This window comes from Astyanax mexicanus, chromosome 2, assembly GCF_023375975.1.
Source record: "Astyanax mexicanus isolate ESR-SI-001 chromosome 2, AstMex3_surface, whole genome shotgun sequence".
NCBI lineage: Eukaryota > Metazoa > Chordata > Actinopteri > Characiformes > Acestrorhamphidae > Astyanax > Astyanax mexicanus.
The window spans coordinates 49,284,776-49,428,954 of NC_064409.1; the positions used below are offsets into that span (position 1 = coordinate 49,284,776).

At 37.1% G+C, this 144,179-nt stretch overlaps 3 protein-coding genes and 1 long non-coding RNA gene across 4 annotated transcripts; all 4 read right to left on the minus strand.

Moving 5' to 3' along the window:
- Positions 1–10,689: 10,689 nt before the first annotated feature.
- cdkn1bb (cyclin-dependent kinase inhibitor 1Bb) lies at positions 10,690–15,548 on the minus strand. Its single transcript, XM_007231581.4, has 3 exons — positions 14,782–15,548; positions 13,384–13,517; positions 10,690–12,098 (listed from the first exon to the last, which is right to left on the minus strand). The coding sequence occupies exons 1-2, from the start codon at positions 15,176–15,178 to the stop codon at positions 13,399–13,401; spliced, it is 516 nt and encodes a 171-aa protein (XP_007231643.3). The 5' UTR covers positions 15,179–15,548; the 3' UTR covers positions 10,690–12,098; positions 13,384–13,398.
- Positions 15,549–16,964: 1,416 nt separating this feature from the next.
- Positions 16,965–22,585, minus strand: yars2 (tyrosyl-tRNA synthetase 2, mitochondrial). The gene is made up of 5 exons (XM_007231580.4): positions 21,752–22,585; positions 19,809–19,976; positions 19,335–19,490; positions 18,744–18,914; positions 16,965–17,478 (listed from the first exon to the last, which is right to left on the minus strand). The coding sequence occupies exons 1-5, from the start codon at positions 22,546–22,548 to the stop codon at positions 17,319–17,321; spliced, it is 1,452 nt and encodes a 483-aa protein (XP_007231642.2). The 5' UTR covers positions 22,549–22,585; the 3' UTR covers positions 16,965–17,318.
- Positions 22,586–24,916: 2,331 nt separating this feature from the next.
- pparab (peroxisome proliferator-activated receptor alpha b) lies at positions 24,917–67,097 on the minus strand. Its single transcript, XM_007231582.4, has 8 exons — positions 66,902–67,097; positions 49,107–49,355; positions 46,172–46,329; positions 42,379–42,517; positions 37,343–37,542; positions 34,288–34,497; positions 31,768–32,011; positions 24,917–30,828 (listed from the first exon to the last, which is right to left on the minus strand). The coding sequence occupies exons 2-8, from the start codon at positions 49,312–49,314 to the stop codon at positions 30,584–30,586; spliced, it is 1,404 nt and encodes a 467-aa protein (XP_007231644.3). The 5' UTR covers positions 49,315–49,355; positions 66,902–67,097; the 3' UTR covers positions 24,917–30,583.
- Positions 67,098–77,896: 10,799 nt separating this feature from the next.
- Positions 77,897–98,759, minus strand: LOC111193117 (uncharacterized). The gene is made up of 3 exons (XR_002650277.2): positions 93,352–98,759; positions 90,724–90,804; positions 77,897–80,412 (listed from the first exon to the last, which is right to left on the minus strand). It is a non-coding gene; the product is annotated as an uncharacterized LOC111193117 (long non-coding RNA).
- Positions 98,760–144,179: the final 45,420 nt, after the last annotated feature.

Below are 144,179 nucleotides of genomic sequence, written 5' to 3' on the forward strand. Positions count from 1 at the left end.
TTAGCATTTTGCAGATAAAGACGAGGGTTAAAAATTGTTTTACAGTTTTTTTCAATTGCTAACACAAAAATGACAGTTATAGTATAGCATAGTATAGCACAGTTATTTAAACTGACACACAGCTGTTATAACCTCTTCTTAAGTCTCCAAAACTCACATTTTGCCATTCAAAATGACACTTTTTTAAATGCACTGAACACGGTTCTTTGCACAAGACACAACAATCTCACTTAAAGTCACATGTTTTCATATCAAAACGCTTCCATTCAAAATAACACATGAGGTAATTGGCCAATATGTGAGCAGCCTGGCTCCTGAATGCTTAATTGTTAGAGCTTTAATCAGGAATCAGCACTATAAAATGAGCACAGGTGAGCGTTATATTCACAGTAACGGTGAAAGCTGCTGAGAGAGGAAGAGTAGACACCAGAACAACAAAGTTACGTTTGTGCTAAACAGTATTTTTAACTGTATTGTAATGTTGGGACCGAAACAGCATGAACCCAGTATATTTCAGTATGTTTTGTCTGGTCAATTTTAATCTACTTCTGTGTTGATATTTATCTTTCAGCCATGAACACATGGAAAAGTGAAACTTTTATAATTTTGCAAAGATATGAAAAGTATTCACATTCATTACTCAGGTAGAGGTGTAGATTCTAGGGTTTGAAAATACTTCTAAAGAAGTTGGAGTGTGAACTCAAGCTTAATACTCCAGGAAAAGTATAAAAGTACTGGTTTTAAAACTACTTAAAGTATAAAAGTAAAAGTAATGTAAGGGGAAAAATGGTATTAAGGGCAAAAACTTAGGCTGCTCCACAGGGTCTTATAGTGCACTAACCACTTTCCCCAAAACACAATTTTCTAGAAGCCATAATCACATTTTAATAATTACATTTATTGAACATTTTCTTATTTGAGGTTGTAATAATGCATACACTTATTTTGCAGGCTGTCTTATCTGCTTATGGGAAATTCAAATTCAGAGCCCCTGTTACCTCTAAAAAAAGAGATCAGTAAGAAATGTGACGTTGTTTGAGGCAGTGTGTGATGATGCATGTTAATTTCACAGTGCTACTTGGTGTAACTTAAGTTTACGTACGCTTACTTTGTACTTCCAATGCAAATCTGATCAGCTTCGTTGATCAGTGTTTTTGACCAAATCATGCTTTAACTCAGAAAAAAGTACTCAAAAGCTTCTTTATTAAACAGTTAATGACATTGTTTACCTCAGAAGAGTTGACCTTTCAGAAATGCACCATCTCAGCCCCGCTGGTTTGCAGGTATCTGGTGTGCGGGTCGTGCTCGGTGGCCTCATGCATAGCTGAACAGATTAGAGGAGGGCAGGATAATGAGGAGTGAGGGGCTGCTGTCGATGTTTTGCTGTGCGGGCTTCAGGAGAGCCCGACTGATAACTGATAAAGAGCTTTTGACTGGCTGCAGGTGGGCCCACCTAATGAGTGCTATACCGGACCAAAGCAAACACGCAGCCCAGGCCACATCACACACTGCTCAACTGCTGCTATCTGAGGATGCCAGTTCTCTTCTAGTAATAAGATGATAAGCAAACAAAGAACTGCATCTCCACCGCATTCCTGTCAGACAGGAGTAGGCTTTACTAAAAGTGGGGTAAAGAACCCCCTTTTCCAGATGTGAGGATTTTTTTTTGTACAAAAATGACATTTATAATCAATCATAGCGTTTTATCTACTTGCCTAATATTGTTTAGGTCCTCTTTGAATCATCAGATCTAATCAATTGAAGCATGGACCACACAAGACCTTAAAAGGTGTCCCGTGATATCTGGCACCAAGACAATTAGCAGCAGATGCTTCAGGTCCTGTCCAGACAGACTACCTTCACAAAACCTTGGGCTCCCATTCCTTGGAGCATTTCCTTTGGTATCAATCACCCAAAAAAAAAAATTCCTGAAGGTTTTTGTAGATGTTTTGACCAAGTTGTCTATCCATCAGTTTGGTCCCTGCCAAAGTTTCTCAGATTTTTCTCAGTTCAAGGACTAAATGTTCACTTGCTGTCTAAAGCCCTATATGGACAGGATTAGTTTTTCAGGGGAACATCTGTGAAAAATATTTCACACTTTTACTCAGTGATAAAACTTGCATCTGAACTGAAATTAAACAAAAACGGGGATTTTTTGCTTTCTCGGTCATGTGACATCGCGTTCAGTAGCTCCTCCATTTTCACTCGCTGTTGTGTTTACATGGATCTCTGTGTAAACACTCGCCCAAAGTGTAATTATGGTGCGTGGCAGTGAATAAATAACCATTTTATTAAACGCGAGGAGAAGAAATTCAGAGATAGGCGTCTGGATGGGACTAAAATTACCAGAGGACCACAAAGTTCAGCGAAAAACAGCAGGTAATTCATCCTGTAATTTTCTCAGAGGACGTCTGAGAAAAACACGAACATGGTTGTTACAGATAGGAATAAAATCACAGAAGACACCCCCCCCCCCCATAAAAAAAGAGAAAATTACCCCAGGACCCCCTGAGGAACTACTACCATCAGGACAGGGCTTAATTTACCCCACGTCTTTTTAATTGCCACTGTATTGAGATACTGCATGTAATTTATGTATCAGTGGTTTTAATGTTGTGCCTGATCTGTTTAGTAACAAAATACAGAAAGATGATAAATCCTGCACCTAACAACTGGAGTTAGCTCTTCTTTGCCACAACCATTTACAGGATCCCTCGACTACCTTTGACAACTCCTTCACTTTCGCCCTCAGCACTCTCAGTCTCTAACTCCAAATTCAGCCACCAATTTTGTGGGAGACTTTGCTGCGAAACCTCTAGCATGTACCTCTACTGATTTATTATACAGGCTTCTCTATACATGCTTCCCTCTGCTGACAACTTCGTCTCAAACAGAACAAATAGCTCTATAAACACTCTCTATAGCGCCCCTGCTTTAGCATCGCACTTCCCGCACACAGCTTACAACTTGGACCTTTACCCAACCCTGTCCTAAGGTTTTGTGGCATTGAAAGAACATTATAAGAAAAGATGCCCATAACTCTTGCCAAGTGATTCTCCCCTTCAACACACTTTCCCATCTCGTCCACTGCCCTGTTTACTAGACCCTGCTGATTTTGCTCATTTTACTACCTCCTCTTGTTCTTGAATAAACCTGTAACCATCTTCTCTCAGGTGATGTGACCTTTCTAAATGCTTTCCACAAATCATCTTACCCTATTTAATACAGTACATTAAAGTGCTCTGATGTTTCTATTTAGCCCTGATTTATTTCACAGAATTAGTGGTCTCTGAAGTAAGACAGAATTTGGGATCTTGCTCATGAATATTCATACATGCAAACATATCGCCTCTGATTGGTTAACAGCACTGCAGCAGAGAACGCCTACCTTCCCACAACCCCCGCCCCCCTTATTCCTGAGCTGAGGTGGGCGAGGCCATAAAGCCATTGGTGTATGTTGACACCTAACGTCTCACTGATCAACTCGTATTTCTGAGGATTTTCTTGTCTTACCTACTGCAGACAATGGAGGCTGAGAAACAGTTCCATATGCAGCATCATATACAACTCAGAGAGACCTATAGTATTTCACAAGCAACAAAAAAAAGTGGATTTTAGTGAAAGGAGACCTTTAACTTCTTTACTTCATAAGACTTGACTTTTCTTTTTTGAAATACACCCACTCCATTTAACATAAATAAAAAACAGTTTAACTACTCTTTACCACACTGTCCGTACAGGTATTTGCTTCAGGGTAACAATTTAAAAACATATATATATATATATTTCTTTTTTTTTTAGAATGCAGTGCAGTGTGCCTGAATTAGTGCAGAGATGGCACTGTGCTCATCAGTCTCTACTTTCACATACCCACTGATTCATCCTAACTCTTGTCATTTATTGAGAATTTCACTAGTGACGTGCATTGTGGTCATTAGCAGAAATGAAGGGAGGAACTCAGAGATTTCAATGAACTGCTTGACTGTCATTTACAGGAAAGGGTGCAGTTCTGCGGTCACTGATAGACAGACTAACACGGAAATGTGAACCTGCTGGTTTAGGTGAATACAGTAGAAGGAAACAGTGAGCACGACCACGGACTGGTTTGGTTTTGAATGTACTGTATTTTGACACGTAGATCCCAGACTCACTTTCAGCGCTTGAGTTGAACTGTCACTGTTCATTTATAATATAGTTGGTGTTTTAGGGCTTTGGTACTAGACCAAACATATTATTATAGTTTCTTTTATCTGCTGTTTTTCCTTCCTCCAATTATTTTTGTTTTTTGTTGAAGGTGTCAACGGTTTATCACATAAAGTCATTCTAATTATTTATTATTAGTACTAAAAATGCATCACGGGCTCCGAATGGTCCAGCAGGCTAGGCGCGGCCACTATGATCAGGAGATCGCTGGTTCGAATCCTGTTCATGTAGCTTGCCATCGGCTGCTGGAGCCCTAAGGGAGCACAACTGGTCGTACTCTCTCCCCCCACATTACTCCAAAGGGTGATGTCGATCAGCACAAGGCGTCTGTGAGCTGATGTATCGGAATTGAGTCTTTGCGCTTTCCTCCAAGTGCGCTGTGATGCTACTCAGTATTGCTGCATCAGCATCAGTTTGAGTCTGATTTCACATGTGTCGGAGGAGGCTTGTGCTAGTCTTCACCCTCCTGGGGTGTTGGGGCATCACTAGTGATAGGGGGAGTCCTAATGAGTGGGTTGGGTAATTGGCCGTGTAAATTGGGTAGAAAATGGAAAAAAAATGAAAAATATATTACTGCTATGCATACTTCTTGAAATAGTGTGAATCCAATGGTTGATCTTTATATTGTGTCACAACTTTATGATGAATGGACCAATAGAAATGCCCCAAATATAAAATCTTTTTATATTTATTTCCATTAAAAAGAAAAGAAATGTGATTTTTCCTTTTCATGTAAAGTTGCGGATTTTTGAGGATTTTGAACAAAGTTTATTTTTTTATTATAAGTGTGTTAAATTCCATGTGAAACTGCTGCTAGACAGATACATTCAGACTTCCCCAAACCCCCATCTCCACCCCACCCTCCACCCCTATGTTAAGAGACTATAATGAAAAATAAATACATTTACAATAAAAGAGGATTACAAGAGGATTTACAAAAAAAGGATTTTGGGTGACATTGACAGTATGTATCCAGGCAAAGCTGAACAAACATTTCGGAGCACTCACACACATCATCACACTGCTCTAGAAACCGTCCAATAAACAGCCCAAAACAAACCAGCGTGTCAACAGCATTTGTGTACACTAATGAGCCGAGGATTTGGGCCGACAGCAGCCTCAAGTTACATCTGAGCAAAACAGCAGCGACTCCCGACTCACACGGGCAGAAATATCAGAAATAAACAGAGCGAATCGCTCGCGTCTTAGAGAGAGGGATAACAGTATGAGTCACGTTTCAGGTCGTCTTCAGTGCTGTGGTTTTGGTTTTGGTTTGAATTGTTGCAGATTTCAGCTAATTTCACATTTTCAACTAAACTATTTACATATTTACTATTTAGAAGTTTGTTGTTATTAACACTTTCACAGCGTAGTAGTGTCCTAAACTCTGAGTTACTCCTTAAGCGTATTTGCTACACTTTTGATCAGATCAGCATTGTGCAAATACTGAGGGCCAGACACACTGAGGTAGAGGTCTGCACTCCTGTGGGACTCACGGGACCCGTCAGAATGTTTTGCGGCGCGGGACAGAATTAAATAGTTATTGGCGGGAGCAGGACCACATATATATGTAAAAAAAATCTCACAGATTAATAAAAAGTCTTGAAAATGATAATAATCAGCAATGATTTTCGTGCATAACCAACAGAAGGAAAACAAGTTTAATAATAATTCATATATTCATTTATTTAATTGAATTATTTTTTTTTTTTATTCCTGAATCAATTCCTGAATCATTCAGTGTACAGGGCTAAATCTACGGTGGCCGAGAAAGCCCAACGCAGTGCAAATTGAAAAGCGCTGCAAAAGCACAAAACACATCCATCAAAATTACAACACAGGCGCAGCAAATAGAAAAACGCGCTGCAACTAGAACCACAACACAACGGAAGTGAGTCACAACACAACGGAATTTTCCCGGGGGACCTTAAAAGATACTGTACCAGCTAAGCTGCGTCTTCAGTAACGTCTCGGACTTCACTATGTGTACAAAGGACAATAAGTGGCAAACAAGGCGTTTTGTGAAGCAGAACTTTTAATAATATGCACACAACCGTGGTAATCACAGGTAATAAACATAACTTACTTTTCAGAAGCTTGTTTGCCACTTATTGTCCTTTGTATACAGCTGGTACAGCATCTTTTAAGGTCCCCCGGGAAAATTCCGTTGTGTTGTGACTCACTTCCGTTGTGTTGTGGTTCTATTTGCAGCGCGTTTTTCTATTTGCAGCGCGTTTTTCTATTTGCTGCGCCTGTGTTGTAATTTTGATGAATGTGTTTTGTGCTTTTGCAGCGCATTTCAATTTGCACTGCGCTGGGCTTTCTCGGCCACCGTATAAATCCATTTCTACTACAAGATTCTTGATCTGGCGGCAATCAATGCTTAAATCTTGATCAGTGCATTTATTCAGCACTGAAAATAACTCAAATAAACCTTATTCAAAAACAAACTTTATGAGTATAACAAACACACGACTGGCCCTCAAGGAACAGAAATTAGAAAGCGGTCTCAAGTTAAGAGCTAATGCAAGCAACAAAAATACCTTCGAGATATTAATGATAAATATCAAAGCGGAGGATGGATCAACAAACACACACATACACACAAACACACACATACACACAAACACACACTGACAGAACAATTTCAGCCTCTCCAATTCACCTGACGGCATGTCCAGCGCTATACTGCTGTTTAAAAAAAACATAAGTAAATTTCAAGCACTAAATTTAATTAATTCTATTCATATTAAAACTGCAGGCGGGAGCAGCATAAATGTGATATTGCAGAAGGGCACAGGATTAAAACAAGTGATTTTTGGCTGAAGCGGGCGGTAACGGGACTAAAACAAGCGGGAGCAGGTTTAAAAAAGCAGTCCCACTCAGATCTCTACACTGAGGGTACTGGTTTTAAAAGAATGCATATGGATAACTGTTGTGACATATCATCAGCTATACTTAATAGAATTCATCAATCTTTCTTATTGTCTTCTTCCTGGTCAGGGTCTGGAGCGTGCTTGGAATCACTGGGCTCCTTAGCAGCGCAGCAGTTCATCACAAGGTACCACATTCACCCATTCACACAAAGAGAACACAGACTATGTTCTTGATTTTATTTATTAATTGATATATTTTTAAGTAAGCTAATTTGCTTGTCTGTAGTGCCCTAATGAACGATTACAAGCATAATGAACAAATGCATTTTAATTAACGTATAAAATCCCCTATCCTCTCTGATTGGTCCTCAGCTGTAGGTTAATTTATTTTGGGTTGATGTGATCTATAGACCGGACCACAGTAAGAGCAGATATTTACATATTTACCTACAGAGGATGTTCATGAGTGCCCCTTTAATTGCCTAAACTCATTTTTGTACATTTTTATTCCCTAAAGTGTAAACGACCTAAGCTCCTATTTATCTCTTTGCGAAATTTCACGGACATGCCAAAAGTCATGGGAAAGCAGTATGTAAATTGATCCAAAAGTAATCCAAAGGTAAAGCCGTCCCACCAGACCAACCTAGGTTAGGTATTGTTTACATTTTAGGTCAGGTTTACAATAAATTTAAAATAACCACCTGTGTACCACTTACAAACTACAATTAGATGATGAGAATCTGATTCTACGTTTGTTGACACTGAAATGCTGTAAACATTCCTATATATATATATATATATATATATATATATATATATATATATATATATATATATATATATATATATATATATAATTATTATAATAATATAGCCTAAATAAAAACAGTTTTTTAGATATTTACATGGTCTTTACTTTTTTGGTGGGAATGCCCTCACTCTCCTTGCATCCATCCATCTCTCTGATTTGTTGTTCCAGGGTTGTTCCCGCTAACCTAAGAACTGCCACTTGCAGCAGGCCTGGTGGCAGTTCTCACAAGGTTAATGACATTTCATTTTGGAGAGGCACAGAAATGTTTTTTTATTATAATAGAATAAAAAAAATACGGGAAAATACTAATACTGGAGGACGGCGGGAAAGAGGGGTAGAATACGATAGTTACCCAGCCAAAACAAGAGACTTGACAGGTATGAATAATCATGACTTGCAGCATCTGGCTAGAATTGTCTTTGTGAACAGACAAGTGTTTTTGCACAGCGTTTCTATGAGAAAATAACTTTTCCACTTTTTGACATAATTTAAGTGTCTTTTCATTTTTTTTCCTGTTAAGTTGCCATTTTGGATATAAAAGGTTTTTGCGTGACAGTGACTATATGCTACAAGAGACAAAATCTATTAGTTCATTAACATTAGGCTTACTTTTAAAAAAAAAGCCTATTTTTTTTACTTCATTGTCATTTTCATTCTAGTTTTGAGCTTTTAGTCTTTTCAATTTGTTTGGGTGGAATGAGGGTTTATAAATGCAGCATAAAGGTCATATAAGAATCATTTAATGTAAAATGTGTTTTGTCACAGTGACCTACTGTAAGTAAACCTGTAAAGGATGAGGAAAAAATATTAAGTATGTTATAAATGTGCGTTTATAGCACATAAGAAATTTAACAGCAGCATGACACTTCTGTCTTAGAAACGGAGAGAAGTGAAGGAAGACTGACTCTCTCTCTCTCTCTCAGATGAGGCCTTTTGTCTGTGTGGGAGACCCAGACACAACAGTGCACAGAGCCACACACTCTCACAATGGTTCAGCCCACAAAGCCACACACAACTGAACAATGTGACCATCTCTGAAGGAGGCGGAAGGGGTGGGTTGGGAGGGGCTGAGGTCACGCACCTGCACCCTAAGAGCCCTTAAAGAGCTGATGCAGGTGTCTTCATGTTGATTTTTTTTTCTTCTTCTTCTTTTTGGCTCTGCTCAGTCAAGTGAGCCCACCGTTCACCTTAGGCCCAATCTACAGGTTCACACTGGAGCTGGGCACAGTTTTAATATCAGAGCGTCTTAGAGAGAAAAAGCTGGATAAAATTCAAGTGCTGCACTCCAGTCTCTGCCTGCCTACTGACAGTTTAATTTAATAAGGGTCAGCTGTGTAAATCACGGTGTAAGAACGCTGATTAAAACCTCATAAAGCAAACTCTCTGCTGGTTGCTGGTAGCTTTAGGGCAGATGAGCTGATATCACACACAGAAAGCCACTGTCTCAGCACTGTGATTGGCACACTTAAGCCTTGCTGCAGTGTACTGTGGCTGGATCTTTACACCCTTTGGCAACTATTACAAAACTGGGCTGATTGAGAAAGGCTGGGCTGAGTAAAGCCTGCTGAAACCTCAGGTGGCCTAACAGCAACTTTTTTTACTACACACCCAGCCCACTCTCCACACTGATCTCTTTTACTTTCAGACAGACAACAGAATGTTCACAAATGAACTGAACATATACAGGGTTTAATAATAGATCAGTAATATTTTTTGGTTTATATATTTTTGTTTGTCTTATAAAAGAACAAAAATAGTCTTATTAGCAAACAACTGCTCATCTGTATCCTATTGAGGTCATTATGCCCTTATACAGTATATCAGCCACATCCTTCCTATTGTCAGCTACTCCTTAAAACGAACTCCTCCAGCTTCCGTCTAGCAAAGTGAATCAGACTGACAGTGTGTCATCATCCCGCTCTTATCCCGGAAAAGATGTCACGGAGGGTTCAGTTGTTTTGCCTATAGTTTTCTATAGCGGAAGCGTGTAAAGGAAGGAAGTTGCTAAAACTAGTCTGTGTCGCATAGGTTGTAGTAAATAAAGCCCCACACACTTGTGTAACTTAGGGGTAACCTCATGATATTCTATATGGTTGCTGCAATATCAGAATCTGGTTAGCAAAAAATGTCCTAAAACTGAGGATGTTTTTGAGAAGAGCCAGGATTAATGATCTGCTCAAACTACAGAATCAGCTCCAACTTGAACCCTTAAACAAGCCAGGATTTTTGTCAATTGTCTGCCCGACATTACATTACTAAATCTTGAGGATTTCTATTCAAGCATTACATGTTTGACAGGGAACATTACTAAAAAGCATAATTGTAATAGTAAAATATAACAACATATTTAAGTAAATCTGCTGATGTCAAAATATAATAAATACAATTATTTTAAAATCAATATTTTCCTGAATACAAATTAAACAGTTCATGTTCTCCAAACCTTTAGTTTCATTGTATTTGTCTAGTTTTTATGTCTGTTTTTAAAACCTGCAGAATTTAGGTTGATTCCTGTAACTGATTTGGAATTATTAAATGGAGTAGAGAGAAAACAGGCAGCTTCTCCAATCTGCAGGAGATTTCAAACCCCTTAAATTTTCAGAATGTAAATAAGTTATTTTACTGCAGACAAAAAGGATTTTGCATCAACTACATCTGTAGTCTGTATACAGGACAAGTCATGTTATGGAGTTAAAGGAATAATTCTAGACAAAATTCAAGTTTACTGTAGTCCACCATCCAAATAAATAAACAAATTAAACTGAGTACATGTTAATGCAAATCACACACACACCAATATATAATAATTAAATTATTTTAATTGATTGCAGTACATCTTTTATCCAACAAAGTACAAAAAATGCACATACTGCAATTTGTCTTTATTTTTTTTCCATCAGGCTCAGTTTGCAACCTTACACAATTTGTTAACATTATTTTCTGGAAAAAAAAAAATCCCTACCAAGAAAAGGAAGCATTTAAAAAAATAACTCAAATGCCACTTTGGATAACCATGACAAAACCCATTTTTTAGATTAAAAAAAAGAAAAAGAAAATAAAATTGACATAAATAAGTTAGTTTTAATTTTCTCAGTGTTTTTACAGTTATGTACAGAGGTACACTTCAAAGTTTAAACAAATACACAGGCTGTGTGGACTGCTGAAATATTAACATGAATTTGTTTTTCTATAAATATACTCATGCATCAGTTAACCACAGAATCAAATGGGAGTGTAGGTGCATATAGCTGAGAGAGGCTATTTTCCTGATATTACACCAAATGGAGGAAAAAACAAACGGTGGTGTTGAACTGAAGGAAACGTAAGGAATGAGAAAATATAAAATAAACAAATCAGTAGAAATTTTCACTCAAAATACAAGTAATCCTGATACATATTAAAGAAAAATAATTTAACAATATATGAGGGACGCATATGTCTCTCAGCAAGTGCCTAGCCTGGTGTTAATACTGGTTCATGCTACTTGTTTTGAACTTGTGTACTGAACTGAATAATATTAGTCAGCCGTCCAAGTCAAAATCTGACAGATAAATTACGTATACTCGTTAACAGACTTTAGATAACCTCTGCACTTTTTTACAGAGAATAATGCATTGTGACCTTTTTCTGTGGTGCCGTTTTGAGAGAGCAAACTGAGAGGCAAGGATCAAAACTGATCTTTGGGAGGCAAGGCAACTTCTGTACCATGTATCACCTGAATAATATTAGGTACACACAGCTGTTAAAGCATGCATGTACATTATGATGGAGTTCAGTGACAGGAGAACACAAGTAAGATGGGACACATGGCCTTCAAAAATAGAGAGAAGTAACAAACAGCATTTTGGAAAGATTTTGAATCCTATACATTGCAACTCTTCAAGTCAAATCAAATCCACACCTACTCGTCAAAAAAAATCAAACAAAAAATGTATTATGTGCTACATATGAAAAAGTATATACACAGGTAGTAAGAAAAAAAAAATGAGCAAAAAAGGAGATTAAACCTAATTGCACACTGCTACATACACTGCTTTTGAGGCAGTTGCTTTTTTTAGTGCCAGAACTTTTGTGTTTTTGTTTCAGTGCTTGTGCAGTCTCTCCACTCTTACAGCCGATATGCTTTTGCTTTCCTATCGTTCCTCTCTCCTCGAATTCTTAATTCGCCAAGCACTGAAGCCGTCAGAAGGGAGAGAAAGTCTTCAGCTCTGAAAAAGAGAACAGGAGACAAAATACATAGTAAGAATTTTTAACTAAGTTAGATACACAGAAACAACATTTAACATGTTTAAAAAAAAAAGTGTAAATTTGTTTTCATGTTAAAAATGTGGGCTTGTGAACCATGTAGCTGTACATTAAATCTGAGTTTCTATATTCACACCAAAGACATACTAAACTGCACTAGAAACTACAGTTTCGCTTCCAATTTTGCACAAAACCTACTATTCACGTTAATACCATCATTGTGTTAAAACGGCATATGATTATTTCCCACAACTGCCAAAGCTAATCTCTGTGCCCTGACTAGTAAGTCTGTGTAAACACTCAAACTGACAGCTAGCTAATTCCTCTACATCAGCCCTGAGGTAACAACCACCACCAATAAAAAGGTATACATCAACTCATTAGCTAACACACGAAAAAGTGTCTCCAAGTTAAAATACAGCCTTGTAGCTGCACAAATCATAAATAGATTTAAACATAATGAAATATGGAAAGGACATTTAATGCTCAAAGTTTGATAACATACGGCACGGCAGGAGTGAAGAAAACATGCGAATCCTTAACTCGAATGCAGACAAGTGATTAAGACGAGTTAAGAGATATTATAATACATTTAATGTTTAAAATAAGATAAAATAATAAAAAAATATATCATATAAACAAAAAAACAAAACAAAAGGTAATCCAGCTCCCAGCACCTAAGACCAAAAGGTAAAAACATTTACCTTAATTTTATTTTTTTGTTTATGTGCAACCATTTTGAATCTATTGCTACAATACTGGGTGTAAGCCTGGTCACGATAACCAATTCGTAATAGACCCCACAAACAATAGCAATGATATTATTGTAATTTTAAGACTATTTTATTTCATTGATTTAATGATAATAGAAATAAAAGTATTTACACATTACTTTTAATGAGAAAGAGATTTTAATATATTCATCAGACACAGAAACAGAAAAAATGTTTTAACAAATGGCTCGTTCACTTAAAATGTGAGCCAAGTAGATTCAACAGACAACATTGAGGTCAGTGAAAATGATTTAGGTCATGTACATAATACTGTGCGATAAGTCAATAATGTAATTATTGTGACAGGCCTATCAAACTGGGCAAATATAAATGAACATAGCTAAACAGTGTTGTAAAATTCAGCGAGGGAGTGTAATTTGATCCACTTTGACCAGTACACAGATAGCCATCAGTGAGTGTAGTATCAGCTCTCGTGGTGTTTGAGTACAGTGAGGTGACGTGGTGCTCTCCTTACCTCAACACGGCTCGCTCACGTCTGCCGCTGGGGGCTCGACTTCACGGGTGTGTGATCGAGCGCCTGGGTCAAACCCGGCCGGCACGAGACTTCATCCACACAGGTGCGCGAGCGTTTAGTCTGACACGAGGAATCTAATTTAGAAAGATAATAAAAAAAATAAATAAAACACACAATGAGGGATTCTGGCTACAAATGGAGCTAGACATGTTTGACTAACTCCAACAAAAAAGAAGTACCTATTAGACTGTGACCATTGTATATTTGTTAGCGAGCTGTGGAGTTTTAAATGTAGATAAACTAACTAACGCTAGATCGGCTAGTTAAGTATTTTACTATTACTATTAGTACAGGTAGGATTTTGTTCTAACTGCCTGGCCGGCTCTGCTATAGCTATATATACACAAATATATAATACACAAACTAAAACCAGAGCAATTATATAAATAGCAATTAAATAGTAGCCAGACAGCAAAAGTACGTTGAACCAACGTTCATTTTTCCATCTTTAAAGCTCTGAAACGACGTTAGTTTCAGACGTAAGGACTGATCTGTTCGTGCGCAGCGATTATTTAAGGTTGATTTAACGTTGTTTTAATATGTAGCAACTGTTTGTATTAAACTATAACAGTTACTTAGGTTACATCAAACATGTATGTTATTCTTGTTTACATTATATATCATACCTTGTACTGTGTTCTTGCAGTGTAGACATTGACATTTAAATAATATTGGGTAGAAGTTGAATGATAGGTTTAACGTTAATGATTTTTTGTCTTCAACGTTAAAAATATGTATCTAATGCAACTAAAAATACGTTTATTTTATCTTTATTTAAATTAGTGGAGATAGTTTATAAAGCCATATTATATCTAACGTAACTAAGTTACTATATTTTTTTACTTTTCTTGTAAAAGCGCCATTTTATCAGTAACACATTTTAATAAATATACGTTACTAAATTAAGAGTTAAAATTTTGTTAACTTAACTAACGTTAGCTAGGACAGCTAGTAGCGCTAGTTTACCTGGATACGTTACATTTTGAAATGAAGAGGTTGTGAACGCTGATCACTTATTACGAAAAAACTAACGACAGCTCGCAGCGTTAGTTAACGTACTTTAACACGGACTAAAACACACGTACGCGTGTTGGTTAGATAACTAGCTACCTAGCTTTAGTTTAGTTGGCTAAAATAGTAATTTACGTTTTCTGCTAAGGTACTTTAACACACACTCGTAACGTTACGTTACATACGTCGGTTAACCTAGCTAGTTAGAGTTTAGGTTAGTTGGCTAACTCGTTAGCTAGCTACGTTTTCTACTCGCCACACAAGATAATAAAAACAACTTCACTTCGCCACACAGAAGAAACAAAAATAAGATCTAGCACTGCGTACCGAGGGACGACGGTCTTTTTCTCTTGTTCTTGACGTTCTGTTGCGGGTCTCTCCTTTCGGTCTGGGTCTCGCTCCGCTCCGCGAGCCGCTCGTGATTCCCGTTTACATCCACGCTCTTATTCCCTGTCGAGCTGTAGAAGCCCGGTAAGTCCGTGCTGTCCACGGGGGACCACAGGTAGCGGCCGCGCCGAGGCGTGAAGTTGGAGAAGTCGAAGTTCCACGACTCGGTCGACGCCTTCTCCATCGCCATCAAGTGTCCCTTTAACTCCCTCTTTAACTCTTCGTGATCCACCGGCCCGAACAGGCTCCTGCAGGCGCTCGGCTTCGGCTGGTCGGGCGGCCGGTTGTCCATCCTCTCCAGGGTCGGGCTTCCGTTCGAGAGACGCACATTAGACATCGTTCTTTTATTTTTATTTATTTTTTGGCGTGTGAAAAAAAAAAAAAAAAAAACCCACAAAATAACCGATACAAACAGCGACTCAAAACAGGCGCTTTCCTCCAGGCTCAACGCGCTGCACAACAACAGCAGCAGGCATCCAGAAAAACACGCACGCTCACGCTCACACACGCTGTACTCGCCACAAGCGCGTGCATGCTCTGCAAGAGTGAGAGCGCGAGGAAAAAACACACGCCGAGAGAAATTCCCCTCCACAGACCATCAAAACAAAGCGCAGTCAAAGCGAGACGAAGTGCGCACTCCTGTCAGCCTCGCCTCGTAGTAAAAGGGAAGAAAATAACAGCAGGCTTTTCGGTGCCCAATATGGCGATAGAGGGGAGGCTGAGTGGAGAGAAAAATGATTGACACAAAGAGCTATTTAAACGGAGGTGCTCGCTGATTGGCTGGACGACACAGGCCCCGCCCCCTCTACGCTGAGCTCCTCCGGCACAGCGCACCTCCCCCACCCTGAGGAGAGAGAAAAAAAAAAACAGACACACACGCAGCACTGCAAGGTAGGCTTACTACTACTACACTAACAACAACCAACACACCACCTCTCCAACACCGTCCACACAAGCTGCACACAGCCTTCTTCTGTTTCTTCTTAAAATAATTATAACCAACCAGAGCAACTGCAGTTCATAAAACCCTGTTACTGACACTCCTGAATAGATCCCTGAATAAAACAACTCCACATCCAGCTTCAGCTCTAAACAAAACCAACCAAAGCTAGAAAGTATATTTGTAAAAACACATGCATCATCTCTGGGGGGTTTGTAGCTACATGAAAACACCAGGAGTTTAAAAAAAAAAAAAGACTTTACATGCTGATTAAATTAAAAAGCAAAAGTATGTTAGTCTAATTATTAACACATGTAACATTTGCACAGTTTTTTTGTTACTGGTTATGTTTAATTTTAAATATGAAATACCGAACACTGAGTCATTTGGGGCATTCCGTAGACAGAGAGAAATAAAGAGACGTAGCAAACAAAAATGGAACTGTGTCTGTTCCTGGAAGTGAAAAGTTCACCAGTGAAATGACTCTTCCAGGAATACTACTACTCTGATTAGGACATAGGTGTGTCTCAATGAGCCAAACAGAGTAACACAGTTACTGTTCACAGAGCAAAGCACAGAAACCCACACTCACAGCATTTTTACCTAGGTTTAAGTTGGATTTTGTTGGTGTTTGTTTGGGGGAAAAATAATATTTTTCTTCTTTTTTTGTTTACTGTTTTTTTAAAAGCTCAGGCAAAGTACACACTTTTTGAACTGCATAAAAGTCAGTGGCACACCATTTTCCTTTCTTATTTTTCCAACTTTCAGTTTTTTTAAACCATAACCATGCTTACAGTAAGACAAATTCTCATTGTGTACATTATACTGTATTTATAACCAACTACAGTTTCAGTATTGAAATGTCCAACTAGTGTAAAAATTAAACTGGGCAAAAATTATTTTAGCATATGGAATACGACTGGGCCATCCTAAAATTCTTATATAACCTTATTTTATTGCTGTTAGTATAACGTGTTTTTAGCTGTAAGCAAAATATGGGCTGTAAGACATAACTGAAAAGAATTGCATCAGAAACAGTTCAACAGATCAGTTGATTTTTTTAAAGACATTCTAACAAAGTTAAAGATCATAAAAAGATGAATAGGTCCTAAAGCAGATAGAGTGAATTAATTGGAAAGCATCCATAATACAATAAATATAAAACAGAAACACAGAAAACCTGTACAAAAAATGGAAAAGGCCTTTACTGACATCTGGTGGTGTGATTCAGAATTACATATACACACAAACAGTACAACTATTTCTGAAATACGTGCACACAAGTGTGTAAAGACACAAATGTGCACACTCTCCTCTTTCATTCCTTTTTATCCTCTGCCAGTCTGTTTCTCTATATCAACTCAGGATTTAGTGTAGTTTTGCTTGTCCTCCTGCCAGTGGTCTGACACGCCCCAAAATCTTTGTGGGTCCCGCATAATTCGATTTGTGTATGGATTGTTAGTCATTGTGCAGCACACTGCATCTTTTATCCATATTTCTTTAAATAAATATAGACATTCGCTTCGGTGTAAGTAAATCACATACTGAGCCACTTCAGGATGTAATAGTTCTTCTTGCCCACTCTGATCAAACTGAGTCCATTGGAAAGTATATGCTGTCCGGGAACCAGGACCTGCTCCGGGTTGGATGCCCTCTGGTGGTTGAACCAAACACCGCCGTCTGTTATCATTTGAAACCTAAAAACATACACATAGTATATAAATACATAATAAAAAGGAATGCTATAAAGAGGAACAGACATTTCAGAAGAAACTGCTGATATCAAAGCTTCTTTCTGTCTTTATTTTCTGAATTACTGTAGAACAATAAAACACTCAAGGTGGCGTGTTATCACAAAGAACAATTACATCTGTAATAGCATCATAGACATAAACGTTTTTGGAGACAACACATTCCCCAGTCCTTTAATTTATTACTGAATGTACAACATGGAAACACCCATATTAGAAAGGGCTAACTATATATAGCCCTTTTATTTGTTAACTGGGGAAAGAAGGGAATTGTGGCTGATTGTAATACTTTAATGCCTCTAATGGATTAAAAAAAAAACATTGTAAATTGATATTAAACTTGTGTCTTACTTGTGCAATAGAACATTTAAGAAATATCTCATTTGAATACTTAATGAGTATTTTAGGTCCATTTATAGTGTTTATGGAACTAAAATATTTAGCTATTTTTTTTAAAAGGAAGTCCTGTTAAAGATGATGGCGTATTTAAGGTCTATTGTTTATATTCTTCAGCTGTTTTTCTGCTAATAAAATCTGATTTCTTCATATATTGTCTAATTTTGTAAGACAAACTAGATCCAGTAGTAATCAAAGACTTAATTTAAAGCCTTAGTGTTTTATTTTATGTACTCCTAAGTCACAAACCTATATAAAAGCCTAGTCATACAATGAATGAATAAAAAAAAAAAAACACTGATAGAATCTTGAAAAATACTGTGATATACATTTTCGGTCATACTGCCCAGCACTAATCCAGTGCTCGTTTGACTCTGAAAGAATTCGGTTTTAAGAGTTTTGTTTACCTAGGCACCCTCAGAGGTGAACTGAATCAGAACTGAACTGAATTATTACTTAATAAGTATGCATTCTTACTAGTGTTCCTTAAGGCGCCTTATAATAAGGTGTGCCTTATGTATGAAAATAGACCAGAAAATAGACGCTTGTTGATAGTGCTCCTTATGATTCAGTGCGCAGTTCAAAAATATGGTAAACAGGACTCAATAGGTCAGTTTCTGAGTCTAGTTGTAGACTATAATTTTCTTTCAAAGAAAAGTTGTCCATTGAAAATGCTGCGTAATCTAAACCTGGGTTTAATCCCTGCCTGAGAAACTACCCCAATATCTTCCAAATTAAATGGCAGGTGAGCAACAGGGTTTTGATAGCAGCATAAACAGTACAGTTTAATATATCAACAAATAATTAAAAAGTACCCTTTAGGTCCTTCAGGAATGACTTGGGCCCTCCGACAGGCATCCAGTACTGTGGTGCCTGGCTCCAAAAAGAACTCCTTAAACGGAGCTTCTCTGAACAACTCCTTCAGCTCCACATCATCCATCTGCTCCAGAGCTTCAATGCTACTGTTATACAGAGCATTAGTGCACCTGGACAAATACAAACACACAGAGTTTATCTTACACTGCTCAAAACAAAATCTGCATTCCACTGAGATTTGAAATTGGTAAATGATTAATGAAACAATTACAATCTTTCTTATATACAGAATAACGCAATGCTTCCACATTCCTGTTATGTTTTAATAGTTGTCTTGGCCAATGACGTAATCAGTTTGCCAACCAATCAGCACGTCAATAGCCACATCTTTTTAAAACCAAAATATTTACGGGCAAAAATGCACAAATAAGTTTTATTATATTCATTTAAGATTTTAAACCTTTTCTTGCATTCACTCTTGTACATACATTCTAGTGGTTTTATTCATGTTCATGGCACAACGGCTTAAATAGGCTCTCTATTAACTTGCATTGTACTGTATGAATTGATGTTATAAAAAATGTTCTCACCTTTTGGCAGTTTCTAGACCATCCTTGCCATGTACCAGTTTGGTAACCTCAGCAGCTAGTCGTTTGTGGGCCGTTCTCTTGCCTGGATCCCGTCTCTGCTGCTCCATCACCTTCTCCACCTCCGCCAGCGGCAAGAAGGTGAACAGTTTAATGTAGCTGTGGGGGAAGGACCCTGTAGCTTAGTAACACGAATGCATACACACACACACATGGAAGACTAACACAAACATCTTTTGCTTAGTTTTTTTATTTATTTTTTGTCCTATAAATACTTTAACACTTTTTAATCATGGGTCACATATGCAGACTTCTAACATCCAAACAGCAAAACTGCAGTTTCCTGGACATGGATGAAGATGTCAAAAACAAATAAGCTCTTCATCACAAAGTCAGCATACTTTTCTGCTTACTCTGGTATTTTAATACACCTTTGCGGTTTTATTCAGCAAAAGCTGTGTAGATTCACTCACCCACCTTTCCACTGTGCTGTCAGGTAGCCTGAGGAAGTACTGGTAGAACTCAAAGGGAGATGTTTTGTCTCTGTTCAGCCACACAGCATTCCCCGCTGTCTTCCCCAGCTTATCTCCCATTGTTGTGGTGACCAGTGGGACAGTTAGGCCATAAACTTCCTCTCCTGTCTTTCTAAAGGTGTGAAAATACAAGATAAACAAATCTGTTCTCAGCTCTAATCATACACAGACTTTAGAGAAAAAGGTACAGTTTAGAATGTAGACTTGGCATACACATAATAATAAATAGGTCTAAAAAAAAGTTGGTGAAAGGAAGGAAGAGGAATATCACATAAGGCAGTGTTTTTCAACCTTTTTTGAGCCATGGCACATTTTTACATTGCAAAAATGCAACAGCACACCACAAACAAAAATGTTTAAAATGACACTTTTTAGCCTAATGATGACAATATGGTCACTTAATTCATCTTTACTTACTCAGTACACTACAGGGCTTGCTGTCTCGCCTCACGTTTCTCTCATAAAAGTTGCCAGTTTCTCCGTGTTCTCGTGATTACTTGGGACCATAGCACTGTTACCCAACGTCTTCCCTGCATCCCCGGTGAAAGTAAATCCAAATGAAAGACAACTACTGCCTCCGTTTTTGCTTTCTTTTGACTTCCACCCCTACTAGAACCTCCGTCGGGTCTGGATTTTGTCCCGGGCCCTGTTCAGAGTTTGGATTATTTCTTAAAAAAAATTCTCCATTACTGTCCACCTGTCTCATTCATTACTACAGCTGTGTCACATCTTCTATCTCAGAGTATTAGGGATATTAGCTAGCTGTTGTCCCAACTGACATGGAAGAAATGCATTACTTTTAAAATAGTCACTTGACAATGTGCCAAGTGATGATCAATTAAGAAAACTGAATACTTTTCCACGGCACATCTACAATATCTCACGGCACAGGTTGAAAAACACTGACATAAGGGATAGGTTTAATAGAAAAAAGAAAGAAAGAAAAAGAAAGAGACAAAATTTAACAGGCTGAGCAAATGGATGAGGTAAATAAACAAAAGAAACCTAAGAGAATGAGAGACAGACAGGTAGATTGGAACAAAGAAAGCGAGACAGACTCAGAAAGAGAAGCAGACAGACATTACTGAGACAGAGAATGAGAAACAGGGTGAGTCAGACAGGTAGACTGGGAGTAAGAATGAAAGGCAGACTCAAAAAAAGAATGAGAAGCATACTGGGATGAAAGAGAATGAGAAACAGGCTGTATCAGAATGAAAGCCAGAAAGACAATTGGTTAGAAAGAGAAAAGAGATTAAGACAGAAAACGTCTAAAGCGCTGCCACTATGAGCGGGAGGTCGCAGGTTCGAACCCCTGCTCATGCAGCTTTGCCATCAAGCTGCCGGCGTTAGAGGGAGCAAAATTGGCCCTTCTCCCTCTGGGTGGGTAGATGGCGCTCTCTCCCCACATCACTCCTACGGTGATGTCTGCAGCACAGGGCGTCTGTGAGCTGATGTACCGGAGCCGAGCTGCTGTGCTTTTCTCCAAGCGCGCTGGCTGCTCGGTAATGCTGCATCAGCAGCAGCTCGAAAAGAAGCGGTGGATGGCTTCACATTTATCGGAGGAAGCATGAGCTAGTCTTCACCCTGCTGGTGTGTTGGGGCATCACTAGTGATAGGGGGAGTCCTAATGAGTGGGTTGGGTAATTGGCCTTGTAAATTGGGGAGAAAATGGGAAAAATTAGAAATAAAATTAAAAAAAAGACAGAAAACGAAAAACAGTAAACAGTCGTAATGAGACAGAACGAAACACATAAAAGCAGAGTATTCCAGTGTCACTGTCAGAGTTTTAGACAGAGAATCCCCTGCAGTCTCTTGTATTGTGTGTGTTTTGTTTGGTTCAGACTCACGTGTGTGTGTGTGTGTGTATGAGTGTGTGTGTGTGTATACTTGTGGATGAAGTCGTGTCCGGTCATGAGGTTTCCGAGCTGGTCGCTGCCCCCCAGCTGGAGTCTGCAGCCGTGCAGCTGGTGCAGGTGGTAGAAGTCGTAGGCCTGGAAGAGCTGGTAGCTGAACTCGGTGAGGCTCATGCCCTCGGCGCTCTTCAGGCGGGTCTGCACGCTGTGTCTGCTCAGCAGCGTCCCCATGCGGAAATACCGGCCCACCTCGCTCAGGAAGTCCACCACCCTCCAGTCCCGGTACCAGCCCGCGTTGTTCAGCACGCTGACGGTGCCCAGGCGCGCGGACTCCGGGCAGAAGAGCAGCTCGTGGTTGGTGAAGATCCTCCACAGACTGTCGGTGATGCTGCGGGTGTTGTGCTCGGCGGCGGCGGAGGAGAGCCTCTCCCGCTCCCTCAGTTTCCCGCTCGGGTCACCCACCTGCGCCGTGGCCCCGCCGACCACCGCCAGCACGTTGTGCCCGGCGCTGCGGAAGTGCAGCAGGCCGATGAGGGCCAGCAGGTTTCCCGCGTGCAGGCTGTCGGCCGTGGGGTCAAAGCCGCAGTACACGGTCTGCGGGCCGGACTGCAGGAGCCGGGGCAGCTCCTGCTGAGCCGCGCTCTCGGGGAAGCAGTCCTTCAGCACGCCGCGCCGGTGCAGCGCCGACAGCAGCGAGTCCCGAGCCGCAGCGGAGCAGCGAAACGGAGCCCGGAGCAGCACAGAGAGCCGTCCCGAGCCCAGAACCGAGCTCCACCTGCTCCACCGGACCTGCCGGCCTCCGCACGCGCTCCACACACAGGACGCTGCCATGTTTGGAGGCGGGCTGAATCAGGGGTCGCAGATCACTGCTGCCCCCTACTGTAGAGTCTCGGAGCTATTCGGATCTTTTAGATGAATAAATGAACAAATGAAGACCGAATCACCTCCACTAAAGACTCGGCTGGTTGAATCCGCGGTCAAAACACATGAACTACAAGCGCAACATCTTCCATAACACTGCGGTATACCTCCCACAATCTATATATTAACATTAACATTATACATGCTGCCCCAGAACGTTCATTATACATTCTCTCCTGTATAAAATAAGCCTGTAGTCATAACGCTCAGTAATACTTAATACATTCAGCTGAATCCTTTGCACAGCCTTTTTCACTCTTTAAATGAACATTTCAAATAGTCGGTGTCATAATCACTTAGCAGGGACTTAACAATTACTAATCGATGTAATAGATAAAATATTAATATAAATATAAAAGACTCATTTACAGTGTTCTGTTCATGTCTACTAAAAAAGGATTCACATTTCTAAACATTTTTTTTAAGTTTGATTCTTTGACTTTTAAAAATAGTTGGAATCAATCTATTTGAATCTTTTTTTTTTTTTTTTAAGTACTTTGGATATATTTCTTTAAAATATTCAGATATTTTGGAAAGTAGTTGGGATATTTTTTGTAAAGATTTGAATCGAGTTTAAATACGTTTTAAAAAGATCCGAATCTTTTGAAAAGTAGTTTTGAAAAAGATTTGAATCTTTAAACAAAGAGTTTGAACACGTTTAAAATGAAAAAATCTTTTGAAAAGTAGTTGGAATCATTTTTTTTTTTTAAGATTTGAAGCTTTCCAAATCTCTTTTTCTTTAAAGATTGAGTTTTTTAAGTAGTTGGAATAATTTCTTAAATAACATTTTTTCAAGTTGAATCTTTAAAAAAAATAATTACAACTAATTGAATCTTTTAAAAACTGATTCAAATGCTTTTGAACAATGATCCAAATATTCTTATCAGTGGTTTAAAAGACATTTGGATCAGTGAAAAAATACAGTAACTCTCTGATATTGTTCCATAGTAGTGATTCCATGATGCTTCAGGGTTCCACTGATTTATATGTATTTTAAACAAGGGACTGACAGAACTGGAGTCAGAACAGACTGCAGGTAATCAGTAAGTAACTCCTACTTACTCCAAGTGTCCAGCAGGGGGCAGCAGTGTGTAATGGAGGACCTGCTAGAACTCAGATAGCTCATCTGTAGCTGTGTCCGTCAGTGGCTCATCCTCAGCATTTCTGTCCCCCATATAATAGATTTTATACAACCAATAGATATATATTCAATACACTCAGTTTATTCCCAATAATATATACTCAATTAACGCACTATATACTATTTTATATACTTAGGACACTCATTCTATACATGCGACTGCATGTTAAGTTCATTAGTAAACACTAGGCCTGCATATTATGATTAATCAGGATCAGACTGTCCCTGTTCAAGATAACTGGATTCCTGATTACATGAGGCTATATATTAATTCTCAGTCAGAACCGGAAACTGCAGTAAAATAAACCTCTTTTATTTGACAGCTTTTGATTTATTAGCTTAGTTTTAATACAATCATATTAAACACTTTTAAAACATCAAACACTGTATGTAGTTTGCATCCTACCTGTGGCAAACTCAAGGTTTTGACCATTTCCAAACCATTAGGAGGAATTCTGGATCATTAGAAGCGCCAATAACTTTAAAGAGGGAATATCTTACTAAAACACTGAACTTTTGTACATATGTAAAGATAACATATGCAAAAAACATCTAATAAGCAGACTGCTGACATACAATATCTAAACTCCAGGTAAATATCATATATTATTTTAAACCATTGGAAAACACCAGCTGCCCTTCGCTCTGTGTGTACATAATCTCATCATATTAAGATAATTAAAGCTAAGAATATTTACCTTCTCTAAAACAGTTACAGTTTAGGAGATACAGCATTATATTTCAGGAAAATGGGCTTTCAGGCCCCTATAAAAAGAGTGGTGGGCAATTACTATATTTGCTTTACTTTCATAAACGACATACAAGAGCAGCATGAATGTGTGAGCAAGTTTTTTTATAACTTTCACATTATATTGTTATTTTGTAAACTGTGTTTGTTCTGTAAGGTCTGTCAGTGAAGTGTGAACAAAAACAGTGCTCATCATGATTACTTCTCAAACTGGAACCTGTAAAAGGAGCCGCTGGTGATACAGGGTAAAATATTGTCTACAAGTAACTGAAATCTCTGCAACAGGCTAATATATTCATGTGCAACAAGTCTGAGCCTGCACGGATTTGTCTGTACTGAGAACAGAACTTGGCTAGAAGACAGAAACAGCAGGAATGAACACAACAGCATTGTTTTGGCTTTTCTGCCTGTATTTTTGTTTGTTTGTGTGGAAATGTTAATGCAGTTTTACTTTTCATCCTACAGTTTCAGAGACATTTGTGAGTAGTTAGTGTATTCAATGCAACTTTAGACAATATGACACAAATTATAAACCATACAAATGACTGAGCCATGCTTTCGGGTCATGCCATGTCAAAGTAGCAAAAATCAGCTGCTGTAAATATTGGAGGTATTTTGACTTGGATTAAAGCTGGTTTTAGTTGTGCTGTCTTCATCACATAGTCTGCAACAAGATGAAACTTGAAATTAAGAAGCCTAAACTTTTTTACTAGAATAATTTTGTTGGCAAAATGTTTGGTACATCCCTTGTTTGGGCCAAATCTAAGGCATTTCTTAAAAATTACTAAGCATTAAATGATAGGTAAATGATGACACTCCACAAAATATATACAGCTCTGCAAGAACACTTAAAATGATGAGTTTCTTTGATTTTACCAAATTGAAAACCTCTGGAATATAATCAAGAGGAAGATGGATGATCACAAGCCATCAAACCAAGCTGAACTGCTTGAATTGTTGAACCAGGAGTGGCATAAAGTTATCCAAAATCAGTGTGTAAGACTGGTGGAGAAGAACATGCCAAAATGCATGAAAACTGTGATTAAAAACCAGGGTTATTCCACCAAATATTGATTTCTGAACTCTTAAAACTTTATGAATGTGAACTTTTTTCTTTGCATTATTTGAGGTCTTAAAGATCTGCATCTTTTTTGTTATTTAAGCCATTTCTCATTTTCTGCAAATACATATACATATAAATAGCAAAATCAGAAACTGATTCAGAAAGTTGATGTCTTTTCTTTCCATCTGTTTCAAATGAAAAACTACTAGTATCCTACTGTATCCCTCCAGTATCCAAGTTTTTTCACTGCATTTGACATGGAATGACTCTTAATGCAATTCCCACAAATTTCAACACAGATTTTACACAGACAAGAACATAGTTAGCATTATCAGGAGCTTCTGTATATATACAGTATACACCACATGATTAAGGTCCATAACTGCTGTGTTCTGAACAATCTGTGAGGCTTCACACACACTGACATGAATACATACTGTACATTTGACACAATGTGCAGCTGGAAATGCGTTTAAACTAAAATGAAAAGTGCAATGGGGCATCTCCGCATGTCAGCAGACATTTCATTTGTATGCATTAACTATACAAAACATGTTTAAATGCAGTTATGGGTACAATTGCATAAGCAGTTCAATAAATTGTGGCTAACACTTAATGTTAATTACAGGGCTTCTGATAGAGCTTTGAGAGATGCACAGTTGAACCTGCTAGCCTAAGATGAATACTCCCTTAATTATATATTGTTTAAAGTAACAACTGTACAAATGTCTATTAAAAAAAATGCTGCAATTAATGTCCCAAACCCATATAAATCCAGGAGTCTGCACCAGGCCTCAACACCCAGAAGCTTAATAAACCTTAAACCCGCCTTCACAAAAATAGCATATTTTACTGCATTAAGTTTTGATTGATTTATGGCATTAAATGTATGGAATTTCAACTTTCCCCACATTTTCCTGACCTGTTATAATAATGCAGGCAAGAAGAGGCACCGTGGTTTCTGAGACAGACTGACATTGAAGAAAACCCCCTAATCCTAATCCTATTATTAGAATTTCACCCACACTTCACTTCAGTAAAGAACTATTATTGCCATTAGAAATCTACTGTGCTCTGTGCAACATGCTGATGATGTTTTTATTTTCATATGCGTAACTGATGGGTGTTTCTCTTTCTCTCTTTAATCAATTTTCACTGAATCAAACTCTTGGGTTTGCCTTTAAAAGCATGTGGTGCCTAAAAACTGACTGACTAAGTACCCTCTGTGCAACACTTAAGGGTTTCTAGGCTGTACTGCGTGAGGATGTTTGTGTGTTTGTGTTTCATCCAAAGACAAGGTCAGCTTTTGTAATTTTTGTAAAGACGGCATAGTCTGAGAGAGAGAGAGCCCTGTGAAGGTGTGATCCAGCAGAAGCGAGAAAGGGGAATTCAGAGAGTGAAAATGACCAATAATGACATTGCGATATTTCGTTTGTCTGAGATATTTAGTGTGATCCTAGAAACGCAGGAATTTTTGACATATTTCTCCACAATTTAATGGTCCTGATATTAACAAAGTTTTCCATGTATCCAATACTGGAATAAAATAAATATTATACAGCAGTAAAATCTGCCTTTGGTAGATATGCTATGGAATGATAGATATCTAAATCTGAATTTCCCTCCCTATCAAACAGCAAAAAAAAATATTTAAGTTGCACATGACATTGCACGTCCTGCAACTTATTCAAGGCATCCAAAGTTAATTCATCTGCCCCCTTTGATTCTGCTCTTCTGGCAATGCACTAGATGTCAAAACAGTGCTGTAAGGATTTGATTGCTTTCAGTCACAAGAGCATTGTTTAAAAAACTATTAAATGGTCACAGTTCCACTGCTCCACAGTTCAGTGCTAGTTGAGTTTATGCTCCATAGCATATCTACCACAGAAAGTGTTCATATCAGAACTTGTCTGGTCTATTTTCTTTTTCCAACACACCTGATCCAACTAATTAGATAATTAGCTAATTATTATTGAGTCAAGGTGGATGTGTTTGAACAAGAAATGCACTAAAATGAGCAGGGCAGTTGGCCTTAAGAACCCATGATGAGAAACACTACTCTAAATCATGCTTGGCTGCTCCACATTATTATAATTATTATAATATCATTATTATGATATTATTGTGATATGTTGCCCACGATATCGATATCACGATACTGTGATTCTGCGATACTTAATATATATCGCAAGACAATTCTTTAGATAATTCACTGAAGAGGATGAAATAATCCTAAAATACAGGAATCATGGATTTATTGGTGCCAGTTTCACACCAGTATTCTTCACCGCAGCTTTACCATATTTATTTGATAAGCGCCACCATGTGGAGTAATGAAGCAGTAACTTTAGTAAGTCAAATTGGGGGAGAGTGTTAGGGACTTTAGAGAGCCGATGTTTCAATAAATATCTTAATATTCGACGCCAAGTATCGTATTGCAAATTAAACAGATACAATATATCGCAGTATCAATATTTTGTCCCACCCCTAATAGAGACAGAGAAGTTATACAAATTATACAGTCAAACTCCTGCATCCATGATTCATACAAGTTATACAGAGTGTCTGGATTCTTAAGGATTAAGCCTAATCAGAGAATATATTTTTCTTTTAATTAAAAATCTCAAACTGCTCTGTGGTCCAAGACTAGGCTTAATTTTTTTCTGGGAAACTGCCCCATAATGCATTAGTAAAAATTGCCTTCTTGCCTCTGCATGGTCACAATCTGACACATTTTAGACATGCTTTGTGTAAAGGTAATGGTAGAGACGGAATATGCGTCACTATTCGATTTGGGGGAAAGCATTTTGTGCTTGCATAGATGCAAGTCCACTTCACTAGTCAGACTTGGATAAGCATTATTGTATCTAAACTGTGGGCACACTAATCTATTTCATTTAAGAATGAAGCCGGTTTGGCTAAAAACGGGACAGCAAACTGCAATTTCTGAAGCAAAGACATTGTTTTTAATTTTTTTTTTTTTTGCAGCAAGTTTTGCTTACAAAAAGGAGTGTTTTAACTTCACTATTTACGCCACGATCAATGTCCGCCTGCCACTGATGCACTGACATCTAGCAAACTTATTCTGTTTGGACCTGAGCAAACTAACGGGACGTAAGAACAGCCATAACTGAAAGAGAAGCAATAACTGACCCTAACTCAGCACTCTTTCTCCAACAGGTCTGTTTTTTTTTACAACTCCCAAGTGATAATCCACAAACACATTTGTTTGGCTGTTGCGTGTGGCACAAGACCTACGGTAAATGCTAAACAAGCAGGTGCATTTTATAAAACGTGAGGAATACATTGGAAGCACTGTTTAGAAAACACATCATTATAATATCCCTGTCAATTCTTTAAAAGAGTCCACTGCAGTACTTACTAGGGGTGTAACAGTACATGTATTTATAATGAACCCTCATAGTATAGAGGTCACGTGTATACAGTACCGTGTACTGAATACCGAAATATTAAATACTGTGTAAATGCAGTGGTTTCATAAGTATGTGTGCCACCCTGAAACTATATGGTATTGTGGGAACTGTAGAGGCTTAGGGGTATTGTTATAGTAACTGTAGTTTTTTGACACGGATCATCCTAACGTTTACAATTTACAGCATGATTAACGACACACTAATCGCACTAGATGGAACAAACTGTAACAAACAAAAGGGCATTTCACACCTTAAAGTCTGAACCATAGTCTTAACCAATGCACATAACTTTACTATGTCCTCCTGTCATCACCTACATGAGCCGAGTTCCCCTAGTGTTGATCTGAATCAAGTGCACGTTTAGTCTCCTCATATTTGAGCTAAACTGCTGTTCAGATGCTGTTTAACCTGATTAATTACCCAGATAATTACCATAGCTGTGAACAAACACTGGCACTGCTGCTGCTTCATGCTAAACTGTTTTTTACACTGAATGTTGTATGTGCAGTGCTCACGCCCACTTAACTCTGCTTTCTGCAACAACTGTGTGGATGCCTTTTTTTTTTTTTTTTCAGTGTTTTTCAGAACCTTCTTGCTATATTTACTTCCTTGCTCCTGCATCAGACAGTTCGCATTCTGGTGCTTTTAGGTTTGTGCTTGTGTGAAAACAAACCAAACCGAGTGGGTAAAAAGCTCCAAGTAAACAAACTCATCAACTGTTTTGGACCAGAGAAACGAACTACAGGTGTGAAAACGCCCTTATGTTTTCTTCTTCAGTGCTGTACTTGTATTGAACCTGGAGGTCCAAACTGCGTTGTGGACTGATCCGTATCTTTTGTGTACTGTTACAGCCCTAGTACTAACCATAGGTCTACTCTGAAGTCACTTGGGTGTTCTGGAGTTCATCTATCAGATACTTTCTCTGAATGCATTTAAGTAATCAGTCTAGACTTGATGCACCACAATTCATGATTATGTAGTTGTGTGTGTGTTTTTCTGTACACAGATCACAAAGACTACAAAAACTCTGTGTTACCCGAATACAACCTTATTTCCATTTAAAAGACATATTGCTGTATAGAGTTCCGACTTCCAGGCCTGTTTTCATAGTCTCTGGCTCACAATGATGTCCATGCAGGTCAAAGTGCATGTTAGAAAAGATCATAAACCACAAGTTCTTAAAAGCACAGCGACACAGTGGTCTGCTGTCCCAAATCTGACTCTTTCCAAAGCGAAATCCCTCTAAGACCTGAACATTCGAAACCTCGAAAAACAATCTTTTCTGTACAGCCAGCTGACTTGTGTCTTGTCCTGGACACCACTGTCTCCTAACTGTAACGGTTTATTAGCAACCCTTCAGACAGGGCACAGTGTGCCTTCATCAGGGACACGTTCAGGAGGCCCCTGAGAGCTTGTCCATACTTTTGTTGGAGGAACAAACGGTGCCTGTGCGTTCCCGAAAAAGCCCTCAATCATCTGGAAAAGGGCTGAACTCGATCCTTGCTCAGCATGTCCCTCGGGAGGGCCAAGTACTTAGTGGTTAGCCGCAGGAGTATCCTTTAGTACATGTCTCTATAGATCTCCTGCAGTAGGGGATGCAGTGAAGTGTCCTCAGTCTTCTTGATCTCCTGCACTAGCTGCGCATGTTCCGTGACCAGCTGCCGCAGGTCCGCTAGTTTCTGTAGCAGTTTGGGGAAGAGAAAGGCATTGTCTGGGTGGTTGTTCTGAAGGTGCAGATACAGCACATGGACGATCCTCTCCTGCATTCGTTCAATGTGAGGGACGTTCACCAGACCCGGTCGATCTGAGGGACAGGAAGGGTAGCTGTTACTTGAGTTGCTTAGTACTGTACACAAAATGCTGTCTAATATAATGAAATTTCAGGGTATTTTGCAGTAATGATATTCTTGACCACATATCAAAACATTGACATGAACAAAAAAATCAAGAATACACTACTGCAATAAAAAATATTACAATTTATTTCGCAATATTATTGATAGGAAATTATATGGCACACCCCAAACTGAGATTATCACCAGATTGCAAAAAAAGTCAATCACCCAACATATCATGTTACTAATAATGCACTCCATATATCCAAGGTTCAAGTAAAATAAATGATACTGAACAGATCTGTCTCTAGTAGATATTTAATGAAAAATAAGAACAAAGAACATTGTGAATTTGACTTTTGCTACAAACAACACAATTGCGTACAATGCAATATTGTACGCCAAATTCTTCTAGTCTTTTATTTTTTTTTTAACTCAAAGTGAGTGGTAAGGGTGTAAATGTATGACCTCGTTAAGGTTCATTACATTAGAAAAACAGTGCTTTAGTAAATCACAAATTATTTTGGGACAGATTTATTTTTAACCTTCAATTGACCACAACTTCATTTCCTAGTTTCCCTTTCCTTGTTTTTGAGACTGGAAGTCACAGAATTTAAATACCCACAAATACCCTGGGATAGAGTTTAATTAGACTATAAAAAAGGCTATAAAAATATGATAAAAGAACACCACCTCAACATCATTTGGTGAACATTGTGGAATCAGCCACAAGTCTTTTCTAGTTGTCATATCAAGAGAAAGGTTTTTCCCTGTCAGTGTATAATCTTCAGATCTAAGCATCACAATGTACACCGACATAACAAACATTATGGCACAGGTAATAGAATAACAAAAGAACTACAAATTAAAGTCAGTATCAAGGTAATCTTAACCTTGTTGAACCTCACCTCCACAGCAGATGATAGCAGCCACAAACAGAGCCAGGTCACTATCGTCCAGTTCCAGAGCATTAAATTTCATGGCGAACTGGAACTTAGGCTCCATCATTTCACTGAACGGCCGTCGCAGGCTCTTCAGGAACTCCCTTGTGATAAAGCCGCTGCCATAGGCAACCAGCAACCCGTCTTTATTCATGCAGGAGGCCAGCATGGCAAACAGTGCCTCATACACACCGTACTTCAGCAGCGTGACCTAAAGGAGAGGAATAGCTGTGTTTAATATATTGTGAAACAGTAAACTAAGAAAAGCTCGAACAACGAAACAGTTCATTCTGAGCAACACAATAGTATACCACTGAATATTTATTATATACTATATAACTAGATAAAAACAATCCTTTATTTAGGTACTGTAGTACAATAATAATTTACCTACAGTACCAGTCAAAAGTTAGGACACAACTCTTCTCTCTGATTTTTTTTCTTCTTCTTTACTATTTTTTGACACTGTAAATTTGATATTGAAGACATTAAATGTTATACAGGAACACGTGAAATGATTTTTAAACAAAAAGTGTTAAACAAGGCAGAATATGTTTTGTACCGTATTTTTCGGACTATAAGGCGCACTTAAAAACTTTTAATTTTCACAAAAATTGACAGTGCGTCTTATAATACGGTGCGCCTTTTGTATGGATTTTACTCGTCAGGTTGTAAGGAGCAGTAAACACACACTCCGTGCAGCGTTATAGAGAGTTTCAGTGCTATACAGAGTCCAGAGCCGTGCAGCTCCGAGGCTGAGCAGCAATAGCATTAGCTAGATGCTAACCGCTAAGCTAGCTAGCTTATTCACTGAGATCAGTATTATCTAAATTTTACTCGTCAGGTTGTAAGGAGCAGTAAACACACACTCCGTGCAGCGTTATACAGAGTTTCAGTGCTATACAGAGTCCAGAGCCGTGCAGCTCCGAGGCTGGAGCAGCAAATAGCATTAGCTAGCTTATTCACTGTTCAGAGATCAGTATTATCAAAATTTTACCCGTCAGGTGTAAGGAGCAGTAAACACACACTCCGTGCAGAGCAGCAATAGCATTAGCTAGATGCTAACCGCTTAGCTAGCTAGCTTTTTCACTGTTCAGAGATCAGTATTTTCTAAATTTAGCACTTTTAATACTGCTGGAGCAGTATTATTAGAGTTAGATGCTAATCGCTAAGCGTTCACCGTTCAGAGGTGAGTTATCGGCCTGTAAGTCTGTGCTGCTTTGCCTGGCTAGCATTAGCTAGATGCTAAGCGCTAACTCTCTCAGAGGTGAGTTTTATCAGCCTGTAATCTGCTTGTTTACAGTGTTAAAACAAGCTACGGGGGACGAATCGCTAGCTAATATCTCACTGTCTTACCAGAACACGCAGGATTACTCAGTGTAACGCTGTCGTTTAAGTTTGGGTTAACTTTACTAGTTTAGGTGACTAGCTAGCGTGCTAGCGGATAGCTATGCTAACGCTGGTGCAGCAAGCCTTAGTGGACATCTGGAAATCTAAGCTTACTGTAAATAAACTGAAGCACGTTACTCACCCAAATAAACAGTTTTCAGGAGAGGAATCTGTGTAGATTAATATCCAGCACTCGTTTGACTTTGAAAGAGCTAGATTTATATATACTGAGACGCTCCACCGGCAAGCGACCACCCCCGGTGGGGGAAGGGAAACATGGCGCCACCCCTGTTCACTTTGATATAGGCACCCTTTCTAGTGTCACTTAACGCGCCTTATAATGCGATGCGCCCTATGTATGGAAAAATAGCAGAAAATAGGTGTTCTTTGATAGTGCGTCTTATAATACGGTGCGCCTTATAGTCCGAAAAATACGGTACTTTAGATTCCTCTAAGTAGCACATTTAGCTTTAAGGACAGATCTGCACTCTTGGTGTTTTAATCTCAGTGTCGTAATGAGGTAGATTCACCTGGAATATTTTTTTCAGCATCTTGAAGGAAGGAGTTCCTGGAGGGGCTGAAGAATAGTTGCTGCTTTTCCTTCATGCTGTGAAGCTCTAGCTCACTCTAAATCACCTTAAATCACCATCTCAGTTGGGTTTAGATCAGGGGATTGTGGAGGACAAACACTTTTTTGTTTACTTTAGAATTCCATATGTGTCCTTTAATTGTTGTAATTTATTTAATATTAATCCACAATGTACGAAAAAAATGTATAAAGAAATAAAGAATAACATTGAATGAGAAGGTGTGTCCAAAACCTTTTACTGGTTCTGTATATCAACAATGTTCCTTTTGATGCTGGCAATGCTTTTATGCATTTATATGCAGATGATACAATTCTGTATGCCTTTGACATTTTAGCTTTCTGACGCACAGAACCAATAACGAATATCTGATGTAGGTTGTAACTCCACATATTCTCTCAATAATCCTACTGTAATGCAGCTGATGTCACACCTGTAACAAATTGGTTGTAAGTGTATTATTCTAATTCTTAAAATGATGTTCATATTTATTGTAATTGCTAGGACTGACCTGGTCATTCAGGTCCAGAGTGCAGAAGCCTGGCACGGACTTGGCAAACTCTGTGAGCTCAGTGACTGTCTCCACAGATGTGCACTGGCAGCAGTGGAAGATGCGAACTTCTGCATCCTTATTGAGCAGCCCTCCTGAAGTACCAACCATCTTAGCCACCAGAGTCTGCTCAGCCAGCTGCAGAGTTTCCATGTCATGGACGACAAAAGGCTAGAAAACAACAGTGACAGACTGAGAATCAAAACTCTCTCTAGTTATAATGAAAGTAGGACATAAATCACTTTAAATTATTTTTCAATTACAGTGCACTGATGGAAGCAATATGCCGATATAAATATTTTCTGATAAAAAACTATTTAAATATCATCACATTGCCCAGCTCTACTTTAAACTGAATGCACATTTGTGTTTGTCATTACAAAGGCCTATTTTAATGACTTTATATTTATATAGAGTTTTAAGGGCTATTTAAAATATTAGATAAATCAGACAGCAAATCTTTCTAAAGTATTTTATTTAATTGTTTCATTGTCCTTCCTGCTGTCTCCACTCCTCCTGTCTGAGCTCCCTTCCTCCTCCTTTTTGCAACTGCAACATTTTTTAAATTACTGTTAAAACATGTTACTCTCAGCAGCTATATCATTGGGTTTAGGAAAGGCACTATATAAGTTCTCAGACAAAGCTTCCCTGCTTTCCAAACCAATATACAGTATATGGACAAAAGTATTGGAACATCTGCTTATTATTAATAAAATAAAAAAGTTGAGGCTGCTTTGTTTTGAGTAAGTATCTCTACTCTCTCTAGATTTTGACACACTGCTGTGAGCATTTGATTGCATTCAGCAAAGTAGTGCACTATAGGCCCCCCTTACATTACTTTTACTTTTATACTTTAAAAGTATAAAAGTCGTTTTGATTTTGATTAATTTTACACTTTTATTTAAGTAAAAGGTTTGAGTTTACTTTAACTTATACAGAAGTATTTTTAAACCTTAGAATCTATTTTTCTATTTAATGAATGGAAAATGGGAATACTTTTGACTCCTTTGGATTTCGAGCCTCACATGATGGCAAAAACAATTCAAGTTCCCACAGCCTGCCACCTGCTGCTGTACATCAACCTAAGGTTATGTCAGGCTATGCTTGACCCTCTAATCATAAACAGGCTATAGGAAGCTTTTAAACGGGTTACAAAACAATACCGTTCTGTTTACAGCAGTGTAGCTTCCAGTGGTTGAAATTTACATTAACATAAGATAGGCTCACTTAACCATCATACATAAATATTCAGCACATGCATGTGACTGCATTATTTACACAGAACTGAGCAGTTTCAGGGACTATATTACACAGCAACAAGCAACAAAACAAGTATCTTTTGTGGAAAAGTATGAAAAGTCAGATCAGTATAAGCTATGAAGTAAAACATCTGTGAAGTACCACCCAGCGAAGCTGAAGAAACTAAGTTAGATTAAATCACTGGAAAATGTCCAGCTTCCCTTACAGAAGAGATACGTTTGACACCCTAACATCCTTTTTTTAAGGAGAGAAAGAGTGTACTGTGTGAGAACATGCTAGGATGAAAGAGTCTCTTTAGCCTAGCCTCAATCACACCAAACAGCTGGGTAATGTCCCAGGGACTTGAGAGCACAGAGATCTACAGTCAGATGGAACCAACAATCATGCTAGTGTTGCAGATGCGAGTAGGGACGGTATTTGTGAAGTGGACCTATACACTCCCTGGCCTTTATCCACACCCTGTAAATGGAGCCACTGGAATCTGGGGTTATTCATGAATTCAGCCACTCCTTATAGATGATTTATGGATATTACATACAGTATAGTATAAAAGGCAAAAGGCTGATAAAAATTATATTCAAAGCAAATTTGTTGAATTAAAGCGTTAACCATTTCCAAACCTCTCCAACCCCTAGTTTGTCTGATGAGTTCTTCATTAAATAACAAAAAGAACTGAAATCCACTTGACTCCTTCTGTTCATGTTTATCTAATCCTGTCATTACTACAAGGACTAGACACACTGTATATATGCATAGTGTGTCTGTGTTCTCTGGAATGATGGCACTCCATTTAATACTTTTGGGATGTGTTGGGGATCAGATGGGATTCTGATAATCCAACATCCTGTTCTTTTGCTGAATGCAATTTAATAATTACACCTTGTAGAAAGCTTTCCCTGGACTGTAGAGACAGTTATGCCAGATACACACTACATAATTTTAGCCCAGTTTTTCAGTTGAAGAGAGTTTTTCGTTGATCACCGTCAAAAAACACGAAGGCAGTTTGGGGATCTCTCTGTGCTCACTTATCCGCATGACTGTGTGAACTACTAAAAGACGCTTGCCGATCTGTTGCTGACTGATCTCTGACCAGTTGGAGACATCTGGCAAATATATGGCATGCTATATATCTGACCCAGTCAGTGACTAGAAGTCAGGAGCGGCAGATACCTACAGCCGATGGAATTACGGAGAAAGAGAAAACCACATTTGTGACCCCATGTCACCGATCAGTCATGTAGTGTGAAAGACTGCTGGCAACAACTGAAGACCCAAAAGGTTGTGTAGTGTGAAACTGGCATTACTCCAACAAAGGATGAACTCTTTTTTTAAAACCCTTAACTTTGGAATAAACAATGAATAAGCAGGTGTTCCAAAGACTTTTAAAATCAACTTTTAATTTAGGTTAATGTGAATAAATTGCTCCAGGAAAAGTTTTTGAGTATATGTTTTTGTTCCTTTTGTTAATTTATAAAATACTGTCAAGATCAACTACAACTGCATTCAAAGCAACTGCATTCAACAAAGCTTCCAGACAGTTGCAGGGATAATCATGCAAGCAAATTTTAAGGGTACAAATTTAAGTATTTTATAGGTATTTTAAGGGAACAAATTTAAGTATTTTGTACCCTGCCAGCTCAGGAATTCTACTGCTTTTTGCAATTTAAAAGGAACAATCTTTGGCTCTACTGCTTTTAGTTTTAATAGTTAAAGTAGAGCTGCATGACACTCAGAACGCAATGTAGGTTAATCTTACAGGTGTGTTTGTCTTGCCCGTTAGGATGGTCCGTGCTTTGGATTTGTTCATGCTGAAGTTCTTCAGGTAAGCCTCGTAGATCTGCTTGGCTAAAGTCTTCTGGTCGGCCAGCCGAGGATCCTCCACCTCTTTCTCGCCTGTTAATATCTCAGCCTTCAGCTTCAGCTTCTCTGACTGGGGCATTCGGCCAAAGCGGATAGCTGTGTGTAAAACAGATAATACTCCCTTAGTTTCAGTTTTCATTTTCCCTTTCAGGCTCACACAGATAAATATCTGACATTTTGAAAGAAATTTTATTATGTTTACTGCTATAGACAAATTACAAACCATTAAACTAAACCAGATTTGGGATGTGATCTTTAAAACGGAAAGTTTTCCTTCCAGGGTTTCATACTGGCTTGTTAATGTATTTAAAGAGATCATCAAAATGACACAGGACTGTTTGAAAATTCAGTGATCGCAGTGCTAGACCCAGCTTTACAGAAAAACCTACAGTTCTTACATCACTTCCTCTGTGACACATTTTTAACTGTCCCCAGAAAATATTTATAATATTCGGAAAATGTAGAGATGTCATCTTTAAACACAATTGCAAAGTAATAAATAATAATAATAATAATAATAATAATAAAAAAAAAAAAAAAAAAAAAATATATATATATATATATATATATATATATATATATATATATATAATTGATGTCTTACAGTGACACTAAACAATTTCACCATTACAAACAAAACAAAAGTATTTTTTGTAATTTGACTTTTTTCTTAAATCGTCTAGTGTATGGTTGGAATAAACTGTGAGACACTGAATGTCCATCTTGGTTTTAACATTTCTTGAAATTTGATATTCACATTGACTATCGATATCACTTTATTCTTGCTTAAGAGGACTCTGCACAGATTAAACAATTGTCTGAACAGACTTCGGCCATGGTCATGTGGAAACAAACAATTTCACATTGGAAACTCCTCCTGCACTTCAGAGATTCAAATCAAACTTAAGGGAAAATGATTGCAAGTTCAAATAAACATATTGCACATCTTGTGGATGTCTGTTGTCTTGGTAGTAGACCCCAAGGAGTTGTGTAACACACATTTCAAGCTGGATTCTGTCCAGATGGAGAAACCATTGCATGTTATCATCTGAAAAGGACAAAATGACCCAGTATAGGATGATGTAAGATTTCCACTGGCATTTCAGAATTATTCTACCAGCAATGAAAGGTTATTGACCGGTTATTTCCTTCCATAGGTCAACTGATGTCCCTTAGGTGTACAACGACTTTGATAAAGTCCATAATGCACATCAGAATCAGAGCTGGTGCCATCTATTTACTCTATGATAAACCTTTGCTTTAGCACTGCGCATGTTCTTCAGTAGTGCACACTGCATTCAAACACTCTGAACACATGGACCTGAAAAGTGATCCAATGCTGTACTTAGACAGTAAAATCTCAGAGGCTAATCAGATTATCTCTGGTCTGCCTGTAAACCGGTTCTCTTTGACACAAAGCCCACCACACACACACACACACACACACACCTCTAGCCTTTAAACAACACAGAACACTGTTGTCTGCATACTGCATGTTACCCTTCACGCAATTCAAGTCACTTGCTCAAAGAAAACCAATTCTACATTTTTATTTAAGTAAATGCACAGTAAGTAAAATTCATAAATAAAGCCTTTACATTTTGTAGCTAACGAGATGTTCCATTATACACAGGGTTGTTGTTGCAGAAGGAGCATCAGCAGACGTGTCAGATGCAGCTCAGCATAAGCACATTTGCTAAGCTGGCTCTGAGAGGATGAGGCTTTGGTCAGTCTGCCCAAAGCACTACCATGTCTAACTAATAAGCTGGAACACAGCACTTTAACTATCTACACTGTACTTTTAAAGACAAAAAACATGTTCTAAACTATTTTAGGCAATGTTGTAATTTTACTTGTGATATGCAGGTTACCAACAATGTGCAATTTAATAAAAAAACACAAAAACTTAAACATAATCCAGTGCAGTTTCCTGATTTAATGAAATACCACAAATATACCATATTTTTCGCACTATAAGGCGCTATAAGGCGCCTTATGTATGAATTTTACCAGTCAGGTTGTAAGGAGCGGTAAAACCACTCTTCCAAATTGCAGTGTTATACAGGAGTTTCAGTTTAGTTCTCCAGCACTGGGGCTGGAGTAGCATTAGCATTAGCCACTAACCGCTATTTCCCCATTCAGAGGGGAGTATTATCGGCCTGTGGCCTGCTGCTAACCCCAGCTAGCACTGCTGGAGCGGTTAGCCACTTAGGCTAATGCCTAAGTGGCTAGTGCCTAGTGCTGGAGAAATTTGGGAATCTAAGCTTACTGTGAATAAACAAAAGTGCTTTACTCACCCAAATAAACAGTTTTCAGGAGAGAAATCCGTGTAGATTTACATCCAGCGCTCGTTTGACTTTAAAAGAAAGTCTTTTTTTATTACAGTTTTGTTTACTTCGCTTAGCTTTATTTAACTTAGTTAGCTACACCCCACCTCACCTCCACTCAGCGGTGAGACCTGCTGAAATAGAAGTTCCTTACAGTGTCTCGTAAAATGAGCCCAATAGTGACCTTATGTATGAAAGTAGACCAGAAAATAGACATTCATTGATGGTGCACCTTATAATACGGTGCACATTATAATGTGAAAAATACGGTTCCACTAATATATACTTTATATAAGTTACATACACCGTTATAAGATATAAGATTTTAGCACATTTCACAATCTATCCTTTATCTTTGTTTTGGTACAAACATCTAACATCTTAATTTCATTACAGTCTGGTGTAAAATAGATGTATTCTTAAAAAACAAAACAAACAAACAAACAAACAAAAACCTCAAACTAAGAAAATTAAATTCTTACTGGTGATGACACTGGGATGGGTGGTTTTAAGCAGAAGTGTTCTGTGGAAGATCATATTAGGATACATGCCTTGCTGGCTGAAGCACAAGAATGAGTCAGAGTGACCGCATGAAGACGTGGAGGTATAGTTTCAATCCTGTGACCACTGAACCTGAGCCAGACCACTTGGTTAATGTGAGAATAGAATGTCCTTACTTAAGGGGAGGCAGTGAAGCAAAAAGTTGTAAAGTAGCTAAAATTTAAAAATGCTTAAAATGAAATTGTTTACATATTCCTACATTCTATCACTTGTAATTGGACACTAGCTTATTAATAATGCACATTTAAAATCCTTTTACAGTCTTCTTTTATGCAAGAAAGAGAGCCTGGTGAACAGACATATTTATTATATGCAGTTTTTACTCATTTTTTTAAAGGATTTAAAGTGTTTTTAAATAAATCAATAAAAGGTTTTAAGACTTGTGTTATTTACCAAGAAAGCATTTTGAAATTTGTCAAAGATAAGTATGATTTAGCTTTAACTGTAAAGGGATTTTTTTTTGATAAGCATTTAAAAAAATTAATTTAAGTAAGCATTTTTGTCAATAGTATTTAAATTATTACTTTGTTATTACTATAACTGACAGATGCAGGCCTAATAATTTACAGCAGTCTGTAAAACACAGATACAGTGTGAACCTGTGATGATTTGAACAGTCCATAAAACATACTTCTAAATCACTAACATACACAAACACTAATATAAAGTTTTCTAAACTCATGCCGTGGCTCGTCCATCTGGCAGCTTGACCTAACACATAGTCGGCGAGCCCCGTCAACCTGTGTTGACACTCTTCCATGATGTCACTCAGACTACCAGCACCCTCTCCGCTATTTTTAGTGTGGAACTGCCAAAGCTTCGTACAGCCGGGTCAGCATGCCATGCTGCAAGTGTACATAAAAAAGGGATTGGTACACAAAAAGCATGTAAGGTCAGGGACTTTGAGCATGACCTGATTCAAGGCATGCGTCCTCCAACTGCTGAGCATGTGAACCCAGAGATCTGTGTACAGCTGCAGACTCGAAGCATTGTATGGAAGCTGACCCATGACTGCGGGGTTTAGACCAAGAACAATGGAAGGGTCACTTTGCAGGGTCGCTCTTCAAATAACAAACTTTGTTAAGCGTCATGTTTCTTGTGCTTTGAACCTTCTGATTGATGATTAGCTTATACAACTTTAGATGCTGTAAAAAGGCACAATAACTCGGAGAGAGTCAACTGAAAAGCTGATAATGTGATTTTCAGGAAGTGAAGCTGTGCATACTCCATGTGTCGTGGGTACGCTATCATGGTTACATAACAGAGATAACCTGAATAGTGTTTACATTGTCTCTGAGGTAACAGGAAACTTGTAATTGTCATTTGATGTCATGGTAGCAAGCAGGCCAAGACAATGTCACCTTACCCACTGTAGTAGAAATTAATAAATAATGAACTATTAGCTGATTCGTCTGTTTCAATCAGGTAATCCAGACTGACCAGAGAACTGGTTGCAAAAGGCAGTGAATATAATGATGACACATGAAATAGGGCCTGTTCCATTTATGACTTATAGCCCAAGTCTACATGCTATCTGCCCAGATTTAATCCCAGATTCTATGTTAGTTGCCTCTAGTCTGCAGATTCTTTTGGAAAAGTCGACAGTTGTAGAGAGAATCGAGTATTGTGTGAGGTGCTATTGATAAAGCTACTTACTAGGCCGTTTCTTATTAAAAAATGTACCTTACACATCAAATGATGCAGCAGCTACACGCTGGCGCAAGTACATGTCCAAAGCTACAGCACTGTTTAAGGTGGAATGGAGATAATAAGAAGATAACATCAGCTTCAGTGTTTCAATTCTGCATCTTCTAGGTAATGCAGGACAAGTTTGGGGCATGTTCGGCTAATAAAAATCATATCAGCAAAACTCAGTCAAAAATTGAGATACCCAGTCTGTTTATAATCTGCTGGAACTTTAAAAGTCATGTACTGTACCCAAAGCTCAAACAGCAACAGGATCTACTGCCAGGACATAATCTGTTATTGCCTGCATGTACGTGCGTGTACATGTAGGTGTGTGTGTTGATGCCACAACACTCACCATTATGGGACATGCCCACAGATAGGCACTTCTGAAAGCGGCAGTATTGGCACTTGTTCCGGTTCTTCTTTTGGATTTTGCAGTGGCGTTCACACTTGTCATATTCCAGCTTGAGGCGGATGGTCCTCCTGAAGAAGCCCTACAGGTGGCAGAAGTGAGAATTCATGAGTTCACTGGGTTTAAAACCCAACCCACCTCTCAAAAAAAGACAAAACACAGAACATCTGCCAGAGCGAAACATAGTTCTTTTACTAGAAAACACATTTACGTTTGAGAAGCATGCTTACTATGTATATTCATGTGGCTGTCATATGATAAACAATACAGTGCTTATTCTTAAGACTGAATTAAGAGATTCTTTTTTTTTCATCAAAATATGTAGATAAAAAAATTCAGTGTTTTATAAAGAGTAGTTTTCAGTTTTGCTTCTTAACTATTTGGACCAGTTAAATCTCTTTGTGTGGTTAGTTTGGGTTGGTGTGAAAACTGTAAGCGCACTCGGATATGGACTAAAACAACCACACAGAGACCCAAGAGAGATGGTGGTCTCGAGCCAGATTATCAAATATACTCCTTTTATTTGAGCTAAACGGCTGTACAGGTGCAGTTTAACCTGATATGTCAGCCAGAAAATTACAACAACTATGAACAAATTCAGTCTCTGCTGCTGCTCCATACTAAGCTGTTTACACACTGAATGCTGTATTTGCAGAGTGCACTGCTTATGGCCACACAGCTCTGTTTACTACACAGACATCTGCCCCACAGATCCCACTAAAAACACTGTGTTTGAAAGCGGAGCAGCAATATGTCCGCACTCCTTGTTAAAGCAGCTTCACAAAAATATATGTATTGGTCTGGAACACAGACCTTTCAAGCTATATTTATTTTCTTGCTTCAGCACCAGACAACTCTGGCCAATAAAACACATCATACATTTTCCCCTGCATCTCAGTAGTGGTCTGGACAGTTTATATTTTCCTCAGGTTTTTTTTAAAGGAACTCTGCCTTTGTACACAGAAAAATATTTCAAACTAGAACATGTTTTCCTTCCCATGTCTAAAGATATAAATCGCAAATATTTCTTTCCAAGCAAGTGAATGTACGCAACATGCTACAAATAAATTACATGTACAGTACTTCAAGATTAAACTGGACCAATGGCTCAATGATCAAACTGTATAACGTCCACAACAGAAAAGTGCAAGTCATCAGACCACGCAATCAGAAATTTGTACTCAACCTGAAATCATTTAACTTGCACAATCTGGATAAATAGTACAGTCAATCGACAATGAGCAGTGCCAGCAGTGTGGACACTCCAAAGGGAGGCTGGCAGGGAGATGATGGGCCATTAAACAGGAATTGCTTCATTTCTGTTTAGCCATTCTGTCCTGAGACTCTTCCACAAAGTTACGAAAGGCAGATTATGGTGAGGGCAGGAGATCCATGGGGGACAACAGGAGGAGTGGGAGGGGGTGGGTTGATTTGAGGACAGGGAAGGTTGGGGGTGTGAGTCCTGCAGAGAGACAGCGTGCCGCTGGTCACGGATATAGCCACGTGGCTGGAAAGGCCTAATCATGGGCCTTGGGCATGACTGTTCAGCTGGGAACAGTGAGGGACAGAGTATGTAAAGGCTGGTGTCTGATGGAGTACGCATGTCAAAGTGTGTGGGTTACACAGTGTGTGAACAGCATGGGCCACTGTCGGCTCCATGAGAGGCTGTCATTTGAGCTCTACTTAAATAACGGCCCCATACTAAAGCAATAAGCCACCGCAGGCAGTGTGTTAAAGTTATTTGGCATGGGTAAAAGGTGTCATTAATCAACAGCATAAGCATATTTAATAAATGTTTTAATTGTTTAGAAACTAGAGGCTGTCACATCAGTACATATTGATTCCACACAGCTTGTGGATCAGGTTTTAAAACCAGATATAGTAGGGAACCAAGCCTCTTTCAAATTATTTTTATGTAGCATGTTCCTCACTTTAAATGACGCACTCATACTCTTCCATTTCGTCATTACAGCACTAGCAGCATTACACAGCACTGCATACCTCCAAGCTCACATTTATGTTCTCTGACATTGGAAGCATGAATTGGAGGTCACCGGTTGTGTCCACAGCTGTAACCGCCATTGTTTTGTCCCTGTGACTTGGCTCAGGCACACAACCTGTGCAAGGACCCGACTGAGGTATGTCTGCCACCCATGTTTCCGCACAACTTGGGCTCTGTTCTGACAGGCTTAAAGTACTACTGAACCCAGTGCCAATCAGCCTCAGTAAAATGGCAGTACTAACTTCATTAGTGTAAAAAGGGTGTATGTAAATGTATTTAAATTAGATTTAACTCATTTGAATGACATACAGCTCTGTAGTAAAATGACATTTTCGTTTTATTCTATAAACTATAGACAACATTTCTCCCAAATTCCAAAAACAAGTATTGTCATTTATAGAATTTACTTGCAGAAAATGAGAAATGGCTGAAATAACAAAAAAAGATGCAGTGTTTTCAGACCTCAAATAATACAAAGACAAGTCAATTTGTAAGAGTTCAGAAATCAATATTTGGTGGAATAACCCTGGTTTTTAATCACAGTTTTTTAAGCATCTTGGTATGTTTTCCTCCACCAGTCTTACACACTGCTTTTGGATAGCTTTATGCCACTCCTGGTGCAAAGATTCAAGCAGTTCAGCTTGGTTTGATGGCTTGTGATTATATTCCAGAGGTTTTCAGTTTGGTAAAATCAAAGAACCTAATCATTTTTAAGTGGTCTCTTTTTTTTTTTTTTTCCAGAGCTGTATTTAACGTTAAACAAATTTAACCAGCATTCTGAGGGTAGATTTCTTAAGAACTGTTTTCTTGATTATTTTTTAATGGTAGGTTGTATATATTGCGATCCTAGAAGAAGTTTAAGAAGATAATCAGTGGAGTTGTATGTAGGACAGCTTTTTAAATTTAATAAGTCATTGGGATCTTAAATCTTCAGCTATAACGTGTTGAGTAGATGAAAACCAGTAACTGCACATTCGACAGCCGACGGCTTTCTGCAGAAAATATACAGGCGGGAGGAACAGCAGAAAGGAGGAAAGCGAGAAGTCGTCATTCAACCTTACAGTAAAACTTGATCTGCTTTGCCCTGGTACTGCTTGTGGGAGCGGATGCCCCACTTTAGTGCTCCATATGGAGGCTATATCAGGCGTAGGGCCATATGCAGGACGGGTGTAATCCACATTCAGCATAAAACTACTAATGACATGATATGCTGATTTGCAAGTTAAGCACGGTTTACAACACTTAATACATAAACCAATAGATCTCAGGGGTTTGAGGGAGCTGTGCATTTAATATGAGAAGGAAACAGTATTTAAATATATTGAATAGTATAAGCGAGGCAAGGCTGAGTAACACAGTAAAGCTCTGATCGTATTACCATATGGTTTATGCTTTTTTATATCATATTTCATTAAAATGAAAAACATTTTGTTGTATTAATGATAGCCATGAAATCAATAATAAAATTACTGTGATAATAAAATCACAGCTTTATTCAGTCTACTGCTTTACTGTTTTAATGTGCATTACCATGTTTAAAAAAAACTGTGAATTATTAGTCATTGTATTAGAGCAACAATATGTCTAAACATATATATGGTACTTTAAGAAGTGTTTCATTAAACGGCTAAACAGAACTGAAGGCAAAATATCACAATTCATGATCACCATTAAAATATGGTGAAATAATATCATGAAATGTCACATTTTGCTAAAGTGAAAATGAAAGCTCACCTTGCAGCCCTCACAGGCGTGGACCCCATAATGATATCCTGAGGCTCGATCTGAACACACACGACACTCCAGATTCAGGGAGGCTGAGGTGAACTCCTCCTGACCTGCTGTGGCCCCACACACACCTGAGGATGGACTTGAGGCTGGGGTCAGGGCATCTACACACACAAACAAATAAAGCAATGATGTTTTAAAACACTTTCAACCTTGCAAAGATTACAAAATATGACCGCAATATACATGAACAGCTCAAATATGCATAAAACATTCTGCTAAAACACTATAAAACATCTATTGTAAATAGTTTTACTATTGTAACATTAGTGAGGGATTAATAAAGGCTATGCAGAACGTGAAAAATCTGTCCCATCCGTCCCTAGCTGTTAGACACTTACAGCTACGATTAGTAATTTGATCTCAGATATCTCTAATCATGTAGAATGAAGAGCACATCATTAGCATCAAAAGCAAGAGAGGCTTGCACGCAGACAAGACCCATCCTATATTTGTCTCAGGATCACTCATATCGAAAGTGATTGAAATGGATCAAACAAGACAGCTAAGTGCATCTGTATTTTACAGTTAAACGCTATGAGTAATATCTGGAGTAAGGCCTGACGAAAGTTTTTTGGCTGACACTGAGCCTACACATGAAGATAATTAATAAAATGTAATATACATTTTAAATACATAAAAATACATTAATTAAAGACATTAATTAACATAATGTGACAAGAGAATCGAAGCTAAATATTTCTTCACTCACAGATATTTCATTAAACTCTGAGTATCAAATAAAATATACACTGTAGCCAAATACTGTAAACAAATTAGTATAGAACTTTTTAGTATAGAATAGAGGTACCAAATTCTCTATTTCTATGTGTTTGAAAAAGTTCAGAACAGTTAATAGTTAACTTATTATATACTTGGATTTTGAGCTTTATTCACCAAAACAAATGGAATCGAGGAATGCTAATGGTTTTACACTTGTATAAAGTTTACATGTAACTCTGATCTAACATAAAAAAAACAACTTGGATAAAGAACAATGCAATCTGAAAATTTGAAAGTAGCTTCTAACTGTTAAATCCTAAGATTTTTTAACACAAAAGTTTGTTTTGTTAAATTTCTTTATTTTTCTTAACTGCGTTATAAAATTAAAAAACAATGTTTTAAACACCATCTAAAAAACAGCCTACAAAGTCTTACTAAAAGTGGATGTGAGATCCTTTGTTGTATGATATTTTAAAATGTTTAGTAGTATAAGAACAAAGAATAGTTTTTTTTATCACGCCTACTGATACTGAAACTGTTTACATGTAGGCTTTTTTCCAATACATAATCTGCTGGACCAGCACAGGAAGAGCTCACAAATGCATGTTTATGATGTAAATAAACAGATTTACAGTAAATTATGTAAAACTGTAACTTTTTTTCTTTCGTAATTATAAAAACTAAAATATTTTTTATTATTAAAAATGTTTATGTTTATGTTTAATGTTTATGCTTTTGTCCACTCTGATAGGTCTGCTTTCAGAATGCCCTGGCACCTAACACGCCCTGCTACCCTCGTTAATGTTTGCATTTCGCTCTGGTTCAATAGTTTTATGCTCCTTGTGCAACTATTGTATTTACTGTATGATGTAACATCGCGTGATATTCCTTATCTGTTCTAGACAGTTTCTGTGAATGTTGAGGAATTCCCGTAATTTTTAGGATAAAAGGATATTTTAGGATCACACACGCATGCACGAACTAATAAATGGAAAATGCATCAAGGAAGTATTTACTCAGTTTATCTGATAATTAAAAGGGAATTTGGGTGAGGAATTACATTTAAGGTAAGATTAAATAAACAGGCTTTAGAGATTAAATAAATTAACTTATGGTTTAGCTTTTACGGAAGTACTACCCAATACAAGCACAGACAGTTTCTTTCAAAACAAATACAGTATTTTTTTTTTAATTAATAACATCTAAAACATCAGAATACATTCAGTAGCTTCACTGTATTTTTATTTACTGCACAATGTGTGTTGCTTATCTGATGATTTCCATTGTTTATTTTTTGTTTTTACTTTTACTGTCCCAGTTTATTAACTTTAATATTAAACCTGAAAAGTCTCCAAACATGTAACAGATATAAAATACACTATATATTTACATCTTCAACAAGCTGTCATAGGCAGGCTGCTGACAGTACCAGTCAAAAGTTTCTCTTTCTAATTGTTTTTTTTTGTTTTTTTTACATTAAAGCTAAACTGGAACAAATGCAGGATTATTATTGTAAAAAAAGAACGTTAAACACACCAAACTATGTTTTATACTTTAGATTCTTCTAAGTAGCTTTGATGACAGATGTGCACACTCGTTCAACGGCTCATCCCAAGTCACCCATCTCAGTTGGGTTTAGGTTTGTAGAGGCCAAACACTTTTATTTTTTACTGCGTAACTCTATTTGTGTGTCCCTTAATTGTTTTCATGTCGCGAAAAAATTATCTACATGCAGAAAATAAATTAAATAAAAAAAATAAAGAAAAGCATTAAACCATGAGGTGTGTCCAAATTTTGACTGGTACAGTACATAGTTAATAAAATTAAAGAGAAACAAAATTAAGTCTACTTAATATTTTGTATCAACATTAGATTCAACATTAGATAAATCTAAGCACTTTTTTTATATTTAACTAAATGTTTTCAAATGCTTCACTGCTGCTATTGCTTACTGATGTGTTCCTGATATATTACTGATACACTGTTACTAATCTGTTAAACATCTTAAAAGAAGCCACTCTCAAAATAAAATATTAAGTTAAGCAGAGTTACAGTGACAGAGATAGGAGATGTCCTTAGTTACAACAAAAATGGCCTGATGCATCTTTGATAGATCAGAGAGTAACTAATAAAAATCAAACTGTCTGAGCACACTTACCAAGCACTGTGGAGCTCTCTGAGCTGGAGCACATGCCGGACGACGGGTACTCAGGTACGTCCAGGCTGCTGAGAGCTTCTTCGTCAATGGACTGCGAGATGTCCTGCAGATCACTCACACTGCCCATGAAGTCCCTGCAGAGTGGGCTGTCAAGCACCGGCTCATCCAGAGGGGACGGGGGGCTGTATGTGCTCTCTATGTCTACCATGATGATGGTGGACGGGGCCCGAGAACAACATGTGCATCAGACTGGACAGAGAGAAAGGCAGTGAGAGACGTCCCATTAGATTCTGAGATTCATTATGAAACTAAGCAGCTTTCACAACTACTGCTAATGTAAACTGACACTTACAAATGATCACGAGGACACTTTAAAAGGGGGTCAATAACAGTTTCTTTAGTGTACTTCAAGTCTTCATACATATATCAAATCAGATTTATCTATACACTCATCCTAACGACTCAGCAAGTTCTTGATAAAATGAAGCAGCAGTCGTTAATCATGGTAATGTTCTGAGCTGTTGACCAGTGTTACCCTGTCGAGAGTGTTGAGTTTTATTCTTTTACTCCCGTTCTTATCAGTATCGAACATGGATGGGATCACTCAAAAATAACCTTATCTAAGTGTCTGTGTTGTGTCTGCCTGATAGAGGGGTTAAGCACACAAGGCAATTGAGGCCAGCAGAGCTATCAATAGTTAATATGCACTTAGAGGAGAAGTTTATAGGCCTCAACATGACAAATGTAGCCTGGGAAGGTGTCTTTAAGTGTAGGCTAGATTTACGTACAACTGGCATGCGGCCTATTTATAAGGAGCATATGCACACCAGACACATCTTAAAGTGTTACGCTGCTGAAGAGTGCCAACAAAACATCATAAATAGTTCACCAGTAGAGCAGTAGGTCACACGAGAACGGCAGGAGTTCAGCATATGCATCATGTTCTAAGAGGAGCTTCGTATACCACGGGGAGATCTTTAAAGCATGGGTGCACAGAAGCACAGAAGATTGTGAGTGCATGAAGGAAGGAAGAATGCAAGGCTAAATAAACTAACCACAGTAAACTACTATTATTTTGCCATTTTCAGAAAGAAAAAGGGAGAAAAGAAAAACTAAAGAAGAGAAGGAGGCACGCAGAGTGCAGAAGAAAATGCAAAAAGAAGTTTTGAATGTGAAGGACAATGAGGCATGGAGTAGCGAGAGGAGGGGATTCAGGGTCGTCAGCAACAACAACAGAGCTTTGTTTGTCCCAGGGTCAAAGTGACTCAGTAGGACACAACTCTCTGAGCCAGGCCTAGACAATGTCGAGCAAGGGTACAGACTGAGAGGAAGACGTGTAGGAAGCCTTACTAAAAAAAAAAGATGTGGAATGTAACGTACAGAAAATATTTAGAAAATGAAATATACTGTTTTTATGGTTTTTTTTCTTCTTCATTTTTTCTCCTAAGTATATTATAATATGCACAATCCATGCAGATTTTATGTTATTTTATTTAGCCTATTTTTAAAAAACAAATGTAGAAATTCAGAAATTATTTGGATTGGATTCCACTGTTCCATTAAAGGTCACCTTCCGTCGTTTTTTCTTTCATTTTAAAATGTCTAGTTGTGGTCTCTAGTATGAATGAATGACATGTGAGCCGTTTTTGTAAAAAAAAAGTGCTCAGGTGTCTCTGTATAGCTCTTTTTTAATGGACTGTTTTAGGGGTGTGTCCAAAATGACCGGATTCCAGCTTTGCTCATGAATATTCATACATGCAAACAGCATGCAAATATCTCTCCTCTGATTGGCTAGGAGCACTGCGACGCCCCTCCACCGCTCTGCCGCTCACTGCCTCCCACCTCCTAACTGATGAGCGGTGATGTTGCGTCGCTTCAGCTCCGCCTCTGGGAGTTTCTCGAGCCAAGGTGGGCTGGTCTGTGAGTTTCTGCCTACGTAGGCAGAAAGATAATTCAAAATTCACCCGTTTTTCGGAGGGGGGGGAGGGGGGATTTCTTTGCTTAGTTCCTGCAGACAATGGGGGCTGCAAAACAGTTTAATGTGCAGGTGTACACATTCAACTCGGAGAGACCTACTGTATTCCACAAAAAACAAGAAAAATCGGATTTTCGCGGAAGGTGACCTTTAACAATCTTAACAGTTTGTAAAAACAGAAAATAGCAGGTTGAAACAGCTTCTATTGTTTAAACTAGGGGTGTGCGATATACTGTATATCTTCTACGCTAATATCTTAATTGCTGGGGTAACAATGTGCAAGCTAACATTATTGAGTATGCTAATCACTGGGGAAAACAAAAATCAAATCAAAACAATACACTAGCTAGTTAGCATAGGCTAACCCTGTGCTCACACTGGCAGGAGTTTCTCATGTCACCCCAAGTTTACCTGCTATCTGTGTGTTTGTGGTGGCTTGCACTTTAGCATTTACTGGAGTGGCCGGTTAGCATGGATGCTAATCCAGCAAGCTACAGGAGCCATATGCTTTTATTTACATTTTTCTTCAAATTTTAGACACAGCGTTTATGTGCTCAGGGCTCTCTTGTGCAGGTTAATACAATTTAAAACATATTTTTCAATAATGCAAAGTATTGTTTACTATCGTTTTTGAGATTTTATTTTTTGATCAGTTTTGCCTACTTATAGTTTGAACTAAGGAATTATAATACTCTTGTATTTTTTGCACTATAAGGCGCATCATATTATAAGTTGCACTATCAATGAATTATATTTTCTGGTCTTATGCTTATGCTGCTCCAGCCTCAGTGCTGGACAAAACTTCTGTTTAACGCTGTACTTCAGTGGAGAGGCTTTACTGCTTCTTACAACCTGACTGATAAAATTCATACATAAGGCGCACTGATGATATTTAATTGCTTGTTACCACATTAAGTCATTTCTGGTCTGTAACAATTATAATAAATGTAAGAAAAATGTATTACATACACTTTACCTCAACCTAGTTACGTATTTATATACATGAGCTAATTTATCTTCTTAGCACTTTGTTTTTTCTTTTATGATTGATGACTGCTTTTGAGTCTTGTTTTAGCAAATAAAACTGAAACAAAACAATTTTTATAATGAAAATATTAATTTCATATTATGGCATAAACTGTTTAAAATAAATATTTTGTTGGCTATATACTTTAAATGAAATAAATAAGAAGTACAGTGTAAAAAAAACACAACACAAACCTGTGTACTGCTATAACCCTACCAAATGCTGACAACATGCAACCTAATGCCCAGAAGTTTTCAGTCAGCCCACATTATAGATACTACTTTAAAGATAATAATACTTTATAGATACTACAGATAGCTACTTTAAAATGCACCCATAGCTTGCATAACTTATATAATCTACTGAAAAGCATGAAGCTGTATATATATATATATTCGTAAATGGTGAAATACAGTCATGATGCTGCTCTTTTAAATAATCACTTATAATTTATACAACATACACAGCCCTACATATATATTGCATACCCCCAATTCTCATAAGCATAATGAGATTTTTTTTTTTTTTTTTACTTTTTTTTTTTAGACCTAGTGTGGAGTAATCCAGAAGAGTTTCGTTTGCTGCTGCAACAAATGGGGAACAAATTCTCTATTAATGCTGTTGATTTTATTAGAAATGGTGGAGGAGCTGTGGGACACAATATTTTCTTTCTTTCTATTGAACTCATGAAAGCAGTTTACGTGTGTGATTTTAGCTTGATCTAGTTTGAATCTTGGAGCTGTATTAACTTGCTGAACTCTGCCTGGCTGTGGTACCTTAGCCTGTCTTCATATGAGCAAAGTGTAAACTGGCATGACAAAATGAGATGAAACAGATGTGGAGAGAAGCAAGGAACAATCCAAACAAAACAACCCTGCTACTAACTGAGGAATCCTGAAGATTGAAGAAGAATCAGATCTATTTATGTAATCTGTTACCATTAAGTTTATCCAGATGATCACACAAAATGTAGTCTACCATCTAGTAAACTACTGACTTTATTGACTTTCTTTTATTACCCTACATGCCTGCTGATACAGTATGATTCAGGAGCTTGCATCAAAACCTATACTTCACCCACTGTGTGCAGTCCAACCCTAGCCCAGTTACATAAGCAAGACATAATTTCATAAAGACGCATTCTGTACTGTAATACATCAAGTGTAAGTGCATTATCTTCACTGGACTTTAGACCCGGTCTGGATTTTGCTGATAGCTTATCTATTCACATTAAGGGAATCTAACCACCCAAACTTAAAATCCAATTAGTTTCCATTACAACGAAAGTAAATGTCAATGTAATTATAGTAGGCCTAATAGCTCCTGCCAGTTTAATACCTTCTAAGAAGAATACCACTTTTAAAAACTGTTCCATACACAGCTGTAAACCTTAACGCCAAACTACAGAGGTGACCATTTCTCACCTCAGCTAACAGGTGACGGGTACAGTAAATGAGTAATCACTGTATTTAAACATTAGCTTAGCTTTGTAAATGATTTCAAAATTCCTCAACGTCACAGTTAACTCTGAAGCTGGGAGGGTTTTTCCAATTGCTCTCCACACACATCCTCATCAAATACAACACCTTCCTTAATCACTCTGTCTGCCCGGCACTATTTTGCAATATCAATATTATGTTCCACCCCTAGTGAGGACCAGCACATGCCTCCTCCGACACATGTGAAGTCAGACACTTACTCAATAAAAACTGCTACTGATGCAGCAGTAACTGTGCTATCCTGATCAACATCACACTGATCCATGGGACTCTGATCCAAGCAATCTTCTGTTTACAGTGACAGTTCCTTATTCCCCTGGACCTCTACAACATCAGTGTGATTAATACAAATACTATTATCTTATATAATCGTTAAATAATACATAAGCAATAACAATAGTACACTTTATGTGCAAACATTTGTGGTCACCCCTTCAAATAAATTCATTCTGCTTCTTAAAGTTTCTACCATTGCTGACACAGACACACAAATGCACAAACACCGCTTGTCTAGTCACTGTAGAGAAGTTTTGCCAATGAAATATAAGCTTCTTGAGCAGGGCATGGTCAAGAGTAGCATAAAGCCCTCTTTAGGTAGTACTGAGCCGTGGAACTGTATTATTTGGTGCTCCATTCAATACTTGGATACATCACAGAAATACTAAAAAAATCTAGCAGAAAACTTGTCCTGGACAGTAGAGACAGTTACATCAAGAAAAAAAGCAGAATAAACTTTTTTATACGTTTCAGAACAACAATGAATAAGCAGATGTTTCAATACATTTGTTCATAAAGTGTATTTAACACTTATAACACTTATCTTACAGGTGTACTTAACAAAACCAAAGTACATTTTTAAAGTGTGTTCTATATGTTTTCATTTGTTTAAAAAAATATTACAAGTAAAACATGATACAGAAGTACAGAGACATATGCAAATTAATACTTTAATATAAGGGGTGGGCGATATGGCCCTAAAAAAAAATCACGATATTTCATGTTATTTTTGCGATAACGATACTTTTGGCGATATAAATTAATGATTTGTTTTTCCAAGAATACACTACTGCAACAAAATGAAAACTTTATTTTATTGTTGCATACACACCCCTACCTGAGAGATTTAAAAAAAATACAATAATTTTATCAGATTTGTATCAGAAGTCAATGATCCAGAATGTCTAATAACACACTAATAACACACTCCAAATATCTTCTTATATTCAGGATAAAAATAAAATAAATGATACTGTACAGATATAATCTGTCTCTAGTAGATATATAATGGGAAATGAGAACAGTGTGAATTTTTCTTTTGCTAAAAAAAAATGTAGTAACCTAAAGTGATAATCAGGGGTGGGTGATATGGCACAATATTTTTAGGGTATTATATCGTTCACGATATTCAAAAATGTTGGCGATATTATCGCGTACGATACGATTGGGACACCCCTACTTATTATTTAACTTATTTTCTAAATAATAAGTCAGAATGTTAGATGTAAGCTTCAGTTTTTAGGAATTAGAATGTTCTAGCAAATTCATAATGGTTTAAGCTTTAAAAGATTAAGATGACCACCCGGCTATCTTTTCCACTACACTGGGTCATATGATTGGAGAGTGGTGGACAATTTTTAGGGAACTGCTTTATCACACAGGAAAAATGCAGTATTCTAAAATACAGGAGTATCTGCCTCACAAACTGTCTTTAATAAACTCATTAAAACTGGGCTCAGCTATCATTAACCATTCTATAAATCTGTGAGATATGCATTACGTTACATATCTCACAGATTATACAACATAATACACTACTGTTAAATTACGCTGCTGCATGCTGTCATTGGTACATACTGTGATTTGTACACGCTGAGGCTTTGTTGCGATATGACTTGCAACATAAAGAAAACTAATGAACACTCAATATGATATTAAAATGTGGGAGTGCTTGGTTTTGACAAAAAACTACGCACATCTGTTTGACCATATGAATGTCACAATCTCGGAACAGGGAGCAAAGGCACACAGCGATCTGTCAGAGCACTCATTTGTGCATTGCAACGGCAGAAGCTGTTATTGCAATAATGACTAACAAACAATACACAGCAGAGAAACTGTCCTGAGTAACCGAAACAGACCAGTCCCACATGGTACGAGGTACCTTTGAAAGTGTGCAAGCAGAGGCAGACAGCACAAGCCTGTCAACATTGTTGAGTGTGACATTCTTCATGTCCAACACCTAGAGACTTCCTGTTCTGACAGGAGTATAGTACTAAACTATAGTAACACACACAGTGTATGGAACAATGAGGATCGGACAGTTACTCCTCTGCAGCCTCAGCCAAGTGGCTTGGTTTTGGCACATTTCACTTGAGTTATTGGTACATGAGCACAGGGAACATTCAGTAGCAGCAGGTCTGGGGACTATGACTTTCCCAGTTTTGTCAGTTAGCCATCAAGAGAGCTAAAGCTGCAAATTGAAGCAAGTGTGTGGAAGGGAAATCATTAGTATTATACAACCACAAAAAAAGAAAATGTTGTGACAGTATGAAAAATGTAAATAAAAATTAATTATAGTTTACTTTTATTACTTTGTAGACTGTAAAAACCCAAGATAGTTTGTCTAATTGCTCCTGGGTGTAAACTGGATTGTGAGATCACAATTTTGTTCCACCTCATGTACCACATGTGATGCGAATGACAATAAAATCTCCTTGAATCCTTAATTTGTTAATATACATTCATCCCTCCATTTTAGGCCAGCAACACATTCCAAAATAGTTGGGATGGTAAAGAATTTCCTATTTTGTAATGTTGCTATTTTTCATTTTGGCACAGAGAATTCTTATGCATTTGTTACAACCTGGAAATCAATTGCTTATTATTATTTTTTTAAGTTGCCCTAGTCCCAACTACTTTTGGAATGAGTTTCAGGCCTGAAATGAGGGAATGAATATGTATTAACAAATGAAAAGATGCTGACCAGAAAAAAAAAAAAAAAATCTTGTGTTCATACTGTCTGCAATGAAATAATGTCAAAAAAGTAAATATAAGAAATTCAAAGAAATTCATAGGCTGAAGTGCTGCTAGGAGCATTAAAATTGTGAATCTTTCCAACAGGTGCTCTTTTGAAGCTGGGCATAGATTAAAATATGAAAAAAATATATAAGTCAAAGGCAGTCTGTTGAAGAAAAATGATTAAAAAGCTTTTAATGTGTCATGGCAAGTAAATTGAATAACATTGAGGCCATCTTGGCCTTTATCTTCATATTTCTTATTTGAGGTTATACAAAAGCTTGTTGCATGTGGAGAACAGTGGAAATACCAGCAAAAAAGAATTTACAGAGCTGAAAAAAATTATTTATGCAAGCAGAGATGGGTAAACCATGAAGAATAAACTCTGGACTGAATGGTTCTTATTTGAAACCAGCAAAAAAAAGGAGGTTGTTCCATGCAATCACTCCAAAGAACCCTTTATGGCCATATTATTTAGCAGATAGGTGGTAAAGAAAAGGCACAGAACAGTGGGGGATATGATAATGTCTGCATAAATTGTCCTTTCTCTGAAGGACATCTGCAATATTTCACACCCTCCAAACCTTTTTAAAGCTTGTTCGTCACTAGACTACAGTTATCTGAAGAAAAAAACTAAACAATAACAAGCAAACCAGAAAAGCTTTTCTTCGAGCCGGATTAGCCTGGCGACGGCATGTGCAAAAACAAAACAAAAACCTTCCAAAACAGAGGTCGCGTTCTCTCATGTGATTTCTTCTGTATTTGCCCGGTTCTGCATTGAAAACAGCAACAAGGATAAAGTGTGGTGGCAAAAGCTGTTGACTGTAAGACAGCTGTAAGGATCCTGTTACATTTTCCGATGCGCTGCTCAACAAGATCACTGTGTTTTAGAGGAGGGGGTGCTGTCCTCCAGTGCTGTGGACTTCACCACTGTGTATGCTATGGAATGTGGGAATATTTCGGAGTATATAATACAGTATACATTTTAGGAGCATGTACATAGTTTAATTAAGAGTGAGTACATCATAGAAATTGCCTTGAGGAATCCAATTCTGGGACATGGTTGTGATTGATAACAGTGGAAACAGATGAGATAGTCATCTGATGAATGAATCTGCACACCGCTTGAACATTCTCTGCTTGCTCACATGTGACTGCGCAGAGCCTGCAAGAGGGACAGCTACAGAAAGAACACTGCACATTAAAGTCAGCCCAGGAGGGCCATAGTTTAATGTTCAGTATGTTCTGTCAGAGGAGTATTAACACTCATGTACGCAGCAGGTATGCTGGAAATGCAGGTCACAGCTTTAAAGAGTTTTGAACAATCAAACAGCACTAAGGCTGAGTAAATCACAGTTACAAATAGTATCTTTATATGAAGTTATATATAAGTTATGTAAGTTATATCCCTGAAAAACTTTACACAAGAGAACTGAGGGTCACTATTAAAAAAAAAAAACATTGTGAACAAGAATTCCACACAAACAAAACATGCATAAGTAATTCTGTTAAAAATGTTACTTAGATTTAGTGTGAGGAAGCATGTAAAGTGTGACTGTTCACAATAATTTTCAATTTAAATGATTTTTATTGATCCTGCTCATGTAGATGTAGTGAAATATTATGGACATTTTAATGCGTACTGTGATATTGTATTAATACCACTTTCCCAGTAGGGCCATTTGTTTGCAAGAATTTGGTAATATGATACGCAACACAATAGAGGAGTTGCAATTCAATATTACAATATATTGCAATACTGTAAGCAAGGTAATATATTGCAATTTTTTTATATTTTAATACAAAGGAAAAAAATATGAAATTAAATCACATGAAATTTTTGAAACCAAATCATATGTGTAAAATCTGAGTAAATTAAATGTTTTATTGTTATCCAATCAAAGGTATCTAAAGAGAGCCTACAAAACCGCTATCTAGCAGTCTGGGTTTAAACATAACACTAAATGAATCACTGCCTGCCACCAATCTTTACATGTAAACTAACAATTAATCAATATTAAAAATAAAAAAATCAATACAGTATTGCAAAACAAATATTGTGGTACTTAGATAAATTAATATTTCCTTACACCCATATTTCACATCCTTTCATATTCTAACAAAACATCAAGCATGGTTTAGTGCTATCCAAGATTATATCAATAAATCATCACTATTTCAAAAATAATGGACGCAAAACCATATGTGAGATACAAGACACGCAGACAGATAGAGAGAGATCTTTGCACAGGTGTAAAAAGAACATAATCAGCAAATCAGTGGCCATGTGCCAGCAGGTGCAGGGGACTTGAACAATTTGGGACCATGCAGTTGCTTGTAAGATCACCAGATTTTTAAAAATCATTAACAATATGACTCAAGTTCCTTTATCCAGTCAGTCTACAACCTATTTCTAAGCTCATCCAACCTGCATTGCTGGGGACTAATCAACACCTCATCCTGCCCACTCTGCCAGAAAACAGGTTCCTTTGAACTTATCTTGAGCTGCTGCCTGAAACGCTTGGGTTGTGGGAAGGACCTGATAGCCCTGTGGATCAGGTCCTGAAGGCAGTAGCTGACACATTTAGCACAGGAATTCAACAAAGCATGAAACAACCAGCAGCATCTCCTTCAAAAGAGTGGGGAATAAACTCAGTCTGGAGTTCAGGGCCCCCACTCTGCTGCTAGTTACAGTTTGTGAATAGAAGCTGAAAGTCGACTTAGTAAAAGCGACCTAATTTTTCCAGACAATATTGTAGCAATGACACTCAGGCCAGATTTGGCCTTAGCATCTGAGTCATCCAAACAATTGGTTGTGCTGGAGCTTATGGTGCATTCCATTTACCTCAGAAGGCATGTCAGTGCTGGGAATGACGTCACACTCGGGTTGACATGTTTCATTTAAACATTCAGATATTTCTTCACATTAAATATTTTTCAAGAGCAGTTGTAGACATTTAAGTTAACTAGAACTGGTTTGACGTGATCATTTAATGGGGTTTTATGGTAAATCTATCTAATCTAAATATGCTCTAATATTAATGTCCTAGGTTAGTATTTTTAGCATTGTCTCTTGTTAGCAACATCTCTTTCTTTGCAGCTTGTGCAGAAAATTCTTCAGAAACTGGTGAGGCCTTATTTAGAACTCTACCCTGTCGTCAGTTCAGGATGCTTGACTGACAACTGCTGTCGGTTTTAAACAGTAGCTCACAGCCTTTCCAGAGCTGCTTAGGAGCAGTAGGCCTCTGACACAGTCACTTAGTATGATGTGTAATTTTGCCCTAAGACTGTAAAACCTGATTAACTCAGTTTACGCAAATGATTTGCCGCAAGTTCCTAGACTCAATCTGTTGCCTTAACTTAATTTATTTCAGTAGGTCAAAATGATTGCTTTTGCATTTGACTGAGCAAAGTCACTTAGTTTCAAACTGTATGCTATAAGAAAGTGACCACTAAGCACTAAGAGTTTAAGAATTTAAAAGAAAAATATAAGATTAGAGTTTCTGTAAAACAGGATTAGATGATACCAACTAGGGGCGGGCGATATGGCCCTAAAATAATATCACAATATTTAATGGAATTTTCGCAATAACGATACTCGTGGCGATATGACAAAACACTGAATAAAAAGAATTTTAAGACAGACTGCAACAAAATGAAAATTTTATAACTACATATGCCACACCCCTAACTGAGATATAAAAAAAAATACAATAATTTTATCAGACTTGTAACAGAAGTCAATTCAGATCGATCCAGAATGTCATGATACTAATAATGCACTACAAACATCTCCATATATCCAGGATTAAAATAAAATGTATGATATTAGACCTGTCTCTAGTAGATATATAATGGGAAACGAGAACAGTGTGAATTCTTGTTTTTTTCTTTTGCTAAAAACAGCAAAAAAGTAGTACCCTGATGTGATAATTAGGGGCGGGTGATATGGCATGATATTTCAGGGTATAATATCGTTCACGATATTTAAACACCCCTAATACCAACAGCATTTGAATTGAAGTAGTATACAGAATACAAGCTGAATGATTTAAGAGACTTTGTGAACTTGCATTCAAAAACACTTACATAATTCATTACATTCACAACTCTCTATAATCTTCAACACTGTGTAAATACCGAAACACACAGGACACACACACTCATCTACCTAACTCTATCCAGGTGTCCAACGGGAGCAAACAATCTGTTGCCATGTTAAGCTGGGCTGACATGCTGTTTTATAGAGACACAGACAGGCAATAAATCTGAAGGAATGAAGCAGTTAGCAGAACCTGAAAGTCCTGTTTGGAGAAAAACTAAAGCCTAAGTAGGTACTCTCCCAGTCTTTTAGAAAACGAGAGCGAGTAAAAGAGAGAGAGAGAGAGAGAGAGAGAGAGAGAGAGAGAGCGCTAAAAAAGCAGGGCCTGATTAGACAGCTCAGATTCCTAACTGAAGCACGCTCTCTCTCTCACGCCTGCCAGAGAAAAATCCCACAAAGAGTGAAAGAATGAAAGAGCCTGAGAGAAAAAGAGTGAGAAAGCGAATGTAAAAGAGAGAGAGTGTGTGAGAGTGAGAATAAGGGTAAATGTAAGAGAGAGAGTTAAATAATAGGAGATGTATAGAGAGATAAAGAGAGAGAATGTAAATGAGAGGGAGAAAAAGACTGGAAAAAAGAGAGGACGAGATATAATGTAAAGAGTGAGAAACAGAGTGAAAGAATCTGAAAGTGAGTGACAGAGAGAAGAGAAAAGAGAGAGAGAGAGAGAGAGAGAGAGAGAGAGAGAGAGAGAGAGAGAGATAAACATGCGAATGCAGGGTGTCTTTAAAACAGCTGGCACGTTGCGGCAGGAATAAACTAGTAGAGATGCGGTTTGTGTGAGTGAGTGAGTTAATCTCTAGTGGAAACGCAGCAGTAATTTCAAGTTGTTTTATAGGGAATCTATTTAGTGCTGATCCTGACGGTCACAGTGAACTTTTCCCACTGCAGCAGGATCTCCTCTCAGCTGAGCCAGATTACGGCTTTACCTCTACTATGATTATAGTTCAGGGTTATACCTAATGGAAAGTACATAGGCTCAAATTGCACTGTGAGTAAAGTGAGTTTAAAGAAAAGATAAGGGTGATTACAGATGAGGAATAGAGGTTATAGATAAAGCACTAAATGCAAATTCACCTTTGTCTATATACACTATAGTTAGTGGAGTAATCCATTATCGCTTAGCATTGCTCCCAGCAGTTTGGGACACACATGAATCACCAGTCAAAAAAGTCTAAAAAATGTCTCTAATGCAAATGCACAAATCAACAGTGCCAAACAATCACAAGCACAATTAAAGCAGTAACAGACAAAATTCCCCTAAAAAATCTAAATGGGGAAAAAAATAAATCTGGGGGAAAAAATGTATAGGGTTTTATATGGTTGACTATTTTCTTAACCTACATGTAGTAACATCATATTTAGAAATATTATTTAGTTTTTTTAGTCAGATTTCAAAACAATCCCATTTAAAATGCATCTTTAGACTATTCCTAAGTCTGCAAAAAGTACATTTTACCTGGAATTAATTAATACATTAAGTCCACTTACACATTGTTACTGAAACTAAGAAAAAGGATGCAACTCAGTCGGCGATCGGTTAGCAACAGATACGCCCACACAAAGTCAGTCTACAGATGAACCGCCAGGCATTCAGAAAGTGCCTGCTTATGCAAGTTCAAGAGCTCTGAGCAATGCATGTCTGTTCAGGCTATTTAAATAGCAGGACCCCACTGAGAAAATGACAGCCCGCTTCATGTCCAGATTACTTTAACAGCCTTTCTTAATGCTGCTGTATTTATGCTACTTCACTTTACTCCCGCTGGAATGACACAGCCGGACAGACGGAATCTGCATAACACATTCCCAACATAATTTAAACCAACAAAATCAACAACAACAGAAAAAAACAGCCCTATTTCTCCAGCTGCCACTGAAGATAAACTAAACCGGATGAGTTTTCCCAAAAGAGTCCAACTTTAAGTCTTTTATTTAAGATCATTCTGATGGAGGGCCTGGATCAGGCCTTGCTGTGGATTCACAGAGACACTCAAACTACAAAGTAAACCAGTTAATCTCAGCTCACACATATTTGTTTTGAGTCATTTTGTAAACAGGACAATTTAAGCATGAAATTAATCCAGGAATAAGAGCAGAAAATCCAAAGATTGATCTTATTTCACAGATTTGTATAATTTCTATAATTTCCAGTACAAGAGCCAACTAGTAAAGCTTTCAATCAACTGATTTAACCACTTTCTGCCCATTTGTCAAACACAAGAACTGCGAGCAAAAAAACATCAGGCCTGTAAAATTATTTTGATATTCTTTAAAAAAAAAAAACTGTTTTGCAATCTGCAATTTTTTCCCGTTCAACCAACATATCCATTTGGTTGCCAGGTAGGTTATGTTTTTTTTTAATATTAGGAATAACTTGATTATTTATGTAATATTTAAAATGTTCAACTTTAAGTCCTTATTTTTCGCTGTTGCAATTTGTGACATATTTTCAATAAATAATTTACAGTTTGGTTTATGAAGCTACATTTTAAAGTGAAATAAAAACATATACATAGGAAATAGTTAATTTTGTATTGAAGTAAGTAATTTATTAACTTAGCAAACAGTACTGGTTTCTGTTGGTTGAAACGGTGAATAAATGTGATGCTGCTCTGTTAACTACAATATTTCTGCGACAATTTGATATTTTTATCGGCATCAAGAACGCAATTCCTTTTCCAACCAAACCATATATGTATCTTTTTTGGAAGTAAATCACATTTAGATGCAACCTGCACAGCAGCCATGATATTATGATATGGTAAATTTTATATCTCTTATAAAATGCTTTTGTTTTAAAAAAATATATATTTACAACAAATTGCCCAGTCCTACTAGCATACAGGTAAATAAGTTAATATCAATTATTAAGCATTAATAGCACCCATTCAGGGTTTGCAAGACTTTTAGTCTCACATTTTCTAGAAGATGACTCTCTGTACATAAAAAAATACTACAGAAAGCCAGTGCTATTGGAGCTTGAACTGCCATGTGCACTGCTGAAATGTACCCTACAGAAAAGGTCTCAGACCTGTAGAACCTGATATTGCCGGGGACATGCTGTTTACTGGTTTGAAACCAGTGTTACTCAATTCTAGGCCCACCTGAACTGCCCAGGTTTGTGTTGTTTTTGTTGTGAGTCATATTATAAGCTAATAATCAAGCTCTTCTTGAGCTGAATCAGCTGTTAGAGCAGCACAAACAGTGCAGAAAAAGAAAAACATGTACAGACCAGTCTAAACATCACACTCCACATTAACCAGAGGATAAAAGTTCATTAGGATCAGCCCAAAGGTTTGCATTATCTGCTATTGTGGTTAATGATTTAAAGAAGTAAAAATAAGCAGATATTTAAAGAATGTTAACAAAAGAAACTAAAGCAATATTAGTCATACTACTTTATGTACAGTCTACACTGCTTGTACAATTACTGTCAAAAATATTGGCTAATAGTATGCTTGTCATTTAAGTAACCTTAAACCTCCAGTACACTTTGTACATCTACCAGTACTATCGCAGTTTATTCTGTTATGCATGCAGAATGAACAAAACTATTTCAGAAACATTAATAGTACAAACAACTGCTTTTTAAACGTGCAATATTTTTTGATAATAATATTATATATATGCATCACTATGCAAAAGTCAATTCTTTAAGCATGTTTGTTTAGGTATTAAGTGTTTTCCTCACGTAACATTAGATTAAAAGCATACAAACAGTATTGCAGTTTCAACAGCTGATAAAGAAAAAAAAATGATATGAGCTTGTCAGAAGAACACAGGTTTGGTTTCAGTAGTTCCTAACCTCTGCACAGATTTATACGGATTATGATATTAGATAATTATCAGTATTTGCTGGTAAATGTTTTGACGATTTGACTAGGCCAAATTTCAACTGTTATAAGATATTTTTGTACTACAGGAATGCAGAATGTTTAGGGCCTTATATTTTCTGTAACACTAATCCCAGAACAGAGTCACATTTTTTAGGTTTGTTTATGTATCTGTATGTATCCATATAGAGATATCTTATAATGACAATCCTACAGGAAAGAAAACCCTTCCTCTTTACTTTCACTCTGTCAATATTATTCCAATTTATTCCACAAAGTCATATTGAAATTTTTCTATCTGTCCATTCATCATGAAATTTGGACACAATGCAAAGAACAACTGCCAGATGCACATTTTGAAGAAATATTATATTAAACTATTACCAGTATTGGCAAGTAAATGTAAAAAAAATTATCAGCCTAGGGTTGTCACTAATGATTATTTTGGTAGTAAACTAATCTGGCAATTACTTTTCTGATTAGTCAATTCGTTAACGATTATATACAGCTCTGGAAAAAAAATAAGTGATCACTTTAGTTTCTGAATCAGTTTCTCTAAAGTTAAAGATATATGCAAATGCAAATGAACTTTGTTGTTTCATTCTATAAACTCCAAACAACATTTCTGCCAAAGTTTAAATAAAAATATTGTCATTTAGAGCATTTATTTGCAGAAAATGAAATAACAAAAAAGATGCAGAGCTTTCAGATCTCAAATAATGCAAAGAAAGTTCATATTCATTAAGTTTTATGAGTTCGAAAATCAATATTTGGTGGAATAACCCTGGTTTTTAATCACAGTTTTCATGCATCTTGACATGTTCACCTCCACCAGTCTTACACACTGCTTTTAGACAACTTTATGCTACTCCTGGTGCAAAAATTCAAGCAGTTCAGCTTGGTATGATGGCTTGCGATCATCCATCTTCCTCTTGATTATATTGCAGAGGTTTTCAATTTGGTAAAATCAAAGATACTCATCAGTTTTAAGCGGTCTCATTTTTTTCCAGAGCTGTATTTCATGTCCTGATTAATTTGTAGCTTGCTGTAGCTTGCTGTGGCTACGCCTCCTTATCCTAGCTTTCTCTATTGCTTTCAAACAATACAAACATGGTATTGAAACGCTTTTTAAATGTCCAGAAGATTGCCCTTAAATGTGGAAAGTGTTAAATTACCCTTGTCCTATTGTGTTTCTGTCCCCAGTGCCTGTACAAATACTTGTTTAGTGCTACAAATTAACGATTAGTCGACAACGCAGCCCTATTAACCAGTGATTTGACTAGTATGACTAGTATTCCAATATTGAGCTTTTGAGAGCAAACTATCACTTACCACTTCATTAAAACAGTATTAGACACAAACTGCCACGTTTTAAGGCATCTGCATTGCAATATTAATAATAATAATAATAATAATAATAATAATAATATTGTAATATTAGGTATATTAGCATAATAATGCGAAGGTCAAATTCTTCAAGAACATTTGTTTCGGAAAAAAAGTTTGCTTTTCTCAGGAAACTTAGAATAAAAGCAAACAAACAATATTGCAGTATCATCCATAACCATTGCACACATTTATTCTGAAAATGGATGCACTATAAGACTATAAGATTATTATGAGTACTGGCAGGTACTGAATTATCAGCCTTTAACAGATGATTTGACTAGTATGACTAGTATTCCAATAGTGTGCTTTTGAGAGCAAACAAACACTCACCACTTCATTAAAACACTATTGGACACAAACTCCCACGTTTCTAAGAGATGTGCATGGTACTGTTTGTGCAGTTGGGGCCTATATTTTCCCAGCATCATTCCATGTCTGCAGGCAGTGGGTCTGAGCAGATGTTCTTGTGCTTGAGGAGCTGAAGGCAGCAGACACTGGAAGCCTGTGGCGTTATGTAATGTCGTGGTAAGCTGCCTCAGGTGCAGCTTCATGGGAGACTCGAAAAAATTAAACTGCGTCCAAGAAGTGCAGACTAGCACACTGAGCACAGAGTGCGACAGAGAGAGAGAGAGGGGAAGATCAGCAGTGCTGGGTGTAGTGTGAAAGTATGGAGCAGCTGAACCACTAAAACAACGCTGAGAAACTCTGAAGAGTTTCGGGACAGTGGAGTACATTATTATTATAGTATTATAACAGATACACCCACACCTCTGCTCTGCTCTGCGTGTGTTCACTACCTCACAACTTACAACACTAGCTAAACTCGCTCAGCAGAGTTAGTGAGGTCACGGAGTACACACACACACACACACACACACACACACACAGGCCTGTTGTTACTCGGTTTGCTCGTGTGTGCGGTCGAGCCGGATTCCCAGGCTGCGAATGAGAGCGTTACCTCCGGCTCGCAGGCTCCGCTGCGGGGCGGGCATGTCGAAGGGACCGTGGCCGGCCTGCGGGGCTCCGGCTCCAGCGCTTCGGAGCTTCAGCACGAGGACACGCCGCCGCCGCACCGCCTCCCTCCCCGCGTCCTTGTTTGTGTGGTGCAGCTCCGAGCGCCGCTGTCAAACTCTCCCACTGCAGCCCAGCAGCAGCAGCGCCGTCCCTCCGCCCGGAAACACGTCACCGCCATCATCACACACCCCCTGACACACCTATGGTCTGGGCGAATCGGCGCGCGGCTCGTTCCCCGGATCAGGACGCCCTAACAGCGACGCGCGCTCACCCAGCGCACCCGCCGCCACGACACAGACGGAGGAGTGCCGTGTGTGTGTACACACTCCTGAAACACACACCGGTATTAAACACTCCTCAGTGATGAAGTGAAGATTCATTAAAGTTAATAGAGACCAATCCTCACACTGCCCTACAGCTGTTCTATTATCAAAACAGTCATTAGTTCATTTCTTATGAGCTTTCCTCAGTATCTCATATCACATAAAACTTAGCATAAAAAATAAGGACATTTGGGTTTGGTAAATTATTTATTTAATTATTTTTGGCCATAGATCTTATATAGTCATACAGAGAGCCTGTTAATTTTACTTTTAAAGAGGCACTAAATCCCCTGATTTTTGCTGACTCCACACTTAGCTCAAATTTGAAAAAGGCTAACAAAAAACGGAAAGAGTAGTTTAGGAGGGTGCTGGGTGATGTATGGGTTTAGAGGCAGGGAAGAAGGCAGACATTAAGTTGTCATTAAATCCCCAGTGGGCAATGCTAAAATCACTATTATAAACTGTACAGCGAGTAAAACTTTCACTTGTTTTTTTTTTACTTTTGCCAGATATAGATATACTTTTGAGAATTCAGAGGTGAAATGAGTTTTGATGGGAGCCATGATGCTTTTGAACGCATCCCACGCACCTGAAATGATGGTTCCCCATCCAATACCTTTCATGACTTGGGGATGAGGGTAGTGTCCATTCAACATTTCGGCCTCAGCTCAGCTCTTGTCACTAAATGCAATCAGATCCTCACTACAATGCAATGCTCCAAAATCTAGTAGAAAGTCTTTCCTGGACAGTAGATTCAGATACCCCAGTAAATAACATGATAAACTATGATTTAAATCTGCATTATGTGAGAATTGGTATTGGTATTTTTGCTCATGGACTCCTCCTACAGGTGGAAAAGTGTAATTCACTGCAGTGTAGACCAATTGCAGTATGAAAATCTTTATGGCGTACATGATTTTTAAAATCTAAGAGATACAGAAGCAACATTTAAAGTGAAATAAGTGTGTATACACACGCCTAACACACTTTATCCTACTCACTTCATCAAACCAAAGTCATACACTGCAGTTTCTGGTATATTGTGCCTGTAGTAGAAATGATGGGGTCATTAAACTGTTACAATTGACTAAAGTAATTAGTAAGTATATATTTTTGAAAACATATTTTCTTTACTGATAGAACACAAAAAATGTGTTCTGCATGTCTTTATGTGGGGCTTTATGTGAAGTTACCATTTTACACAACACTTATTTTTTTATTATCATATCATATTACTGTGATGTACAGTATCACTAAGTCACTTCAAGAGTGCACATTTCATGTCACTATTATGGTGAATGGCACCAAGTCACTTTTAGAGTACACACTACAACAACAACAACAACAAAACCTCTGTACTATCCTGCAACAACTTCTGCTGATCCTGTATTCATTTAATTTAATTTATCTTTTTCTGCCTAATATTTGTGTTAGTAGAGTATGATGTTTTCTCTTATATGAGGTTCCTGTTATATTTCGGTATATTTAAAATTATTTGTTTTTTATTTATTTATATAGCTGTGTATATTTCTGTAACATTGCTATAGAATAAGTACCTGAGATTCACCACAAGCATTGCACTGCATGTCCTGACATGCTACACAAATGAAACTTGAAACATTTTAAAGCTGCTACTTCTTTACTTCTGGTTTCTTCTTTTTGCAATATTATTTCAGTAGATATTGCACATCCAGAGATAACATATAGCAATATTTTTTAAGATCATAGCATGCACCGGACACTTTAGATCTTTGATGAAAAGTTCCTGTGTAATTGTGCTACAGTGGATGTAACTAATTTAACACAAAACCTCTTTTTATCTGAATGGAGGCTGAATATTTTAGTAGCAAAGCTGATACACTGTATCTAGCTGGATCTGTGACAGTGGCATGGTGGTAGGTTGATTTGGTAAGCTCAACAATTTGTATTTTTATTTATTTTTTTAGATTCATACATATCAGTTCATAGCAGTGGTCACCAATCCTTCTCCTGTAGATCCACCGGCCTGCCAAGTTCAGCTCCCACCTAAAAACTCTGAAACCAAAAACCCTTTATCCAGTGGTTTAGGAGAAAACTGGAAGCAGGTGTGGTGCAACTACGTAGATCTCTAAACGCCTTTCTTAGATATGTATTTATTTGTTTCACTGGTTGTTTCTTTGTTTTTTAAGTGTATGATAGATTTATATTTCATGAGTCCAGAACTTCTATTGCTTCACCCAGCCTGCATGTTTAAACAGAGCTGCAGCTGGTCAGTCAGACACCCCTGACTCAGAGCCATGAGGACAGACTGGACGGGCTGACCTGACTGTGAAATATCACTCATGTCAGGCTGGCAGAGGAGACAGACTACATGCAGACAGACAGCTCACATCCACACCCACCCGCATCCACAGAACAAAACTAGTGATCTTTCTGTAACAAATAATTTTACAGCACATACAAGATCCATCAAAGAATTGATTAGTCTCATAAGTCCTTCATAGCCATTTATAAGCTAAAGTCTGCCTGCATGATCCAGTGGACCATGCACCTGGCTTTTAAACCAGAAGCATTCACAACACTTTTAAATAATTATTTCACATATGTAATTGACAATAAATATCAAATTTCAGTTCAGAGTGTGTACCACTACACACACAAAGTAACTGTAAAGCCTAACTGCACTTTTTAATAAAACACAACTTCAATTCTACAGATATTTGGGATCACTTAAGGTGTTTATAACAAACTAACTACAAAATGAATATTTGAGATACATACTAATATGTAATAGATGTATTTTGAGTCGAGTTGTTGTAGTAAAGTATAGATGTGCCTAATGTTTTTTCGGTACTAATTTAAAGAATAAAACATTTTCCATTGGCTCCTGGTATTATTTATTTGCATATAGCCTTCTTTTGCTTACACTTATGTTCTGTTTTGTGGTTAACTGCTTGGATGCTGTGTGAAGGCTGTAAGTTACCTTGTGTGACTGGCTCTATGCTGCCTTATTATTGCATTTGTCACGCTTGTAAAACTATGGGGTTTTATGGTTAGTTTTTTAATTTTTTTTAATTAATGTTTGGACAAATAAGAAGGAAACCCATTAGTTTAAAAATAATAATAAATTTTGAGTTATTCTAACCTAATGCAGTGGTTTTCAACCTGCGTGCCGCGACCCCCCGTGGGCAGCGGAGGTACTGCAAGCGGGCTGTAGGCCCAAATTCCCTTTTTCTATTTTTTTCACTGTAAAGATTTAAATATCTCCATAGTTCAGAAAATGTAATATATATGTTAATTAATAATGACATTAGAAAGTTACTTAATATGCAAAGCAAATTTTTTTAGGTGAAGCTCGTTGATTGGTTTGGTGTCGTGCTCCTATCTGTAACCTCGGTGTCCAAAGGCCTATTGCGTTTGAGCCCATATCAGTATTTAAAGAAAATCTCTGTCCCGTCGACTGTAATAAATAAAATATACAAAAAAAAAAAAAAAAAAAAAAAAAAAAAAAAAATATATATATATATATATATATATATATATATATATATATATATATATATATATATACATTTTAAACCCCTTTATTGACTTTGTTTTAATTGGGTGGAGTTTGTATTCTGTTGTCTTCATTCACGTGACTGCTTAACTTAATTCCACATAACACCTAGTGTAAAACTCTTAACCCTGCTATTTACAAATATTACATTTTAAAAAGTCGAAAAATTTAAGTCTGCTCTCTATTTAGTTTATGTTTTTTCATTGCTTAATCCAGTTTCTAATAGCTTTATGTTATAAAAATTTTATGTATGAGATGTGCTTCATAAATAAATAAATAAAAATATTATTATAACTCTAGTGATAATATTCAAATAATGTTAGCTCTGTAAATTGGCTTGGAGTTTATGTTTTTTGCATTGCTTAATCCAGTTTCTTATGACTTTTATTTATGAGAAGTGCTTTATAAATAAATAAATATTATTCTAACTCCAGTCACAATATTCAAATAATTTTTAGCTCTGTAAATTGTTAACAGCCATCAGTTTTCACAAATTTATCAGTATTTACAACAGTTTAAAATTTTTTTTGTACTTTATTAAATTTAAAGCATTAGAAAATAATTAGCTTTTTTAGAATTCTTAGAAGGTCAAACGCTGCACACTTTTGGTATTTATATCTCAGTGTCTTCATGATGTAGAGTCACCTGGAATAGTTTTCTCAGATTCTTGAAGGAGTTTCTGGAAGTGCTGAACAACAGTTACTGCTTTTTCTTTTGAGCTCCAGCTCAACCCAAATCCACATTTCAGTTGGGTTTAGGTCAGGGGAGGACAGACACTTTTGTTTTTACTACATAACTCAGTAGGTTCCCTTTAATTGTTTTCAGGTCTTTATTATATATCTACAATGTAGAAAAATAAATAAAATAAAGAAATAAAGAAAACCACTGAATGAGAAGATGTTCCCAAATTTTTAGTATTTTTATACTAGTATTTTTTAAGGAAGGCTTTTTCCTTAAACTGAGACTGAAAGAATCACCAGCAGGTGTCGCTGTTCAGCGCCGATCTAAACAGCAATCACACACTTTCACTGGAGCAGCTGATATTATTACACTGTAGCATATTAGATATGTTGTTGTACAATGATTTTTGTGGTTGTGGTCCATGAAATAAAAGTAGCTAAAAGCGTGTGGATGTTCTTACGAAAGTTCCTAACTGGAAAGAGTCCACGGACAATGAGTGGACACATTTCCTTTTTTATGCTCTGGGTGGAGTCTGGGGCTCCAGAGGCTCCTGACCAGCTGCCTTGTTTCTGGCCCTTGCTCCCCTCACCACGTGGTGGGCTAAACTACCCTTGGTTCACTGCGTTTGCTGGAGCTGCTCCAGAGCTGAAGGGAAGCAGAGCCTCCACCATGTATTATCCCTGGGGATGCTGCATGAGGACATCAGCACTGTGTTACAACACACACCCAGAAATCTGCCTCTCTTTATCTCCCTGGGGCACTGTCAGCAAGAACTTCCAAACCTATGTCTTACATATTTTTTGACCAAAGTGTGAAGCTTAAATCTTACAGCATTCATTCACTATAAAAACGACCAACTGTAGGTCTTTATATTCTGCATTTCCTTATTTTAAACTGAAGGTCCTGAGTGATTTATGGCCTGACTGTATAATTCTAGGGAAAAATCACAAGTCTGAACACACTTTAAATTTAGTGTGTTTCATTTTAAAATGTTCTGCATTGTAGATTAACTGCAGGGGTTGTGCAATGAAACTGAAACACCTGGTTTTAGACCACAATAATTGTCCCGACAGACAGCTCTGGTGGAAACAGGAGAGTTGAGGTGCACACTGAAGTCTGCTGTGATTTGGGCAGCTGTGGTTTTATGTTTGTTGGATACCCAAACATCCAAACATCCCTTTCAGACAGCTTCCTCTTGCCTCCACATTTAATCCTGTTGGATGTGGTTCATCTTGGTGGTATGCTGACATCACCCTGGATACAGTGGCTCTTGATGCATCACAAAGACTTGCTGTCTTGGTCACAGATGCGCCAGCAAGACGTGCACCAACAATTGGTCCTCTTTTAAACTCTGGTATGTCACCAGTAATGTTTTGTGCATTGCAATATTTTGAGCAAAACTGTGCTCTTACCCTGTTAATTGAACCTTCACACTCTGCTCTTACTGGTGCAATGTGAAATTAATGAAGATTGGCCACCAGGCTGGTGCAATTTAGCCATGAAACCTCCCACACTAAAATTACAGGTGTTTCAGTTTCATTGTCCAACCTCTGTAAGTTAAAGAAGAAAAAATACTTTAAGAAATGAAGGTCAGTCAACCCAAAAAATTACAAGAACTGAAAGTATCCTCAAGTGCAGTCGCATAGACGATTAAAAACAATATGATGGAACTGGCACTCATCAGAACCATCCCAGGAAAAGAAGACCTAGAGTTACCTCTGTTGCAAAGGAGAAGTTCATCAGAGATACCATCCTGAGAAACCACCAGATATGTATAAAGTACTAGAGACCCAGACCTTTTTTTTTTTTATTTTTTTTTTTTACTTTTTTTAAAAGTAAAAAAGTGACTTGGGTAAAAGTTAAAGTGTTATTTAAGTTCCAGACTTAATTAAAAGTACTAAGTGTTAATCAATTTATTGTGCCTAAGTATTGCAAATACTTTTGTATGTATGTACTTCTCAAGTAAAAGAAGTACATACTAGGGGTGTGCCATATAATAATATTGCCATAATAGTAACATTTTTTAATATTGTGAATGATATTAGACCCTGAAATATCATGCCATATCACCTGAACCTAATTATCAAATCAGGGTACTACTTTTTTTGCCATTTTCAGCAAAAGAAAAATTCATACTGTTCTCATTTCCCATTACATATCTACTAGGGACAGATTTTATCTTCTAAATTTTACTTCAGCCCTGGATATATGGAGATATTTGGAGTGCATTATTAGTATCATGACATTCTGGATCACTGACTTCTGTTACAAATCTGATAAAGTTCTTGTATTTTTGAATATCTCTAATATTTTAGTTATGGGTGTGCCATATCATATCGTATGCAATAGTAAAATAAAATTTTAATTTTGTTGTAGTATTCTTAATTTTTTTTTTTTTCATATTGCCAAGAGTATGTTTATCGCGAAAATACCATGAAATATCATGATTTTATTTTTGGGCCATATTGCCCACCCCCAGTACATACAACTGTAAATATAAAGTAAAGTAAAAGTGTAAGTAGTAGAAAATAATATTTGTCCAGTAGATACAGATACAGTATTTTAGTGCTTAAAAACGGTAGTGACGTGGTTCTACTCTACTATATCTCTGGAAACTGCAAGTTAAAATCATCCCAGGTAAGAACCTTCCCAAATTCTTTTTGTGTTTCTTCATTGTCTGGATAACTTTAGGACTTTTTAAACAGTCTTGATTTTCGACCTGTGGGCATTGGTCCCTCTGTGGACTGTTAGTGGTACTGCAAATTAAAAACATTTATACTTATGTTTGGCCTAGTATTGTAAGAGTACAGTCACGTGACTGACAAAGCTAGCTTGTGGATTAGCAAGCTAATTATGCTAATATCAGTGCGAGCCTGAGAGAAATGTTTTTATCTTATTATAAGAGTTGTACTCATCATGAATAAATAATTATAAACAGGAGCTGGACCATCTACAAGTAACTCCTCTGACCGAGAAAACCAAGCTTAAATCAAAAACACGTTTTCTACAAGACCAAACACTGGAATAGGCCTAATGTTGGTCAGAGCTTGATAGCTGGATTATTAGGTGAGCCAGAAACAATGCTGTATATTTTATTTTGTATATTGTGTTTATTCTGTTGTGTGGTTTTGCACTTTGTGAAATATTTAATACATTAGCAGCTATTCCATCAAATTATTGCAATTTGCTTTTTGTAACACTTCCAAATTAAATGTATTTATTTATCTTTTTTCAACTCGGAATCTAATAACACATATTTAACTATTTAACACGTATTCTGGTCAAACTGTCAGCTTTACTTTTACTTTTTACAAGGTTTCTAAGCTGAAGATTATTACAAAACTCATGCGACATTTGGTCATCAGAAGAACCAAATGATGTAGCTTCCTGTTTTAGATGTGACTTGTAGAATGTTGCAGATTGTTCAGATAGTGTAATGTGTTACAGTAACAGGAATGAGTGAAACACAGGGACACAACTAAAATGTGTATTTTAACTTTAATTTTATGGATTTGTAATGAAGAACACCATTTTTAAAGCATAGATGGGATTTGGAGTCACACAACAATGCAAAAAAAGTATATCTCTTTAGGATTTTAATAATTATATTTTATGGTAAAGTTTATAGTTAGAGAGTGGGGACAGGTAACAAATGCTATGTTATCAGTGTTCCAAGTAGTTTTTCTTAAAATTGATTTATATAATTTTGCAATTATGATAATGTACAAGACACTATGCTTAATAATAAAATGTATTTTCCTGGGGATAGAAATGGCACCCATTCGGTGGAATGGCCCTTAAATATTTTGTGTGGGCCTTAAGAACGTTTTGGTGGGTTAAGTGGGACATGACTAATTACCCCTGCTATAGACCAACACTTGAAAATAGTTTTGGTCAATACCACACACACACACACACACACACACACACACACACACACACACACACACACACACACACACAGATAACACAGATAACACAGATAATTCTAGCTAGGCACCACCAGTCAGTCATTACCATGCATTGTACTGTCCACTGTGGGTGGTAATGCCTTCTATGACTTGTTCCTGGTACACACATGACACTGATTTGAGGAATGTTACATTCCTGCAGACTTCAGAAAGTGAATGTCTCATCCATCTGACACCCACTATCAGGCCTCACTCAAATTTCAATAATTCACACAGCCCAGTGTTCAGCCTTAGTCACAAGATAACACCTTACAACTTGTAGGCATACATATCATGCACAATAATGTCATAAGTTTTTAAATGCTAAAAAAATCTGTAATATTATAATAGCAGTGTTCTCTTTATTAATTTATTTAGCTGGGTATTTTTTGTATGTTTGCAGTTTATATGTATGCACTACATATGTTTTATTATTATTTTAAACAAAATCTTGGTGTGTCTTGGAAAGTTACCATTGTTTATTAAAAATATCTTATAAATAACCCGAAACTTTTTCATTTTAGTTTGGGTCCATATAAAATAATATGTTTCCCACTCATTTACTAGTTTTTGACTGAGCAGAATGACCTTGTTCCCATTTTGACTCAACACTCTCTATTATTGCACCAAACAGTAGATGGCACCATTGGCTATGTTTTGCAGTGATAGGCAGGAAGGAGGAATCTGGGCTTTTTATGACTCCGTCAAGTTCCTTTCATCAGTAATGTTTACCACAACAAAGCAATGAAAGCTTCATACTAAATAACACTATTAAAATTGAAATACTGAAATAACAATCAGTATTTAGCAAGTCTTTTTATCAATGTGTATTTCTTCGCTTTCCAATTAAAATCATGTACCTTCCATAACAGAATTTTTTAGGGAGATTGGTAATTTTGTCTTTTATCTTTTCAAGTTAATAATAATAGTAAAAATAATTTATTTCTGGTAGTTTCTATTGGTCCATTCATCAGGGGCAGATTTTGTGTTTAAAAATAGAGATACCTGTTTTTCAACATTGCACTGTGACGATTTGTTTGTACATGAAGGCTTGTTTAATACTATTCTGGGCAGTTTCCTGAACAGACTACTTTCCTTTTAACAGAGAATCCCCATTCAAAATGTTGTGTAGACCAAGCAGAGTCCAAACAGACACACAGCATTCATACTGTGTGGATATGGAAAACCAGAGTTCTGCATATATCCGCAATATGATTCTTTTTAGTGTGCTGCACATGCCAGTACACTGTGAATAAATGCATGGTCCATAAAGCAGGGGGATGTGTAATGTGTGTAAACTACTGTAACAGTAGCTCATTCCTTGGCTGTATAAAGAAGGACGGAAGAGATGTGATCATGATGGGAGGAAATTAATGATTAACTGCTGGTTGGGTGAGGTGAACACGAGCGTGCAGTGAAAGTGTTCATCTGGATTACTCATTCTCCAGAAGCGCAGCCCAGGCAAAGACACTGCTCAAGTAGCCGCTGCTTTCGATCTCAATGACTTTCCAGAAGGATGTTTTTTTTAAACAGATGTGCTTCAGAAGTTTTTTCTTTAGATCTTTTACAATGATCACATTCAAAATTTCAGAGGATTTGAGTGTTAAAAATAATTTCATTACAGTTTGCATTTGGAGCACTCGGCTTCCATTTAAGATAAGTCAGAAAGAAGGACAGATTTTTAAAAGTTATGATTATTAATGGGCATGTGCAATTTCAATACTTTATATTTAACTGTATGCAAACGGATAATTAGGTTAACCCTTTGAGACACGGTAGTCAATGCATTTAACTTAGCCCATAAACCAACCTGTATGACTCCCAAGCAAGCAAACTTTACAGTCTGTTACTGTTATTAAAAATATTAACAAAACACCAATGATATAGTGGTTACTCAGGGAGAACACATTTTGAAAAAAAATAGGAAGACGGGCCACTTTCCAGAAGCCTGAAGATTTGGTCCACAGAGCATGCTTCATTTGTATATGTGTACACGCTTTTGATATTCACTTTATGCTGACATTGTCATGTGACCTTGTTAATAATTCTGTAGGTAACTATATAATGTCTTGAGTCATTTAAAGTTTTCGAGCATCTCTTTTTTTTTCTAACCTTTGAGAGAAACAAGTTATTTCATGTGAAGCACTACTATACTACTATAATAATGGTAGAGACATAAGTGAAATATCTACTGGCAACATATTTCATTTTTATTCTCGCTCTGCTGAGAACTGATGCAACGTTTAACTGTATTGCTGTTTGGTCCCAAAGGCTGTGTGTGTATATGGAACAAAATGGTCTAATGGCTTTTGTTAATGTATTATTTAAAACATGTCTGTATGTCTGTGGCTTTCTCCCTCACATGCTCGCTCCCTCTAGCTTGTCTGGTGGGTAGCACATTAAATGATCAATACTATAGAACTTAGTGAAATAAGAGTCAACAGGAGAACCTTTAATGACACTGTTTTATTGTTGGCTTGCTATTAGAACAGAGCAGATATTCAGAGCAGAACAAGTATTACAATCTGTACAGCACCTACTTCTTTTACTTTTTTTTTTTTTTTACTGGGCCTGATCTTTATTTATTAATTTTTCATACATGGCATTTACAAAATTAATTAAAGCCAAGAGATTCATACAAAAAAGAAGCAAGGGAAGACAAAATCAACGAGGATAACTGATGCACCATACATGCATAAAAAATCTTAATTCAGCTATATTTTAATGATCCACTTAGAAGGAAAATTGTCTATTATGCAGTGCCACCTGTGGCAGCAGAACATTAAGTGTCTTGCCTAAGGGCACAACCAAGAATTCATGTGATTTAAACACACTGTCTTCTGCTGCTACACTAAATTGCCAAAAGTATTTTTTGTCTGCCTTTGCACACATATGAACTTGAGTGACATCCCATTCTTAATCTGTAGTCTTTATTATATTATCGACCCACCATTTTTGTAGCTATAACAGCTTTAACAGCTTTAACTCTTCTTTACACAAAGAAGAAGGCTTTTCACAAGGTTTCGGAGTGTGTTTAAAAAAAAAAATTACATAAAGCTCTATATGCATTGTTCTTGAGATCTAAAGGCTACATGAGGTTTGGAGGTCTGTAGTGACTGACTCTGCAGAAAGTTGGTGACCTCTGTGCACTATGTGTCTCAGCCCACAGCATCCGCCCAACCTCGCTGTGTAATTTTATGTGGTCTATATCTTTTTGTAACTGAGTTGTTGTAATTCCCAGTCACTTCCACTTTAAACTGTTATAGTTTCACTGACAGTTGACTGTGGACTTTTTTTTATTAGTGAGAAGATTTCACTACTGGACATGTTGCACAGGGGACATCCTATCATGGTACCCCGAAGGAAATTAAATGAGCTCCCAAGAGCAACCCATTCCTTTATTATTGTTTGAAGAAACAGTCCGCATGTCTAGGTGATCGGTTTTACACACATGTGGACATGGAAGTGATTGCAACACCCGAAATCCATGATTTAGATGGGTAAGTGAATACTTGTGGCAATATAGTGTATCTCACCTTTCTTAACATTTAGATTACGAGCCACTTACCAGCTTCTAAAGTCAACACACAATCAGGAACTTATTCAGAACTCATATTCAGAGATGCAACAAGTGTAAAAAGTTCCTAAAATACCTTGGTGGAAAAGATGAAGGTTGGCGGTCACCCCCTGTTTGTGATTAGGTGTTGTATCGCTGCCCTCCAGGGAAGGCAGTAGGTTGTATAGTTATCTCCTGATGGGGCAAAATAACTACCCTGAAACCACACAACCTACTACCTCACCCTGTACGAACATCAGGAACTGTCTCGTAGGGTGAACAGAGAAAAGGCGCAAGGCTGGACATGTGCATTTAACTTTCATTTTTAAACTGACCTTATAGAAGAGAAAGAAAGAACTTAACTTTCAGTCCACTGAAGCATCTCTATTGGTGTCTATGAATGTCTACAAATAAAAAAAAACCCAAAACATTTATTCTTGATATAGTTAGTTATGTGCAGTAGTTAAGCCTAACTACTAGCCTAACTAACAATATAATTTCAATACAAACCTGCAAAGCAAAAGATGAAAGTTAAACATGAATAGGACAATAGTTCAACACTCATTACAGACACTGAATGCATCATTCAAGTCAACACAAGCATGCACAGTGGGTTTGCAGAATATTCATTCACTATACTGTCTGCTCACTTCTTCTAACTACTCAAACAGCTGCTTCCAGGAGTTCCATAGTATACAAGCATCACAATAACGGGTATTATAAGCCAGCACTGCAGTGTGCAGCCGCAGCCTCAGGGTATGGAGAGACATAAAGACACATAATAACTGCTTTTTATGAATTCAAGCAACTCACATACATACTGCAGGCTAATTAGGCTGCATGACAGACAGTCAGTCCAACCCCAGGTCACGTGAGTGGCTTTGCATCTCGAGAATCCCATTGTGCATGGCGATGATATTATAGCCACTTCAGGAAAGACAGTAAGTTGTATAGTTATCTGACAGGAAGGGTATGACCCTAAAACTATACAACCTACTACCTCACCCCAAAGGACAGCGAATTGCACTCCTGATCAGCTGCTGGTCTGTTTTAGGCCGGGAAGAGGGCTTTGTGTGTACAGCAACAAGAGAACAGCATAAATACAGCATTTACTTACAGTACAGTACAATTAAATATATCTCTCTGCATAGTCTATTTAAGAAACTTGGGATCAGAGCATTAGTGGACCCATGTTTTTAAACCCACAACCATAATATATAACCAGCACTCTAACCACTGAGCTCCAGTGACACAAAGTAAAGTACTTAGAATAGATACACACTGTGTTTAAATACCTCTAAACACAACAATTACTTACCTACAATACAGTACCTGAAATGCAGGAGGCTGTAGCTGTCATTAAATTTTTCCTGTGTATTTTGAGGTCCCGTTACTTGTAGTCTCTGCCTGCAGAATGAAAGAACACTGCAAACAGAAAAAAAGCAAAAATATAAGCTTTTTTTTAATGTTTAAAATCAAGCAAGTGAATATGCAGGTACATCCTAGTATAAAAATATATATATTTAAACGTGATCTAAAACTACATTATTTGACGAATATCTACCGTACTAAAGTGGAACTGCTTTTTGGTTTATTTTCTACCTTTAAAAGGTTCTTCACACTCCCACACCGCTACCAAAAATAGTTCTTTTATGGCATCCCTCAAAAAACTCCTTGAATCACCTTTATTTTTAGTGTAAGCTCACATTCATATTTTCTTTTTTAAACAGACTGCCTGGAATGACAGTCCACTGTAACGTTGGGTAATGCTTCTTGGAAGAAATAGATGAGACAATCTCAGCTGTTGCTATGCAACACATTTGCGAATCTGCTTGGTCAGGTGACAAATCAAGCATTTGCTTTTTAATTTGAAACATACAGCTGCAGAACACATGCATATCGTTCTAATACATATTTCTATGTTCCTTAACTACTAAATGTAACTACTGTGTGAGAAACACAAAAATTGTCAATGGTAATTACATCTCAAATACAGTAAATTTTTTCACAAATTATGCTATTTGTGGAATTGATGCAGTGCAGAAGTGCCGATTCACATCTCTTAATTCTATTTTTGATTTTTTTATGTGTATCATGGATGAGGAAAGATTTATTCTTCTGCCACGGACATTTTATCTTATCAGGAGAGATACAAATAAAATAAATCATAGCAACACTGAAGTTATTTTTAATACTACAAGACTATTGCCAATCAGACTTTATAAAATAGCTTAGCATTTGTTGCATTACTGCTTTAGGGACACCTAGCTGATGCCTATAGTTTCTAAAGTGATAGATTAGATGACTTTTTTTGATGCATCCTGCAGTCAGCTTTTGGGCTGAACTTGCTATAACGTTCTGACCTGGCTATGCTGAAAGTGCATTCATGTTATGCAGAAAGTAGAGCGACTGTTTTTTTGTCATTTTAAGTCAGTTTCCTGAATTTGTCTTAATTTTAAATTTACATCACATCACATTACTTACATTATGCCCATCTCTCAGTATTGTTCAAAGGTTTTCATGCAGTTGCCTATTTTTTTTTATGACATAGCAAAATGCTCAGTCAGAGCACAGTCAGAATAGTTAGCAATAACTATACTTTAATTATGTATTTCACTGTCATTAAAATTCTATAAACCCTGTTTTTAATCCTGCCTTTGGGGAGTGGCAGGTGGCAACTTTACAATGTCTGATTATTTCATTTATTGGATCAATAGAAATTAGGGCTGCATAATGGAGGATATTGTAACAGTTTTTACTTTGATATATCTATATATAGCAATATTTTAAAATACAGGGTCAGTGTATCCAAGGTTAGACTAATATTAATAATATTGGGCAGATATAATCTGCCTGTGGTACAAATATCATGAAAAATGAGAACAAAGCCAAATTTCTTTTTCTAACAAAAAGCAGCAAAGCAATTATAACATTACATTGAATTACTCTTATGTAACATTATACAACAACTAATGCATGCCCACATTATGATTAACATTAGTGGCAATTTTTAAAGTGAGTAATATGTGAAGTGAGCACATGTAAACCCATACTTCTCATAATCAGACACTGCTATGTACAGTAGGTCATACTGCTAAGATAAGAGCTCGCTTTTTTAGCTGCCTCCCTTGGCCATGTTATGACTGTCCACTGAAGGACCCTGGGTGCGAACAGGAGAAATCCAGACAGCAGCGTGAAAGGAGTGAAGGCTAAATACAGAGCCCGAGGGTGCTGTGGCCCCAGGTTAACGGGCACAGGCCCGAAACAACTATTTATACATGGGGGAGGCTCCTGTTACACATGTGCGGTGCTGGCTAGAGTGAGCAGCAGGGGGGAGCGCTGTTCTGAGACAGACACTGTGACCTCTCTATCACCTCTGCATGCAGCTGATACAGGAATTAAGAGTGAGGGTGAGCACAGTGAGCTAACATTGCTAATGGAGCTGACATGTACGTACAGTAATGCACATGCTCAGGCCTGCAAACAAGCACTAATTAATGCCTGCAAAATTTACTAATTTACAGAAGCAAAACATGTAATGCAAGAAACAATGTGTTGAGTCTTACCAACACAAACACATATGTACAGTAGATATAAATTTATTATGTACATGCAGAATAAGATTAATACAATATTGAATTTTAGCACCATATTGGTTCTATGGCTGAATAGGTCCATGTCTTTCCAGACTGACTCAACTCATAAAGGTAACAACCTTTTCAGAGGCCATTTTCTGAAAAACTACACTCACATGACTTTGAACACAGTGTCATAAGGCTAAAAGTTCCTTAGTTAAGGTTAAAAAGTAACAGTAGCAGGAAGTTACCTGCTGAGATTAAACTCCTGACCTCCTGATTTATAGCCAGACTTGCTGACCACAACCACACACAAAATGCACACAATGGAGTGAGCACAATTAATCTTCCAGTGAGTTCCTAAATTAATCAGATTTCATAGTAGCTTGATTCCTACTGTAATCTCAAATTAGCAAGAACCCACAGGATGGAATTTCACATCCTCAAAATAATCGAAAACCTTTCCACAATCAAACCGCAGAAGCATATAGCATGAGCAAAATGTCATTTTAATAATAACATTTGCTGAGAAAATGAAGTAACAGTAACTGTAGCAGAGATCAGCGCTTCAGACATTTTGTAATGCCCCAGAGGTTGACACAGGAGAGGGTCTGCTGGGGGGGTGCTTCAGTGGGCAGGCTTTGAATTTGACTGCAGACTTCAAAGAACTGAGGAATGCATAGCAGCCAGCCATCAATGAGCTCTGGATGAGTCTTTCCTCAATCCAGTCACATTACGATGCTGGCGCATTCTACCAAATGGCTCGCTACCAAATGGTTGCATAGTCCACAATACGGCTTGACCTCAAAACAGTGTACATACAGTAATTTGTCATGAAGTACAAGACAATACAAAGTAGAAACTTAGCGCCAGACCAGATTTGATAATGATCACAGTGATGTGTCATGAGTTAGCCTTCATTGTTCCCCAAAGCTGAAATTTCCTGGGCTAGCTCAGAACATCTGAGGCTGTTTTCTATGTGCACTGGCCAAATTCAGCTAGTTAGTGCCAGAGTTTCCAGCAGAGTCTGATGGGTGACACAATATGAGAACGCACCTCAGTGACAAGCCAAAATAAAGTTATCAGGCATTACTTACACCGATCGTTTCTGACTCATTCTTCTGTATTCATTCAGGAGACCAGCTGCATCCTGTTTTCCATTCAGACTGCTGGCAATTGCCGACAGCACCTGAGGACCAACCTCCAATTTCAAAAGTTCAGCACTGATTATACTGTACTTCTAGTCAGTGAAGAGCTCTGACTTCACTTGACTTTACAGTGTAAGGCTACATGAGGTCAGGCACCCGAACACAGACTAATTTTCAGTTTGTGAGCCCTTTTTAGTTCATTGGGCTAATTAGCGAACTTGGTATGAACTGCAGGACCTGCCCTATTTTAAGTGGACCAGGGAATGGTGAGTGCTGAAGCAGCAGCGGGCAGGCACTGGTTGATGCAGAGGTACCCAGCTAGCTGACAGAGACGACCTGTCAAGACTGTCGCATTCTCGAACCCTGTGCCCTGCGTTGGGAGACAGAAATGCATCTGTTGCTAGGCTATTAATAGAGCTCCATTCGCATACTTCAACCCTGTTCAAAGCCCCGCAGCAGACCCAGAGGATCCCTAACCTTAAGCAGTGCATTAGCAAACGACACTATTATAGCTAAACAGCTCTAATCCCTTCCAGCAGGCACATAAGCAACTCAACAAAAGGTGCCCTGTGTAAAACAATCGTACGTAAAAAAACAAACTTTGCTTCCTCTAAATTTCAGCAGAACATGGAACCTGCTTTGAACCTCCTTTAAGTTTTTGCTTGAGCAGTTTTCCCTTACATATGCAGATGCATCACATTGTGATATCTCATGCCATGCAGTGATGCCATCTGCTCCTTGGAACTCTAACCAGGCGGAGGCCCATGGGAGAGGGACTCAACAACGCTCTCTCTGATAGATGCATGCTCTAGAGGCCCCGTGTGCTCGCCGCAGTCGTATACGAGGTGGTGTGGAAATATGTGTGTAGTGGGCACAGTTACGCAATGTGGTTCCTAATTCATTTTCATAAACACAATATGGATGGTGTTGTGTGCCAAGCTGAAGCAGGATGCAGCCTAAAGAAAAGGACACGGGTTCATTTCAAGAAGAACGCTTTCCAGATTAGCATTCCTTGCTTACTGAATGTCAGCAAACCTGTTTTGAGTTTCTAACCCATTCAGAGACTAGAGAAGCTTTGATAAAGCATAAAACACAGTTGAAAACAAACAAAAAATGGTAACCTTACAGGACAAGGCAATAGAATTATGAGCTATTTCAGATTTTGTCTAGTGACCTTCGTTGCATTTGTTAACACACATCCATTCCTGCATATTAGCCATGCAAGACATTCCAAAAAAGTTGTTATGGTAAAGAAATTAGCACTTTGGAACACTTGAAAGATGTTTCGCCACCAACAATTTCAAGCAGGTGTTATTTTTTGTCCTGTTTTTAATGCAAACACATCTTATGGTGTGCAACTATTGGCTCCGGGTAAGTACCTATCCTTTCTTCTTCCACAACATGCCTTTGTAATGTATGCAGTATGTGATTTTGCATAGTCTTGTTGAAAAGTGTATTGATGCCCCTGAAAAGGTGTCATCTTGAATAGAGCATATGTTGCTCTAAGATCTCAATGTACTTCTGTATTTACGCCTTTACAAAAATGTACTGACTCAACCCCACACCATGACAGACCCTGGATTTTGGACTGATAATTGTTGCTGTCTTAATGGCCCTTTTCATATTTATCCAAAAAGAAATCTGAAATATTGATTTGTCTGGACACACTCCCTGTTTCCACTGTGTGGTTGTGCATCTCAGATCCCAGAGAAGCAAACATGCTTCACCCATGAAGATTGTAGGTATTACTCACTGAAACTCCTCCTGATATTACGCACTGAAGAGTGTAGATGGATAAATATTCAAATCCCTTCTAATATTTCTTTGAGGTACGTCGTTTTTAATCCTTTTAGTAATGTCCCTCACACATTTGTTGACCAACTAGAAATCCTCTGCCCATCTTTGCTCCTTAAAGACTAGACTTTTACTCATTCATTACCCTCAATTGCCCCAAAACAACTTTTTTGGAATGTGTTTCAGGCCTCAAATGCAGGAATTCATATAGAATAACTAATTAAATTTGAGACAAAAAAATCTTATTGCATTTTCCATACTGTCTTAAACCTTTCTGACACAGGGTTATGTATCAAAGAAATGTCTTCAGGTACTGTGATATTGGATTTTTGCAATATTACGCATGCTCTTAGTTCCAGAAATGTAAAAAAAAAAAAAAAAAAAAAAAAAAAACAGCAATACATAGTTGTGTAGCAGTTTTAAGCACTCAGTGAACAGATATCTAGGGAACTTGTCTTGCTAAATATGTTATTAGGAAGCGCTGTTAGAGTCCCTGGTAGCATGACCAGACAGTAGAACTGTCTCTAGGATGTTTCCACCATCTGGCTGAGAAACCAAATGCCAGGCATGTGCAGAATTCCAGAGGAGCTAGCATACAGCATCAGCAGGGTAGTGAAGCCACAGTGCTAGCCACTTATGCACTGTAAGCAGGTTGTATTCCTAGCCAAACGGCTGGGGGGAAACAGGGTAGGGTAGCGGGGGGGATCAGAAGTACTGCAGGACCTTGCCAGTATTTTTTTGCACAAGTGGAAAACAACGGTTTATGGCATTGGCCCAAGGTCAGAGCTTTGAGGAGCAGAGCTGGGAAGGGTCCAGGGCACTGCAAAGCTGCTTGTTTATACCCGGTCGTTCGGCAACAATTAAGTGGCTTAATAAGAAAAGAAGAATTCGGCACTTCGCTCCTTCTTCTATCTATTTATTTATCGATTTACTAACTATTCAGCCCTATCTATTAGCCTGCTTGTGCTGATTTTCACCCATCCTTCATCGCCTCTCTTCCATACTTGACCACTCTGTGTTCACCTGGCAACTCTGGCTAATGCACAAAATGGGTGCAGAGAGTCTCCAGGCAGAAAGAAGGTCGGCCATTTTGTCGATGCTTTAGGCAGAGAAATGGATGAGAGAGTGAAGGGAATGAGAGTTTGACTCTGGAGGAGTCGAAGTCTGTTTATATTCAAACAATCACAAGCGTCTGACTTTGTCTTCCAGCCAGCCAACGTGTACTGAAGCCAATGTTTAATCGAGGAACTTGACTGATTGTGTATAATGACGAGATTCAATGCCATTCCTCAAATGAACTATTACTGTACCTCACCAAACGTGCGTGTGTGTGTGTCTGAGATGAGTGGGTATGGAGTGTGTGGGTGAACACATTGGCTGAAAGGACACACTGGCAGTTCATCATGACTAAATCTGCCATAATGTGCCCACACTGGTTACTCCAGAGTAGTGAAGGGCTCTTCTTCATGACTAAATGCATGACTAATTACTCATCCCCATTTAGTACTGTTATTCAAGAGAAGGAACAGTAAGTGTTTCATGCTTGTGTAAGGGAGGCCAGTTTAAAATGATTTTTTTACTTGCTTATGCTAAAAACACACTCTGTGCAGCCACAATATAAGTATACTTTCATTCATTTATTTGGTTTGTTTATTCTATCTAATTGACATACAGGTTTTTTTTAGACATTCATTTTTTGCTCCCTGACTTACAGCCTAAATACATGCAAAGCAATGCATGCTGGCTGAGTTACAACCGTGGGGGGAAAGCCAGGAACCACCTGTAGTACTAATGAGTTTAAGAGGATATTATCAACAGGTTAAGAGCCAACAAAACACTTACAGAAAAACTTTACTCTGCATATCACTACTGTCCAATGAAAAACATGACAGTAACAAAGTAAATTTTACAGGCAAATACGAAGTTCATTTAAGTAAACTTTTTTCTTATAATTTTAGTGCATTTGCATTGATGTATTATTCAGAATTATTTACACAATATACAAAGCAGCTATAGAGTGCAAACTTTCGAAAAAAGAAGAAGAAAGAAACAAAAAGGGAGATAATTTTTCAATGCACAGCAGAAATAAAAAAAAAATCTGTATGCTCAAAATGCAATTGCAAATGCAATATGTAGTAAGATGTAAGATGTAGTAAAATCTAAGATCAATATTACACATATTTATATATACATATATTTTCACAAAACATTCTTTTTTTTTTATTTTTTTTTTTAGAAAGTGTAAAAAAAATATGCACCGGTAGAGGCAATTATCAAAAACTACTATTCTCATACTCTCCCATACAGTGCATAGTAAATGTTCAAATTAATCAGGCCTAGTTACCATGACAATAATCACAATGCAAAGAAAAGTATATTTTGTATCACAAACCCACAGTGAATCACATTATGATAAAAAACTGGCATATTGCCCACCCCTATACTAATAGCTCCCAAATACTGATACATCCCTTATACCCACATACAGTTTAGAGTTTCAGTTTAACACAATTATCACGAATATGATAAATTGTTCTTAACAAATTACTTATAAATGTGGGTTTTCATTTTCATTTAACACAATGTGTTGTGTTATAACAGATTGTACCTCAAAAAAATATTTTATTTCTCTTTTATTATATTTGGCTGTAACAGGTTTTGAAACAGTGACCTTATGCTTTTGGAACTTTGCCATAGCCTACTGTGCTTTATGTCCTTTACCAAAAAGTAAAATTTTTATCCTAAACCCTAACCCCAAAAAATACATTTTAGCCAAAAGAATTTAATCATGTACAGCTTATAGCAGCTCATAGCTTACAGCTTATAGCAGCATATATATCTACAGCTGTTCAAAAAAATTAAGATGTATCTAAACATTTATTTTAAATGGTAGGAGGTCAAGACAGCATCACTGACATGGACTGACATTTTAATTCTCTGTAGCCAATCTGGAATGTCCTGCAGCATAAACAGGACATATTACACTAAGCGGTGAGGACCCTCAAGCATTGTTTTTTTCTTTCCATACTACTTACTTATTTCCTTTGAGGTCTGTTTATTGTATTATTGTATTGTCAAGTTTTTGTTTATTGTAATATTGTAGTGTCAAGTTTCGGCTCTGTATTTTGGATGAAAATATATTTTATTTTCTTTCTTGTATCACTTGCATTACTGTTTCTTTTATTCGGCTGCTTATCAGGTTGTGGGTAATTTAAAACTGGGTCTCTAAAGCACAAACTGAAATTTATGACTGGTTACTATTAACAAACAACAATTAGCAAAGTGGTAGCTAATGTAATTGCTATTTTAATTCTCTGTATAGCAGAAAAAGTAATGTTTCAATACTAGATTTTTAAAATGATCCTAATCTTTCCCTCTCCACCAGTTTATGCAGTGTTATAGTCTGCATCATGAAAAAAATGGTAATTTGTTTACATAATGACAGCAAAACTATTTTAATGATCCTGTAGTGAAATACTGTATCTAGCACCAAACAACACACTTGAAGGTGATGCATTATAGCACTTATAATTATACGTTTCTGTCTGTTGTGTGCTGTAAATCTGTGGCTAATGAAAACTGAAAATAAATTAAAAACTTGTTGCAGTGCCAAGGTGAAATTCGTTTTCATGATCATTCAAGTTTTCAGTCACTTAAAATGACCTGCCATCACAATGATGTTTTATGATGGCAAACAGTCATTAGCATCTTAATGTCACATAAAATAGGAAAACTCTGTTGATAAAAATCCTAAGACAGTGTCTGTCTTGGTATTGGGATGTAGGTTTCTTTTTTATATAACTACTGCTAAGCTATATCACAAACTCATATCTCAATATCTTTCTTTGCAGTATTTATTCGTAACATAATAAATAAAACCTTTATTTAAATAGTAATAAGATAACTATGTATATAATGTTTCTACTGTATCAACAAGCTGCACTGGATTATGCCGTTTGAGATGGTAGAATAAATTTGCCATACTCTTTTAATTTTAATATTTCTGTTAATTTGAACACCATATTTTAAGTGTCGTTGCGCCAGAAACCAAACCATTTTCACACACACACACACACACACACACACACACACACACACACACACACACACACACACACACACACACACACACACACTTTTGGAAATAAATCTCATTCAGATGGTAACCTGTATAGTAGCCCCAATTTTTTAATGATCTTTTTAATATTTTGTATTATAATTATATAATGATACATTCTGTAGTAAGGCTGGGCAATATAAGTTTTGCTTTTAGAAGTTATTATTTAGAAGTCATTATTTTAAGCTGAACTTCCAGCATACATATGAAATTATATAGTGCTAAACTTCATATTTATCCTGCTCAGTGTTTCTTCTTCTAAAAAACAGGATGTTACTGCAAGTCCTGTAAGTCTAGTAGGGCTTTTTCTTCTCAGTTACACATAACTCTTCACAAGTCTAACCATCGAAACAGCTACAAAACTGTCTGGATTTGGTAGTTTTCGTGGGGATCTTAACAACGAGAATATGATTGGTAGCAAGAAAGATGATGATTACAAATCCCACCTCTTATTTTCTTTCTGGTTATTTCATTGGCTCTGAGAAAGTAATTGATAGTCTGAAACATGCTCATCCTTCAGTAACAGGGGAGCTGTAGGCTGAGTTCCTGGGCTTGTTCAGTAACACTGTTTTATATGCTGTTTTTCACACTGTTAAGACTAAAATACTTAAACATAATATTTTAAAATTCTATCATAATTGGCTAATATCATAAGTAGCTCATTGTAAAATTGCTCTCACTAAAGTTGGTCCTTTTCCAGCATAATCGCTTTTGTAAAAGTCAAAGCTTTAAAATTAAACTCTAAAATCTTCAAACTGTTCAAAAAGCAATAAAGACAAAGACATGGATGAAAAAGAAACACCAAAGACAAAAAATGCCAAAATGACCTTAGACTTGAACTTGAGCACTTGAACTTGAACTTGAGGCACTTGAACTTAAACTTGAACTTCAGAATTATGGAGGCAAATAACACAATAAAACAATTAATAAAATCTGCATCTATATTACACTGTTTTTAAAAATAATTCTACAAATAAAAAAAGCTTTACAAATAGAATTAGTAAATAGGATCAGAAAATATTTTTCTTTGTATTTTACCCTCTAATTAATGCGTTCTTTAATAAAAGTAGCTCTCGTTCCTCACCTGTACTTTCTGTGGGGAGGGGTGTGTGTCCTTGCTCTGCTCCAGCAGTCAGTGTGTGCAGAGGAGCTCTAAGCTTCAGTCCTAAAAACAAAGAAGAGAAAGATCGTTATTTGTTATTTATCAGTCTTAATTATGTGTAGGTTTTATATGATTCGATGATAATGCTTTATAAATCCTAATTATTATAGTTTTTGAAGAAAATTAAAATAAAGGTTTGAAAATACATTTGAAACTATTTGAAATGATTTCATGAATCTGCATTTACACTTGCACAGTGTTTTAATCATCGTTTTCCATTTATATACAGATGACCTTTAAATACATGACATTTTCTCATAAAATCTAATGTAATATTCAGAGCATGTTAATATAATTCAATTGTAAGGATTCAATCCACAGGAACTAATGAAAACAAATGAAATCAAAGCTACACACATAGTGTAAATTACTGAGTACATCTATTCATCTATTCTAATCAGTGATGTGGACCTTATACTGACAAACCACTCCTATAATTTATTATTTAATACGCTTATATACATAATATATCATGTGGGGAGTTATGTATTATTTACATTAATAAAATTGATATGATACACAATCAACGAAAAGAAAATTAATTAGTCTTTAATGAGTTTACAGATTGTATAAAGTAGAATTAAATGTTATAATAAATAAAAAACAACACACAAATATTCAATACATTCAATAAATAAATACTAATTTCTAAGCATTTTTACTGTTGAGCTAGTGTGTGTGTGTGTGTGTGTGTGTGTGAGAGTGTGTGAGAGAGAGAGAGTGTGTGTGTGTGTGTGTATGTGTGAGAGAAAGAGACAGTGGGAGTAAAAGAAAGTAAAGAGAGAGTATGAAAGTAAAAGAGATGCAACAATGAAATGAATGCTGTTAATTATTTTGTGACTAATGCTTAATAACCATATCACTCACACTTTAAGATAATGGGCCTAAAATCGCTCTCATTATTTCTTCTCTCTCCACACACACACACACACACACACACACACACTTTTATTTAAATATGTGTGTGTGTGCATGCAGAAATGTTTATACAGTACTGAATGCGGCAAAACAACTCAAAAATGCCTATAATTGTGTAGGTAAAATGTGAATTTGAACTACGTATATCCTGCCTTTAGAAAACAAATGATAATTTTCTCCCACCATTCATGAGACCACATTATTGTACTCTGTGAGCCTGTTTGTGTGGGAGAGCAAGTTTAGCGTCCACGTCCGGGAACGTGTAATAAAAAAATTGCAGTTTGTCTAAATGATTATGTACATTAACTTACGACGTTTGTTACATATAAGTTCTTTTTTTTGTTTTTTCTCCCTCTCTTTGCTTTCACATACTTCCACACTTAATAGTCAGTGAAGTATACAAAGTGGCTAAAAGAATGGTATGTACACAGTAAGGAATAATACTTTTTTTAGCTATTGTGTGTGTAAAAGCAGTGGCAATGCAGGTAAAGAAATGTATCATTCACATGCACACACACACACACACGCACACACAGACTGAGTGTGCAGCTGTAATCCAAGGTCTAAAAAACGTTTTCTAAATTCATAAAATTAATGAAATTGCTTGGTTACTATGAATAATATAAACAACATATTTATGTATAATACAAATCACAGATGTGTGTGAAAACACAGCAGACAAAGTAAATAAAGGATGAAACAATTTCAGTTCTAAAAAAAAAATCAACTAACTTCTCTTTCAAAACTGTCTTGTAATTGAATTGATTGAAATAAATTGAAATAATTAAAATATGCAACAATGTTGGCTAATGTATACTGTAAGCACACTGCACCACAGGCCAAACCACAGTTCTGCTAAAGCATGAAAATATTTCCAGGTAGCAGAATCCATTTAAAATGAATTACGCCGCCATTTTGAAAAGAATATTTGCTGGAAAAAATGTGTTGGGTTGCAGTTTGAATTTTAAAAGTCCGGCTTACCCATATCTTATTGTTTTATTTCATCGCTTATCACTTGACAGAGTATTATTTTTTCCTTAACTATGCATTCCCTGAAAACAAATGCTGTCACTCTATATTCTTTGGCGAAATGAACAAATAGAACGCAAATTGGCATCAATTGGAATTGCAGGCCAAAATATTAATCGCGCGAAGTATGAAATTTTGTCATAGCGGTGGCTATACTTTTCAAATGTTATAGTAAAAAATATCTATGCTTAATTCAAAACAGTAAAATTTGTTCCTTTTAAATACTTTATGTCCACCAGCGATGGAGGAAAAAAGGCAGCAGTTTGAATTAATTTATAGAAATCATTCATTCATGTTTAAAGCAGTGGAGCTCTGGTGTGTTTCTAAGACACTGTATATGCTAGACTATGTTTGATTGCACAGCAGGACTGAGATTTTTCTGTGAGAGAAGGCCAACTCTCTATACGTACGTAATGTATACACACTATATGTGGTATAGAAAACATGGCTGTGTTAGAAATATCGGGTGAGGCATGGAGAGAAATCCTGAAATTTCGTAAGCCTGGGAAAGCAGTACAAACACGCACAAATATTCATGTTCAAACACACACACAAACAGGCATTAACTACACATAATAAGAAACAAATTTGAACGGAACTTACACAAATCTAACCCTGGAGGTTGTAAAAGCGCACGCGTTCGCGTCAGGATTTCGGCAGGCCTCTCTGCTTTTCGCCCAGCCGTCTTCTGCCAAGCCGTATTCGCTGTGGAGGCCTGGAGATGATGGAGAAGATCCAGAGCAGAGAGGGGGGCTCGAGCTGAATTTGCCCACTCTCCTCTCTCTCTGCAGCAGCCCAGAGCTCCAGGTTAGCCCCCTGATCCACGGCGAGCCCGGGCCCAGGCCTGCAGGCTCCGCTGGCTGTGTTAAAGCGGCTGGCTGGGCCTCAGCAACAATAGGAGGCCACGAGGGTGTCTGGGAGGCGTGTGTGAAGCCCGTCTGCGGAGCGCAGCCTCGTTGCAATGAATGGAGCATGTTAGAAAACACACAATTAGCATGTCTGCTGCATGCAAATCAGCATGCAGCTCCTGCCTTCGCTTTGGCTGGGCCTGAGGAACATTTAACAGGCTGGAAAAGGCCCCCCCTCGTCCTCCTCCTCCTTCCGTTTTCCTTCTTTCCTTCTTCCCCTCCCCTCGGCTCTGCGTCTCTCAGTCATGCCTTTTCTCTCTCGTCCTTCTTTTTCCCTTTTCTCCTGAGTTCTGAACCATCATCAGGTCCTAACTTGGAAAAGCATGGTATTCTGAAGCAAGTCCAAGGAGGCAGTGGTGGTGGCGGCAGCAGCGGGGATTCTGCTCGAGTTCTTGGAGCAAGTGTGCAAGCAAAAACCAAAAATCTGCCCCACGGAAGTGGAACCACGCTCCCCTCCTTTCGCTTGCCCCCCTCTCGTGTTCCTGTGTAACATTTTCACAGTGCAAATCTGTGCACCACTTTCCGTCCTGTGGCCCAAATTTTTTTTTTTCAGTCTTTTGTGAGCAATTGGCACCTGTCCCAGACAGAGCTCCTGCACACTACTAGCCTTGACTGAATTGAGAAGGAGGGAGGAGGAGAGGGAATGAAAGAGAGGGTAGGAGGAGGGCAGCAGTGGGCCAGTACTTCCAAAAACGTGTACCTGGCACTATTTGGCAGGCTAGGGCAGCGTTATCCTCGACGTAAAGAAACAAAAAGCGCTTCAACGCTAGCTTTCCCACGAGTGTTAAGGCCGAGCTGAAAGCGGCGTGGGGAGGCCCACCCTGGGCCAAAGCACGGAGTGCCCTCCAGTCAGACAGATAAGAACCTACCTACAGAATCTCTTGCCTCCGTAAAAGCAAAAAGATCTGCCTCTCTGTGTCGCCCAGTCCGAAATCGCTCTTCGAAAACTACAAAAAACACCATGAAGAAAATAGCCGCCAATTTTTTTAAAAAGTTCAAATCGACAACAAAAGCGAAATTTCCATTGTGCAAACAGTGGCGCGTGCAAAAAAGGCAAAACAAAAAATTGAAGCAATGCGCTGGAAAGCGTGACTTGTTGGCAGGGTTTTGGGTGGGCTGCAGTGCAGCGTGCTGCTGCAGACAGAGGGTTAAATCCTCTTAGGAGAGCTGGAAGCCCTCCCTCTCTGGCTGGGCCCGCCGGTGGGGAGGCCCTCGCAGCAGCAGAAAAAGCAGCCGACGTTTTTTTTTCCCCTCTCTCCTTTTTTTCCTGCCTCTTTTTTCCCTCCCTCCCTTCCTTACTTGCTTTCTCTGGCGAGCTCCATGCAGTCTCCCCCTTGCGAACAGCTTAAAGAGAGGAGTAAGTAGAGGAAAGAGGGGAGCATGTGAGGAAAGGGAGCGAGAGAAAGTGAGTGAGCAAAAGACAGAAAGAGAGCGAGAGAGAGAGAGAGAGAGAAAGAGAGAGAGGGGCTGACTAATGTTGAAATATGAGACTCAGTGTGGTGAGCCTCTTTCTCATCATATGTCCCACATGGTCTTGCACTTGAGAGAGAGAGAGCGAGCTAGAGTTAGAGAGAGAGAGAGTGGGAGGGTAGAAATGCAGAAAATCCAGGGCGGGAGGAGTAAAGAGATAGAGAAAGAGGGAGGGAGCGAGGGAGTGAGTGAGTGTGACATACAATCCACTCCTCCCCCAGCGTGCAGACTCTGTATGCACTCTCACGCCATTCTGGAGCTTCATGCAGACATAATCCAACTAAACACACAGGAAGAGAAAGCGAGAGAGGAAGAAAGATCAGAAAGAGAGAGCTGCATAGAGCAAAAGAAAAGCAGAATCTATCTGCTCGCCAACAAACCTGCAGTCAAACGTGGTCCGTTAAAGCACTTCGGCACTTTGAGCTTCACTCTGCTGTGACTATTTCCAAAACGAAGGCTCCACAGTCCTTCACGAGTGGCTACTCCAACGTATCCTGTGAATTTCAGCATTGCCCAAATTCATACTCTCAGCCAATGAAAGTGAAGCAGAAAAACAAAGCTCCACCCCTTCCACACTGCTTCCCTCACGTGCCCTCTCTCTCTCTCTTTTTCTCCCTTGCTTAATCCCCTACGCTTCCATCCATCCACCCCACCCACTCAAATCCCGCCCTGCTACAATGATAGAGCGAGCGAGCCAAAAAAATGCCAAAAATATCTGAACTAGAACCACACCTCACTAGAGTGCTGCAGAACCAACACTGCATATTCATGCTTTATCAGAGTTCCTTCTGCTCTCCTCCTCCATTGCTATTTTTTAACCCCCATTTCATTCTGTCCTTCCCTCTTTCTCTGTATCTCCCACCACTTTCCTTCCTTTTCACCCTCACTGACGTTTGCAGTTCTCCATTTAAGGTCGCTTACTGTACCGCTACTGTAAAGCAAACAGAAAACGGAAAAAGAAGAAGAAAAAAAAAAAACAATAAATAAATTTCCTGCCTCGTATGCAGTTCACTCAGTCCAGAAAACCCGGCTGGACTTGGCGGCACTCAAACTCCCCCCTCCCTTCTCGCTAGCTCTCGTTCTCTTGCCCCCCTCTCTCCTGCTAAAGTAATGGGAGTGGGGAGAGAGAAGGGCAAAGACAGCAGACGCTAAAAACCTCAGCCTGCGTAAGCGGACTTATCTGATATGTGTTTTCAATGTCTGATTATGTTTGTTTTTTCCCGTTGAATGCTCAAGATCAGATGACCCAGAATAGGAATGAGTCGAAAGAAAAGGTGGGGGAAACTTTCTTCTGCTTTCTGTCCCGTAGTGTCTAGGTGCACTTCGTAAATGCCCTGATTCCATGGGTTCTAACATGGCTGCTACTGTAGCTGGCTCTGGTGTGTGTGTGTGAGTGTGTGTGTTTAGGACTGTGGGGGCGCACCCATTCCCTCCTGGACTGACTTTGGTTCGGAAGGCTGTTTCGTGTCTGTCCACACACACACACACACACACACACAGGCACTCAATTCAATCCTGCCACATTACTTGATGGGCAGAGTCCGAAGATCCGAGGATTCAGCCCAAGCTGTGAAACAGAACGGGCTGAAAGAAGAGTGGGTTAGAGCCTTGAACGGATCGTTCTTTCTGGAGTGTGTTGAACCATAATGTTCAGAGAAAGAGAGACAAGAGCAGAAACCTTGTCGGTGAAGGGGTTCTCTCTACGTCACATCTCGCCACAGCTCCTAACCAATCCACAGCCCTATTTCTAGGGGGCAGATGAAAAATACGTATATATATTTAATTGCATACTTCCAATACACATATATGTCGCACGGTGCCATGCGCAAGGGTCACTTAAGGACATGAAACACTTCTGCTTACACACTGCCAGCCAACTACTAACAACCTGAGCTTCGACACGGCCTGACACTTCTAAACACTCATTGCATTAGCTGTACTGACTAGCATTGGTGTCCAAACGTTTGTTAACAAACCTCCGGAAAACAGAAAAAAGCTCGAGTGCTAAGTTCAAGCTTGTATTACAGGTGTTGCAGCACGTATGGCATTTAACTCAAATTTAATCAATCACACTTGTAAGAAAATGCGAGCATGAGATATTAAGCAACAAGACAATAAAGAACATTCCGAGCAGCTAACTGCTAATGCTAACCCTGACTCCACACAGACTCTTTAGCATGCAGAGCAGACATCTACATTCATTTACAATAGGCTACTGATTATATCCACGTTCAGCTCTATTAAAATGAGCCTTCACATACAACGGAATGGCACAGTGTTTTTTTTTATAGCAAACAAGCTGCAGTGGACAAGTGGACTGTCTGAGTTAACTTCTAAGCATTCAAACCAATTCACTCTCCCACACTCAGGCAATGTATAACACAAAATGGCCGCTACCGCCATCTCACAGACACAGTCGGCTAACCCTTTACTGTCATAACGAACGCCGACGACTGAAAATATACTGTATTGTTATTTTTGAAGAAATAAAACTGATTGTGGAACAATGTTTCTTGCTGTGTGTTTTTTCTTTTTCTTATACGTTTAATAAATTTTAATTATGTTGGCTAACAGTATCTTACACAAGGATGTTAGGAGTTTAACAGTAAAAATGGCTTAATCGCACGCTACTTGATTAATCTAGCTCAACATGGAAGAGCTTTATATCTAGCTAGAAATTTATTTTGAGCTAATTTTGATAATACCAGTATAGTTTTTCAATAATTTAAGCACACCCCCAGCTAAAATTCTAACGTATCAAAAAGCCAACAGTGAGTACTTATAGACGAGAAGCATACACTCAGTAAACAAAGAAGTAATATTTTCAGTTATTTTGTGCATTATATTAGATTTAGAATTAAAAATATAACATAAATGATTAGAACTGCCCAAATCGTATCAACAAAGCAGTTCTTCACCTGAGAATCTCCACAACAAGTGTGCTTCGGGAGACAAAATCAGGATCACGTCACTTAGGACTAAATCCTGTCAGGCTCACAGGAACAGAGAGCACTCAATAAAGACCATTAGATGCAGAAATGGCCAAGTACCCAGGAATCACTATCAATCATCTCGGAGTTCCTCTAAGCCGGCGCGATCCGCAGACACCGATCCGACATCTAATAAAAAGCCGACCCAGGCCTTTTGAGATGGTCTGACCTCTGACCCCTCCACGTGCCTAAAGGACTGCTTCATTACTCCCCACCGAGTGAGATGGGAGGGTCACAACCCCTGGGTCAAAAGTGGCTGTTTTAAACCCATTGAGAGGCTGGGCTGCTTGTTTGACTTGACAAGGTAAAGACTGCGCACACATTAAGTGTCGCTGACAAGAGGGTCAGCCCCTGAGGGATGACCTCCGAGACCCCTGACAGCACTTCTTATTAACTAGCATTGACCTGTGACCCCTGGAGTCAACCAAGCGTGACCACGTTCTCGCTCCCTCCCGCCACACACACACTCACACAGGCGCGCACGCATACTTACGCACTAACAGGTCGCTCGCTCTCGCACCTATATAATTAAGGCACACCGCAGGAACAGTCCCACTGATTTACTACAAAACATGTACATAAAATTAGCTGCAGTTAGTTAACTTTTAGCACTTTTTGCAGCTTTTAATTTTTTTGCAGCTTTTGAATTTTCTAAAGAAGAAAAGTCCTTATTTAAAAAAAACATCAACATGATCGATGTGTAAATCAGATCACAAGTTTATTCGTTTCAAAAATTTAAAGGTATTTTATAATTATTATGAGTATTACACAATTTGTTTTCTAAAAATGCTAAATTTAGATTAGATTAGATTATATTTATTACAAAGCCATAACATAATTCTAAATATTACATTAATTTCCTGGTGTATCACATTTGAGAGAACAACTAAATAATTTAAGCGCTATTTTAATATAGTTAAGAACATTTAATTCTCAACTTAACATACAGTCTTATGCAAAACTTTGGGCACCCTTCGCCAAATTACACATATTGTTGTTTTTTAACAGAGCTCACATTTCTGAACATTCTAAAGCATCATTGCTGTTTAATAGCTTAATTCAATGTACTAAAACGAATAAGAAATGTGCATGCGAAATAATGGCACATTAAATACATTGTTTTATTTTTTTTTTGCAGGGATTGTGTTTAAAATGTATAAAATAATTGAATGCTTGATTATAAGCTGTAAAGGGTTTGTTAATTTATTTGTTTGTCAAAAAATGAACCAAATATGTGAATTGGTTAGGGATGCCTGAAATTTTGTTTATGCAGAACAAACTTTTTTCATTTTTAAGTTTCATGGTAAATCAAATCTTGTTCAGAAGAAATTAAACATATTATTTAGTGTATGTAAATTAAAACAAAAGAGTTTGAATGTGTTTTATCAACATATTATTAATCACAATAAACATACGAAATTGTGCTCAATGCACCTACTTTTAATATTGGTTTAAACCTATTTTAAAAGAATAAATCATTCTGTTTGGGAAATAGGTTCATTAAATCATAATTTTGAAAAAACTAAATTTGCTAAAGACATATTTTGATTATTTGAATGATCGTATTCAAATACGTTTTTAATTCCTCTAATGTATCATATTATTAAATATAAATAAGGATAGCAATAAAAGACATATTGTATAGTCAGTAGATCTTCCATGCTCAATTAAAAACTTCTGCATGCATTTGCATTAACTTAAAAAAATGATGGCTTAATAATTACATTTTATAAAACATCTACAGCTACATAAGTACAAAATAAAGTCCATATTTGAATAAAAATGTAAAACTGTAATTTATAGGAATATAAATTTATATTTATAGTAATATATTCAAAACCAAAATCAAATTGTAAATTTTGCTAATTTTATCAAATACATAATCACTAATTGTTAAACTCTGTATATTTAATGCAGATGTAAAACCGCTTAAAAAAGTGCTTTTATATTTTCCTAAATAATGAACTGTCTACACAACATTTTATAAAGTGTATTACTTCCAAAGAAATAAGGATCATTTATCCAATGTAATGCTTACTGGATGTTTCAAATTAAAGCAAAAACAATTACATGGTAGATTATAAAATGCATATAAATGGTAGAATTTAATCACATAAGCATTGTAGATCATGCACAAATTGTGTTTTATGTCAGATGGTGCATTAAAATTATGACAGAAACTGCCCGCGACATATATCCATGCAAATGGTGTCAAGACTTAAATCTGAGATTTAATTGCAAAAACACACTTTTTAAAAGAAACCTATTTTCTATATAAATGCTTCTGAAATAATTTCTTGTTTTTGATAAGTCTTAAAATATTTCCAACACTTACAGGACAAGATATTTCAATCAATGTTGTTTTCGGGTAATCAACTGACAGATCTGATATCTGACAAACAGAAAAGCAATCGATTAACATGCGACCAGACAAATGAGAATATGTAAAACTTAACTCACCCTGTCCAACACTTCATTAAGCACTCAAAGAAACCACAAGAAGTGAAGATGAAATTAGGCTGGAGTGTGAAAGAGCTCGGCAGTCTCTGAAAGCAACTCTGAAGTGCAGTTCACTCCTGCAGTGTCCTCCTGTATGGAACTCCCTCCCTGAAGCTGGCATTCTGCACTGCCTGGCACAAACTCACACGCAGCAGAAAAAAAGGGGAACACGGAGAGAGGAGAGGAAATCTTTTTAAAAAGAGATGGCTAGACTTTCATATATAAATCTGAATTCTTTGCAGAAAAGATGAAAAAGTGACAAATGGACGATGACATTGAGGAGACAGACAATCAATATTTCAGGGCAGATAACGTTGTGCATGTGATCATGAACTTCTCACTTCTCCTCCTCATATTATCAATGCTTTACATATTCTGTGATAAGATGTTTTCAGTAAATGTTCTATTTAATTGCATGATAACCAGCAAAAAAACAGCTGGAATATATTTTGCACAATTATATTTTTGAAGTGCCCAGGAACCTCTTTTTGTTGCAAGTAATAAAGATGAGTTCCTATATAAGTAATGTATTACAGGATGTATTAATAACAAAGTTAGAGGTGAGAGGCTGTGTTTTAATTTTCTGAACTTCAAGCATAAGAGCACATTCGCCTAAAAACTCTCTTAAGTGCCAGCAGGACTCCTGCACTGGGGCCGAGACCTGCCAGGAGCCACGTCAGCTTAACATCGCAACGTCCCCCAGTCGAGCCCTACACTCCCGAGCTCTCTGCTACACTTCTCTCTACCTCACCTAACACCGGCCCCTACAGAATAAACTTTCTTTATATATTTATGGTGATAAAAAGTAAAACTGGCTTTTGTTTTCAGTGTATTTTCAGTATATATAAGACATCAATTATGATTTTTTTTCTGACTATGTTCTTGATTATGATTATTTAATAACTATGTTTTTTCTATCTATTAGGCAAATTACCTCAACGGTTTATTTAAACATGATTTTCAGGATAAAAAATCAGGACTGTCAGCAGCAGGCATGCTTAATATTTTTATAACTGGTTTATATATAAAACCATATCCCTCATAATACTGTTCATAATAAAGTTATCAGTCATTTTATCTAGCAATGATACACACTGAATTAAAGATCAGTTTGAACTACTCTAATCAACACAGTAACCTTATTACAAGCAATACATAATTTCTAGAATCTGAATGTAGATATTGCCTGTTCAAAATGTGAATGATTAGATGAGATTTGTTCCTGACATCATTTAATCATTCACAATGCTATTTATTTTTTTTATGTATAAAATGAAATATAGCCGTACAGCAAATACTATAGAAATATGTCTTATTGTAAATGAACAGAGAATCTTGTTAGCATTTGGTAAAGTGGTAAAATTAAAATAATTACAACCTTATTATAGCTCTGAAATCAATCAATTACATGATTGCATTTTTCAAATTATTAGAATTACATATCTGAATGAAATAATATTAGGCATTTTTATGTTAAAGAACAAACACATTACACCTTAATATAAATGAATTCAAGGAAAACAAAATATTGATTTGATAGTATATCAGTCCAATAACCATCACTGCAGTTCCATCTTTTATTTACTGAAATAGCAGTAGCGAGAGTAACACTTTAAAATTAAGGTATATTAATAACAGTACTTACAACAGAATGTATAAACTAATTATTAATTGACACTAAAAACATTTCTAAACATTTAAACTAATATCTCAATTAATATTTTTTTACATTTTATTTTTTAAAGCATTAAAATTAAATTAGTGTCACTTACCAATTAATAGATACAATACTTAACCATTTAACAATATGTATTAGTGTTGTAAGTACTGCTGTGTGGATTTTGACCCTTATTGTAATGTGTTACTGGTGTGAGAGACACAGCCACCACCTGATAAGCTTTATTCATGCTGCAATAAACCTGAAACATACTTGCAAAAACTATTTAGAACAAACAGTTGAAATAGTAATAAGGGGGATTATGCTCTGGCAGAAACACAACAATTAAACAGACTGAAATCCTGGTCATTGAACACTCTCTGATCAGTCAAGAACAATCTGTTTTCCCCTCCAAACAGAAGCCAATATGGATCATTTATAGGGTTATGAGCAAAACTGCTTTAATGCCAATCTGCTGCAGCTAGACTGCATTAAATTACATTAAACATGAATTATATGAAACATTTTGGACAGTACTTTTGAAATTGTAGAGTAGGGTATTTTTATGAGTAAACTGTAAACTGAAATACTTATAGTGACATATTTCTTTATTGCAGGGGAAAAAAAGGTCTGACGAAGCGGTGCCAAGTATAATGTGTCATTTTAATTCTCCCTATTAAGTTGATTTGGAATTAAAAGTTCTAAAAACAAAAGTAAAATATCATGCGCAGACTAAAAAATGCAATGCAATTCAGCTAAACATATGCATGCCTACCCTGTGAAGATCTGGAGTCCTGTCCCAGGGGTACTCCTGTCTTCTATTCAGTAATTCCCAGCTCCGAGACCTTGACCAGAAAGAATCAATGAATAAGATGATTTTTGAATGAATGATTATGCATGCATTTGTTTTTTACTATCAGAATAGAAGAAATTAATATGTTAAATTGTTTATTCTATCATATTTGAATTTTTTTATTGAGAACTCCACTAACACATGCAATTGATTTATATTTTTTTAACAGTAAAAATTCTGACTCAGGTAGAGGACGTACTTCTTGTTCTTGTTTTTTATATATATATATATATATAATTATTAGAGTCACTTGAAGCATAAAGGAAATTCCACGACTGATAAACTGACTTAATGCATTGTATCGGGTTTAGGCATACTATCAACATCCATATGTATGATTCTCTATATATTTAATCAATAAATTAAAAAAATAGTAGTTGCATTTCTCTCCATAAGCTTTTTACATTTATTCTTTTTACAAAAAAAATATATATTTCCGTTTTTGTTGTTCATCAAGTTTTTATATTAGGTCTGGACAAAAAATAATTATCAATATATAACGTAATAGAAAGGTTTTTGTAATTATAGAATTTTTATATATATGATTTTTAAGCAGATTGTTAACATTTCAACATAAATTACTTACAGCTTAAGTGACTGACTGGCATTCATAAAATGACACACTACATGAATTGGCAAAATATATATATTTTTTAAGTTTACAGACTTCTGTTTAGTTTTTTCTGTGGCTTTTATATACCATTTTATATTATTCTTCAGAATCAGATCAATGTAGTGATTATATTGTATTGACGAAATTTAAAAAATATATTGTGATAAAATTTCTTGATAAAGAGACCAATAGAAATGGTCCAACTTTTTTTAATATATATTGCTTTACACTAAAAGTTGCAAAAACTTTTTGTCTCTCTTGCAAAGTGGCCATTTTAGAAATCTAAAGTCTTTCCATTACAGCAACAGTACACACATGTATTATGTAACTATTCTTTTTAACATGTAAATAAATTAAAACACATTTGACCATTTGAGAACTGTATCAATTCAATACAAATGTATGTGCTCTATTTTCATGCACTAGTGCTAAAACTGCACAAAATGGTCTGCTGAACTGATGAGCTCATATTGGACGCGCTGTAGCACAACTTTAAAGTCTTGGCCAGTCTGTTTTAAGGGTCTGTGTCCCCTCTCTTCTCTGAAAGGTTGGCACTATTGCAGTCACATTTCTGTGCCCCTACCAGGCACAGATCTGTAATGGACGAAGGAGGGAGGGAGGGAGGGGGGCAATCATGTCCTCCCCCCATTTTCCTCTCTCTCTTTAAAAGGTGGTGCACTTGGTATAGTCTCTCTCTCTGCCTCTCTCTTTCTTTCTTAGGCAGTCTAGACTGAGGGGGGTGGGGTGAACTCCGGACGGTCATGTGTGCCAAGCCCATGACAAAAGGGTCTTTTATGCGCAGCGTATGCAGATAGAGCTGCTTCTTTTGTGCACAGACAGGGAGCCCAAGCCTGGTTGGAGGCAGGAGGAGGGAGGGGAGAGGAGCGAGGGGCAGAAAGTAAAGAAGATGCAGGCAGATCTTGAGATTGGCATGAAATCAGCATTTGAGCTTAAGAATGTGGAATAGGGATAGGTGAATGTGAGTAGGTACGTGCACTGGAACTTGTTTGGGAATAATAAATACCGTACTGCTGTAAATTTGATTTTCTATTGCACTTGACCTGTATGTTATACCCCTGTTATACACACACGTACGTGGGCGTGCACACGTATGCACAAGCATAAGTGCACACGCAAACATACACACACGCACACCTAATTAAACACACAAAGCGCTAGGGGTGATGGTGGTGATTGCGGCTGATTGTCTGAGGGCCTGCTCGTTCAGTGCCAGTGAGACAGAGCAGTTGGCACAGGCATCTTTCCGCCATCTTATGCCCAGCTGGCACTGCCCTGAACAAAACCACCCGAGCCCCTTGGTGTCATGAATTTGCCTCCATAATGGGAGCTCCTACGTGTGGTGCATGTAAGCATCTGAAGAAATAAAAAAGGACACACACACACACACACACACACACACACACCATCCTGCACGTCATCACTGATCTCAGGAGAAGAGTGTGAGAAAAATCATTTAGGCAAAGCGACTGACAGAGAGAGACACATAGAGAGACATGTACGGAGATAAAGAGAACTTCTTGGCAAGTTGCACTTTTCCAGGCTGTCTAGATTGACCTATGAACCTTTGTGGCTGGACTGAATGCAAATAGCACTGACTTGCTCCCTCTAAATCCTACAGGCTATTCAAATGAGCCTTGCGTTGACAAAAGCACCCAGGCAGGAGCCACAGGCACAGATTGGGGGAACAGGGGAGCCAAATCTGCCCCGAGCCACTCGCACAGCAAAACGCTGACTTCAGCTACACTCACAGACCCATAAACTTTAACACTTTTTACTTATAAATCATTACACATTACATAAGTTTAAGATGAACACCAATATCAGGAATACCAGGGTATACCAGTTTAATTAGGATGTCACTAAACAGTAAGCTCAACATATATATGATATATATTCATTTAAAACAGTGGTTTACAATTAAAGACATGCACAGAGAAAACACAAAAAGACATCTTAATTTCACCACCTTAGGCAAAAATATCCAATGCAGTTTGCAGTGAAATGTAAACCAAGAGTGAAATACCAAAAATAGTATGCATTATTATTAAAAACATTAAAACATACTTCATAGATACACACCTATTAAGCATAAAGATACATGTGTTTTTAGTCATATCACCCAACCTTACTGTATGTATATTGTTGCTATTATGCAAAAGTCTCCATTTTAGCAGTTTTAGCCTTTACATTAACATATTCGGAATCTGGCATGCTGTTCATTTACATTGTGTCAAAAAAATCCATTATGAATGGACCAATAGAAATTATCCAAAATGGATCAGAATAAATTATTTTCAAATTGAAAATTGTAAGTTTGGAGACAATACATGTGTGTGTTTAAATCTATTATGCATGTATTTAATAACACAAAGTGAGACATGTACAAGATCTTTCACGAGCTCATCATTTATGCTGAGATTCAAAAAAGAATATAGCATGCAAATAAAGTGCATGCTGACTTTTACATACCTGTTCTATAATATAAATAATATTCTTAATAAACTAACTAGTATACCATTTACTTTGTTAAACTATTGTTAAACTATTGGAGGATTTTCTTATTTCTTTGCACTACAGTTCAGAGAAAGATAGAGTGATTATAAACTCAAAATGTAAAACTATCTATTACCTACAAAGCTACTGAATGCAACATCTGATTTTATTTGAAGTTATAGTCTTTTTTACAAAGTCTTATTACAAAGTCCTCTGAGAAGTGTTAGCTTTCACTTGCAGAGTAAGGGAGTATTTCTGGTTGCCTTGCAGGCACTTTGTCAGACAGCCAAAAATACCCAGAATGCTTTGCGAAAGCCCAGCTGTGCAAGTTAACTGTTGAGAGGCAAACCCTCCACTCCGTCCCACACAGCTCCAAATACACACACAGAGTTCTAAATACACACAGCTCCCGATACAAGATCTTTAGATGCACACACACACACAAGTTCTAGATACACACAGCGAAAGACACACACACAGCTCCAGATACACAAACGGCTCCAGATACACATACTACTTCAGATACACACAGAGTTCCAGATACACATACACACACAGCTCCTACGCAAACACAGCTCCAGATACACACAGCACCAAATGCAAACACAGCTCCAGATACATGCACAACTCCAAACATACAGCTCCAAATTCAAACACAGCTCCAGATACACACAGCTCCAAACAAACAGCTCCAAATTCACAGCTCCAGATACACACAGCTCCAGATACACACAGCTCCAAATGCAAACACAGCTCCAGATACATGCACAGCTCCAAACATACAGCTCCAAATTCAAACACAGCTCCAGATACACACAGCTCCAGATACACACAGCTCCAGATACACACAGCTCCAAATGCAAACACAGCTCCAGATACACACAGCTCCACACACACAGCTCCAGATACACACAGCTCCAAACACACAGCTCCAAATGCAAACACAACTCCAGATACACACAGCTCCAAACACACAGCTCCAAATGCAAACACAGCTCCAGATACATGCACAGCTCCAAACACACAGCTCCAAATGCAAACACAGCTCCAGATACATGCACAGCTCCAAACATACAGCTCCAAATTCAAACACAGCTCCAGATACACACAGCTCCAGATACACACAGCTCCAAATGCAAACACAGCTCCAGATACACACAGCTCCAAACACACAGCTCCAGATACACACAGCTCCAAACACACAGCTCCAAATGCAAACACAACTCCAGATACACACAGCTCCAAATACACACAGCTCCAAACACACAGCTCCAAATGCAAACACAGCTCCAGATACACAAATAGTCCAGATACACACAGGTCCAAACACACACACACACACAGATCCACATACACACACAGCTCCAGACACACACAGCTTCAGATACAGCACAGCTCCAAATAAAAACAGCTCCAGATACACACAGTTCCAAATGCAAACACAGCTCCAAACGCATACACAGCTCCAGATACATGCACAGCTCCAGGTATACAAACAGTCCAGATACACACAGCTCCAGATACAAACACAGCTCAAGATACAAACACAGCTCTAGATACACACAGCTCCAGATACAAACACAGCTCAAGATACAAACACAACTCTAGATACACACACAGCTTCAAACGCATACACAGCTCCAAATACATGCACAGCTCCAGATCCACAAACAGTCCAGATACACACAGGTCCAAACACACACACACACACACATCCACATACACACACAGCTCCAGACACACACAGCTCCAGATACACACACAGCTTCAGATACAGCACAGCTCCAAATGCATAAACAGCTCCAGATACGCAATTCTGTCTGCTATTCTTTACAGTTACGTTTGCCTTGGTGTTTATTTGAAGTGTTTCTATACTTCTGCATTTTTCTATGCATTTAATAAATAAAGGAAGCAGTCATTTAATGTAGATGTGACAGAAAGGCTCTAAATTCAGGAACTGCTCTGTTCCTCTGTTTTTCTTAGCCTTAGTCTTAACACTTGGACATGTAGCATTTTCTAGACAAGCACCATTAATCAATCTATTGACTGACTGTGGCTTTTATCTCTGTGTAATGATGGGTCTCATGAGTTCAACACTAAGGTCTTGTTTAAGTGGAAAAGTGGCTGGGTTGTCCAGTGTCCCTTTACACAGGCTATTGTACGGCTGAGGAGAGAAAGATCCATCTGTTAAAGCGGTTTGGACCTGTACTCTAATCCACCTGGTTCATATTTCTGTAACCTCTCTCTCTCCTGTCCTGAGATCCCAGTGCAGTGTAACACACACACACACACACACACACACACACAGTTCACTTGCTTACGCATCTGGTACACACCTGCCTTAGTACAGCAGTGGTGCTATATAGTGTTTTACCAGGCAGAAAGAGTCACACAGAAACATAGAGAACAATGCAGACAGGCCTGATAACAACAGGGCATGATTCTTAATAACCAAAATGTTACTGTCATTTAAGCACCAGAAACAGAAAATAAATTCAGCAAAACCAGTCATAAAAAGGTTTGTTAATACTAATTTATATAAATGTATATATACATTTATATTTATTTAATAAAAAGCAAAATGTAAATTAAACATCCAGATTTTAGTCTGATCTTAACAGAAGTATATGTGAATAGTCCATGTGAATGAATACACTGGCACTGGCTGGATGGGCTCTGCAAAAAGTGAGAGGGCACTGGTGCCACCTTATGGCCTAATGTACACATTGGAGATGCTTTTGACCTCAGAGATTTGTGCATCTTTAGCTGATAATAGAGTTTGTTATATGTGATACACAGTAATGCAGGATCAAAAATAGCGTAATTGTGTATTAAATACAAAAAACACTGATCACATCTTTTTTTTAAATGATGCATGTTTGAATTTTATAGTGTAAATAATATGAGGCAATAGGTGAACATATACTGTATTGGAATGGTCCTGCTGTCTAAACTAAAGTCTCATAGAGTTATTACTAATTATTAACTTACTTTTAGGACCTTTTATGCATTCTTTCTTTAAGTTGTTTGTTAAATAGATACAGAACAGCTAATACAAATCAGACAATTTGGCTGTACAATCATCAATACAGAATCATTTATAAAAAGCAAATTTTGCTGCAACATATCATGTACAACAACATTCATTAAAACCCACCTTACTTACTTGTCTGTGTCTAATCCACTCAGACCAGCCCAGCCCACATGAACACACCACCACCATCATGTCAGTGTCACTGCAGTGCTGAGAATGACCCAAATAACAAAGTGGTTTCTGGGCTCCTGGGTTAAAGGAGGATAATAAAGTATGCAGAAAAACAGACAGACTGCAGTATTGTACTCAAGAACTCTGAGAAAGTGATCCTGTCATGCCTTATAATATAATAATAATAATAATAATAATAATATTATATATGCATGCAATATAAAACTAATTTATAAGTGTATATTAAAACATGTTAGCATGGTATAGGTATTGTGTACCTAATAGGTACTTCATTTTAGTAATTTCTATGTAAACTTTAAAGATTAAATATGATAAAATCTGTTCAGAATATGCATGAGAATATGAAAATGATAATATGCATGTGCTGGATGATATGACCACTAGTCTATATCACAATTTACTTTTTACCTCGATTACGATAAATAAAAATGATATTTTAATGATTGGAGGACATAGCACTACTTAAATAGTTCACTTGGCTCTATGTTTGTGTTCTCCTCCACATTGTTTCCATGTCACAGACTGGACAGAGCATAATGTATTTATATATATAAAGGGTAATTTGGGGTAAATAAACCTTGGCATCACGTATTTTATCCCCAATATTGTAATTAGCAGTGGTGTGGTAATACATCTGAGACTCCACTTCCACTCTGCAGGTTCTTGTGAGTGCAGCCTGAACCCGCACTCGTGACTCATAATGATGTCTAAACCACAGATTGAGAAATCAATCCCACAACACAGTCGGAGCTGAGCACTTTCTGCCAAAAACACAGCTGACGTAGACATTTACCTATGTTTGACGCATATACTATAATGAAGAAACACCAGCCTGGGCCTAAACCTGTTTTGGTGGGTTAAAACAGTTTGCACTTGTCACGCAGGCTTAAAAACGTTTTTTTTTTTTTTTTAAATCCAACATAATGATCAAATAAAATCTGGAAAAAATTATGGACAAAAGAAAGCAGGGGTTGGCAATACTATAAAAAAGATATCAATATTCATCCAATGTAAAAACTATTCAGATTTACAGCTATTAAATATGCAAATCCTTTTTTTATTGTTCAAATGAGCTTTTTAAGGACAGAAGATAGCTTCCTTCAACAGCAATAAGAATCTTTTAGAAGTGCACAATATGAAAATCACTGATGTACGATGTCCCATTAAAACAGTAATCCAAAACCTGATCTCGCAAATTTAATTTGACTTTAAGAGGAGAGCTATGTGCTTGAGCAATGCCATGATCATCCCAGTTTCTGTTATTAAGCAATCTTTCTAAACTATGGCCTTCATAAACATGCTCTGCCAGTCGGGAGCCGTGCTAATCCTTTGCTGATAAGACTGGGCACAGCTGCACCGCGTGCCATCCAGCCAGCGAAAGCCATGCCAGTAAGGCAGTGCGGACCTGCCGTATCCATGGCAGCAGACAGGTGCCGTCTGGGTCACAGGGTAAATAAGTGCAGGCCTCCCTGGCCAGCAGGGAGTTTAATAAATATACATGCTACAGCACCGATGACCCCTTTAACACACTCACACATACTCTCTCTTTCTTTCAGACACACACACACAAACTATAGCCATTAATAAATCCCCCCTGACTCCCCTGACCCCACTGACACTCTCACATGCACACTGATACACGCAACAGCTCTACATATGCACTCGGACTACCGCTGAAGGCAAGGATTTGCTTGGCTGGTCATTAATAACTATTCACAGTATGGCACTGATGACCCCTCTGGTGTGCTCACATAAATGCACGTACGCACAAACACACACACACACACACACACACACAAAGTACTCCAATAGCCATGGGCTTGGTACTGTACAACGCTTATTAATGAATATGTCCACCTTGGTACAGAAAAACACAGTAACACACACCCCACAAAACCCAGTTAATCACAGACAGGAGGTATCAAATACATTACAGACAATGTAGATGATTCATTATTAACTATGGAAGCTATCATAAAATAATGCAATAAATATGTAAAACAGATTCATACATTTAAACAAGCTTTTACACTGATACAGTGGCATGCAACATTTTGAGCACATTTCTGTAACTAAATATTAATAACTTTGACACATTTCTTTAACATTTTAATTACAAATCCTTTACATATTTAAAACAAATCAAAACTGAAATCAGGCCTAAGCAAAAGTATGCCCAAAGGGCATCTCAGTAAATAGACTTGTGCTTTTGTCTAAGAAATAGGTGATAAGGCTGGATAATAAGTTAATATGAATTACAATTTGAAAGGTTTTAATAGCAGTGATATGATTTTTCCAATATTTCAATATACATATACATTATATACATTAACAGCATCTGTCACATGAATAATGCAAATCTTTCAGAGGTACAGACATTAGTTTCTGTAGTTTTTCTTTTAGCTGGTGTCGGTGGATATTAAAAGATATACTGTGGTAGAAATGTTCAGCCATATCATCCAACCTGGAAGTGATTTTCATATTTTGGCCTTTTGTACATCCCATTTCGGATTTTAAGTGTTTAATAGAGCTATGTAATTAATGACATGCTCTGTGATTAATTAATCTAAATCAAAGTATTGTTAACTGTACATTTCAAACTGAATCAGTCAGTAACAGATGCTGTAAATACTGTATATCTCGTACAACATAAGGCAAATTTTTTATAGCTGCAATTTTATTTACCTACAAATTACAAATCAATTAATGAAGACTTCTACACATGCCAGAGGTTATTTCAGAGGATTGTAGACTAGTCCAATATGTCTTAAAGAGTAACTACACTCTAACACATCTTTTACATTAATAGCTGAAATACAATACTCTAAAATAATAAAATATACTAGCCCTGCTTAAAAAAATGATATGCAATTATTAACTGAATTTAGATATTTAACCAGATTTTTATCAAAATTTTACTTAGTCTAGTTAGTCTCTTTTAAAAAAAAAGTGTGTAAAAAAAGATGTGTAAAGTCACGTATTTCTAATTTTAAAAATAATAATAAATGTGGACCTTTTTATTTCTTCTGCTGATGTGTATCATATCAAACATTCGGATTACCTGTAAAACTCATTGAGTTAGTTTCAAGCCCATGTGTTTATATCACGCACTGACAGTGTACACAGAGCCGCAAAGTTACTCAAACACTGAAAGACACTGGATTATACTGCAGAATGTTGGTTTGTGACTGAAAATTGAGAAATAAGGCACTAAATGAGTCACAGAAAAAACTTTGAAGGAAAGATTATTATTTTTCATAATTAATCACAGATCCTCACCAGAGAGATGATGCAGCAGTTTTAAGAAACGATAGGATTTATTTCTAGCAAAATATGCGCCTTATTCCACCGGGTGTGTGTCGTAGGTGCTGGAACAGTGCTGAAACTTTTTACTGTACAAGCTCAGTCCTTGGACTGAATGGTTAGAAAATATGCATGCTTTGGTCTGTGGGAGGCACCGATAATCCAGGTAAGATGGATAAACAAAAGAGTAGCGTTTTCAGATATTTTAGAATAAAAAGATAAAATGTATGTAAAATCGTGATTACTCCATTCTGAAAATCGCATTTAAACTGTAATTTGAATTAGCCAAATTAATTGTAACAAAATCGCCAAGCACTACTGGAGATCAATTAATCTTCTACATCAACTTTACCTAAAAAAAAAAAAAAACATCTTCAAAAAAACAACAAAAAAAAGTACCTCCCCAAAGTTTTTTGGGGAGCTGTTTCTAACTTGTGAGAGATAAATTAGAAACATCACTGAGCAATTTTGTGTACTTGTGTATCTGTATAATGACAAAAAATTAACAATGACATTATTTAATTGAAAAGCAAAGTACACTATTTTTTATAATAACAAACATCCTAAACCGAACAGAACAGAAAAGGGAACATTCCACTTTCTTATAAAGGGCATTTCTACAAAACCATTAAGAAAAAGAAAAGCCCATTGTTCATTTTAAATGTATTTGTATTGTAAACAATAGTTATATAGTTATAAAACTCATGAAAAGTACATGAAAATGATAAACAAATAACTTAACTTGCAAAGTTGCTGCAAAAAAATTTAGTAAACAAAACCTTTTTTGAACATTACACATTTAGTGCTTCAGAAATGTGGTTCTTCTAGATAAAATTCATAGTTGCTTGTTTGGCGATATTATGTAAAATATGATAAAATAGAAAACAGAGCTAAATAGAAACAAAGCAAGCAGGTCATCAGACATGTGCATTATATGCGCTAAACACAAGCAGAAGTTGCCAGGTTCACTATGCTCCTGCCGCATTCAGCTGGTTGCAAAAGGCAGCCAAAAGACATAATTGTCTATTTAAAATGTACCGCAACCTCCAAAATCATAGTCTGCAGAAAATTAAAACAAACTGCTTTATAAGTGTTGATCAGTCCTGAATTGATTAGCTGGAGACCAAACAAAAGACCAGCAAATCTTAGACTCCAACTGGCAGAGAGAAAATGTGTGTGTGTGTGTGTGTTTGTTCTGCAGTTAATGATGATTCTAATTTGTAAGATGGGAGAACCCACATTAGCATCTCAGTAAGTCCTGGTAGGCTAATAATACCACAGACCAAGTCCATTTAAAAAAAGGGAATAGTGAAAAAAATTGAAATGTTAATCTAAGTCAATGTAGATCAGAGAAGAGAATAAAGGCAGAATTCTTTACTTGCAGAAAGAAATCTTCATAACCTCTAGTCAGGTCAAGAACACTCTTAAGGAGGTAGCAGTATTATTGTCAAAAAGCCCATTGGGATGGAATTAGTTTTACACAGGGAGGTGCTGTAATGTAATTTTACCACAGGATATCCGTAACACGAAATAAGAAATCTCGATATAAATGACAATGAGACTATACCCAGTAACTTCTTTCAGAGAGCAGGGAACAGTAATCTCACTAAATCTGGCAGAAGTGTAGCTCCTTTATACAAAAAGCTTTCTCTACTTGCCACAGACGTCTACGACCTGCTTGATTTGTGCCTGCAGGTTTCACTTGCTTTCTCTTTGCCACGCACACATGACACAACCGAACGCCTGCTCCAGCTCCTCCAGAATCCTTTTCCACCAGTTGAGATGGAATATTTACCACTATGCCAATTCACATGGTTTTAATATAACCTGGAGTTATTTAAGGTTTATATCCTAGTGTTATTTTCAGAATCTTCACTGAGGCAGGAACGCACAGTCTGTAAAAATGACTGGCACAGCTTTCCGTACAAGCGTACGAACCACAGAGATACTCCAGCAATAACTATATTCATATTGCTTTATTCACCCATTTAAAATTTATCTATTCCAAATAGGCCTAAAGCCTACCATCAAGAGAATCTTTATACATGTTAATACTACATCTGTCACCTTACCTTTTTATGGATGACATAATGTCATAAAAAAATATTTAAATAAACGAAAGTATTGTCATTTGAAAAAAAAAAGTTTAATTGCCACAGATAAAATGATAATATGAAAGCATATTAACGTAATTATGCCTTTTTAAGGGACAATAAACAACAATTATTTGGGAGACGTATACTTTGTTAGTTCTATGCTTCATTCCACACAATGTGTTTCACTCATATGTGAACAAGCTTGCAAGAAAAAATATATTACACAGTAAGTCAATAACAGTTATCGTAACAGACCTAAACAATATAGAAGGATAGCTTCAAGATGCAAATCACTGATATAAGAGACAACCCTAGAAAGGGCAGATAAATCTGATATATAACACTATTGTAAACATGTATTGATAAAATTAGCAAGACAAGTTCTAACCCAACTGCGCAGACAGACAAAAGACAAAAGACAAAACTGAAGGCAGAAAGACCCAAATATAAGCAGAAAAGAAAATTTTGCATTTGAGCCCTGCTAACAATATATATACCATATATCAACCATTTCTTCCTTTTTAAGAAAACGAAAACATGGTTTATTTAAACTTTTATTCAAAATAAAGAAGGGGACAATGAATATAAGCTTATTTGTTAATAAATTTTATTAATTATGAAGAACTTGCAACAATATTTTATAAAAAATTCTTCTTTTTAATATTTTGTCAGTTTGTCCAAATTATTTTAAGCTTGTGAAGACAGAATGGCTACATTAATGTTTTATGTAATGTTTTTTATATGAAATAAAAGTCAATTTTAATCTGGATTTTTTGGACAGTTTTTGCTTATTTTCAAAGCTAAAAAATGTCAATGGCATGTGGGTCGATGCTACACTTGGTTTAAAAGAATTTATGTCATGTAGAACTCAGGTCCGTCATCTCTGCTGTGCGTATTTTTCATCTGTCCATTAGCTGATATAAATGGGAAGAGGAAACTTATTCAAGTTATCTAATCAATAACACTGCCATCTTATTTTTACCATACATACATATATAAAATCAGCCTGCTGGGATAGTTATATTTACCATATAAAATGTGTAATCACTGCAGTCAGTGAGAATAAACCGTGGTCTAAGTTGATCCAAACGAAAATAGACTCTGAAAATGTCTTTAAGGCCTGAGCCTTGGCACATAGCTTTTCTGTCCAAGTCTCTTGTGTTCCTTCTCCTAGGCCTTCCTAGTTGCTATGAGAACACAGAAAAGAGGAGGGTCTGACATTTCATTACTGAGGCACACAAAAGCAAAAGTGCTGAATAAAGCTGCAGTCCAAACCAGACGTGCTAGCACTCGACACACCTCCTTAAAACTGGGCTGTAACGAGTGTCTCTGGGCCCAGTTCTCTCCAAACGCTCCCCTGCCAGATAACACATGGAACTGTAACAGAGAAAAAAAGAGCGCCAGAAGTCAATTGCCGAGCAGCTCTGCTTTTATTTCAAAGCCTCTTTTTAGTGGATTTTTCCTGATATAACTTTCTACTGGCTTATTAAATACGTTCATAAAATTAGGCTAGCAAATGTTTTTGTCATCTGCTGTTAGCTTATAAATAGAAACCAAACCATTAGAAAGCTGAGAGGAATCAGGACCGAAGCTGACCGCTAATAGCATGGAACTATGCAACAAATAGACAGTTTCCTAATGACCCTAGCGAACAGCAAGCCTTCTAGTGATTAAAAAGACATAAACCAGAAAGGCTAACATGAAATTATCCTGTAGATTTTAGCAGTGAGAGCATTAACATGCTGAGTAGGGAAACACTGAGAACACAGATTTTCATTCTGCAGGATCTCTGGTTCTTGACTGAAGCCATGAAACATAAAATGCTGAAACAGCACACTTGCGCTACATTACTTATCTTCATCTTTGCCTTCATGCAAGGGGCCTACTTTCAGACAACAAATGAACTTAATACAACCCCAAATCAATCTGGGACAGTACAGAAAATGGGAAAAAAAGAAAAATGGAGCGTTTTCTATATGTACTTCCAAAGAAGTCAAAAAATTTTATTATATGTATGTAAAAGTGATATATTATTGTATCTTACTCAGTAACAAATCTCCGGACTACTGATAAATCAGTAGAGATGAGCTTCTAGTAACCCTAATATTCCCCTCTGTGTCAATGCATGCTCAAACCATTACCCTGTACCATGATGGTTCTGTACAAATACAGATACAGTTTTACCCTTAATTTCAGACAAGCTGACCAGCTACTGCTATGCCAAAAACAAAATTTGTGTCCGATGATGGAATCTGCTGTTCTTAAACAAACAAACAAACAAACAAAAAAACACCTATGCTTTGTCCTGCCCGAGTAATAAATAATTAACTGAATTATTATTAAAATACTTTTGCTGAGAAAAGGTGAGGGTCTTCTCTTTTTTGTTTTACTTCAAACATTTTACTGTTTTACAGTAACAAATTAATCAGCATACATAAAGGGATAAATCTACAGAATTTAATTAGGCATACATTTTTTAAGTCTCTGATCAAAAAGAGACCAATAAATACATGATCCTCCACGTATTATCATAAAACTGTTTAGTGCATCTAGAAAATAACCAGAACTATCCAACAGGAATGAAATATGATTTTACTTTTACAGTTTATATATCAATCTAGTCTATTTTCTACATCATAACTAATAAAGAATGATAGCAGCCACAACAAAATACAGGAGAAAATATCATTTTAATGATATTCTGGTAATACCACTAAAAAAGAAATTCATCTGCTGGAGATGCGGTTTTCTGTAATCTATGCTGTAACATATGTCAGATCTAACTCGCTACAGTCAAACTGCAAACTCTGCAGTTTTGTTCCATTTTTTTGGGGCTCCAGATGTTCTTTTTTCTCTCTTGTAAAAGTGACAGTTAAAAGAGTCCAACATGCATGACTAATGTATTGAGGTTTTGCTTAATATGTGAACATTTCACTGTGAGTTTCTTCTTTGACTTTGACAGAAAAAAGTATAACACATTCTTGCCAAATATAGCCATCAGTAAAGTTTTGTGTAAAAAGGTTAGTTATCAAATAATTTTGTATCACTCAGGAACAAATCTACCTCCAGGGGCTGTAAATCTGTCCCTTGCAGTGCTTCAGTCTTTGAGAACACTGAGACAGTTCCTCGGTTCCTGCACGGTTCTGTGGAGCTCCTCGCAACACGATGCCACTAAATACTGTATTCACTGCAGACTCTGTGTTTTTTTTTATCTTACTCCAGTATTCATTTCAACACAGCGTGTTCAGAATGCAGCATCGCTAGGGGCCATTACTTACACAAAAATATTAAAAATCACAAGTAATAATACTATTGGGTTGTGAACAGCTGGACTATGATAACAAACAAATCTATTTCCTTGGGCTAATTCCATTTCCATTTTTTTGTTGCAAATCAGCAACTTGAACACTTAGAGTAAAAATAAAATTGTAAAATAATTTTTCATATTTAATTTTGCTGGTGGTTAACTGATTTTGGGATAAGTGAGATTAATCTTTACATGAAGAAACCTACGAGAGGGAATCACAGGAGATGTTTTTCTCTCCTTGATACTTTAAATGAACTCTTATATGTTGCAGTGATTTTAATATTTTGCACTTCTTTATTTTGCACTACACTTCAAAAAATAGCCAAATTATACTTTAATTTTTAGATTGTTTTATACAAGTTTTATTGTGCTTGCATAGTTTTGACTCTATTGGAAATACATGTAAAGGAAACAAAAGTTTGCATATATGATAGCTCTAAATAGTGGCGTTTGTTACTATTTGGGACATATGCAAATAAAAAGTATTTTTTCAGTTGTTATGTAGGTACTTAAAAGATTATATATATTATTATTATAATCAGGATTACGAATGCACCGGTATCACATGTACATATCTGCCGATGCCAATGCTGATGCTGATATACACATATAAATTACAGAGGGATTAGACACCCCAGTATAACTTTAAAACAAATAAAAGTAAATACAAATGTGCTTATATCTATAGATTTTCAAAGCAGTCTGCTTTGTCATTTTACAAAACTGGCCTTAAGTTGAGATATTTCTGTTATTATATATCACATACATGGATCATTTATGTACTTATTTTAAACACCAGATATTACCAAACTATAAATGCTCTTTGCTGCCAACTCAGAGAGAAGCACCGTAGTCTATTACTCCCTCAACCAATCTTGATCTCTGTTGTTAGCCACACTTATTACAAGGCACAAGAGACAACCAACAGGAGGGTGCCTCTCTGTCCCCCACTTTGCTCATTGGGTGATCAAAGCTCTGAAAAACATGAGCAAAGATGCAATTATTCATCATAATTAGGCTACCCGCCAGCCTGGAGCTGTCATAACTCAGAAAGATACAGGCCAGCTGGTGCCCTAGACTATTGCATTTTGATTCAAACCAAGCCGGAACCACTCCCGTTTCAGTGCCAGGGGAGTCATCAGCGTTATTGATGAGGTGGGAGAGAAGGGATGAAAAATCATATTCTCTCATCTTTCTCTCTTTTTCTCACTTGTCTTCACTCCAAGCCTGTGCCTCAGGATCAAATTAGGAAATGACCCAGCACAACACACGCATCCATATGGTTTTACTACATCTTACTGAATAAGTTCTGTTCTTCATTTTTTTGTGACAGATGAAGTCAGCAATAAGTACTGTTTTCAGTTATCACAGTCAGGACAGGTAAAATGGACCAGCAATAGGCCAACATATGTACTCAGTAGAGTTAAATTACAAAACTCTATTCTATTATGCACACAATGTAATACGCACCCAATTTTACATAATCTAACCACATTTGTTTGTCCCTGACAACAGAATGTACTGTTTAATTAATGATCATAAAGCAATAGAATCTGCCAATTTATTGAACAGGAGTAAGAACATGGACCATTTTTAAAGCACTTGGGGAAAAACACTCTTAATATAATATTGCGTTATTATTTTACAGAGCTATAACTGAAAATGAATACAGAATGCATTATAAAGTGCAGCTTTATTGCTGCTAAGCTGCATTTACACTACTGCTGTTTTCAGGTAGTGGAGCATACTCTGCTCAAAACAGCAAACACCATTATACCCTACGGAAAGATGCAGATTCCACAAGCTTTAGTTGTGATGCCATGGCTTGCATTTGTTTTCCATTGCCGATTCTGGCAGATCAAGTGGAAAAAAATCTCAACTTCACTGGATAAGCTCAGCTCATCATGTGTCACTTTTCAGGAGACAATCCAAAAAAGTGGGCACAGGGCTGTGTAGTGCTATATTTCAACACAGTTAGTCCTGATGACATTCATAGTATGCACGAAAAGAATATTGTATATCATAATAAATTGCATTACAATAACAATACAATATTGTCCTATGACCTACATCTAGTCCTCATTCCTTGGTTTGTGGCATATCGATATCAGCCAGAATATCAGATGGCCCCATTTTATATGGTGTAAAGGGACATATCTGTCTTCATACTTGTGGGTAAGACAGTCTGTGCAGATAGTATTCTAGTAAAAACAAAAGTAAACAACAAAAGAAGCAAGGTCAGTGGTAATCACACTGCACTGTACAAACGACATGTGAATTTGGAGTTAGAACTAACAGATTCAGCAACAGAGACAAAGGTAAGATCAGCTATGCAGACTGAAGCTGTGCAAGAGTCAGAGACTGGTGCTTTTACATCAAGTAAATCACTAGGGTTCTTCACAACAACCTGAAGCTGCTAACACTGCAGTATCTGATTTTAACAAGCCACAGAAGGGTTCACTCCTAAGACCAGAAAGTATGAGTAAGAATTTCAGCAGGACCTAAAGCACCTTTGCTAGGCATTATTTCAATAGAACTGCTGCTTAGCTGGACCTTAGCTGGAAGCCAGAATAAACAATAGATGGAGAACCAGGAGGTCAGTATAAAGGGAAATGCTTGAGGCTACTGAAACAGTTACAATGAGAAAAAACACTTAACACTTAGCAGAAAGGGTCAGGTAGCAGCCAAACACTAAATTAACTACTTTTGCAGTTAGCATTAGATGCAATAGATGAAAATGCAGAGGCCACAATAGCAAAAAAGAGTAGAATATACCATAGCATGGGACACCAAAGAAGGCACTGAACCAAAAGACATTGGTTGTTAGGTCAGGGTATGCTGCTGCTGTATCAGGTGAAGACTGCAAGTATGCAAACAGTAGTGCTTAATGAAATTTAGCATGGTGTAATTTGGATGCCTTACACTTAGCTCTAATGTATTGCTAGCAACGGAAGGCTAACACAAACAGGGTAACACCACAAGCACCTCCTGATAGTTTGCATCTGCCTGATTTATAATAAACCCATCACTACTGTCAACAAATTCTTGATAAATATTTTAGAGGAGAAAGGTCTTAAACAGCGGCTCTGAGAAATAGTAAAGAGAGAAAAAGTATCTCGACCTCTCTCTGCTGCTTGCTTTTAAGAAATCTTTAAAAATACTGTGATGCACGTTATTTGAAATACCACCCAGCCCTAGACCAAGTTAAGTTACACATCCAATGTATTAGCTATAGGTTTAGCCAACAAACAAACAAAATCACAAAAGCCAAAGTGCCAAAAGTAGAAGTGCTAGCGTTTTTAAGTAATACTAAGTTAGAGAGAAATCTGATCCAAGATCAGTACTTCTACCTAAATAAAAAGAAAATTAAGTTGAAGACATTTTATGGCAATAAATATTTTATTATTTTATTTTCACTCAGTCAAAATCAAGTTTCAATTGAAAGTATGTTTTTTGACAAACCAATAAGCCATAAAAGTGCAAATCCCAGTTAGCCAAACGTCAAAATGAAATGCACGAAAATAAAAACATTTTTTACTATGTCCTTGGGGATTTAGATTTTTAGCAAAAAAAAGTTAAAGTTTTTAAGAACCCTGTACTACTCAGAGCTGTATTTAAACAAAGCTCCAGGAGACAACCTGGGGACAACTGTAGAAACCAAAACATTTGTCTAACAACTGAAGCCTCTTTTTATGAAACATTAGCACTGAGTCACTGACATCCCACAACAGTTGTAATTAGTTAGCTTCTACCCAAATAAAATTAGCGAGCTAGCCAACATAACAGAAAATCTTTAATCTTAGTTGTTTAACTGTCTGTGTATGAATGGGAACAAGATATTAGCGTTCTTAGTCATAGCAAGCGCTAGTGCTGATGGCCTCATTCCAGATCCTGCTTTTGCGGCGGGTCTAATGTGCTTCTAATTGAGTTTTTGTCACAGTTTCTTTTTGTTATGTTCTGAATATTTACTCTTAGGGACCTCCAGTGAGTCCTCTACATTTTGTTTTCTAACAAAAAAGTACAGCTTTTGAAGTTTGGTAGGCATTTAATATTCCTCAATCCAATATTGTACATACTCTGCTACCTGTTATTAGTTCTGTCCATCATCAGACTTACATAAGGCTGGTTTTTAGACCGTTTGTGTGCACTTAGCTCTGTGGTTGCTATATGACAATCATTACTTCAGTGTAAGGATGGACAGAATGATGTTCAGGTTCATCAACCTCCAAGGAAAGGGTAAAAATCTGAGCAATTTAATCATCAGCAAAGCCAAAAAAGGTGTTTGGAACAAGTGAGGTCTGGCAGTGTATTCTATTTTTTTTCTTTTAAACTCTAACACTCTTGAATGCCTGCACAACTTCTTCATGTCACCAAAGAAGAGTAGCCCTAAATGCACATTAGGACTTTGACAGGGGTGTTAGTGATGGCCTTCATTAGGTGACACTTTTTAAAACACCAGTACATTAAACATTTTATTAACCACTATCCTTGGTTGTAACAATGGCATTAAAAATGCAGAAGCGATAGACTCTTTTTAGATTTGTGTAAGTGCTGCTGCTGTATGAATGGAGGAGAGGGCAGCCATTCTTTGCAGGTGTTCTAGCCTGAGAGGAGGTCGGTTCCCCAGAGGCCAAGCATACCAACTTAATTAGCTTAAAACTTTAGCTTGCAGCTTCTGCTAACCTGGACAGCATTTTGAAAATGAGTCCCATTAATCAGTTGCCTCTGGATAAACATAAATGTATTCATAATTATGCTACTGTACATCAGTTTAATGTATCTAAAATAAAGCAATAAATATGTGACTAATCAGTTTTTTATTACTGCATGGACAACTGACTGATAACCTATTCCCTTGTTATTTCATGAAAAATTAAGAAAATAACAAAGGTCTGGAACTGATTAACATGATTGAATTAGCTGTTCATGGGAACTTTCAATATGCAGTCCAAAAAAGATTTGATACAAGTGAAGGAGGCCATCATTAGCCTGAAAAAATAAAACAAACCTATCAGAGAGATAGCGGAAAGTTTAGTCCTAGCCAAATCAACACTTACATTACATTACATGTACATTACAGTACATTATTAAAAAAGAAGGAATGAGCTGGCGAGCTCAGAGGCACCAAAGGGCCATGGAAGATAAAACTAAATTTAGTTTAGGTCACAAAAACTCTCAAAAGCATATGGATATCACTGTCAAAGTCTACAGTCTGAAGACACTTCTGTGGGTGTAATAAGGAGGGTTTACCTCAATATGCACACATGGTAAGTTTGATAAGAACAAAATGGTCAGTTTATACTTTTCTAAATGATTCAAAGCATATCATCTGTTAAACAAGGTGAAGGCAGTGCTTTGGTACAGTCATATGAGACTGTTAATAGAGCTAAGTAACTAGAATGTATTTCTGTGCCTGCTGTTTTTTTTTTATTTGTTCTGTATTACTAAACTTTAGGACAGCTTAAGTGCTGCTAGGCTGCTGAAATAATACATTTGAATTCATTTAATTTTACTGTATTAATGTAACCACACAGAAATGAGAGGTACACTTCTCTGTACTGTTAATCTAGACTTATTTTACTCACAATTTCTACATCAAAAAAATGTAAGGGTATCATCTTTGATAGGTTATAAAGCAGATCATCTAAAATGACCACTGTTAAATTAAGAACTACTGCGTTAACTAATGCTGATTAGGCTTTAGAAGTATTAAGCACACCAACAACATTGAAATGAATCATTCTATATCAATTTCTATACAGTTAAGGTACCAATGTAATAAGATATTAATGTAATTTAATATTGTACACATGCTGAATAATTTCAAGCATCATTTCAAACCATTTGTGGTGGCTTTATGGCTTGGAGCTACAATATAAACAGAAGGCTCAATAATGGCAGTATACATAAGCTGTTATTATAGATCTGCATTTAGACCAATGCGTTGCTATTCCTAATAGAGGCCCCTCATGTAAATTCCCTTTGTGAAGTGTCCCTCTGCATGAGGACGGTGAGCTACATGCGGGGAAACAGCCCCAATACCAACGGAATTCTCAACCAAACAGGAAGAAATGGCCGAATCCTAGAGAGATTTATTTTTATTTGCTTTAAGGACGTGGTTGAGTCAGGAACTGGCTTTTGCCTGCTGTATCTTTAAAGGACCTGAAGTTTTCTTGGCAGTGAAATGAAGAACTGCAAGTTCAGCCAAAATAGACAGTAAAGCAGAGAAGAGAAACATGCCAAAATGCAGGGGCAACTCAGTCCAGGGGCTCATTTTTCCTAAATGATTCACGCTGGAAAGAAAAGCATTCCCCTGTCCTCAGATGAACTCTTTCCTCTCTCCATCAGCTCTTACAAGGAAATGATGGGGGAGGGGCGGGAAAGGAGCTTGTGCGCACACACACACAAAATCCTTCTCTCACTCTCTCTGTCTCTCTTTCTCTCGCCCGCTCACAAACACGCACACATATACACAATGCGGATACTTTGCTGAGTTGATGAATTGGGTCAAGCAAGCACAAGAATGCTTAAAACCAAAAAGAAAAATATACAAATACAAGAACAAAGAAGAAAGCTATTACACAGCAAAATACATTGGCAAAGTCTTAACATATGCAAACACAACAGTATACTGTACACGAGTCAGAATGTTGATACTAATGATTTTTAATTTTACAAAGCCAGGCTGATTCTAATTATTCATACACATTCAATAAGCAGACTATTCATTTCCCTTAATTCCATAGCAAATTTTAATCTTGCAGGAACATCTAAATGCTTAGAGGAATTATAAAGCAAAAGGAAGATATACTGTAAAGAAACAGTCCCAGAACTGATGGCTTTTAATGCTATGTAAAAATAAATGCAAAAATCTGCTATTTAAAGGCTTGTCATTCAAAAATAAATCACTGCACAAACGTACTTTTTATGTAACTGATTTCACTTTTAAACATAGAATTGGCAAATGCAGCCAATTTGTATTTAAACGAACTACATTTTATGTCAATTTTGTATTTTCCTTTTTTTGAGCGTCCGTGTCCTCAGATGGCCTTACAGAGTTCGAGTGAACCCTCATGTTTCACTGAGACACAGCTGGTTTACTCTCAGAGAAAACAAAGAGCTATACAGAGCTAATTATAACAATACTGGATCCCTCTGGAAAATTCACATGATAAAACTGAAGAAGTCAGGTCTAGTCAGAGCGAGAGGTACTATTTAAAACGACATGTTTCATTTTTCAGAGTTTTTAAAGAATATGACAGATATCTCAGGTATCAAATAAGGTTCATGATATTAGCAGTGTTAGTCAAACAATGTAATTTAATGTAATAATCAAGGACAGCATTTAATCCAATCCTTTATACTATCGAAGGGGTCTAAATATTAGTCTAAACAATATGTTTTATTCCTTACTATTAATTTTATTTCATTCAATAAGTAATATTAAATTTACCTTAACTAAATGCTAACCTTAACAATGTACTGATTATTACTTTTTATGATTTGGTATGGAAGGCACTAAACAAATATTTACTCTCTCCTTTACAAAAGAACACACCAAAATCGGCACTGTGGTCCGCAAATATTGTAAGACAGCTCCAATACTGCCTGACCACTATGAGTCAAATCACTTAAATCTAACTTTCACTGCCAAAACCACTTACACACAAGCCAAAACCACAACACTATCACTTATGGTCAAGTTACTCACACTGACTGAAATGAATAAAGATTTGGGTACACAAAACTGTAAAGATAAGAGGACCATATTCATAAATCATCAATGTCAATAGGAATATAACATTACATGAGAACAGATCACATTCTATAGCAGTAATTTTATAGCTTTAGTAATGTGTATTAAGAATGGATAATAGTCATCTGTTTTGTCTTTTAATTTTAATTTGCTTTGATGATGTGAGTTTATATAATTTTTTTATTCTTTCTAGGTAATACTATGGCTATTATGAAATTTGTGTTTGTTTATTACTACAGGATAGGCATCATTTTTAATTAGGCCTGTCAAATTTAAGTACGGTGATGTCACTAGTGGTGCCGACATTGTTCAAACAATTTTTACCTGTTAAAATCAAACTTGAGTTAAATGTTCCATTTATAATAGCTAAATAAAAAGCTTATGTGAAGAAAAATCATAGAGCGAGCATGTGGTCTAATCCTTTTAGATGTAGTGTGTATGACAACAATAAAAAAATATTTAATCTATTTTATCATATACTAGTCATTTTATTTCATTAAGGAAGTAAAATTCAATAAGTTTTGACTGACCTAAACAAAATATTTATTATTACTTTTTGTTCTGTAAATAGGCATTTTTTAAAAATACAATATATACACTAATTTTTCACCCTAAATTTTTAATATTTTTTCTTCATTTCTTGATACTCTTTGCATTCAATAATAGGTAAGACTACAACCATTGTGAAATCTGTGCCTGTCTTTTACTGCATTATGAATTAGACCTGTCTAGGTCAATATATACGTCCAGTGATGTCTCTGGTGGTCTCTGGGTGTCAAAGAGCGTATCAGACATTGACACTGTTGGTAAAACAACCTTAACCTGTTAATCTAGCTAATATTATACTGGTGTTAAATATACAAAAAACATAATAGCCTGGTTGAAGGAAATAATTAGAGAGAGAGAGCATTTAGTCATCTTATCTTTATATTAGCAAACAGTGTTTATGAAGACAAAATAATATAATCAGGATTTTTTTTTATCACAAAGTAGACATTTTGTATCATGTACTAGGTAAAATTCAATTATTTAGCAATAAGCTGAACCTTCAATTATACAGAGGAATTATTGTTTAGTGAAATAAAATAACCCCAGCTGACTTAAATAGCTGGCTAACTTGCTTTTTTTTCTTGCTAGCAATTCCTTTAATGTGTTGTGAATTAGGCCTGTCAAATTGTGTTGGTCAAACAATTTTAACCTGTTCATATCATACCGTAGTTAGTTAGCTAAATGCACAATATAACAGCAAACTAACTGGCTATAATAGCTGACCATTCAGCTTAGATAAAAGAAACAATGACCCTAACCTTTTTTAATCACTAGAGTCTAAGACAAAAAATGTTAAATATGTTATACTTTACTAATCATTTTATATCATAATATTAACCTTAAGTTATTTATTATTCTGTATTGTAAAATTTTGGTATATTTAAATAAAATATTCTGCATAATCTTCCTTGCGATTCTTTGCATTCATTACTAGCTAGGTAAAACTATGGCTGTTGTGAAATCTGTGTCTGTTTTAAACTGCGTTGTGTGCCATTATATCAAAATTGTAATTTAATTTAATCTTAATTGCATTAAAACATTTTTCAATATCACAATATAATGTATCAAAGTATAAGTGCTAGTCAGTAATCTTGTAACTTATATCGTGTCTGTCAGGACGAAATATACTATATATCGTTATTGGTTGTTAGTTAGCTACGTTTTGTAGTTAGTACTTTATGTACTAAGTTTTGTATATAAAATATTCCACATATTCTTTCTTTCTGATACTTGCATTCATTACTAGTTAGTTAATTATTAAGCTAAGATAGGTTAGGTAAAACTATGGCCTTTGTAAGAATCTGTGGCTGTCTTTCACTGTGTTTTGAATTGGGCCTGTCAAGCTGCATATTTAAGGCTTATTTTTCAGAAGAACAACAGCGAAAGAAACCACCGGAGGAACGCGAAAATGTGATTAGGCCATTTGCTGTAATTCAGCTAAAGTGAAACAGGATTTAGGCACGTTAGCATAATCTGACAGTGCGGCATTAGCAGGTTCAGCCATAAACCGGTTCCCTAACTGACTGCTGCTGCTGCTGCTGACATTAACTCAGTAGACTACAGGCCACAGAGATTCAGCACGAATTCAGAGACAGAAACGCCCTGAGAGGAAACAAAACACCAGGTCACGAACACAAACACCACGCAGGACATGACAGTGACACTGACCTTACAGCTATAGCCGGATAGTTTAGGTGGCTGAAGACAAACTTTCCTCGGAGTGACAGAAAGAGAGAGAGAGAGAGAGATAGAGAGAGAGAGAGTGAGAGAGAGAGAGAGAGAGAGAGAGAGAGAGATGTGTAAGTTTCTCTGGGCTTCTTCCTTCTCCGCCTCCTCCTCCTCGGCCAGAGCTCCAGTCCGGTGATCAATAACCGAAGGGCACCGTCAAGTTCACACCAGCGAAACAAACTCCTTCTGTGTGTGTCTGCAGAAAACGCTGTCCAGAGGTCAGTGTTTGGGGATAATCTCTCCTCTGTCGGCTCACGTGTGGCACAGCTGTGGTACAGGCCAGCTGAGGAGGGCTGTTGTAGTAGAGAGAGTTCACCGGGTTCCTTCATCCGCTCTCGCGCGCGCTCGCGCTCTCGCTCGCTCTCTCTCAGCGCGACCGTTAAAAATTCAAACAGAGACGCAGCAGCGGCAGCAGCCTCGACTAACGACCACAGCGCCGTCACACACTGAGCCGCTGCTGCTGCTGCAGCGAGAGGGCTAAATCCAGGGCTGCTAGGCTGTTTCTGCGGTTTACCACACACTGAACACATCACCCCCCTAATCCCAAAGCGCCTGAGTGCGAAATCCTCACTCTACAGCAAAAAAACAACATTTAGTCCGGTTTTTAAAACATATATATTAAATACATTCCATTACTACTGCTTTCCTGATTCAGGCCTACTAAAGTAGGCCGCACTGACACGGTCTCGACGTGTTTTAATCTCTTAAAAAAGAGAAAGAGATTAGAAACAAGTAACAAAGATGGTGTGTTCATTTATTTTAAAGCAATTAAAGCTAACAATATTTTTAAAAAGGTCAAAAATATTATATTTTGTGAATACCTTCAACAAGTGGTGCTCAGGCAGGCGAGTGTAAATTTAGCATTCAGCATAAAGGATTATTACTTCAGCCTCCTTCAGACCAACTGCTCCAGTGTAAAAAGCTCAAACAAGGTACAGGAGGGGCTAATGTAAAGAATTAAAAACAGATTTTGATCAGTTTTTCGGTCACTGCACAAATTCATATAAAGCTCTGGAAAAAATAAGAGATTTAAGAGAGCTTCAGTTTCTAAATCAGTTTCTCTGTTTTTGCTATTTATAGGTATATATTTGAGTAAAATGAACATTGTTGTTTTATTCTATGAACTACAGACAACATTTCTCCTAAATTCCACGTAAAAAATATTGTCAATTAGAGTATTTATTTGCAGAAAATGAGAAATGGATGGAATAACAAAAAGATGCAGAGCTTTCAGACCTTAAATAATGCAAATAAAATAAGTTTATATTCAAAAAGAAATCAGAAATTCAGAAATCAATATTTGGTGGAATAACCCTGTTTTTTAATCACAGTTTTCATGCATCCTGCCATGTTCTCCTCCACCAGTCTTACACACTGCTTTTGGATAACTTAATGCCACTCCTGGTGTCAAAATTCAAGCAGTTTAGCTTGGTTTAATGGCTTGTGATCAGAGGTTTTCAATTTAGTAAAATCAAAGAAACTCATTATTTTTAAGTGGTCTCTTATTTTTTTCAGAGCTGTATGTTATTTTTCAACCTTTATGTTGTCACTGTTAATATGTAGAAAAAGTAACATATTGCAGAAGCCCTTTTTTGAGAAGGTATGTACAAACTTTTGACTTGTTGTTTATTGCGTATGCTTATAAGTGAATGTATGCTTATAAGTGAAGTTGACAACATGGTGGCATAATCTGTGCCTTTATAGTAAATTTGAAACATAATACTTATTTATTGGAATTAACCTGTTAGCATCATACCAGAGCTGGGTTAAATGCACAATATAAATATAACTAGTACAATAGCTGACTAAAGAGCTTAACTGAAGGAAACAATAGACAGCGGTCCTATCCTTTTTACCACCAACAAATCTGTAATCTATATATTATCAAATACTAGTCATATTACATTACACATATTACATATGTACATTCTATTTTTTATTTGATTGTATTTATATGTATATTTATACCTTTATATTTTATATTTTTCATTTTGTAACTTTGTGTATTATACCTGCTGCTGGATGTCTAGAATTTCCCCTCGGGATCAATAAAGTATCTATCTATCTATCTATCTATCTATCTATCTATCTATCTATCTATCTATCTATCTATCTATCTATCTATCTATCTATCTACCTATCTATCTATCATGACATTAATCTTAAATTATTAATTATTGTGTCTTGTAAACTTTTGCTAAATTTTTAAATAAAATATTCCACTTAATCTTCCTTGCAATTCTTTGCATTCATTGCTAGCTATGTAAAAGTATGGCTGTTGTGAAATCTGTGGCTGTTTTTTACTGCTTTGTGTGCCATTATATCAAAATTATAATTTGATTTAATCTTAGCATTAACACATTTTTTCAATCTCACAATATAATGTATCACAGTATAAATAATAATCTTGTATATCATGACTCTCAGGACAAAATATACTATATATCGATTTTTTATGTTTTATTTTTTGACATATTTTGACATAACTTTAAAGTAACTTTCAAGTTTTCCAAAACTAAAATGGTGCAAAATTTTGTTTACATGAATTTATTTTGATTTTCTATGTTTCATTTAAAGTATGATTTTAAAGGTGCGAGGTTCATTCCCAACAGGGACAATTAGTTCTGTTTTAATTGATTTCAAATTTAGTTTTCAAATCATTACCATTAACTTTAATCGAAGTCAAAATCACTTTTGCTGTGTTACTCATTCAAGAACTTTGTCTTATTGAGAGCACCCATTTATAGCATCTATCACAAAAGTTTTTGTATTTTTACAGTAATATAGTGTTACTTCTAATAATATAATTATAATAAAAGTGTTGATTTCAGAGGCGTAAGGTGAAGTTGCGTTCAGGCATCATTTAACAAGTAAGTAAGTAAGGCTGCTGTCCTCACATTAACTCTTGCATGCGTGTCCCTGTGTGGTTTTAGCACTGGTGTCTCATGTCGGTGTCGCTGCATGTCGTGACAGAGTAGGACACATGTCCCTGATGACCCATGCTGTCTCAGAGACCCAGAGAGACTCCGGGACAGGCCTAATAAGATTATCCCAGCAGCAGTGTGATGGGCTGCGGGTGATGGCTTTCCTCCAATGGCCTGGTCATGTTGTAGGATCAGGAGAAGGGAACAGCAGCAGATTAGCAGCTGAGTTGCCCTTTATTCCCTGATCTAGGACCATCTTGTTCTAGCCTGATCCTAACGTCAGTCATTACAAGAGATGTTACAGGTCCAATCTCAGATCAGCATTAAACGGCAGAATCCAGCCCCACCCAGGTCAACATAAACAGTGTTACTGAAGTCACTGAGTTCAAGTGTGTATGTGTAAATATAGAATTATGGTGGGTAACTGCCTATAAAAGTTGTTACTCCCTTGGATGTTTATCATTTTATTGCTTTTCTAAATTGAATTTTGGTCAATGTAATAAAAAAATTCTTTAAAGTCAAATTGAACAATTGAAACTGAGTATTGCCAATTCAATAAAATATGCAATGTAAAATAAGTGATTGCATATATATTCACACACTTTAAAATTACCAACCTAATTTGATAGTAGTAATCTTACAGTTGAAATGGAGATCAGCTGAATGCAGTGAATGTGGTTAAAGAGATTGTAGTATAAAGACTCCTGTCTGGAGGCCACCTAGACAAGTATGACTACACAAAAGGAGTTAAAACTCTGGACTACAGTTCCCACAAATGCATAAGGGAAAATCTAGGGTCAACTGAAAGAAATTCCTTTGTTTTGTTTTTTTGGCCATTTAATTTGATGCTATGTTTGACAAACACCAAACACTTTACACCACATCAAACACACCAGCTTTACTGTGAAGCTAATGTGAAGATAATGCTTATTGGTAGCAGGCCCTTGAAGCCTGGTGAATGTAAGGGGTAAAATGAATGCAGCAAAATTCTTGAGGTCTGATGGTCTGATTTGGAGAACTAGCAAGAGATGCAAGAGAACTACAACTTCTGAGAAGATTTTTTAAATCCCAAATAGTGAAAGCGCACATAAGTTCTATAGACTCCAATGCTATGTCACTAATTACCTATTCAACCAGCAGCTCCCTTCTGCCTTTAAATAATGAACACTCATTCAGTACCTTTGCTGCCTTTCAGACGTTGACGGCTTGTTCTCCTCACCCCCATTCCCACCACCTCCAGGTTGGTCCCGTTCGTATGCCCAAAGGGGTTGGCTCCACCCTGTTTTCCATGTACGAGTCCAGACGTATCAAGACCTGGGTCAATGACAGGACCTATGTCTTTTTTATTTTTTTATTATTCATATTACTTTTAAAAATTTTGTTCACTATTAAGGAGCTTCTTGTAAATTCTTGTAAAAAAAGCAACATTTATTAACCATAATTTCATTTATGAAAGCAGATAGATTTTTATATTTATGACTAATCGACAGTGACCTAAAAATGTATTTGTCCTTTTACAACACAGTTATTATTATCCCAGCCTTATTTATTTTAAGCCCAAGAAGGTTAAACGATCATATGGTCATCTGCCACAATCTGTCACTCTCAAATATAAAAATACACACACAGTACTGTACGTTTTCTCTGACATGTATTATGCTTCGCTGAAGTACTTATGTTTTCTAAAACAAGCGAGTATTGTGCTCCACCATGTGCATTCGGTTGTCTGTAACACTGGAGAGACTAGAAAACAAACAAAGGGCACATACAAAAAACATATTACACTGCTCGCCGTGATCAGAATCGAATCAGTTTTAAATGACAGTCGACTGCACTTCTTTAGGCCGATTCCTCTCTGGAGAGTACTGTTCTGTCTCCCTCTCTCTGCTGGATTAGGGAGGATTCTCAACAGCTCAAGCTGTCCTCTGCAAACAGATGTAGGGACGGCACAGATTTACGGACTGTTGACATCTCCTCTGCAAAGACGCTCAGCTTCAGAGTAGCCATAATGCATCGGCCACTGCAGCTGTATTCAGCAACACTTAAAAAGAGAGTTTGGGTCTAGGGCTGGGTGATACAATATTTACTGTCATTGTGATAAATCATACCATACAATACATTGCAGTATACGTATTTGAGCGTATATTAGCGATATCAAGTCCTGCTCAATTGTATTTAATGCAGCACAGTGTGTGAAATGTTGAATTGAAATTAATTGTACTCTGTTGTTACAGACCATGTACAATAATGATTTATTACAATCTTGTGATATTATACAGTATTTATGCTCTATTGGTTTAAAATAAATCAAAAGTGGATCTAAAAAAACATTTCAAAAGGGGTTGCACTATTGTTAGCATCCAAAAAAAGTGTTTCTTAGAATATAGATGGCACATAAACAAATGAAATTAAAGAAGAACATTGATGTAGAACCTTTTAGGTAGGTGGATGTCATTTAAAGGTGCTATATATGATTTCAGTCCATTTAGTGATTTACTGTCTTCAATCGCACCCTTTAACACTTTTTGTAACATTTAGAAAATATTTCCTCATAGTTTACTAACAGGTTTGTTTGCATGCTGGAAAATATTTTGTGCCTAGTCATGGTTCTGTAAATGTGAAAAAAAGTGGCTTGGACTGAGAAACACAGCACTGTTCTGTCTAATCAGGGACTGGGGAAGGGGAGGATAATCGAAAAAAAAAGACACATGTAAATACAGATGAGGTGCTTTAACAGTGTAGAGATCAGCAAACATGAATAGTCAAGAAAACGAATGTCAATGCTGATTAGGGGTGTGCCATATCATATCGTACACGATAATATCGGCAACATTTTTGAATATCGTGAACGATATTATACCCTGAAATATCGTGCCATAACACTCACCCCTAATTATCACATCAGTATATTACTTTTTTGCTGTTTTAAGCAAAAGAAAAATTCACACTGTTCTCATTTCCTATTAAATATCTACTAGAGACAGATTATATTTGTCCAGTATCACTTATTTTACTTTAATCGTGGATATATGGAGATATTTGGTGTGCATTGTTATTATTAGTCTCATTACATTCGGGATCATTGACTGTTACAAATCTGCTAGAATTCTTGTAATTTTGATATATCTCAGTTAGGGGTGTGCTGTATCATATTGTATACAATAATAAAATGTAAGTTTTGTTTTGTTGCAGTAGTATATATTTATATATTTTTTTGACATATCGCCAAGAGTATCGTTATCGCAATAATACCATGAAATATCGTGATATTATTTTAGGGCCATATCGCTCACCCCTAATGCTGATCTATAACTGCTCCATTGATGGGTAACAGTAACACATTTTTGCTGTTTTACAGAAATTGGTCAGTATTATTTTCTTTCAAATTTGTGAATGTTCAAGACAATTACAACTGGTTTGCTTAGCCACAGCAATCGTAAAACCCATGAATTAAATGCTAATGTGCATGAATTTGCGTAGAGGGCAGAGCTTCTGAAAGAGCATCGACAGGATGGATGTGTTTGTTTTGTCTCCAGAACTGTATACTGTACCTTTAACCTTTAAAAAACTTTTTTCACTTGAAATTAAGCTTCTTTAGGAAACCAAAGGTGCTTCTTTCATTGCATCGCTTACAAGTAGTGTTGTAGTACTCAAGTCCAACAAAGAGCGGTCACAGTCTTGTCTCAGACTCAACCTTGTTTGGAATTGGTCTTGTCTTGGTCTCTGGGTGAGCTGGACTCAGAGACTGTGGACGAGACCGGCCAAGTCTGAGTACTCTGTCTGAGGTGAAGTTCATTAGAAACTGAATCATCATGAATTTGTATGCGGGACTTCCCGAAAGAAGAAACATTCAGCAGAATGTAAATTCTTCCACATTTCGATAACAGAGACCTCAGGGACCAGGACAAATTTTTCCAGACATTTAGAAAAAAAGGAGAGATAAGTACAAGCTAGCGAGATAACTAATGTTAGCAGCGAACTAGCTAACATATTAATGTTATCAGGGAGAGCACTCGACTACTAAAAAGTCTTGGTCTTGACCCGAACTCGTTCTTGGGCTTGACTTGGACTCGGCTTTAGCGGTCTTGACTACAACACTATTTACAAGCATTCTTTTTGCCATTTTAATTTTTAAAAATGATTCAGTACTGGCAAACTATGCCCAGCACCCCAGACCAGCACACAAAGATCTAATTAATTATTTGTTTTGTTGAATTTACAGTTGTAGTTAGAATTTAGGAAGTCTGTTCAAATAGCTTCACACTGAACTTTTTTATCCATTCCTCTGCCATCTTAGATTAAAAGTTTTTTGGGATTCATTTTCCTTTTAAAATGTACAAGTGTTTCCAAATTGTAAACATTTAGCTGATGGTTTAAGGTTATACTGTAGAATTATGAGGTTCTCCTTCTTCATAATTTCACCGCTATGTACAATGTTTAAAATGCACTGGCAGCAAAACAGCCCCAGATTATGAGCTACCACCACAATGCTAAACGGTTGGGACAGTGTTCTTGGGGCTAAATGCCTTACGTCTACTCCTCCAAATACTCAATACTCACTTTTTCTCATCTGTCAATAAAACCTTCCATGAGAAGATTTTTTTTTAGTACATAGGGTCAGCTACAAATTTTAGGATTGCTCCAAATCTGAAGGTGTGAGTTTTGGAGCAGGGGTTTATTTTTTTGATGTAGCCTTGCAGTCTATGGTGATATATACTTGCTTGACTGTAGAGAGTAATATTGCTGTTTGAGGAAGTTCCAGGTCATGAAAGGCCTGTGCCTGGGTTGCTCTTGAGTTGTCCCTGACCATCCAGACCAATTTACTCACAGCTGAGGGTGAAGTATAGGCCTTATTGTTGTGATGTTAGCGTATGTTAGGCCTGTTACAATAACTTTTTTATATTGGACTTTTTTACAAAACGCTAGCTTCAGCTCTGAGCGCTGCCATTACTGTAGTGATAATGACATAGACTTAGCATAGCAGCCGACGCCAGGAGGCAGATATGGAGAGTCTATGTATATTTATATATGTCTAAGCTCACGTTATAAGATATAAACAGAGGTCTTAATGAGCTTCTTTTACACTTTTTAAGTTATTATTGCCTCATTTTAAATGTCAGGGCTCTCTGGATTCTAACAAGGAGGTGTGGAGCTACTTTGAGCCTGGATAACTGTGGAAAAAGCCATTTATCGGGGCAAAATATGCCCCGTGCCACCCAGTCTGAAGGGTGTTTGGACAAACTGTTAATGTTGCTGGATCTCAGCTGTGGGAGAACGGAGGTGTTCTATTCATCAAAGGTAAGTACTTTTTATCATGTTTTACTACACCAAAAGTCCATTTTATACCGGAGTTCTCTTTTAAAGTATATTAGGGACTTACTAAAATGAATGTCTCTGCTAAAACTCAAGTAAATACAACAGGCAATATTTAGGTAATTAAAATTATTGCGACCATGTCCATCCATGCATTGTACAATAAGTCTATAATGTAACGATCATAACAGGCCAAGTGAATTTAAACTGTCCACAACTTAGAAAGCATACAAAGTGTGGGTTGTGTGGGATTGCCCTAGGACTGGGATTGGAAACAGCACAACTCGCCACCACTTTCCAACAACAACAGTTGGGAGTCGTTGATGCTCACTTTAATGACACTGAACTGGAACTGAAGTGTTTTGGGGTGTCTTTTGATTTTTATATTTGAATATTAAAAATGTTCTACTTGGTTTAAGTGCCATGGTTTAGTACTAGAAAACTATCCCCAACACCCTCAGACCAGCACACAAAGATCTAATTAATTATTTATTGTGTTGAATTTTTGCATAGTGCTGGATTGCCCTAGGACTGGGATTAGAATCCCAGCACTATATAAAGAGAACAGCATAACTCATTGATTCGCCACAATACACATTTACAACGACAACAGTTGGAAGTCATTGATGCTCCCTTTCTTGACACTGAAATAAAACTGAAGTGTTTTGGGGTCTCTTGATTTTTATGTTTGAATATTTTTTTTTTTTCTTGAGTACCGTGGTTTATTTTAGATCCAGTTACATGAAGGAAATTCCATACAGCTACACAAAAAGGCAAAGTTGCTTAATGTCTAGTGGTAGGGTGTTCTCATTAGACTGAAGGGGTGGGGGGAGTGTTAGGGGTATATGGCCCTTCAAACTGAGGTTTTTCAAAGGCACACTCAAAACGGGGGGCTACAAGATATGACTGGCAAGATGGCGGCACAAGCGATCAAAAAAATATATATATAAAAGTATTTTGCTTGTTAAAAATTGTAACCACTAAATTACCATAGATAATGTGTAGTTTGTTTTATGGTCATTTTCACATTCCACCTTAAATCATGAAACAGACAGCAGAGGCTGCATTATTTAAGGTGGAATTAAAAAAAAGCTAATTTCAGTTCCCAATCACGTCAGAATTAAGGGTTAGACCATAATGATTAAGTACTGTACCACCTTCCACCTTTTTAAAGACATAAAATGCCCTAAAATTAACTAAAGTCCAGCAGCTGGGTTGCTGAACTTAAGCACCTCACTTCTATCACAACAGCATGGCAGGGTACCCTACAGGTTCTTGAAGGGTTGTCCCAATTCTTAGGGGGAGGATACGTGTAACTCTGTTCCAAGGGGAAGGATTACACTCGAAAACAAGGGTTAGAGGTACAAACTAGAAATGGGATTGGGCCTCCAAGATGAAACATGAAGTGCAGGTGGCGATGTCTGAGTAGTGTATTGTTCTCATCAGTATGAAATGGCTAAATTGGAGGAGATGGGTAATGTATATTGATCCCCAAGGGATGTTCGCAATCAAGGGAGGCCCTTTTGGCCTTAAACTCTATGCATTCTAATACAGCACACATAACTGTTTGGAAGTGCGAACAAAGTCACTAATGACATACACATGTGAACTGAGTTTGTTAGGCTGGGATTTGAGAGCACTTAACTGTTTCCATTGTTACAATTATGCTTGTTTTTGCACGTAGATTGATTGTTCATCATCCTCGAGGGGAAGACATTGCCCTTTTCGCTAGTGTAGAACCAGATACCTCTAAAAACAGCTTAAATGAAACTTGTTCTTACACCAGCATGAGGGGTAAATTCCATACCTCATAAAAGGCAGAAAAACCTTAGCCTTCAGAACCACTTCAATCTTACTTGGACCAGTTTTCATCTTGGACGTCTCAAAATGTCTGTATAGTGGTACTGAACTTTTGTCCAAGATAAAAATCTCAAGTTGTCAGAGGGATGAAGGAGCTGGAAATGTACTTTTTGCACTCAGACACAAAAGCTAAAAATTGTTAAATGAAAAGACTTTAAATGGCCGTTTATGAAAGTACTTTAAAATTGTTATATTTAAATTTGAGAATTTGAGAAGGGTATCACATCGTAACAGTATTGAGCTTAGTCCTATAAAATGCTCTTGAATTCCTTGGCCTCCCATGAGCTTGCTGTCTGTACTAATGTGGCTCCAACACCAATTTACCAGTTCTCAGCAGACATTATGAGCTTTGACTTTCAAAAAACATACAATTACCAAATGAAAGGGAAAGAAAACGTAGCAGACCTACTTTTTCTTCATTGCTGATGGCTCATAACGCATTTTCATAAAGTTTCAGAACGCCTAGACCTGCCAGTTTGGACTTTGACTGTTGGTTTTAGCTTCAGCACCATAAATCCCAGCCTGTTGGACAGTTTTTGCTGGGAATGATCTGAAATGTGTGGTCATTTTTGAAGCCATGTTTAGCAACCGACCAGTCAAGTGTCTCTCTATCTGTCTTAGAGATTTTCATCTGTAATGGTTGTGTCTGACATTGCATTTGGTTCAGGTATGCAGTTATGCTATAGAATTTATCTGCATCTGAAATCTTCTTAAAGAAACCTTATGATCCAAAAAATCAAAAAAAAAAAAAAAAAAAAAAAAAAACACAAAAGGTCATGAAAATGTAGTTTGGCACAACTGTAAGTTAATATTTGTTTAAAATGTTAAAACAGGGTTAAGTAATATGGTATTAATCCAGTAGGAATGTCTGAAAAGTAACTTTCTTTAAAAGTTACAGTAGCATGGAACAATCAAGACAATTGTGTAGTCTATGTGATAAGCAGGTACACATTGTTTATAAACTAGGAAAACCCTTGGACTATTTTATAGTAATATTTGGTTGTCAGTACTATTGTGGGGGACACCACAAATGATTGAATAACCACTGAAACCCAATTCTATAACTTCATAATATTGTACAAAAGTGCTTTGCATATATGCAATATAGGAAAAACTGGTTACAATATTTATTTGTAAAGAGTTAAATATTGGTGTACATTTTAGTATTTTCCCTGCATCAACACACTCAAATAACACTTGCTGCTATATTAAAAGGTTTTTAGAGGCTGTTATTTAGTAGTGTACCTTTTGGTGAAAGATCGTTCATCATTGGATTAAAAAAAGCAGCATTTTGTTCTGACAAATATAAACTGGAACTGTATCGACTTGATTGGGTATGAATCCAGAATCTGTTTGGAATGCAATTAAAGTTGGAGTATGAAAGCTTTTGTGATGAGTACTTCAATCCTGCCTCTTCTGCGTAGCAACACACTGTCCCAAATGCTTGTATGATGATCTGGGACGCTATTGCATATGACAGTCGGCTGCCTGGGTTTTTCAGTAGGATAATGTTTGTCCACACATGGCAAGGGTTTTCCAAGAATGTCTTCATCAAATTGTAACACCTTCTTGGCCAGTCCAGTTGCCAATCTAGCATTTATGGGACTAGCTGGAATGCCAGCATCAGCAACCTACAAGTGTGCAGGATCTACAGGCCCAGCTTCAACACTGGAGGGCAAATATCTTGTATCCAGGGTAGAGAAATTTTAGAAAATGTAAAACGTGGCATTCTACAAGTACCCCATTTCCAATCACCCTTATTTCAAGCAAAATGGCTGCTATTACAAATCGAATACTGTATTTGTCTTCTTTATCTAATCCACCTCTAGCTCATTAAGGCAAGGGTGGAGTGGGCTTCAACATGATTCAATGAGGCAGTCAGATAAGTAACTAAAAACACTCACAGCTCACTCACAGGAAAAAAACAGGAAAAACTAAAAATAGGAAACCCACAGAAGACCGGTCCTTATGATAGGGCCAAGAAGATACTACAGAACTGTGCATATTGGGGCTCAGACACATTTATCACATTTTTAAGGATCCTGAAAATCCATAATCCTGCTGTCTCCTGAAAATAAATATGAATCTGCATCTGTCACATAACTTTGTCAAAATCACTTGTTTCAGGACTCGTCTGTGCATTCATTTCTGCAGTAAGTTCTGCTAACTTATGTCAAACCAAAGCTCTGCTAACCTCCCATTCATGTCCTAGTTCTGCACAGAACATGAATAGCCTTCACCTTGTTGTTGTTCTGTTTGCTCCTCTTTGAATGTTTTGTGCCTCTTGTGCTCACATTAGTGGTAGTTTCTGCCTGTTCTTAGTGTACGTGTTATATTTCAGATTTAGCCCCAGATTTAGAAAATGTCAGCTAAGTCCTGTCTCTGAGCTGTTAACATTACCGGAGAAGAACAACATTTCGTCTGCAGCACCCTCAAATCTTCTTGTTAATAGTCTCACTGTTTAAAATTATAATTATTAAGTTCTCAACACCTCAGTATGCAAGTTTTAAAGCTTTTTTTTTTTTTTTTTTTTACAGGATAAGTTAATCAGAATTACCAGCCTCAGAAACCACAAGTTTTCTTCATATCGTGGATGACATAAGTTTTAATTTACAATCTAGAAAAAAAGATATGTCCAAACTTTTGAATGGTATTGCAAAAGGTTTGCCATATGAATTTATTCATCATTTAAATTTACAAGAAGTAATACTTGAAATTAAGTACTGTAATTATGAGCAATGGTTGCCAGCTAAGGTTAATTTATAAAAACCAATGGAGGCAGTTTGTGTTGCAGCACAGGGGGAACAATAGGCAGGTAGTGCTAATTATATGGCTGATTGGTGTATGTACTGTAAATAGATTCTTTATTTTAGCCCATTCTTCTTTACAGGATTATTTGAATTCAGCCACTTTGTTTTTTTTTAGTATGATTAGCCTGTTTAAGGCCTATGCCTTTTTTGAGCCATTCAGAGGTGGACTTGCTGGTGTGTTTTGGATCATTGTCCTGCTGCAAAACCCAAGTACGTCTGAACTTGAGGTCACAAACAGATGGCCAGATATTCTCCTTCAGGGTATACTGATAGAGAGTAGAATTCATGGTTGCATTAATAGATAGATAACTATAATAGAAGATAGCCTCATACAGATGAACCTTGTATATCCAAAATTATAACTTTATAACTGAACTAATGCATACCTTATTCATTTTCAATCCAAAAAAGTCATTTTGGAGCATTTCTATTGGTCCGTTCATTATGATATTTTACACAGTATAAAGAATAACCACCAGAATGAAATTATGTTACAAATAATAATAAAAAAAAATCAAGACAATAAAAATATATGAACTTTTGAACATTCTCTTTTAGGATATTGTAACAGGGAGCACAATTCATGGTTGATCCAATTACAGCGTGTTGTTCAGGTCCTTAAGCAGCAAAGCAACCCCCGACCATTACATTACCACCACCATGTTTAACTCTTAGTATGATGTTCAGTATGATCTTTTGTGTGTCTGAAATTTGTGTTAGTTTAATGTCGAATATAACAGAACATGATTTGAATAGTTTTTTTTCCTAATGAAAGAAAACATTATTTTAAAACTGATATTAATGTTTGTTTGATAATCTTAAAAATGTAAGCATGAAAAAAACAAAAAGAAATTCTGTTTCATATTTTCACGTAAAGAACAACCTCCAGATTCAAATTCTGTTATAAAATTAAAATATTAAAAATAAAAATACCAGGTTTTTCATGAAATCTACAATAAAAATATATGAACTTTTGGTGCATCAGATATGTTTCACCTTTGAAGGAGGACCTTTTTTTTTCTAACATCATGATTCTCACTCACACAATGCCCCTGCTGATATATATAAAGAATTCATTGGTGACTCATAACATATGAATCACATAAAGCGGTCTATATTTGAGCCGTGTTTCTATGTAGATTTCGCTTAGCTCTTACTGAATTACACACTGAGAACACTGGCCACTGCAGTATAAGATGGCGGCACACAGGAAGAATGATTCCTCCTAAATGCATACACAGCCTTGCTTTGCTTTGTCAAAGGCCATTCTGCAGTGCGGTGAGCTGTGAATTCTGATAGAGCTGTGCCCTCTAGTGGTTGGAGAGCATCACGCCTTCTCTTCTTACAACGAGTCAGATTAGACCATACTAGAGACAAATAACAATACTGACAATCTAACCTAATATAATGTAATTTAATTTCTAGTATAAACTGATCTAATATGATATAATGTAATGACAAATAATACTCTATCTCTGTCTCACTGTCTGTGTCTCCTTATTTTTATTTCTGTAAGACTATGTAAAAAATGTGTGCAGCAATATGCATACAGCAAAAAGCAAAGAATAGAAACAAGAAAAGGAAGCTATTAGTCTCATTATACATTATTACAGTACTGGATACAGACGTCGACTCTCCGGGCAATTTACCCTCATTTAAAAGCCTTTGTCTCCACCTACTGGAATAGAGTTTTATTGCATCTGTTAAAATTAAGCTTTAGATGAAGCATCAGTACTGCAGCAATTTAGTACAGGTAATACTAGTTATCATGATATGGAAAAATAATATAATATAATATTTTTACACTCCTCATTAGGGGATACAGCTAACTTACAGTGTTTTTGCTTATTGAATGTAGAGTGAACAGCAGTAACGCATGGTCATGCAAAAAATAAAACGGCTAAAAAGAAATAAAGGCTGACTTATCAAGCCTTAAGCTGAACAACTTGATAATTTGTTGTTTAAAAAAACTGTTACAAAAAGTACATTTTGTTCATCATTCTCCGCATTCAAAAAAATATAGTTCAGACTGCATTTGGGAATAAATACTTTTTTCCCATCTTTCTGCTTAATACTCTCCAAATTCTTTAAAAAATCTCCCCTCTACAATTTGCCATTGGTAAGATGTCCATTTGGGAACTGTAATAGCATGGTTTTGAGGCCTTATTATGATAAACTAAATTGAAGTTTATTGCTATGTGCACTGATGGATGACCAAGGGACTCCATTGTCCACAGACATATATCCAGTTTTTCAGGCGTCTGCGCTTTTTTAAAACGAGGAAATACTAAAATTTCATCACATTCCTGTAAGCAGAACTGATGATTCCTATTTCGTTGACGGGAAAAACATTCAATTGGGACCAGAATTCGGCCCGGCGTAAACCGCCGACCGACAGAAAAGTTTTAATCCCTTCTTAAGTTGCCACTCCCGAGTGCAACATTGGTCTCAACCAAGGCCAAAGAGTCCATTTTGACCAAAAACAAATAAATCCTTTGAAAAGAATGAACACATCTGACCAGAATGGAGCGTGTTTAAAACTCCACTCTCAGGACTTTATAATACCAGGAATAAGAATAGTTCTGAAGAGTCTGAGGACACTTGTCTTGTGCTTGTGTTCACAAGAGCTCCCAACTAAAACGCAGTAATAAATAAAGGATGTACAGTATATAGTGCACCATAAGGCCCTTGTGGCCCAAAACGCTTCTGAACGCTACAGTCATCTGTAGCTCAGTGGTCAAGAAATCAGAGGCTGTGAAGCGACGGATGTGAATGTGGCCTAATTGTTTATAAATCCACTGGAGCATCATGCGAGCTGAAATAGAGTGGTGAACTCATCATACATATGGTGAGTCTAAAACAAACTCAAAGCTCTTTGTTTGAAAAACAGGACTTTATTGACAGCCCTGAAAATGTCATTGTCATCCGTGTCGACGATGAGGTCATGGTCTCATTTAGTCTGTTTGAAGATGAACACCCCGAAGAAACATACACACACACACACACACACACACACAAAAAAGCTCTGCAGGCTGTTGTCATTTAGGTCATGAAG

Coding starts and splice junctions, on each gene's coding strand:
- pparab (XM_007231582.4), bottom strand. CDS start 49,314: ATGGTAGACATAGAGAGCACATACAGCCCCCCGTCCCCTCTGGATGAG. Junction 42,518..46,171: donor ACGCCTGTGAGGGCTGCAAG/GTGAGCTTTCAT, acceptor TGCCACCTGTAG/GGCTTCTTCAGGAGGACCAT. Junction 34,498..37,342: donor CGGGCAAGACAAACACACCT/GTAAGATTAACC, acceptor GTTGTTTTCTAG/CCTTTTGTCGTCCATGACAT.
- cdkn1bb (XM_007231581.4), bottom strand. CDS start 15,178: ATGTCTAATGTGCGTCTCTCGAACGGAAGCCCGACCCTGGAGAGGATG. Junction 13,518..14,781: donor AAAAAGACCGTCGTCCCTCG/GTACGCAGTGCT, acceptor TTTCTAAATTAG/ATTCCTCGTGTCAGACTAAA.
- yars2 (XM_007231580.4), bottom strand. CDS start 22,548: ATGGCAGCGTCCTGTGTGTGGAGCGCGTGCGGAGGCCGGCAGGTCCGG. Junction 19,977..21,751: donor GGACACGACTTCATCCACAA/GTATACACACAC, acceptor TCACACCTTTAG/AAAGACAGGAGAGGAAGTTT. Junction 17,479..18,743: donor ATTCCTGAAGGACCTAAAGG/GTACTTTTTAAT, acceptor GTATGTTTTTAG/GTTTCAAATGATAACAGACG.